Source organism: Oryzias latipes, chromosome 20 (assembly GCF_002234675.1).
Source record: "Oryzias latipes chromosome 20, ASM223467v1".
Lineage (NCBI taxonomy): Eukaryota > Metazoa > Chordata > Actinopteri > Beloniformes > Adrianichthyidae > Oryzias > Oryzias latipes.
In genome coordinates this window covers 22,975,537-23,101,945 of record NC_019878.2, presented here as the reverse complement: position 1 = coordinate 23,101,945, position 126,409 = coordinate 22,975,537, and the positions used below count along the sequence as shown (strand labels likewise).

The following is a 126,409-nucleotide window of genomic DNA, read 5'->3' as shown; positions in this document are numbered from 1 at the left end:
AGTTGAAACGGCAACAAGTAACACCCAATGTAAACCGAAGCGAAAAGGGTACAAACTGGTGCAAAGCCATAGCTTTGACCCTGCAGGTGTGTCGTGGGACAGTTGGTACCAGGTCGCAGTGAAAAACCCAATTTTTTCAGTTTTATTTTTTCATTTTGACTCTGAATTAAGTTTTATTATGGAAAACTACTGGACTCTCTCATTGACTGGACTGAGTGACTCCTCCCCCCTGGCGTTCCAAAGAGGAAGTACCTGCTGGTTCTAAGAAGCCAAAATCCCATAGACGTCTATAAACAAATAAACAGCTGTTACTCAGTCGTTCATTTATTGTTGCAACTTAAAAAGTGGATGAGGCATTTGAGTTTTTAGTGTTCACAAAGTCTAGAGTGCAATAAAGTTTAAAGCGGCTGCAGATATTTTACAGAGTATGAAGATACTAATCCTCAAAAGTTAAGGGAAACTGGATGCTAAAAAACAAAATCAGACGCCGACTGCAGCTTCATACAAGTCAGTTTGTGAGAATATAGTCTGACATTAAACGGGTCCGTGGCCTGAAAAGGTTTTAGGCACACCTAATGTAAAGAAATTTGCCCCTGTGCAAATATGGACAGGAAACTTTCTTCATCCATGTTGTATGCAGAAGCTGGTAAGTCAGAGGGGCATCCCTTCAAAGTAATAACCAAAATGAATAACCAATACCCTGCTTTTAAATAAATTACCTACCGGTACTGGAGAATTGTTCTACTCTCTAGAGGGCACTGCATTACCCAGCATGCTTCTGTGCAGCCAAACAGAGAGACAAAGTTGTTCCGGTTTTTCAATAGAAACAATGAACTACAAATACTTTTTATTTCAGACCCACAACTTTAAGATGTGACAAAAGCTAAAGTATGAGAATGCAGCTTTCTTCTGCAGAGACTGTTGGTCCTCTAAAAACAGTCAAAACATTTCCTGGGGTGTGTACATTCACTAAGCCAATCCAGATGTTGAACCATGCTGGTCGTTTTCATCTCACAGTGTGAACTCTGTCAGGTCACACAACACACACGTCCTTCTGTGAAGGATAGCTCCTCCGCTGGCCTAACACGGGCTTTTCTGACCTCAGGTTGTCCTGTGGAAACACACATGAAAGGCAGAAGCTGACGTGTGTTTGGGGGTTGATGGCTCTGCAGGTAAAAGGAGCGAGAAGGAGTAATTACTCTGTAAACAGCCTGTGCGGGCTGCAGCTGGAGATTCAGGGATCACAGGACCGCAGTGTGCTGTAAATCCAGGCTAAAATGGTTTTGAAGGAACCTTTTAAATTGAAGGCAACATTGATGGTAAAATGTGACAGAGACCCTGTCCTCTCTATCATAGAGACATTCGAAGGACGGAGATCTTTTTTCTTCAGTTATGATGTGGTCCAAGTTTTTGTTGTTCTGGTTGTTAGGTTTAAACTTGCACAAAAAATGCGTATGTTTTTAAATTAAAATAACAAAAAATGGGAATGTAAAGTAAATAGTTGGAAATTGATTTATGAAATTTGAGGAAAACGTGTTTAAAATGAAAAATTAAAAAGTAGGTCAATTGCAGCAGGTGAAAACAATGAAGCCCGCGTCAGCGCGCCTGCGCGCGCATGGTGATCTGGGTGTCGCGCAAAAGGTGAGCGTTGATCTGACACGCGCGCTGAAAGAAACAGAGGTTGGGGCCGACTGTCAGATGAAAAACAAAATCCTTCCGAGGATTCCATCTGAGAAAGTGGGGAGGCAGCCGGTAAGAGGCGGAGCTTAACGGGGGTTGATCAGCTGTTTATCAGCTGTTTTTGATATGGATCGTTTTAATGTATTTTCCATTTCTGATTTATTCATTGATGATTGATTGATCATTGCTGTTACTTGAAATTTGATCATTTGTTGTTTGAAATGAAATTACATATAGCAAGTTAATTACAAAGAGGAATATATTTTCATAAGGACTGTATCTATGCAGGTTTTTCACTTGGCTTAGTTGCTCATAGCTCATTCAACATGACCTGATGCTCATTAACTCACTGGAGACAGTCTTCTGTTCTGAAACCAAAATGCAAATTAAAGAAAGAGACACATTCGTGGAGTCCTGCTGGTGTTTCCTCCATTTGGTGCTTTCCCCTTCAAGTGACACCGGTGCACAACTGGCGTTTAGGCCACAGCAATACCATAAATCATTCCGGAAAGTTAATCAGAACTTCTGCAGCCAATCCGAATCCAGTATTCACTCAGACCATGGTAGAAGAGAAAAATGCCTAACAAGTGTCCACCCTAAAACATTCATCCGTCAACCATATAGCTGTGTCCCCATTGACCATGAAATTGTGCAAATTGGATTTGTGATACTAAAATAGATTTTGCATTTGGAAGAGGTGGTTTTTGAGGCGTATCCAAATTGACATATAAAACTGCAATGGAAACACTTTTTTTTTTTAAACTGAAAAGTCATGTGACCAACAACCAGATACCACTGGCTGCCTTGGTCACTGCTCAGCGGGCGCCACCAGAGGTCCCACAGCGTCACACTGCAGCTAATCCAAAATTGAGTGTGTCATGTGGAACTATTGGATCCACAGCTCCTATGGAAAGTCAACAACCACCATTTCCCAAAATGGCTTCATCCGTAGCCACTCCCACGCTTAAGGAGCTCGAAGAAGACGCCAACGTCTCCTTTGATAGATGATGATGAGCGCTGAATGTATCTGCTGTCAAAGTATTTTTCACATCTGTCGTCATGTTTTAAATGACTTATAACGTGAGTTAGTTTGTGTTTATTCACATAATTAGGATTTAAGCAGTGTAATTTTTCGATATTTCTAGAATTTTGAATAAAGTTTTGCACACAAGTGATGGAAACACAGCCTATTTGATGTGTAAAGTTTGTGTATTTAACATGCTTTTTTAATAGTTTTGTTCCTTATTTTATTATATGAATTGCTTTTTTTTTGTATTAGTATTTCTTTTGGTAGATTGAAGTATGTGTCATCTAACTACACCTCTGCACCAAGATGTAAATAACTGAATAATCTGGATACAACCTCAATTTAAGTACAAAGGAAGCATTAAACATAAAAACCGTTGAGAAACCAGATTAATGAAAACTCAAGTCATATTTTTCTCTGTTGTCCCATTTTGATTAGACAATTTTGTGACTTGATGCCAATTCTACACCAGGAAAACCAAATGTGTGTGGTTGCTATGACAACATCATCCGCAGTGCAGAGGATTCAATTATAATAAAGTTATTTTTGTAGGTTTTATATAATCTAAGTCATTTTAATGAGGCTTCAGGCCCTCCTTTCACGGGTTAAGGACATGATAACTTTAAATTAAAGAAAACGTTCACAGGCTAAAACTCAGAAATAATTTGTTTGTCTCCTAATATTTTCAATCCGGCTTTGCTTCCGTGATCTCTGCCAAGAGCAGAACAGGGTTAATGCAGTGCCACTCCTGTTTTCTGCACGCCTCCCCAGCCCTCTTCATTAATTAGCATTCATTTTTCTTAATAGCTTCTACACAACATCACTCTGTTACCCAGCATTCACGATCGTGTGCTGCGAGGCGCCAAACGTGCACGCCGCATGGTCCGCGCAGAGTCATTTGTATGGATGCATTCAGTGAGGTAGTTCATCTGCAAGTGGCTGGCAGAGAAAGCAATTAACCTTGCAGACCACCAGGGAGTCCATTCCAATAAAGAGCATCTCTCTGCTGCTTAAATAAACACCAGAGGGACCCCAGCACTTAAATTCAGCCAACTTATTATTCATGATTAGGGCTGTCAGCCATCTCTTCATGGAGACAGACGGCAGCACTCATCCTCACATGACTATGGTTGTGCACACACACACACACACACACACACACACACACACACACACACACACACACACACACACATCTCCATACCTTCGTTAGCGCCTCCTCTGTGTTAGAATTTGACCACGACGCAAAAACGATTAAGGTCAAGTCAACACAAAAACTAAATGTTGCAGTACGTCCTTTTGGGTAATCAATGTTCAGTTCTGGAAAGACACGGTCAATTAAATCAAGACACACAAATGAAGCTATAAAATAAACAAAAAACAACCTTTCAATGGATCTGTTTTTTTCTTCTTCAGCCAACCTTCTTCTTTCCTGAGCTGTCTGCCTCTTTTGCATCAGCGACTTTTCTAATGAGCGGTGAAACTCTGGCACAGACGGACAAAGTGACGGAGATTTTTACGGATCGTTGGCAGTGCGTTGAAGGGAGATGACGATGTTGGCGAAATGAAGTCCGTAGAAAAAAAGCAGCTGCAGGATGACAAATGGGACGAACTTTTCTTCAACCTGTATATGCAGAGACAAGAAACCATTGTTCCCACACAAATCCAGTCCACTTGTGTTTCTATGTTATCTATACATGTAATGCATAAGGTTTTCTTTTGGCTTATTTACTCGTCTATTCCGTTTACTCCTGTTGCAGCAGTTTCAATGGGAAGCTGTTTTCTTTTGGATTCTTTTAAGAACGGCCTGATTAGAACAAATAGAAGAAGTCTTTAAGAGTGCTTTGTAGACAACAACCTATTCTCTGTAAACACAACACACAAGGACTCTGGTTACACAAACAACTTAACAGATAGAGGTAGAGTTGTTCTTTTGGGACTCTCAGGTGTAATGACGAGGTCATCAATTTGCCTCTCTGGATTGAAGCACACCCTCGTGATTCACTTTGCTGTACTCGCCTTTTCTTTTTGTAATTCTGTAGATCCTGGGGTTTGCATGTCCCAAGAATCGGTGTATTTCTGAGTTGTTTTTCCTTCCATCTTAACTTTTCTCTCTGCCGAGCACCCGTGGCCTTTTTGCACATGAACACCACAACACACACGATCTGTGTTGGATTTTGCATGTTGGAGTGTGCTGCGGATTTATGCCTCTGTCTTTACTGACATGAGATGATGACATCTTTTTCATGCATGTAGTCATGAAGATCATTCAAATGATCAAAACTCATTTAAAACTTTGATAAATAAACTTGACTGAAAAGGATAATTTTAGTTAGAAAGTGAAACTAAAGTTTTTTGTTTCATTTTTTTTCGTCTTTTTGTCATGTTTTCGCAGTTAAAAACACTCCAATGATAGATGAAATAATTGAGATCAGTTTACCAACAAAATAATTTGTTCAGCATCCACGCAAAGCTTTTGTTAACCCTTGTGTTTCCTAGGCACTTTAACATTGGGAGTGGGGTCATCTAGACCCACTAGACAGTGCTCTGAACCTTTTTTCTTCAATGGTTTGTGATCTTCACTGGTGTCCATGGATTACATGAAATCTTTCCACCTTTATCCACCTTTGTCATGGTAGGGAGAACACATCAATGGTCACCTTGACCTCATAGGAGAGCACAAGGGTTAAAATCCCACTTCTGACCCTGGTGTTTAATGGAAATTTCCAATCCATCTGATACAAAGCAGGTTCTTTTCATCTAACCTGCATTTACACACCTTTTAGATATTCTATGGAACTAGAGTAGATTACAATGCCTTCAATTTTTATCAAGTCAGTAAATTAATGAAACCACCTGACATTGTTTACGTTCAGGCTAATTTTTCATTGTACTTTGTGTTTTATTACCTTTTAATTTAATTAAAAGAATGATAGAAATCTAAATTACAATTTTTCAGATAAATCTCATTGATCAAAATCAATTCAAACAGCTTGATGTAATTTTCTCTTCTTTTCTTTCTTTCTTTTAAAAGGATCCTTCAGCAGCTTTGCTTCACACCCTGTAATCAGTTTAACAGAAATCCATTCAAAGGTTTTTGGTGACACAGGAAAAACCTCTTTGGTTTTCCTGCAGACAAGAGACTCTGACTTCCAGGCTAACATCCGCTTCTGATTAAGGCAGACATGATTGTAGCTGTGTCCTTTTGGAGCCAACACCAAAGTGAACTGGATCCAGGTTTGGTCTGGAAGGGGAATCGCTCAGAACACAAATCACAGGCTGACGTGTTTATTAAACAACACTGCGCTGACATTTAGCTCCAAATGTCAATCAATGCCACTGATGCACTTCCAGAGTATTATGTTAAACAGTTTGTGAGCATGAAAAGACTTTCTATCAGCCTGCATTTGCATTGATGTTCTCAGAGTTCAGCGATTCCAGCTGTGCTTTGGATTTGCCTGTCGTTAACGGAGGAAAAGACGAATACCAACCCTCAGAGAGCAAACAAACTCCCAACAGATGTAGATGTGATGGGGAAGGGTGTCTGTGCTCCCCCTAACGTGTAAGAACTGTACTGGTAACCCCAGAAATACTGTATTTATTAAGAATTCTACAAACATGATGGGCTAAAGTTGGAAAACTTTATGTTCCAGTGAGATCTGATGTGACAAATCCTGTTGACGTATCTGAGAACCATCCACTGCCTCCATTGATCGGTTAGATTCTTTTCAGTTCTTTCTAATCTGTTTTAAATAGATTTAAAGAATTTTTTAGACATTCTTAACCCTTTAAAACTGGATATGTTGCCAGTGAAGCGACACCCCCCTGTGGAGAGACTACCTACAGCAGAGGTGGGCACTGAGGGCCGCATTCCTGCATGTTTTCCAGCATACCCTGCTCTGGCATGTTCTAATTGGCTGGACACACCTGAACCAGGTAATCAGCCATGAGTAGGGCAAGACTATCTGGAAATCATGCAGACACACCGGCCCTCGAGGCCTGGAATTGCCCACCCCTGACCTACAGACTACCTTTTTAGAACCATGGCCTCAGACTTGGTTGTGCTGACCATCCTCCTGGCCATTTCACACTTGGCTGCAAACTGCCCCAACACTAGAGGTCATGGCTCAAAGAAACCAATAGGAGAAAATCCTCTGCAAAGAGCAGAGAGGAAATCCTGTGATCCTCAAACCAGACCCCCTCTGGCCCATGGCTGCGCCTAGAAATTCTGTCCATAAAGAGCAAAGGCAGTGATAGAGGGCACCCTTGCACCGGGAACATGTCCTACTTACTGCCGGCAGTACTAACCAGCCTTCAGGACGACCTTTAGGAAGGTTCTCTGGACCCCGTAGTGACAGAGCACCCTCTACAGGACAACATGGGGGATGCGACCAACCAAATGTCTGAAGACCGTGGCTAAACTTTATACGATCCAAGCTACTGTAATTGAGGCTAGTACTGAAGCATTCAAAGGATCACAGTCAGTACCCTCTTTTAAAGTATCAGTCAGGTTGAACAGTTGTGGTTGGATGAAGATTTCGAGGTGTATTCGAGTTTTATGTAAACAAATAGATTTTGTTAAGTAGAAGAACTTACCAGGACAGAAAGCTTAAACTAATAAAAATCAAACCAAATAAAGGTTGTATTATTTAAATGAAAACATACTTTATTTTTGGCTTTATGTACTTCCTGTTTCTTTTCTCTGTCCGTCTCAGAAACTCATCAAGCTCTAAGGTTTTTTTCATCCACTTGTAGAGTCATGCTCCACTGAAACACCTGTTTCCAATTCAGACACCAGATGCAAAACCGTTTGTTTCCTGCAAGCAGCAAAGAACAGTTATCCTGGAGGTAATGGATGGAAGAATAATTTCCTTCTGCTTATGACCAATAGTTTGGAAAATCCAAACTTGGAGGATTTTTGTACAATTTTGGCACCTCTGCAGTGGAATGAATTTACTTTCAGGTATATTTATAACATTTTTATTACAAACGTATATGTTTTGCTTTAGGCAAAGGTTGTTCCATTGATGGGCAAGATAGATGTGTTTGATGTCAAATCTATATCACTGGGCTGTGTTGCATCTTGGCAAAGTTTGTTTATAACCATTTAAGAAATAGATAATCAAATCTGTTTCGTAACACCAAAAGTATGATGCAGATGTGCTGTAGATTAACTTTTAGTATCAGGGTTGCTTGTTCAGGATGTTAAGTTGAGCTCTGCCAAAAAAGCTTCATGATTGCAGTTCCTTTTTTTTCGACAAAATAAAAGCATTTTATTTGGTTTTAAGGCAAAAAATAAAGCAGCAGCACCAAAAACACTAAGAGCATTGATGTGAGGCTGAAGAATTTCAGCTGCTGCCAACTCTTTCAAACTCTTCATTATGCTTAATTGTTTAGAGGACAAAACGCACTCAGAGGCAATTAGAAAGGATTTGCAAGGCCAGCTTTTCACAAGAAAACCAAGAACAGAGTAAAATGTCGGCATTATGGATCTTTGCTTAAATTATCATACCATAGAGGCTAACGCACAACATTAATGGGTCATGAAAACTTCACATTGAGCAAGTCAAACAGGCATTTCCTAAATATAAAAAAAAAATAAGCACGAATCCACCATTTCAGCAACTTTATTAGAAGCATCCTTGTAACATTAGACAACCGGTTGCTGAATATTCTGCATTATTATTCTGATCTGTGGGAATAACTGTAAGAATAAATCCAAATTATGAGGAAAGACTCCTGGTTTTGGTCTGTTAAATGAAGCTTTCTTTTATTTTGAAGTCAAAAGCTCTTCTTCCGTTTCCTGTTATAATCTTTTCTGCCAAAATAAACTTTTTTTTTTTACTTTTGTAGCTTGGGGGATTCAACTTTATCCTCAGCATAGACACTTTCAGAAAGGAGCGCATGGATTCTAGACACGTGACAGAGCGACTTGACATGCATCAAGAATGAATTGGATGTGGTGGAGAATCCAGTTGTTTTTCAAAATAAAACTTCCTTCAGAATCAGTTAAATTAAAAAAGAAAAAACATAGGTCAAGGTTTTTTTTATTTCTTCGGGTACTGACCGTCTTATGGACCTGTGCCTACCGGTCTGCTACCACTGCTGTAAAGGCCTTTATGTTAAATTACAGTCAAGATAAGTACATCTTGTGATGAATGTATAGATTGCAACAAATGCCATCGGTCACGCATACACTGTTAAACCTTATTTTCTATTGTTTGTGGGAATCAAAATATGTAAATTTATTTATTTAGATGCAGTAATAAAATAGGATTTCTATTCAAAGTTTTTAAGGATATTTTGTAGTTTTGGCAACATGGCGTTTATAGTGTAATTACTTTTACTCATGCAGCTTACTAACCTTCATCTAAAAAAGGAAAAGTGTTTTTCTAAAATGTCCAAACTACTCCTTTTGAGTTCTAATGTCACAATAAAAAATCATTTCACATTTAATTAATGCTAAATACCTGCAAGGAATGAACAAAGGGTTTTTTTAAATAACTCATTCATATTTAAGATGGCAAAAATCCACACATTCACAGATCACTTGGTCACTACTCAACCAGCTGAAGTACCTGAAGTACAAGTAGTACTTGGAGTTCATTCCACGTACAAGGATGCAGGTCCAAACAGGAAATGTAGCACACGTTAAAAATAGAATGTGTGATCTGTGCATCAGTTTTTCATCTAATGGAACATTAAAGTTTGCATAGTAGGTTAAAATGTGCGGAACAGTTCTGTTGTGTTGGATCACAAAGCAACCCAAAGGATGGAGACGTTGGTGCCGCCTTTATGTGATATGTGGTTGACCCGTCCTCGAATGCAGTCCAGAGTAACGTAAAGAGCCGTCCCGTTCTGGACCTGAAGGGAAGCTCTGAGTCCAACACTGGCCCACTCGCTCCCTTCAGGCTTGGATCCGGAGACCTGCTGAGCCACGGGTCCCGACTGCTGCCCCCCAGTCTGATGCAACGTCAGCTTAATGATATTACACGAATGGATCAGCTTGAGGTTCAGGGCAACATTCGCTGTCCCTCTCTCCTGGAATATGAAGTTCTTCTGGCTTCCTGGCTGGCCCGTGTGGGCCAGGTGGACCTGGGGAGTGTCGGGGCTGATCTGCTGGAAGAGCAGCGGCTTATTCCTGACGGCGCCTGAAGGAAGACCGGTTCTAGACACCGTGGCTGTCAAGGCTGACGCCACCGCTGAGGGAATCCAGATGAGGCTCAGCATGCTGATGCCGGTGCTGTCTCCAAAGTAACGGATGTTGCACTGAGACGGGGAAGTGATCTCAAAGCTGAGCGTGTCTCTGCTCTCCACGCTGACGGCGCCGGACAGCGTGATGGAGGTGTCTCTGTAGTTCACGCCCGTCTTGAAAGCCCGCATCACTTCTTGGCCCGTTCCGTTCTGGGAGGTGTAGGCGATGAGCGAGAAACCCTCTCGAACGCAGGTGTGACCCATCGAGTAGAGCGCCTGCTGGAGGACAAACTTCACTACTCCGCTTTCTGTGAATCGGACGGCTCTGCCGTCATGGGTCAGGCTGATCACGTAGGGGTCAGACACAGAGGTCATGCTGAACGTCGGGCGGTAGCTGGTCTGGTAGTGCGCCAGCAGAGACATCTGAGCTGTCATGGCCACGGCGCCGGTGTCGTGAGACAACCAGAGCACACTCAAAGATGGAGCGCTGACGTCAAAGACGTGAAGGTCCTTGCTCTGATTGCAGTGTTGGCTTGGACTCTTCAGCAGCAGTGTGAGGGTCTGGTTGGGCTCCACCTCCACCCCCGTGCTGACGCTTATCCCTTGGAAGTACTTCCCATCCGGCTGTTCGATCCGAATGCCGCTGAGATCCTGACCCTCCTCTGCCTGGCTCCCATTGATCCTCATCCCTGCCTGAAGGAAGTTCCTGCAGTTGTGCTTTATTGCAAAATTGTGATCCAACCACACAAGACCGTGCTGCAGGAAGGTCACCAGCCCCGCCTCGTTGGACAGAAGATCGCTCCGCTCCTTCCCTCGTATGTTCAGCTGTAGGCCAGAGAAGATGTGGGTTCCAGATGTCCCGGCAGAAGGACCTGCCACATTCCCTGACCAGGACTGGGACAGAAGGCTCCCGGACAGATGGCCGCACACCGAATCACTGACGGCTGTGCAGGGAGCAGCGACGGGCTCTCCATCACAGTCAGAGCAGGCCTGGCACTCCTGCAGCTCCTGGTTGTAGAAGTACTCGCGACCACAGAAACCCAGCAGAGCTTCACTATCTGTAACTCCAAGACACCTGAATCCCCCTGAAGATCAAGGAACGGCACAATTCATGAGACAGGAAAAGGTGTTTGTCTGCATTTATGACACAAATGAGAAAATCCACAAACGCACCAGGAGTGTTGAGGCACTTCACGCGCTCTCCACAGATGTTTGGCAGTTCCAGGCATTCATCTCTGTCCTGCAATTAAAAAATCATTAAAACCAGGAGTGGCCCCTTAGGCACTACCTGGCCCCGCCCTTGCTGCTCCCTATCGACCCAACCTCACTGGCTGAGCGGCTGCTACATGCCCCTCATTTTACCATTCTGCCCCTACCACCCTGGTCAGAGCTGGATGTGACAAATTTATGAAGACCAAAAATAAAACTTTTTTAAAAAATGGGGGCTTTACTTGTTGGTTTTTATCTCCATAGCAATCATTTTATGTTTTGGTCTACAAACGTAACAAACAGGTCTGTGTCATATTTAGAAGAATCAGCAAAAGCATGTTGGGATTTCCATGGCAACTGAAGTTTTTTGTTAACCAGGCCCACATTTCTAATACAATTATATTGATATGTTTTGTTCAGCTTGAACAAAGGATTCATGTATTCATAGTAATCCCATAACAGGGGAACGCCATTTTTGCGAGCTCGCCGCGCTAACGCTGTTCAAAATCAACAAACTTTAAAATTAACTTCTTTTTTTTTCCCAAGTGGCTTCCGAATGATGCTCGAGGAGTTAGGAGGCAATCGATCGAAATTCCTAGAATTTTAAATTTGTAAGGAATTCTAAAGGTTATCTTTTGATATATATAGATGGAAGCCTCTTTCCAAGGTCAAAGGTCAACAAACTTGGGTAGACTTCACTTGACGATGTGTGTCTGAAAATTTCATAAAAATCAGTCAATCAAAAGGTTTTTTCCACATTGTGCAAAAATGAGAAAAACTGAAATAAATTTCACAAAAAATGGCCGCCAAGCTGTAGATCCTGTGGCCATCCCATAATAATTTTTAAACTTCATTTGGATATCCCCGACTTGTGTGTTTTGGTTTTCTTTAGTGGATTATGAAATACGTTTTTGATTGTTGGCCCCCGTCATTTTTTTTGCCGGTTTCTCCCGCTGTGATGCCATTATTTTTTAAATAATTTAAAAACTAAACCTTACGAAACTAAGAAAGAATTCCACAAATTGAATTTGGTTGATTTTTCTCTGAATGATCCAAGTTTTCCTGGAAAGTTTCTTCAAATCAGACATCAAGTCCACGACGAGCTCGTTTTAGATCTTCCCACATTAGTTTGCCACAAAAGCACACCAGGGCTGGAACGTTTCATACCTGACACAATCTGTCTGCCGTCGGAGAGCACTGGGAGATGAGGAAGAACCCCGGTGGGCACAAAGTGCACTTCTCACACTGAGGCGGGCTCCTCTGAAAGTCGCAGAACTCCTCTGATCCACACGGGCCGGCACAGCCCAGCAGAGGCTGGGGAAGGTGAGCTTCTCCAACAGCATCCATCACCTTGGAGTCCGCATCCATCTTATGGATGACGTAGGATTTGCGAAGGTGGCTGCGAGCCTGGCTCTGCAGTCCCGCCAGGTGGCTCTCGAAGTAGCTCTGCAGCTCATCCTGCAGGCCCTGGAAGGAGACCTGCTTGAAGGTGTCTGAGAGGAGGCCATACTGGGACTTGACCGCGCCCATCTGCTCGTACATGAGCCGCTGCTGGTCCAGGATCTGACGCTGCTGGGAAAGCAGCGCCTCCTGTTGGTCAGCAAGCTTCTGCTGCAGGTCACGGATGATCACCTGCTGGGCTCTCAGGGCTTCCACCAGCTTCTCCTGACCTTTGGAGAGCTGGAGGTGCAAGATGAGGGCATCCTCTGAAGGGACTTCATTCTCTCCTGTGAGGACGTACGGGTGAATTTTCCCAGTTAAACAAGACGGCCCATGAAATGTCACTGACACCACAACATGATGACAGATCCAGATGACTGATGGGGCTTCATTCACGCTTTGCAACAAGACAGAGCTGCAGACTTAGGTTTAGTCTTCAGATTTAAACCCAATTTACTGATCACACTGGAGCAAAAAAAACTTAAAGAAAAACTATAAATCTATCTGTTCTTTACAGAACCACTCCGATCAACTTTTGATCTGTTTTTTTAACTATTATAATTAAGCTATTTTTCGCCAAAATCTAATTGAAACCCAGCATCTGGTGATGTCCATGAGTTCAAGACTTCAGGCTGTCATCGCCAACAAAGGGCCTTCAACCAAATATTAGTAATGACCAGTTTGTTTCAGTTATTTCATTTGTCCAATTACTTATGAGCCCATGAAATGAAGGGATTGTGTTTAAAAAATGCTTTCGTTTTTCACATTTTTATGCAATCTTTTTGTTCAACTCATGGAATAAAATCTGAAAGTCTGCACTTCAATGGCATCTGAGTTTTTTATTTCAAATTCACTGTGGTAATGTACAGAAAATAAATTAGAAAGAATGTGTCTCTGTCCAAATATTTATGGTCCTGACTGTAGCTATATAAAAAAAGAAAGGAATGGCTGAAAAATCTAAGACTTAAAATACTGTCCAATATATAGGCAACTTCTTTTATTTCTGGGGTTTTCTAAAGTTACACCTGTTTATGCTGTAAGTAAAGACTTAAGTCTGGAATTCCTGTTAAATTACTAAACAAAAAAACCTTTAAACTCACTTTGCCTTGACCCTGAACCCTCCAAACGCCCCTGCCTTTGGTGTCACATCAAAGCAGTCTGCAGTTTACTCAGCTCGCACATTATGTACGCCAGCTCTGTGTGCGCGTGTGCGTGTGTGTAAGTGCTTAGGCCATTTGTTTCCATTTGTTGCCAAATCTGCAGTCGTTGTCTGCTTTCAGGGGCTGAAATGCTGATATACAAATATATTTTTTTTCATACTCCAAATGGCGCATAAAGTAGGACAAATGAGATGCAGACCTGGTTTTATGTCACACGTGAGCTGGACGCCCAGAGACGCTCCGCCGAGTTCCGGTGATGAATGTCCAAAGTCTGGAAAATCTGCCAGGAACTGCGCGGCTCTGTCTGACACATGGACTAGGGGGAGCTGTCCTGCTGTCCTGGGGACGCTCTCCTCCTCCGGCGCAGCAGGACATCCGTCTCCAACACAAAACCTTCCCAGCGCTTTTGCTCGTAGGCTCTGCGGCAGCCTGCACTCGATCCCTCGGCACTGGCGGGTCTCGTTAAAGGACTGTGTCGTGGCGGGGGCGCAGTCCGCGTCGCCGCACCTTCTCCGCGCGCCTCCGTCTCCGTGCCCCCCGTGAAGCGCTGGGAAACTTTCCACTTGCGTCCGCGTGGAGCTCTGGTCCGAGCGCGCCTGATCCCCCTCCGCCTGTGCGGCTTTGCCCCTGGTGGAGGGGCTGAACTGTCGCGGTGGTCTGACGGATCTGGCGCCCGGGCAGTGCGCCCCGGTGCACGGTCTGGGGTCGTAGCAGTGCGCGCCCCTGCACATCTCTGCGGCTGCAGCGCAGAAGAGCAGCAGCGCAGACGCTGCTGAAAACATCTCGCATCTATTCTGGGGTCTGCAAAAGATTAATGTCGGGAGTCCCAAATGAGGGAGTTAAATCTTCCTCTCCCCAGACAGACGTTCTCCTGTGACTCCAAACTTGGTCATCCTCCGCTCCTGGTCCGCTGAGTCTGAGACAGTCCCGGCTGTGACTATGGAGGAGTAGAGGCATCCGGAGCGGGCTGCTGGCTGCTGGCTCTCTCCATGTCTGACACACTCTGAGGGCTGCAGCTCCACTATACCACAATGTGGCATTCCTCAGACCTAATTAGCATCAGGTTTCCCCATGGCCGCAAATTAACCCTTTACCCTCCTAGCGCTCTGGAACTCAACTCAAGAAAATGCAGCTCCAAAAAGAAAAGTCTGAATAGAACATTTTCTGTTTCAGTCCAAAGTAAAAAATAAAGCTGTTAGCACCATTGTATGGTCAGACAATCACGTGACACATAAATAACATTTTTATCTTCACAATGGCGACTTTTCTGATGGTTTTATCTCCATAGGAACAATTTTAATTCTTGGTTGCCTGGAGGTGACGAACATGTTTATGTAATTTTCAGAAGAATCGGCAAAAGTACATTTTTGGATTTCCTTGGCAACAGATAATTTCTGTCAACCACACTCACATTTCTAACATGTTCATATTGTACATCATTGTTTTTCCTGTTATTCATTTTCACAATATTCCTGTAAAAAATCTGCAAACAGGGGAAAACTTCTTTTGGACGTCCCCAACTTGTGTGTTTTGGTTCAGTGTAATTATTAATTCTTTAATGAATCTCACACAAGATCCCGCTGTGATGTCATCAGTATCTTGGGGGAGGGGGGGGGGGGTCATTCAGTGTGCTCAAAAATTCGTTTTCATTGAGGACTAGGTGTGTGCACATTTTGTTGGGATATTGTGTGTGTGGTGGGGTGACATTTTCGCTCAAAGACGCAGTAAGAAAGAGAAATTGCAAAAACGATCCGATCCTTCAGTCCAGGACGGCTGCGGGACAGAATCGTCTTCTCCGGGTCATTCCAGACGATCACGGGCCGTCACTCCTGCCCCTTGTTGATTTTCCTGTGACCCCGTGACCTGCAGAAACCATGAGTTCTTATCCCATATGTTGGGACAGCTGGACGTCTGCATCGTCCTACCAGCATGTCGGCACAGACCGGCCTCTGTTTGGAGGACAAAGCCAGCAGAGGTCAAGCTTTTGCTGGGAGAGCTGCAGGAGACGTCAGGAATGTGGCACCAGACAGCCGGGTTTTGAACCCTCACTTACAGTCAAAAGCAGCATGAAGTTATTTGAGGCTCATGCCTGTTGTAGATGACTAAAGGAGGAAAAAGAACCAGAAGTCACTGCGGTGACACAACATGACACTGCTCCACATGTCATTGTATGATATTAACCCTTGTGCTGTCTTAGATGACCCCCCCCCCCCCCTTCCATTGACATGTTCTCCCTACCATGACAAAGGTGGATAAAGGTGGAAAGATTTCATGTAATCCATGGACACCAGTGAAGATCACAAATCATTGAAGAAAAAAGGTTCAAAGCACTGTCTAGTGGGTCTAGATGACCCAACTCCCAATGATAAAGTGCCTTGGATAGCACAAGGGTTGATGATAAAATGTTCGAATGCATGACTCTTTCTGGGAAATATTTTCCCACACTCTAAAGTCAAAGGTTGGAGTATTTAGGGATTGAACCAAAACGTTTTACTTTGTTTATTTGCTGACGCAGAAAACTACCTAAAAAGAAAATGAATATCTTTATACAATGTTTAAAGTCCAAAAATGTGACTTTACAGGTACAGTAAAATAATGACTTAAAGCAGATTTAAATAAATAAGACTAAAATGATTTGAATTACGGTGTTTTCCGCAGAATAAGTCACTCCGAAGTATAAAGATACGTTCACGTTGGTAGTGACATATGGGTGGCATACCTTTTAATTCACCAAAGTGCCAACCGTTTGAGTTGAAATTGATAATTCATCCATTCATTCATTCATTCATCTTCTTGACCGTTTTTCCCTTTCGGGGTCACGGGGTTGCCGGAGCCTATCCCGGCCACTTGGGCGTAGGCAAGGGATGTCCTGGACTGAAACTGATTTGAAAATGAAATTGATAATTGTCATTTCAAATCAGTTTCAATTTAGTTTTTTTTTATATAGCCCATTATTACAACATGGTTGTCTGGGTTGGCTTCACTAGTTGTACAAAACATGAAATCAGTTATAAGATACAATAGCTGATTGCTAAAATAAAATAAACAGAAGAGTTAGCTTATCTAACTCTACAACTACATGTTCAGATGGTGAAGCAGATGGACTTCATCCAGATGGAACTGGGGATCCACTGGGTAATTAAACAACATAAAGAATCATTTAGAAGGTGCATTAACAGGTGTGTTAGACGCCACCTTTCAGACTGGCAGCAAGTCGGTCCTCGCAGTCAACAAGCCAACGATTCATCATTTTAGGGGATTTATGTGTTAAAAATGTTCCAAGTTATGCTTTAATTTGTAAGGTTGTTGCTTCTTCTGAATTAATGTTCTGTTCACACAGGAAGTTGGGCTGTTGTTTTCATAAAGCTTCTGTGCCCTTTAAACCCCTGGTAGATTTCAGATTGCTGGTCATCTGTAAACAAATACACAAATAAAGCTAATTTATGTAATTACAGGCTGCACGGTGGTGTAGTGGTCAGCGCCCTCAGTTCACAATAAGCAGGCCCAGGTTTTGTGTGGAGTTTACACGTTCTCCTTCTGCATGTGTGAATTTCCTCCAGTTTACTCCCAGTCCAAAAAAAAACAAGCTTACTGTCTCTAAATTGCTCCTAGGAGTAGAAGTCAGTGTGTGTGAAGGAGATTGTGTTGCCCTGCAACAGACTGGTGACTTGCTCAGAGTTTATCGCACCTTTGCCCAAACAGCAGCTGGGATAGGCTCCAGCAACCCTGAGATTCTGAAAGGGATTCCGTGGGTTCTGAAGACGGATGGATGTAAAATTTAGTGTTTTTATGTCTAGCAAATGTTTAAATAGTACTTTAATAGATGTCTAAAAATGTCCAATGATTACAAGTAAGTGTGTGGCCATCTGGTAGACATCTACAGCAGATGGATATTAGTTTTCTGATGGACATCTTTTGTCGGATTGGTCAGGATTTTTAACATTTAAGATACTAAATCATGGATTAAGATTTTTTTAAGCATAAATGTACAATTTTTGGGGTAATATTATCCCACTGAAGATCAATCTTTAATGTTTCCCTGAAACAGCAGTGGATTTTGAGTTAAAATAATTCCATTTTTCTAAATAGTAAAGACTAATAAAACAACCTTTTTGCATATTGATCCTTTCTGATGTTTTGTTGTTCAAGTCTGGATGGATTATAGGTTTAGTCTGAATAACTGTATTTATTGATCATTTTGTGTTATTTTTGGCACCTTTAAAGGCTGAGTTCAGCACAGCAGAGAACACACAGAGGGCGCTGCAGCTCTCCCACATGCAGGACTTACCCAATCTTCACCTTGGTTTGTCACTTTCAAAAGAACTGGGCAAATGAGTGAGGTCGGGTCATGAAGGGGTTTAGCTTCAGTAGGACAATGGAGAAACAAAAAAAACAGAGAAATGTTGTTTCTGGAAAATGCTGGACAGAACTTTTTAGGCAGAATTCTGTTTGTTTTCAGGATTCAGACAGAGAAGTCTGGGGTTTTGGACTTCCTGGCTGCCTCGAGCACAGATGCAAACAAGCAGCTTTCAGTGTCAGCAGGTTCAGATAAGAGCAGGAGGTTTTTACTTAGCTCCTCTGCCCACTTTTGTTTCACCAATTCAGCCGATTTAAATCATTGTTGATCAAACACTTAATATGGATGACATCAAATCCGTCTGAAGGACCTGAATCTTCGCACAGAACCACGGCTGTCAGGAGAATCATGAACCTGCCACACTCCTCCTGCTGATTCAGACCTTCGCTTCTTTTCTTCATCCTCTGCCGGTCTCGTCTGCGGTTCTTCTCCAGCAGCCGTTTGGAGATAAGGAGCAGTGCTGAAGTTGAAGTGGGGGGGGTTGAGGGCTGTTGCCCAGGCAGGAGTGTTGTGAAAGTGTTCAGCTCTCGGCAGGAATGCAGTGACACGCCTGGACCTGAACTTCCGCATCGAGGAGGAAGACGAGGAGGCAAGACGGTCAGATGCAATGAACATCAAGACAAATCTTTGAGTCATCGAGCTTCATCGAAGAGGAAGAGCTCAGCGGGGATCTGATGTTCAGGAGGCTTTTCCTTTGACACTTAACTGCTGAGAAAAGGACTGACACTTAAAAACAAAGGTGAGTTAATCTTTACCTGGACTTAACGGTAAACACCTACAGCTGCTTCTGAACAAAGCTTTGGGTTGGTTCTGGTTGGAGCCACAACTAGGCGATCAGAAAAACACAGAAGATGCAGAAAGTTGTCAAACTTAGAGCTTTAACATCAATTTGTGACCTTATTTTTGGTGTTTTCTGGTGTTTTTCAGTAGAAAAAGAGAGAAAAGTATAAACTATTAAATATAACTATTTATTTGAAACGAACCTGTTGGCATTTGTGATAAAATATCCAATTAAAACCAGGAAGTGCTATTGGATTTTCAGAATAAATCCCCCCAAAATGGACTAGCATGAATTTAGAGTGAATTTGTGAATTTGGGCTTGCTGAGGAGTGTTTTCCGTTGAGCAATAATTAGTCATCTGACACAGGCTCCGTGACAGAGCAAGAGAGAAAACTAATCCTTAAGTGACTCAACAGCAGGACGTACGATTTCAAGTTCTGTCTAAAAATGACATTTTCCTCTGTTAGCCTTTGGGCTTTCTTTGCCCTCCGGCACCTTTTTTTTTTGCTTTGCTGTGCGACACATGTCATTCTGTAAACACCTGTGTCTGCAACTCAAAGATCTGATCCCAGCAAGACTGCAAGGTTGTTTTTTTTGCCGAAGTGTGGTTTGCATCGACACTGCTGGCGCTTGCATAACAAGAAGTAACGGAATTAGTCTGTGTAGTGGCAGCTTTTTTACCTGAAATGATGACATTTGACTCTGTAGTTAAATGTGAGGCTGCTCTTTCTTCTGGGGGGGTTTGTTCTCTTTGTGCTCACTTGTTTGCTCTAAAACTCTGCTCCACTTTTATTTACCTGCTTTTCATTTTAAGGGAGCTAATAATTATCTTTATTTGACTAAACCTATCAGCTCCTGCATTCTAAAAAACAACCGTTTCCAGGTATGAGAGAAAATAAAGCCACAAGCGGCGTTCTACGGTTTGCAGCACCACCTACCCGCCCTCGCCGGCCCCTATTAGTTCATTTATAGTTGCCACGCTGCTGCTTTGGGCCCCCACACTCCCCTTTTGCCCCTGCCCCCCTGGTCAGAGCTGCAATGCCAAATTCATAAAAAATAATAGCAACAATATAATTTTTTATGGTCGTCTAAAGGTGACGAACAGGTAATTTTTAGAAGAATGGATAAAATGAATTATTATTATATATAAATAATTATATATATATATATATATATATATATATATATATTCTTCTAAGATACCGAAGGTGATTTTTTTTTTTCTTCTTTTGAAAATTCAAGATGGTGGCCTATTTCCAAGGTTAAAGGTCAATGAATGAATATAGAAGGAAGTAAGGAAGAAGAACTGCCAAACCAGTCTGGTGCTGAAAGTCCAGGACTGCTGTGGGACAGAATGATTGAAATGTCAACTTTAGACACGTCATTTCTGATCTGTGGGACGATGCTTCACACTTTATTTTTGTGGTTCTCCTCATGAAACATGTCACACCTTCTAGTAGCGTGGTGGAAAAAGTGTTTTTTTTTCCTTTGTTCATGGTTACTGCCATCAGAAAGAGGAAGTGACTTCAACATTCGGTCAAATTTAGCCGCCATCCTCATCATCGTGAAAAAGATTGAAGAACAGCAGCTCAGAGGTTTTCGTCTTCTTCTTCGTTTCCTTGCGGCTTTTGCCTTCAGGGGTCGCCATGGCGAACCAGCTTCCTCCATCTAACCCTGTCTTCTGCATGCCGTACTCTGACTTTATCTCCAAAACCTCCAAGATGTGCGGTTCCTCTGATGTCCTCATTCCCGATCCGTCCTGGTCCCTCCTAAAGAGAACCTCAGCTTCTTCATCTCTACCACCTCCAGCTCTGCTGCCTGTGTGTTCCTCAGTGTCTCTCGGCCGAACATCATGGCTGCTTTCACCACAGTTTTCTACACCTTTCCTTGCATTTGAGCTGAGACTCTTCAACCACACATCACACCGGACACCCATTCTAAATTGATCACAAGCGCCTACATTCTGCCTCCCATCTAAGTGATTGAACATATAAAGGAAGCAGCCCCTATTTATTTGCAAGTGGTTGTTGACACCTTTTCAGAGGCAGCACACCACCAAGGGTGCCAGGAAGTCACTTTAACCACTTCCTCCAAGCTGGGTCTCCTTTACACGGCAGAGCAGGAAGGGGGCTCTTATCCTCCTACAACAAAAGGATAACACAACAACATAAACTGAATTTAATCAGGATGAGAAGATCGAGTTCGGACGTTTGGATCAATCCTTTATTAGAACAGAGTCTTGAATTGGACCAGTCACTCGTCCGCCCCTCTCTGCTGGTTTCTAAATGAGTTCCTGCAGATTCTTCACTGAAACGTTGTGAAGCAGATTCGGATCTGTGACGTGGGAAAAGTCCACGAGTTCGTTTGAAACGGAGCAGAGGAAACATGAAGCAGTGGTTATGCAACCCTCTGAAGGAAGCACTTTGCACCAGTGTGTTGAAGAGCTGGGTGGAGCCTGAGGTCTCCAAGGGCGTGCCAACAGAAGAAAACTGCTGACAGGTGTCACAACCACATTCAGAATGTTAGCCTGTCACATGACCCACACACATTTAGTTAGAAAATATATCATTTAGCAGGATTCGCTGTCCAAATTGATAATTACTAATTAACTAAACATAATTGTCTGTGTATCCTGCAGTGTTGTACTATGCCTTAGTCAAAACTGCCCTTAGGGGTGGGTACAGGACCTGTACGGGTGGTCCGAAGGAAATATCACGGTCGTAGACCGCTCACTGAACCCTTAGGGAGAAAATGTTCATGTACATTTTTTCTACGGGCAGGCTGTGGGCGACAGAACCCAAACTGCATCCACTGCTACTGAAACTGGTAATAGGCAGGAAGTGCTGCTCTTCACAGCTGAGAACACTCTTCTGATGCAAGGCAGCAATTCCAAGATGTTGCAATATTTTTTTCAAGCAGCACAGCAGAGACTCTTATGAATTTCACCTTTTTTTAACCGAATCATTGGCAACACTGACTGCCTCCTTCTCCTGCTGTTCATCCAATCACAGAGTCATCCATCGGAGGTTCTGAACGTCTGCCTGAAACACGTAAAATCTAGACAAAGTAAAATTGTAATTCAGAAACCGTATTTTAAACCCATGTAAGACATTCATCTCAAAACCCACAGCTTTTTTTTTTTTTGCAAAAACACAGCACAGAATAATGACAGGAAGCGCCAAAAAACGCAGCATCAAATGTTTGTTAGTGTTTGTGCAGAAGCTGTTTTAACTCCAAATGGCTCCAAAAGCAAAGAGTTCTCTGCTTTAATCTGAAATAAAAACAGCAAATGAAAGTTTCACATCAGCACAGCGGGGCAAGCTGTAACAGAGCGGGAATACCTGGAGGCGTGCATTCCTGCCTTCCTTCAGCCGGGGCGGGACTGTTCTGCAGGATTGTGTCACCTCAGGGAAACGTTTCTGCAGCGCAAAAAGGGGCGACGTTGCGTCTCACCACACAAAACATGCGAGTATTGTTTTATCATTCTTTTAACAGATATTTCCCGATCAATGATCAAAACTACAAGAATTTCTGCAGCAGCCACTGGAAATCATCTTCCTTCACTGCAGCGGGGTTTCCACTTAATCTTGAACCTGGCCTGTGAACCCTGTGACCCTTTGAATAGAAGTTTTCTCTTTATTTGAAGGATATTTCAGTGACCCACCCCCCCCCCCAAAAAAAAACACATTGTGATTGATCAGAAAGAAAAGGATGGAGGAAACAACAGAGATGTTTCTGCAACATTTGGAAACACACTTTTGTTCGTTCTGGTGTTTTGTTGTTGTAAATCGCTATAAAATGTCTTCAGTGGTCCTTCACGTTTTAAATTTCACAAGATCACGTTTACCTGCAGCAATTGAGGCCGACCTCTATGTGACTTTTGGGTCTATTCTGATGCTTAAATGAGCTTAAACCTCCTTCGTGCATTTCTATTGTTTTTGTGTGTTTTGAAATGAAGATTGCATGGAAGACAGTCTCAGTCTTTGTTGGTTCTTTCTCCAGATGGAGGACATTGACGCCATGTTCAGTGACCTCCTGGGAGAGATGGACCTCCTCACTCAGGTGAGTCTGCACATTATTCCAGGGGTTTCTTTAAAAAAACAAACATTTTTTACATTTTCTATCATGATTCCACCGTTTTGGAGCTGGTTTATGCTGCTTAGAAAGTTTGGTTTCTTTTGTTTTTGTGGAACTGATGAGAAAAGTTACCCCAATTATTAATTTAACTCTGAGCACATTTAGCCTTGTTCATAAAAAGTAGATGAAAAAAAAGCAAACATTGAACAAAAGCGGATGTTTGCTCTGATAAAGTTCCAAACTCTCACTTCACGTTTTGGGTTAGAGTTTCAGGCTGTCAGAGTATTTTATTGATCGCTCTCCCCTGAGGGTCGCCTGGAATCAAACCGAAACTCACACTTCTTTCTAACAAAGCCCCCTTTGCTCTGCAGAGCCTGGGTCAGGAAACGGGACCTGCGGCAGATCTCCCCAGCTCCACCAAGGAGGTCAACTTCTCCACCGACTATGCGGACTGGAATGGTGAGAGACGAGTGCTTTTGTTGAGCTTTTGCACAATCATTGGACTGTGCAATATCCTCAGTTTTGCAAGAGCAAAAAGCAGGAAACACATGTTTTCAAAAACCTTTCACGACATAGGAACAAGACAACAAACGGCTAAAAATACCTCGTGTTTACTCTGATTTGAGCAGTGTTCAGGCTCAAACAGCCTCAAATTGCTGCATGTGCACTTTATTTTTTTAACCAGGATACTTTACTTCCTGTTTATGTTGTATCTCACTAGGAAGCAAAAGTTGGAGACTAAGAATTAATTTGGAGGCGCACAAACGGTCCATTTCTGAATCAAACTTAAAAAGAACTTAATCTTATAAACAAAGTTGTTGTCCATTTAGGTCACCAGTTAGAAACCAGAGACTGTTTGTTTATTAAGTTGTTTTAAATGTTCAAAATTAAGGAAAAACAAAAGTGCGACTCAAACACTGACTTGAACAGCGTCTTGTTTATGGCCGTTTGGTTAAAACGTTTTCTTTGTGCAGAATTTACAAACTAAAAAAGTCAAATTACTTTATGATGAAAAACATGATCACACTAAAAAAAGTTTTCCCAGATTCAGTGAACGTAACTTCACTGACTATTTGTTTATGGATCCGGAAAATATGTATTGATTTTCATTGGAACAGACATAAATAATACAAAAAAAAAAAAAAAACAGATCATCAGTGCAAGAAAGCGTTAACAGGGCGACAGTGGCTCAGGTGGTTGAGCGGGTCGTCCAATGATCGAAGGGTTGGCGGTTCGATCCCCGCTCCCACCAGCCAAAATGTCGTTGTGTCCTTGGGCAAGACACTTCACCCTCCTTGCCTCCAGTGTGGCTCCACTGGTGTGTGGATGTGTATGAATGATCCCGGTGATGGTCAGAGGGGCCGTAGGCGCGAAATGGCAGCCACGCCTCTGTCAGTCTGCCCCAGGGCAGCTGTGGCTACAACCATAGCTACCATCACCAAGTATGAATGAGGAGTGAATGAATAATGGACACAATGTAAGCGCTTTGGGTGTCTTGAAAAGCGCAGATAAATCCAATCCATTATTATTATTATTATTATGTACAATAATACTGCACAAATTATTGCCCCGAATTATAAAATGAATTATTTAAATGACAAAATAGGTCACGATGATTGAATAATAATGTAAAAATATTGTTTTGAGTTACAGAAAATCCACAAACTCTAAACTGAAGGTAAAAACAGATCATTTTTCCTCATCAGCGTCCCTCAATGAGCTGGAGGACAAGGATCTGGACGACCTCATGTCTGACTTGATGGCCGACCTGAACGCCACCGAGGAGAAGCTGGCGGCGGAGATTCGGGGCCTGGAGGCGCCAACGCCGCCCCCGCCCGACCTGCCCCCTCCGCCCAATGGCCAGAGCGTTCAGGCTGCCGCCGCCTCTCCCTCGCCTGCATCGTTGGCGAGCGCCTTCCCGCCCCCCTCCTCCACCACCTCCCCCCCGCCGGCTCCCCCGTCTCATTCGGCAAAGCCGTCAAAGGTGAGTCAGTGGATGACCTTTTCACCTCCTCACGCCAGGAGTTCCAGTGAGGACTGACTGAAAGCCAGTGAGATCATCACAGGTCTGTCTGGACCGGTTCAGACAGTCATTAGGGGAGGGGGGAGCAGGACCAATAGACCTGCCAGGGGTTTGATGTGAAAGTGTTGGAGGGGGGGGGAATATTGCTTTAACAGAGTTCCTGACTTCATCCCTGTGAGGTGAGAACAGCAGCTGTGGGAAGACGTCATCGTTGGCTCCTGAGATGCCTGAAGGCAGCATTTCCACTCCCTCTGTTCAGAGGGAAATATGAGAGTTTGAAGGTTTCTGATCCACTTTCACTCCTCGTGGAGCCCAGAGCCCAGGCTTTGTCTTCCCTCCATCCAGAAAACACAGGGTGTTTTTGCTGATTGATGAATCCACAAATATATCTTCTGCAAATATATATTTAGGTTTAAACTGGTGAATAAAAAAGTCCATTTGAATTGAAAATTGGATCTCCAACCAGCCTTTAAAGAATCCTAATGTGCCACCATGTGGCAGCATACGGGTGTTTCACAGGTATAGGAACTTTATCAGCAGCAGACTTTCTCCTGTTAATTCCAAAACCCCTGAACCCATCGATTCACAGGCTGTTAATTCATGTTTCTGTTTACTGTCAAGTGAACCCTGGTGCGATTCACCGCAGTGGGAATTCAGACGGACAACAGACCATTTCACAAATATGGCAGTGCCTGTTTAATTCTGGTAGAGGTCAAAGGTGACCGCCTCATAAACATGCAGAAGTCGACGAGGGCTTGTTTTGGGGTCAGCGTTGTTTTTAAATATTACAACAGGCGAAACCTCCCGATAAACGGATGAAGAGGGATTGTAGTGTCCGTTCGGTGAACCTCTTTGCCAGCATTGGCACCAAAATGGCGATTACCAGTAAAGAACAGACTGTTCAGTGACATCATCAGCCAGCAATATTGACATTTACCGTCCGTCCGTCCAGTATTTTTACACATCAGTGGCAGTCTGGGTGAATTCTGGTAGAATTAATAATCGTGTACCACTGCGGAACAGATTGATATGTTCGTAATCATGGTGGGCCGTCTCTTAAATCTGCCGATGGGTTTTCTGTCAGTGGCTTTCTGATCTGGTAAAGAAATATTCTAGTAAATTTACGGCGTCTCAGTATAAATTCTCAGGTTGGGTCACAGACCTGTCAATGTGTTGCATCCATGCCTCCATTTCTTTTTGTCTTCTTTGGTCGGTATGAGCGGCATTTACATCACATCTATCGACAAGCTCCCTTAATCCCTTAACTGACCCACCACAGGTGGTTCTTTAACTTTGCTTTGGTTGCCAAGTTTTCCATCTAATGAGCCCTCAACCTTTGACCCCACGCATCAGTCAGTCTGTGAACTGGTTTAGTCGGAGGAGCAAAGAGAGGAAGGAAACTTCTGTTACTTTCACCTTCAAAATGTTTGTCATTTTGCTTCTATCGGGTGAAAACATTAAAATGATGCCTTTTTTGAGCGTTGGTAAGAGAGGAAATCGAAGAATGAAGTGAACCAAACTGTCTGGAAACATTGTGCATTTCCTACAACTCTTCATGTTTGGGCTGTCATGGCCTTTGGTTTAACTAAAAATTCATATAAAAACCATTAATTCACTTTGAACAACGTTCTTTTTGATCCACTGGATGGTTTATGCTCATACTGTCACTGAATCACACCAGAGTTCACTTGCAAATAAACAAAAACACTGGTTTTCAGGCCGATTAGGCAGCACTTGTTTGGTTCAGCTTTCACAAAAATGATTTATTGATAATACATTTTATCCAGATACAATTATGCGTGCAAGTAAAATGCAACAAAAATGAATATACACATTTTTTAAAAGTAAAATACAAAAAGAATAAAATGGTTCAACGAATAATAGACAGGCAGTTGTAAAATGAAGTAAAAGCTTCTCTAAGTAAAAATGTTTTTGGGTAACAAACCAAATGAGAGTGAAACGTTCTTTATACCAGCTTTAACTGAACCTGCTGGAGCAATTTTGTGTCTTTTTTCCCCGTTAATAATTTAATTAACAAATCTTTTCTTCAGTAGTTTAGAGAAAACTGTCTTCAGCAAAAAATGATTTGCTAATATAAAATGACAATCCATATTGACTCACATCAGAACCTTGTAAAGGAAATGAATTCAGGAATTTTGGCAGTGACTGAAAGCTCATTTTAACACAGAAAATCAATGTTAATGTTTCATTATTGTTGTTGTGAAACTTCAATAAAATCCTATTTTTATGTTGTCAAAAAAGTGCTGAAATAAGAAAAACGTTTATATTTGGAGTCAAATTTCAGCTAAAACTTTCTCCATCAGACATCTGCGCTCATCTCCGAGTTTAAGGCTCAAATAAAACAACATATTCATCTTAGAAACGGGCTAATCTGGTTTGAAAAAGGATGCTTTGGCTGATTTTTAGTTCATAAGAATAACCGAAAGCATCTCATGTTTTACTGTTTGTTTGTTTTTTCTGTTTAGGAGGATTTGGAGGCTCAGGTAAAGGCAGAGAAGATCAAACTTGCACTGGAAAAGCTGAAAGAAGCCAAGGTGAAAAAGGTAAAAACCAGCAAATGCCATCAGTTTTCTTTTGATCCCTTCTGGCAGCAGGAAAGAGTCTCTGTTCCACGGCCTTTATGTTGAAGCACAGTGTGGATCTGTCTTCCTCTTTTCCTCCTCTGGAGGTGATCGATCATATTAATGGCTGTTTCCATCCAGCCTGCAGGACAGCAAACTCTCCTCCGCGGGAGACATGTGGACAGTTTCTCTTCTTCAAAGTGACTCACCAAAGCCACTTGAAAGCAGCAGATTGTGGTTTTTCATCCAAAGCTGCCTGTCAGGATCTCAAATTTTGAACAAAAGAAGCTCATTTGATAAAAATGACATCCAAGTTTGGGTCTCTATAGGTCTTTGATGGGCCGTTCTTATTGATGGGGTAATAATAATCGCTTATTGTTCATGCTGGCTGGACCTATGGGGGCAAATGGAGGATGAGGGAAAACAGAGCACTTCTGAGTGACCTGGAGGCAGCCATGCTTTCTCAGAGTCTGCTTTGTGCTTCTGATGTGTCCTCAGCTTTCCTGTGTATGTTTTCAATATGTGCTGGTGCACATGGAGGCAATAAGAGAGGAGATTTCCTTCAACAGCACGTCAAAACTGCATTATTTCCCAGCAAAGGTCCTGAGGGGTCCAAATCATGCAACGATACCCTATACTTAATCTGTGTTTTTATGACAAAAACCAAGAAATGAACCATTTCTCCACATCAAAATCTGGATTTGTTTTCACGTGGGAGAGACTGCGTCTGCTTTACCCCTGAGTTTTCTGGCTGAAGAACTAAGAGTGCATAAATGTAATTTAGAGGATGTGAAAAAATGGAGACAAAAGTGCTAAAGCATCAACTTTCTTCAGCCACAACCTGGAAGAAGAAATAATTATGTTATGAGCAGAAGTTGTCATACTAGAAGACAGGCTAATAACTGTCTTTACCTAAACATTACAGTGATTTGGCAAAGAAAACAAGTTAATAACTAAGCTGGAACTGTCAATAAAGTTAGTTAGAAGCTTTTTTCATTATAACCTGAAATGCTTTTAAACATGAAAAATGACACAAAGGTTTGTTTTTCCTCCACAGTTGGTGGTAAAGGTGCTAATGAACGACGGCAGCTCCAAGACTCTGATGGTCGACGAGAGGCAAACCGTCCGGGAAGTTCTGGACAACCTGTTCGAGAAGACGCACTGCGACTGCAATGTGGACTGGAGTCTGTGTGAGACCAGCCACGAGCTGCAGCTCGGTGAGTCTCCACGCTCCCGAGGAGCGGGAAGATCGACCAGGATGAGATAGATGGAAGAAGACGATTGACTTCCATGCTACTGGTTCATGAGGAGGAAATCTGACTGGACCATTGGCTACTAAAAACTTAAAATATCTTAACATGTAGTTTATTAAGAAGGATTAAAATAGGAATATTATGATTTATAATTACCATGATGCACAAAACCACAAACAAAATCATTCCATAACATATAAATAAAAAATAGAAGTAAAGTTTAAACGCATGAGTTTATTTTGATCTAGAAGGCTGCCAGCATGAGGAAGATTCAAAACAAACCAAAAAAAAGATGCAAATGTAATAATATTTTCTTGTTCAAAGAAACTATTATTGTTTATTTTTCAAGTGTTTCAGAAAAATCTGATTTAAAAAACAAAATGTTTTCATTTGTTTGGTAGCATTGATCATTTTTGCAGAAGAGTTAAAATCCCAGCTGATTTTGTGGCTGGTCAACATTTTTACTCCAACAGAACTCATCAATGGGTTTAACCGTTTAAATTATTCAGGAAATTAAAAAAATAATCTTTTATTATCAAATTGAAACACAGAAATACAGTACGGAGACCTTGATGGGACACTAAAGAAGAAATAGTCAGTAAATGTCAGTGAGTCAAGATAAACAACCTACGATGACATTAAAACATAAAAAATTTTTTAGGTCCTTTATGGATTTCAGTAGAATAATTTGTAATTGGTCCTCCAGACCAGGGGGGGCGCTGACTGTAAAAGAGACCTGGACTGAGTGAGTGTGATGTCAGCCATAGAAAATGGTTTACCTCCAGCTCCAACCAAATGACGTCCATTCATTCGCCATTTCTTGGCGATCTGGATGCCGCCATGTTGGAGCCAGACGTCGTCAGTACGCATTGATTGGTCCAAGTGGATCTGAGTTTCTACGGCAGCCACTCTCGCTAATCAGGAGTGAGTGTTTGTCGGACGTTCACACCCCTACTTCCTGTTTGGAATACGAGGCGGGAGGGGCCACTTCGTCCAGATTGCATTTCTGGTCACGGGCTCAGATGAGGATGCTGTAGATCAGAAGGGAATGCGGGTGCAGAGCTTCTGCCGTCAACAGCTGTCAGGTCACTTCTACCTGTCCGAACTAGCGTTTACCTGTAAGCATGGCTGCTTCTTGCGTCTGCAGCGTCGTCCAGACATTTCCGGTGATTTCCCGCTGTTGAGACAGTCAAAGACAGGCTGAGGATTACGAACAAAAACAGGTTTCGGGCTCAGAAAGGATTTTTCAGACTCGCATTTGTGTTTTTAGCCTCTTCGTAAACATGGGTGGTCCACTGACCTCTGCTCTGACCACACGCACAGTTTCCCATTTGGGAGCCGACCAGTAGATCTGCGGACCTGTGCCGGGGACTTGAACCAGCAACATCCATGCTGCTGCTCTGTTTCTGCAGGTTACTGAGTAATTCAGACAGTAAAAACAAAATCAGAGTCCATCACAGCTGAGACAACTTCACCGTTGAGTTTGTTTTTAGATGAATGATCAACCAAACGCAGACGTTGTGCTGGACGGGAGACGTTTTTCTCATGGTCTAGATGGTGGCCCGTGTTTTCACTGGCAGCTCCTGCAGCGAAACTAAACGAAGCCCCGATCTTCATCTCATCCATCTCCATCTCTCTGAGCCCCGTCCTGCCTCCCCTCAGTCAAATGGAGCGGGCAGGTGGGTCTAATTTGTGGGCGGCAGACTCCGTCCGTCATGCCGTCAGATGGAAATAGAAGCCGTGTGATCTCAATCCTCCGTCTGAGCTGTTTAAGCTGCCTTTCCTTCAGCTGCAGGACCCCCATCACATCCTCTCAGCACTCCATCTGCTCTCCCACAACTTCATCATCTCTTCGCAGGAATTACTTATATTTCGCCAAAATTTAGCTGGAAAATCCATCAACCTCCTGCAGCAGTAAAATTCAAATCTGACTTTTATTTAGCTTTCTGAGCATCGGTGACATGGACCAGCTTGAATAGTTTGTGTGACCTCAGTATAAAAGAATGTCCGTTTTTGAGTAAATCCTGTCAGGTTTTAAATTTTAACTTTAGTCTTGAATTAGCTGTTTAGAAGTTTCCTACAACTTTTTTTTTTCTGTAGAAAATCATCAAACCTTTTGAACTCAAAGAGAACAAATCTTTATTTTTTTCAGCTAAATAAAGTTTCAAATTAATAGTTTGATTTATCTCCGTGGTTCTTAGGTTATCAGTCTGGACTACCAAAAAAAGTTAGGCACCAGATATTACACAGAATAAATGAAATGATTGTTTCCAACAACTACCTTAAATAAACAGATTTTCTTTCAAATTACGATAAGCTGCAATTTTAATCGCATCAGCTGGGTTTTTTTCTCCGCCTGAATGAGTAAGAACCATGATGGATGAAATGTTTGTGCACCAGATTATAAGAAGCACCATCAATTCTGGTGAACTCCAACTCTGCGTTCACACTGGGCTCAGAAACGTGCGTTTGAGCGACTGCTTCCAATGCATGTCAACGCGTGCACGTGCACATGCGCATTTTGGGCTTCCACCTTCATTTGGGCTTCCACCTTAAACTGCTATTTTAAATGTGTTCTGCAAAAGTCCCGTTTCCACCAGAAACAACTGGGAAAGTCAGAATCAGTCGTCCCCCCAACCCGTTTAATGGAACGCGTGATTCAACTAAAAACACAAAGAACGACTCATCTACAGATGAAAATCATTTCAGTTTCTTTGTTTCTCTTCTAAGAAAACATTACATGTTTGGTTATGAAAGACATGAACAAAAACTGCACAGAAACCCACAAACGTGTGTGCTTAGAATTAGATTGATGTCTCTGACGTAAACAAAGCTAGAAATGCTTAAAAAACGGAAGGCTCGAAGCTGTTTAAGGTTTAATAGAAAAGTAGTTTATCACCTAAAGAACTTCTTTGATTCATAGTCAGAATAACAGGCAAACATCTGGCTTGTTCTCATGTTTTTGTCTGTCTGATGCAAGTGTGAAAGGATGAATAAATAGAGTTTAACTCTAGTGGGTTCACACCCGGAAACCCAGATTTAAATAAGTAAAAGTAGGTCCTGTGACTCGTGGGAAAGTTGGCACGGTGTCATTTCTGACTGATCAAACATCATGAGCGCATCGCAGCCCAAAAGCTTTGGGTGGATTCCTCTTTGAATGTCTGTAAAGTCTGCATTTACATCCTCTCTGGCTGCTAACAGCTTGACCGACCTGCAGCGTTTATCCGAGGCGAGCGGCGCCCAATAAACACCCGCTGAGCTCAGCAACAGCACGTCTTCAAACGAAGCAGCCTCTCTGTGAAGCTCGCCCATGTGCTCACCATGCATTGGCCTGCAGATTGCCATGTGGTTGAGACACTTCAAAGGGATTTCAGCTCCCAGTCACGCCATGCGTTCAGTGATTACAGCGGCCTGATGGTCGTCTGGAACCCTGGCAGCAATTTGTGTAATGCTAGGTCTGCCTCCGCTGCAAACCTGCAATTGGAGACGATGACTGAGCTGCAGTCCAGTGGCCGCTGTGGACATGGAAACCGTCGTGGAGCAAGCAAGGAGGAGGCCCGCTTCTGGTTTCCATCACTGAGAGACTCTTAGAAAGTCCTTCAAGCTTGAAATTCAAGCTTTTGATGTTCTGCAAGATTTTATTTTGGCTTAAACCAGCTACTGGAATGGAAGGTAGAGAGTTGAAAAACCCTACAACCAATTGTTCATGTAGAGGGGGCGTGGCCTCCTGTGACGTCTGTCTGCTGTATTTCTGAGGGAGGAGGTTCACTGCGGCAGGGGGGGTAGAGACTTTTGGAAGAACAGGTGCTGAAGTTTTGAAACTTGAACACGTTACAATGACGACTTTCAGGAAAACGACAGAAGGCTTTTGTGATCCGAAAACCATCAGCTGCTGTAGGCATTAAGTGAGAGGAGGATAACTATAATAACATCATTAAAAGGTGAAAACGTTCATTTCTAATTGAATCATATAATCTGAATGTTGAGTAAAGTTAAAAAAAAGGAGCTGGCAAAATAATTACCCAAAGATTTGAACAGTTTGAATGACTTTCTGCCAGGAAATCAGATCGCAAAAGTTCTGATATTTTCCACAATTAAAACAGATGAAATGTTCAAAATCAAATCCCCTTTGTTTTTCCATATTTACAAGCATAAGCACTATAATAAATTGTAGATCAAATTAAATGAGACAAATCCTTTTCATAGATTTTCTGAAAAAGCAGTAAATGCGGAATAACTGAAGTTACTTGAGTAAATGTGGCTTAAACTTTGTTTTTACTGTTAATCTTTTGTTTTAGGATTATATTAATATAATATCTTGATTAAGAACTAACATTGTTTGTGTTGAATCAATAAAGAATTTGTTTTTTTTCTGTCTCCTCCATATTTTCTTTTCTGTTCCTCTTCCTGCTTCCCCTTAAATTTCAGATTTCTCTGTTGGTAGATAATGCATATACACCTTTATCATATAAAGTCTTTACATTTGGGATTGGAAAAAAAAAGGCTGCATGACCTGTATGGTCTTCACTTTCCTATTTTGCCAGAAAGGACCTTTGAAGACCACGAAAACCTGGTGGAGCCGCTCTCGGCGTGGACCAGGGACAGCGAGAACCAAGTGCTCTTTCAGGAGAGAGGAGAAAAGTACGAGGTTTTCAAAAACCCACAGGTTTGTTCTGCCACCAACACTCAGCAGCTTCAGGACGTTGACCCGCGACCTCCTCAGTGTCCCATGAAGCAGCTCTGAACTCAGATTGAGTTGGATGGCGGCGAATCCTCACATTGATGCTGCAAAGACTGTTTGGCCCGTTTGCTATCCTGGAGCCCCGAACCCCCAACAATCCCCCTTTAATAGATTCAGTCTGTTGGCAAACAGATGAGAAGCTGTGCTGCTTTTCTAACCGAGCATGTCTGGTAATCAGCGTTTTGAACCTGTGACAAAAACCTCCAAAGATAGCCGCTCGCTGAGTTTCCTGGTATGAAAGCAGAAGTTCAGACTGAAGATGGAGAATTCCTGTCACACAAATGCATGAGTGGAGAGGTTTTCATGCAAATTTCTGCCAACAAATCATGTTTTTAGTCAATGTTTTTTTAACTAATTATTAGGAAAACACAAATTATTTCAGTCTAGACTTTAATTGGTCTCAAACTGTGTTTGGCTTTTGTCTCTGCAGAACTTTTATCTCTGGAAAAAGGATAAGAAAGCTCTCAAAGAAATCAAAGACAAAGACAAGGAGATATTAATAAAGGTAAATACAAATTTCGTAACCGCGTTTCCTTTGAGAGATTTTCTCTGCGATGCTTCTGCATCTCCCCTTCATCCGTGCAGGAAAACTTTTGTGGGAGTTCCATCATCGTCCCGGATCTGGAATCCGTCCTGCACCTCAGAGAAGATGGGAAGAAGTCCTGGAAGCAGCGGCTCTTCCAGCTCCGGGCCTCCGGAATTTATTACGTCCCCAAAGGGAAAACTAAGGTCAGTCACAGGGGGGCAGGGGATCATTTAAGGCAGGTAACTACACATGCATGGACCTAGCCTGAAAGTGTCATCCAGATATGGAAGTCATGTGACCTGTTGGTGTCTTTTTATTCTTCTTCTGGGTTTTGCCTTGTGGACCAGTTATTAAAGAATGCTGACCTTTCCAAAATGGGCAACTACAATGAATAATAATAATAATAAATTTAATCTTCAGTTATAACTGATGGTCACTTTCAACATGCAGTATTGGAACACCAACAGGGAGGGGGTCACTCAGTCCAGTTCTAACTTACAGTCCATGTTCTGAACCTGGGAGAACCGACAGGGTCAAATTTGGCCACTGTTACTTTTATATTTAGTCGGTCGGTCAGCTGGCTGTCTGGTTGGTTGGCAGTTGGTTGTTTGGCTGGTTGGTTAGTTGGTTGGTTGGTTGGCAGTTGGTTGGTTGGTTGGTCAGTTGGTTGGCAGTTGGTTGGTTGGTTGGTCAGTTGGTTGGCAGTTGGTTGGTTGATTGGTTGGTTGGTTGGTTGGTTGGCAGTTGGTTGGCAGATGGTTGGTTGGTCAGTTGGTTGGCAGTTAGTTGGTCGGTTGGTTGGTTGGTCAGTTGGTTGGCAGTTGGTTGATTGGTTGGTTGGTTGGCAGTTAGTTGGTTGGTTGGTTGGTTGGTTGGCAGTTAGTTGGTTGGTTGGTTGGTTGGTTGGTTGGTTGGTTGGTTGGTTGGTCAGTTGGTTGGCAGTTGGTTGATTGGTTGGTTGGTTGGTTGGCAGTTTGTTGGTTGGTTGGTTGGTCAGTTGGTTGGTTGGTTGGCAGTTGGTCAGTTGGTTGGTTGGCCAATTTTAGTAGTTAATAGCTGCTACCCAAAATGAACAAACAGAAAAACTGTCAAATTAATTTAAAAAGCCCAGAAGAAATTATTTTTTGCTTCTCCAGGGTTAAAGTTAACCGCTTTATTGAAAGAACTACGATAATGAAAAAAATAATGAAATGCAGGTGTTTGTCACATTTTGCAGATAAAGATTTACATATCTTTACTGAATCAAATGTTAAATCAAGCAGAATCATCAGATGTTAGGAGACTCTAGAGTCAGACTGCTTTTAAAGCTCAATTTAGTGTCAACTTGGACTGTTTTGCTATGGAGGGAAGGCGGACGGACCTGCTTGTGTGGTCGATGCTCCATGAAGGACATTAATGCTCACAGGTGTGATGTTCTCTCAGCTTGTTTGTGACACGTCACTTAGGATGAACTTCTGTCTCCCAAAAACAAGAGATTTGTGATTGCTCATATATTCCAAGTGGGTGTAGTTGACACAGAAAGCGGACAAAAGAGACAAGCTAAATGGCGTGATTTAATCTAAAGCCAATCGATGTGTGTTTGCGCGCTCCTTTGTTCCCATTTTGCCTGTGAAGTCTTCATCTCTCAGATCAGAAATGTTGTTTCCTTCATCAATAAGTTCAAATAAGCTGTTTCGATTTAGCTGGAGATGACGTTTTAGCCTAAAAGATCAGTTGTTTTGCTTTTGCAGCCCCAAACGTTTGACGTTGCTTTTTGTGAGGAGGAACCAGCATTATCAAGCCCCTGCTGAACTGCATTTCCCATCTTCAAACCAGTTTCAGTTCAGTTTAAACGGAAACTCTTCATCTCTTTTCAGTCGTCCCGTGACCTCGTCTGCTTCGTCCAGTTTGACAACGTCAACGTCTACTACGGTAAAGACTTTAAGACCAAATACAAAGCGCCGACAGACTTCTGCTTCGTTCTAAAAGTAAGTGAATCTTTAAATACACGCTTCTGCTTTCCCCTGAAGAAGACACCAGCATTATAATTAAAATCGTATCTTATTGAAGACTTCAAAGCAGAACTGAGTAAAGCATAGTGGTTTCTGCTGGGCTGAACAGCTGCTTTACCAGGATTTCACAATAAAGGACTGAAAAAAAATCAATCACTTCAGCTCAAAGTGGCAACAAAATACACCAAAAAAACGTTTTGCTAATATCAGGTGTTATTTAAACTTGGTTAAACATTTTTGAGCAGGCAGTGAAGAGGGACTTCCACATCCCAGGTGAAAATATGCTGGTTGATCCATCTTGGAGTGAAGTGAAAGTCTAATTTCTGTCTTTTCTGACAGCCAGCAGATTCTGCAGCGCCTGTAGGTTAGATGTGAAAGAAACGAAAAGATCTGAGAGAAAATCCTCGGAGGCTTTTTTTTTCCCCAACAGGACATAAAACCACCTTTTGTTGTTATATTTATGTGGACGAGCTTCCAGAAACGGCAGCAACTTTTAAGCAAGATAAGTTCATCGCAGCTTTAAGCTGAACAGACAAGCTGTTTGCCACTGAAAGTGATCCAAAAATACACTTTATTTTTTCATTTATTCAATTAGTGTAAAGGTTGATAAAACTTGATTGTGAACGTGTTTAAAGTTTTAGTTAAAGTTTTTTTTTTCTTCCATAAATTGACGTTAATAATTAGGAAAATGTCACTTCAATCTCATGTGTCTCTCAGCGTTTGTGGTTCCGTCCAATGATCTCAGCCGCTGTGGTCACATGACCTCCCTCACACGTTTACCTCACGGGAATGGAACTCAAAGTTTAAGAATAGAAACACGATAAAACATCACTTTTTTGGATGCAGTTTGGATGAAATATGTAGTGATGAAGTTATGAAAGCGTTTAGTCACATGAGAGGATCAAAATAAAGAATCAAATGCGTTTTTAATTCAGAAAATTGAAGCTCATTTCAAATGTAATTTGTAAAACTGAACATCTATCTGGAAAAAGTCTGCTGTCATCATTGAGCAGATCTTCTACGAGTCAAAAAGCTTAAACTAGCCAGCAGATTTTTGCACAAAGTTGACTTGTTTGCTAACCGCAGCATCTGTCCCTGCAGCATCCTCAGATCCAGAAAGAGTCTCAGTACATCAAATACCTGTGCTGTGACGACGCCTGGACCATGAACCTTTGGGTGACCGCAATCCGGATAGCAAAGGTCATTTAAGGAAAAGCTGCTTCTGCTGAATGTGATTTATGATCCATGAATCCAGACGATTCACGCTTTGCTCTGTGTCTTCCTCCAGTACGGGTCCCTGCTGTACGAAAACTTTCAAACGGCGCAGAAGAAGGCTGTGGTGAACTCTGCATGGACCAACCGCAGCACTCCGTCCAGCTCCAATCCGTCGACGCCCTCACCGACGGTCAAAGGTCAGGAACACAGTTTTAGCTTTTCTTTGTCATTTATCGTTCACCGTCCATGCTAGCTTTACTGCGCTTTCAAGATATTTCAAAATAAAACAAGCTTTGAAGAATAGGAGTCAGAACATTATCTTGAGGCTGTGTCAAACGTACATTTTGCGCATTTTCCACATATGAAATTTCGGTATTTCGTGATCCATGCTTGATCTCCGTCATTCATACGTGTTTCTTGCGTTTGTCATTCTTCGACGTGCGCAGATGTCTGTCGAGGGTTTCGCCCGACGTTTTTGAGCTGTTCAGAATGTATATGCACAATTATTATGTACCGACCCACCGTACTACGACCGGTAGTACTGACTTTTCAAGAATGGACCACCAATGTATTACTATTAGATTTCGTAGATGGGGGCACATCACTTTTAAATTACGTAATTGATGCATAGAAGCAGCACAACAATCATGCGTGGTTTATATTCTACGTTGATTTACGTGTTCTATGTTGGGTTTATTCGTGATACATCTGGGAAAATTTCACGTAAAGACCACAACATTTCTGGCTTTCTGACCCATATTCACGTATGACCAATTTTCATCCGTGCAATATCCTCAAAATGTAGGTAGTGGCTGTGTACAGCGGACCTGCTCCGTCTACATCAGAACATCAACAGAAGACGACTGTGTTATACGGCCAGCAGGCGCTACCCCCTGTCGCCGCCCCCTTTTGACCCGCCCTCACTGGCTGAGAAGATGCTAATCACCCCTCACTCACAAACTTTTTTCAAAATGTCGGCTTTTCCGTCGGTTTGATCTCCATAGCAACCAGTTTATTCTTTGGTCGTCTGGGGGTGACAAACAGGCTATGTCCGAATTCCCACCCTAAACCATATGTGGTGCACTATATGGTGCGTTCACCATTTTCTAGTGCTGTCCAGACCTACAATTCCAAAATCCAGCGCCCTAGAAATTTCCCAGAAGTCTCTGCGAAAAACCAGTGAGCATCGATGCTCACTAGATTGGCGAATATAGACCACAATGCATTGCATCTGAACAATTTTGACCAAAAACATGTATTTAAGTGTGTATTTTTTAATAAACCATCAAAGTTTTCATCTTCAGAAGACAGTGGACTCAAATAATGGTCGCAAAACGCTCATTAATTACATTTTAACTTTGTGAAATCGATGACATCATATCCGCCGTTTAAAAAACGAAGTGAGTATGGCGTCCAAATTGCTTTTAAAATTCATATTCTCTCACAATACAGTTTTTTAGTATTAGTATCGGACATAGCCGAAGTCATTTTTAGAAAAAAGCGGCAAGAAAGTACATTTTTGAATTTGCTTTTGTTAACCACGCCCACATTTCTAATATGTTCATAAGGTATATCGTTTCGCACTAAAGGTGTTTAATGTTTTTGTTTGTTTCCGAAAAATTGAAGTGTAGTTTTGTTATCGAATGTAACTGTGTCTGTTTGTGTAAATGTTTTATCCAGTGAGTTCCACAACTCAACAACACAAACTGATTTATCCATCTGTCTCAGAGACGCATCAGGGATTCTGAAATTATATTTTCTCCTCATTATCATCGTCTTCTGAAACAAACATCAGAAGATGATGATTATGATGATTTAAAAGTGTCTGAATTTCCAATTTGGCTTTCAATATAATTGATACAAATTCTTTTAATTCAATACAGATGATGTAATTGCTGCTTATTGCTGTTCCCCTGTTTCCGTTTTCCTTCCAGCTAAAGCACAGAGCCAAGCTAACGGCCACGCTCCCAAACCGCCGCCCGGACCCGTTTCCCAGGTAAACCTCGTCGAAGAGCAGAAGGGGTCTGGAAGTTCTTTGGAATCAGAAATGTTTTAACATCTTCAAATTCACAAATATGTGCCTGAAAAGAGTGTTCGCTTTCATTTCACCTGGAATATTTTTGAATTACACTGTGTCATCAAAGAAAAGGCTCACAGACGGATCTCCTTCCCGTTTCACACTGACTTCACTGAAAAGGAAGTGATGAAAAAGAAGGAAGTAATGAAAGTGTCAGGAGAAATAGAGCATATTTAAACAGATTTTTACCTACCTTTTTGATCAAAACTCCATATTTGGTTTAATGCTATAAAACATTCAACCCATTGTTTTTCTGTTTCTCTTTCTTTTTTAATTTATTATAGTATCTTCCGCCATTTTTTGTCGCCTAACTCCTACAATTTTTCTGCTACTCTATTCAACTATTCAAATGTTCAGCTCTTTCATCTTTTTCCAGCTTTGACTTTTGGTCCTTAAAATCTTTTCAAGATATTCCAGGATTTCCAGGATTTCTGCCTCCATTGAAATAAATGGGGAATCTTTGGTGCAGAAGCTCGCTGGTTCGATACCTGGCTCTGGCATTTTTCACACACATATCTTATTTGTTATTGTGCTGTTTTCACTTTATTTATGGTCATTTTTGATTATTTTCTTTCTTTCTTTCTTTCTTTCTTTCTTTCTTTTTAATTAGAGGCTTTTAATTCACGAGTGGGGTAAAAAACTACCCTTCAGAGTCAGAATGGAATGGCAAAAAAGGGGTTAATGCACACGTTAAAATGCTCCAATTTACCAGTTTACTCCAAAAAGTGGCCTATATGTGGTTTATGCGGTTAGAGGTTTGAGCCTCACGCCGTACTACATTCCCCATAATTCCTTGCATGATCTCATTATTCAGGTGGGAAATTATACCTTTTACTAATTTTACTGTACTTTTTCAGGACTTTGGACACCTCCCTCCTCCTCCTCCTCCTCCCCCCGCCCTAAATGATCCTCTCCCACCTCCACCCCCTGACCCAGTCTTCCCTCCTCCTCCACCCCCTCTGGCTGCCAAGAGTTCCCCCAAAGCTGTGGGCAGGCAGCAACACCTGCAAGGCAACTTTCCTCCACCTCCACCTGAGATGAACAACCTCCCTCCCCCGCCGCCCCCTGAAGAATCCCCTCCAGACTTCCTCCCACCTCCTCCCCCCATGAACTTCCTGCCTCATCCGCCTCCACCGACTAGCTTTGGGGGAATGGACCAGTCGCTTCCTCCTCCACCCCCAGATCCAGAATTTTTACCTCCACCTCCACCTGCCCCGCATGTCACAGGCGGCGGAGGACCTCCTGCCCCTCCGCCGCCTCCTCCGCCTCCACCCGCGCCTGTTCCCCCCCTGCAGGCAGCATTGAGGCCCACTGGGTCTGCAAAGAAGATGCCTCCCGCTCCACCAAAGAGGACTACTCCTGTGCAAGGAGGAGGAGGAGGAGGAGGGGTAGACCTCATGTCTGAGCTGAGGAATGCCATGCAGAAAAAACGCAGCAATCAATAGGAAACTGAGGAGATCCAGCTTGAACTGTAAACAACAAATGAGGATGAAGGCAGAGGAGGTCATGATCGTCTCCAGTGATACTTCTTCTTGAATGAAAGGCAATCACCGCCTCATTCTTCAGAACAGTTTTTAAAGAAAAAGCTCAGGAATCACAGAATACAATGGAAACATCATGGTAGTGTACATATGTTAGCATGAAGTGCTGTAAATACAATAACTCAACATTTATGTCTGCAATAACGTTGTAATTTGTTGCTTTTAAAAGGCCTGTCTCCCTTCAACCCCCCGGATAAACCTGTTTTCATAAAAAATATGCCCTAAACTGTGAACTCTGCGTGGTTTTTCTGTCAGGTTCTGAGCGTAACCTGAAGTCAAATCCATTTAAAGAAGCATCATGTCCGTCTGACTACCAGAGAAAACAAAATGTTGTTTTAAATCTAACAAAAACTACAACTCCCAGAGCCCCTCCCCTTCACAATGTCTTCTGTAGGTACCAAAAGGAGAAGATGTTCGGGTTTCCACATGTGTTCTACACAGGAGGAATTTGCATGGCTGGTAGTCATCTAAAAAGCAGCATCCTGTTTGGTACATAGGCTGTAAAAAGTGCAGCATTTACAACCGAGCATGCTTCTTCTTCCTGATTTTGTTGCAACAAAGACCTTCATGTTTCATTAAAAACCTATATGACTGTCAAAGCACACAGCAATGACGTACATTTTACCGTCTTGACGTTGGTATTTCATAAACATGGTAACGTAGCTTTAATCCGTCATCTTGTCTGAGAACTCCCCGTAAAGAAGAAGGCAACATCAACAATAAATCTGCTCTATCTCCAGATCCAATCCCATCATCCACCATACCAAATAACAGGAAGAAACTCCGTTTTAAGGATGTGATAATGTTAATATTAACATATTGTGTAAACAAAGCAAAATGCAAAAGATTTGGGTAAGTAAAAACCTTTGAATAAGTCCAAACTTTTCAATATTTATTTAAAAAATGTCAAGAAGAACCTCAACTGTCAGAATATTATAACTACCACGTGAGTTTCTTTTCTTTTTCTTTTTTTTTTGCAGAGTGAACAACCCAGTGAGGAAAGAGGAAAAACCTTCTTCGGTTATTTTAGCGTGAAAGATGGTGCCCAAGCACGCAAGCAATAGAGTACACAATGAAAGCGGGAATCGTAATAAGTGTGTTCACTCAATACATTAGGGGTGATTGAAAGATTCAAAGAGAGAGTGGAGGCGCAAATGAAAGGGCTTTATGAATCAACCTCATATCATGGCATTATCCTGCCCCTTTCAGTCCCTGCAGGCGGACGCCCACCTTTTTACCCCAAACGTTCCCATTGGCTGCAGATTAAAATAAACTATGGGGAAATGTAGGGGTTTTAGATTTACCAGCTAACATCAGAAAGCTCCTGCTGTGAGACATTTTTGGGTTTTACTGTAAGTGGATCAACTTTCCACAAATGCACAAAGAAATGAGGGGGAAAAAAACAGGGCAAAAAAAAGAATCAAACTCACCTATTTATTATTTAACCTTCTTAAAAATTATTGTTTTTTTACAGGAGGACTTTGAAAAAACAAGCTAATGTTTGAAAATGGGCAGCTGTGTTTGTTTGGAATTTCATTTAATTTTTACTTTTTTCAATGACTCCCTGATTAATCGCGCTGTCCGAAATGATGATCACCTCTGGGCCAAGAACATTTTCAGGGAGCACTTTATTTGGTAGAACACAACTTTATCCTTAAAAGAGATTTTTCTTTAAAAATCACTGACATGGAGAACAGTTTGTGTTTGGAGGAATAAATGTTGGTTCTCCAAGGGGAGGGCAGAAATGGAAAACCTAAGTTATACATGTGCAGATTGTCCTTTGGATTCCCTAATACTATGACATCAGCTATGTGTTGCCTCCTTGAGCAGTTCTACACACAAAACAACTACAAGATATCAGTGAGAAGCGTCTTTTTTTTTTTTGTTATGAGACATGAATTACTTTGTTCTTACTTGGGATGGGTACCGAAGCGTAACTGCGTGCCACGTTACTCCCCGGTATCATTTAAAAGGTGCTTTGTAGCGGGCTCAGATAAGAACTTGTGAAGTGCTGCAGCTGCACAGCGGGTCATGCACGGAGCATCAGCCAAATTACTGTCTTGGAAACGTTCATACTGGACAAGCAGAGCGGGGACCCTTCTTCTTTTTCCATGGTTGATTTCACAAGTTCAATGGTCCACCGTTTTGTTTGTAGAGCACAGAAACAGTCGTAGAAAGTTGCATGGCGACGGGTTTACTCAAGAGTTTTGAACGCGTGAGCCCGAAACATGCACATACATGTGTTAACATAGGATTTTCAGTGAAAGTGGCCTCTCAAATGCGTGTTGTCGAGGGCGGGGTGCGCACAAGATGCATCCACTCATCACATCAACAGTCTTAACAGCATTCTGCTGGATTTGGGGGAGGTGGTCGATGAAAGAAAAATCCATATAATGTGCCAGCATCCCGCCTACATCCCCCATACGTAAAATGGTTTACTACGACCTGTGGCTCACAGCAGTAACAAACGTGGACGAACATTTTCACTCTACAGGCTCACTGAGCGGTCTACAACCTTGACATTTCGCGTGTGCCATTTGTGTTCTCTTCGCAGGTTTGCCCGTTTTTTGCCTGCAGACAGCCCGTATCCACTGATTTAGTGTGGCATGTCAGCTGCTCACAACAACTTTAGAGTAAATCCACAAAATGTGAATTTAAAGAACCCTGTTTTTTTCATTGACCCCTTTCTCTTTCATTTAAAAGATCACCTGCTTCCCCTTTTTTTGTGGGGTGAGTAAAGCAGAAGCATCTGTGGTCAGATTATTAGTATAAGATCTGCCAGTCCTGGACAGGAGGGAGTTGGACTAAGAGAGAAGTGAAGGGAATAATGAAAGTCAACCTTTAATCCTTTTGTCCAACCTAATATTTTTTAACAACTATAGCTGTCAATTTCATGCAACTCGTGGTTATAATAATAACTATTATTTCTTTTAATTATAAACCATTTAAAAGTTAGTCATTTCCAGTTTGTGATTTTTTTGAAAGCTGGATGGTGGAAAAGTCTTCAAGTGTGGTTGGCCGTTCAGCTGGACCAAACTTCCCAGCAGCAGCATCAACGTTTTCCCTTTCAACAGAAGATGTGGTGACAGGAGTTTCTTCTGCAGCTAAAAAACAAGCATTATTATTATACAATAATCAATGATAAAGCTAATAAAATAAGAATACTAATAATAGTTTACTGGCTCATTTAAAATCTGTCTGCAGGTTTTTCACAGGTTTTTTCACAATTTCATGATCTTTCATGATCAAAACATCCTCATTATGTAAAACCAAAACTGCAAAATACAAATAAGAAATATTGTAGCCATTTATAAATAATAAATGTGAACACTAATTTGAGTAGAAATGGAAATATACACATTTATACACTTCTTTATTGTTATTTTGTATGTTGATAATTTAAAAATTAGTACATTTATTTTGTTTGTCATTTATAAATGAGAAAATGTATTTCCTGTTTGTATTTGGCAGTTTTGATTCTCCATATTTCATGCTAATGCAAGATTTTAAGACACATTCATTGTTGTAAAAGTCAGACTACCTGACTGCGAAATCTCTTTTAATCTTGGTTAACAGAAAACAAAAATTCACAATGCTGTCCAGAGTTTCTTCTGTGTTTTTCCCCCTCGGCCAGAGCTCGCAGCAGTCTCAGTGCACATTCTCATTAGCACCTTCCCCCCACAGCATGTAGAGTAACACGAAAAGAACATGATAAAATGAGAAAACTGCACCGTACCTGGTTAACAGACAAACAAATGTAATTAAATAGAGAGCGCCATGCTTTAGTGAGACGGAGTCGGAGATTTTAATGGCGCCGTATGAAGATTATACTCCCATCAAAAAAGTAATATGGCTGCATCATCAGCAAAAGAAAGAGTTCCTGCTTGGAAAAAAAGAACAAAGTAAACACACGAGTTTCTATCACACGCTTCACCAAAGCCTCCATCCACCCGTCATCCACTTTCAGGATGTGAACCAACGCTCTTTTAAGGAAAAAAAACAAACCAAACACTTTCGGTGAAGCAGCAGCAACTGGTGGTCGTCAACTGTCAATCAAACTTCAGCTTCAAGGTTGCACTGATGGAGATGAAAGGAGACAGTAGAGCAAGAAGGTGCTGGTTCAAATCCCAGAAAGCACCAGATGGAGGAAAAATGGTGATCGACAAAGTGCTGACTGATGTACAGAATAGTGCGATGGAACTGACTTGATCTCCAAAGCAGAGAAGCGCTGGTTCAATTCCCCGTCTCAGTTTTGTTGTTGTCGGTTTTTGCCGCTCCTTGACAGTCATCAGCTCAAAGGAACAAAGCAACACAGTCCTGCTGTAGACAGATTAGCACAGTGGGAGTGTTTCTGTCCTTAAAGCGGGAGAGCGCAGGTTCAAGTCCCAGTCAGGAACATCGAGGTGTTCAGTTGCCTCGCAATTCAAGCTGCGGCTAGGAGGAGTCAGGACGTCCGGAAAGGGGGGCTTCATCTTTGCCCCCCCTCCCAGAGGAAGGAAGACCAGGAGAAGAGGATCCCAGAAGAAGATGTGCATTTAGATAGATCCATGCAGAATGCAGCTTGGATGTGTGGAGGGTCTGCATACTGTAGATGCAATACAGGTAGAGCAACACCTGGAGATGGTGGGGTTGTAGGTAAGTAAAACTTTTATTAGACTATTAATTTAATTAACAACTTACACTAGCTTTATATATTTATATTTCTACCAAGACACCAACTTTTACACCAACTTTTAGAGTTAGAAAGACAAGATTTAGTAAGTATAGTACCATAATGTAGTGTTTGTAGTGTGAGAAGGTACTATCATGATCTAGTTGTTCCTTCTAGGTATTAGAATAATAGTACACAGTCTAGTTGGTTTAGCCCTCCTGTCGGTTGCTAGTCTTTTAGGTACCTGTCTCCCTACCAGTTAGCTGTAGCTCTAATATCAACCTTCATCATCTATCTTATAGCACTGTAAGTCGTTGATCTCCTACCAGACTAAAGATTAAGCCACCCCCCCTCCCAGCATCCCTGACTCTTCCTCACCCCAAGCATGAGTTGTGATGCAACTAGCCAGGACTTGAACCTGCACACTTCTGCTTCAAGGACAGAGACACTCCCACTGTGCTAATCTGTCTACAGCAGGACTGTGTTGCTTTGTTCCTTTGAGCTGAACGCGCTCCACATGTTTCAAAAATCAACAATCAGGTTTAAAGACACAGACTATGACATCTACTTCCTAAGGACCCTTATTGTAACTGGGAATTGAACTGACACATTCTCACTGGAAGCACAGAGACACTGCCACCACACTACTCTATCTGCATCAGAACAGGGATTCTGGTCCATGGAGGATCTTCACGCAGAGTCAGCTTTTATAGCGACGGTTTGTTAACGAGTCGGGAATTGAACCAGTCACTCCCACTGCACTATTTAAAGCACCACACAGGTCCAAAAAATAAATGTTCTTTTTCAGTTTTTAAACTCATTTGGATTTATTACTACATGACAGTTGTTTAACTTACTGATACATCCTTTTATCCGTTTGTAACGTCACACTTAAACATCAAACAAAGTCATTCACCTTCGTCAGTGCAGTTGTGATTGCAGGAAAGGGGAAGAATCAGTGGAGCATATTTTGTGTCATTGGTAATTGAATGAGGAAGAAAGAGAACAGAGGGGAGGAAAATTTGAATGGTGCAATGTTTTTTTTTATGTACACTCAAAAAAATGATTCAAGCCATTCTTTCATGTAACACAATAAGATTCTGTTGATTTTATTTAAAAATATTTATTTTAAAAGAATGTATCTACATTTAATTGACCTAACACAAAATGTATTAGCAGTTTCCCCTATAACTCCAGTAATCCAGAATAATTGAGTTCAAGTAAGGGACATGCTGTTGAATGCTGTTTCTCTTTATTTATTCTTTTTGCCGTCTTGCGGCTACAATTTTTCACCTATTTTAACCATTCAACTATTAAAATGTTCAACTCCTTCGTCTAATGCCTGGTATGACTTTTGGTCCTTCAAATCCTTCGACTTTTCAAAAGTGAAAACTTTTGTTCGTTTTTTCCACGTAAAAAACTCGGCTTCTCCCAATAAGACGATACACGACGAGCCTCAACTACGTAAGTAATAAATCTATTTGATTATACCGGCGGCTTTATGATGTCACAAAAGTGTTAGCTCAGTGGATTAATTAGCGGTTTTCACACACAGAGGTTCTGAGTTTGAGGCTGGCTTCAGACTGCTGTTGCACAGTTTTTTTCCTTTGCCTTTCTTGATAAAATTGAGTTCGACTAACTCAATTATATTTCGTAACATGGTAGAATTTGCTTTGAGGTGGGGTTACTCATATTTATTGGATGGAAATCCTGCCCACAATTAAATAGAGTTGATCCAATGAGTTATTTTTTTTAATTCCGTGAGGCCAGACAAAATTTATTAACTCCCTAATACATGCACATGGACACTTGTAAAAGGCATAAGAAGACAGCAATCACTGTATGAATTCTCTAATTCAACTAAATATTTTTTTTTTATTTAGCGCAAATTCGAACTACAGACGTCTCAATGGGCTTCATACCGGTAATTGTAAGGTAAACATACAATCAAAAAGGGATCATGAATACAAAGAATGCATTAGGATAATACTTAACTTTAACAAAACAGACTAAACTAAACTGATTATCCTTCCCTTAGCCCCCGCCCCCCCCCCCCCCCCTCACAGTAAGCAAAAACTCCGTAAAAACCGGTAGGTGGCAGTATTGCACATGGAAACTTGTGAAACCAAAGAAGAAGACGGGCTCACCATGGGCGGGGTTAACATTCCACCGCATGTTCACATTCCTCAGCGTTTCAGCATTTCACTATGTTGTGCAATTCTGTAGGCTGCAGCCAGGGGTAGTTGGCAAAAACAGCCTCTGCAGTCAGTTGTGTAATAAAGGAAGTGAACAGCATATGGAGCAGCAGCTCCCCCTAGTGGCAGACAAAGACATTGCAGGATGTTGTGGTACAGCTGCTGTGAAGCATCAACGTTTTGGCTCTTTTGATGGGAATGTTACAGATGATCCCAAGAAAATAGCCAACTACTGCTCTGACTTCTACACTAAACTCTAAGAATATTGTGAAGAAACTACTAATCTCTATAATCTCTCACAGATACCAAGGTAACTGAGACTGATTTGAAGGAATTCTGTGATAGACCACTATTGAAACAAGAAGTTGTATCAGCTCCTGAACACTTCAAGGTAACTCTTGAGCTATCTTATGGGGTCCAGATGACCCCCCCCCCCCCTTACACTGACGTGTTCTCCCTACCATGACAAAGGTGGATAAAGGTGGAAAGATTTCATGTAATCCATGGACACCAGTGAAGATCACAAGTCATTGAAGAAAAAAGGTTCAGAGCACTGTCTAGTGGGTCTAGATGACCCAACTCCCAACGTTTAAGTGCCTAGGATAGCTCAAGGGTTACACACTGCGACGTCCTCTCTATCTACAATATTTCAGTGAAAGAGTCAATCACCTACCTAGGAATTACCTTCTCTAAAGATAAAAAAGCCAGATGCCAATTAAACTTTGATCCAATTATCAATAAAACACAGACAAAGCTGAACCAGTGGCTCCAGAGAGATTTATCACTGAGAGGCAGTTTTGCTAACTAAAGCTGAGGGAACTTCCTGCCTAACGTACGCAGCTTTATCCCTCAATGTTGAAAAAAAGGTTCCTGAAATCCATTGACAAAAGGCTATTTAACCTCATTTGGAGGAACAAAAACCGTTAGATTAAAAAAACAGTTGTAATGAACACTTACGATGAGGGTGCTCTTAACTTTCTAGACTTCTGTACATTAAATTATACCTTTAAAATAAATTGGCTAAGACATTTTATTAAGAATCCAACTTCAATCTGGAATTTCATACCAAATTACATTTTCTCCAAATTAGGAGAAATTTTTATATATTTTGTAACTATAATGTGCAAAATAAAGCTTTCTTGCTTCCATAAACAAATGTTACTTTCCTGGTCACTCATTTGTAAACAATTTTTCTCCACACAGATACTACACATGGAACACTACAGACATTACATATAGACATAAATCTTTATTTTATCCATCTTGTTTTACTCAAAACATCCTTTTGGTTCATCAGCTGTTTAAATCAAACGGATCTTTGATGTCACATGAAGAATTCTGCCTCAAATATTGCTTCAAAATACCTAAAACAGAGTTTAACATTGTTTTGAAAGCAATCTCAAGCTCATCATGGCAGAGTTCAACTTTATTACCAATTGATCCAACTAAAATAGAAATAGGACGTATTTGTTTTTTTTCTTCACGTAACACAAATTGCCGTATACGCTCACTTTTTCAGAAGGATGTTGTGTCCATTCCCTATGTAGGAATAATTTAGTTAACCAATTAGAATGGAAAAGATCTGGAATCTACCAGCAAAACACTTTTTAACCAATAAAGTGAAAGAAATCTCATTTAAACTAATCCATAAATTCTACCCATCCAAACTATATCTGCAAAGGTTCAAAGAAAATATTGATGTAAGCTGCTCTTTTTGTCAAGAACACCCTGAAGATGCTGTACATTTATTTTGGTCATGTCCTGTTTCCACTACTCTCTGGTCTAAAGTTGTCATTTCGTTTCCGCCCACATACACTCAGACTTCCGCCTGTACTTAGAACATGTTATGTTTGCCCTCACCCACTGGTCGTCCTATAAAAAAATAACAATTCTACATCATTAACCTTTTATTGTTTTTATGCAAATGGAACATTCATAAACCAAAGTTACAAATAACACCCCTCATTTTTCTATCTTTATCAATGAGTTCAAACAATACATGAACACAATAAGAAAGCCACTAAAACATTTGACCTGTGCATCAATTTCAATGTCTTTGTGTAAAATGTAATAATAACTCCCTGGCTTGTTCCTTCCATGTTACTGTTTTGCATTGATGTGTATTGAATTGTTACATTCAATAAAGTTTGAAAAAAAACAACTATGTTTTGGCTCATTCCTTTTCGGTAGAATCTACCATCCAGTTCCTAATCAAACACATATCGAGGATTAAGCTGTTGCCCATGCTAAGATGTAAAAATAAAATACTGAAGAAAACATCCATGAGAAATATTGTTGACTTGTCCCCCTTACTGCTGATCTTAATAATCTTCAGAGTTCAGTTTCCTTTCGCTTTTCTAAATGCAAAAAAGCTATCTTAAAAATTCTAAATACATTTTGAAAAATCCAAGCTTGAATTGTGACGACAAGGAAACGTCCATTACTCCAACAATTGTGATCAAGTTAAATAGAAGGAGTAATGGAATTTTGATTAATTAAGAATTAATTTGGAATCTGTATTAACAGCATTTAGTGTGGTGTAGTTTTGATTATCATCAGGTGAAACGCTGGAAATATTATCTTGCAACACTTTTTAAAAATAAAATACCTTTACAAAGAAATACAAAAAAAACAAAAACGAAAATGTATCAGATTTACCTAAAATCCTTTTTAGGTACATACTTCAAATAAAAGTTACAAAATAAACTGTTCATTCAAAGTTACATAATCTAATTTAACCTAATTTTCAAAATAATCGATTTAAAAAAATACTATTAATATTATTTTTGGAGGATTTTAATAAACAATCTGTTTTTTTTTTTTTGTATTGTTTCTTTTTTTCTCCCTCATTACGTCACCTTAGGTTACTTACTTCCGCTTCCGGTTCATATATATAAACTTTGTGCACCCTGCTAGATGTCGGCACAAACATGGCTGCCCCCGGGTGGAGGCACATAACCAGGTGGAGGAGAGGCTGCTGGGGCACAGCGGTGTCGGAAACGTTATGGCCCGTTACCGGCAGGTCTGCGTCCTCCTCCGCGCCCTTCCCCGGCCGGGTCGGCGGAAGCTCGGAGCCCGGGAACGAGGTAAGTTTGTGCCGGAGGGGAGTGCTGTCAAACACGGGAAGGTCATTCAAACACGCCGGGCATCTTAGCCGGTCCGCCGCCTCTTTGCCTGAACAGAAATGGGTGTTTTTGTCGACGTGACCGCAAAAACGAAAGGAAATGATGCTTTTATGCGTTCAGCCGGAAACCGCAGAAACATCTAACGCACCGGAACTCATGTTCGCGGTTCCTCTTCTCTCTGATCTTCTAGCTACTATTAGTTAGGCTGGAGTTTCCACTGATTCAATAACATTCATGTTTATTTTTCTAAGATCTGCACCTTTCATTGAGGAGAAACTTCACATATTTATAAAACGACATTTTTTTAACTCAAACCCCAAACTTTCTGACCAAAACAACAAATCTGCTAAAATGGCAAAAGTAAAAACTTTTTTCCGACTATTTACAAGGAATGACACACAAACATCTTTTTTTCTTCTTCTGATTTGACTTTATTGCTAAAATAATGACATTCCTTTAAGTCAATAACAGATAAAACACATTATTGCTTTGTTATAGATCTAAGTGCCAATAAAGTTGGATTTAAAATGCAATCTTTTAGAGTTGGAGCAAACTTTTGTAACACTTCTTGTTGTTTTTCCCAAATAATATATCTCTGTTGATCCAAAGCAAGTCCTATATTAGTGATTCTTTCTCAGCTTTTTTATATGCATGTCATTTTATTAATTTGTGTAAAGCTATAATCTGTTTTTTATACTTTACATAAATTTGACTTGAGTTTGTGTGTTTTTTTATTTATTTTTTTGCTCACTGTTTTCTTTACTCCTTTGATTTTAAATATGTTATATTATTTCTGAATCGAATTAATGTGAAAATCTACTTTTAAGCCAATAATTTGACATGTTTGAGGCTGAATATCTGCACGAGATCCTGATGATTTCCTTTTGTTTTCTGGATCAGGTGAAGCCGTCGACACAGATCCTCTCCAAATCACACTTAGGTTTTTCCCTAATCCGGTGAGCCGTCGGGTCATTTCTTCACATCTGTTATTTTTGCATGCGGGTGTTTTTATTTCTTGTTTTGCGCCGCAGACCCTGTTCCCGGCTGCCCTCCGTCGCTGCTCTTCAGCCTCTCTGTTGCAGGTCGACGCACAGCGACGCCAAACTGGAGGACCCGTTTACTTTGGCGCAGAAAGATCTGACAACATTATATGACGATATCAAGAAGGTGAGTTGATATTTAAGTGTTTTTATCAAAAAAATCTGCTGTTGACAAAGTCTTGCGCCTCCCAGGAGCTGTTCATCTCCAGGACGGAGCTGAAGTCTCTGTGCGACTACTATTTCGACGGCAGGGGAAAGGCGATCCGGCCGATCATCGTGGTCCTGATGGCTCGAGCCCTCAACATCCACAGCGACCGATCCGGGTAAACGCTCCCGACGCGGCGCTTCCGGAGCGCCAAACGCTGAATCCTAAAAGCCTGTCTGCTTGCAGAGATCTGCTCCCGGGACAAAAAGCCATCGCCATGATCACTGAGATGATCCACACCGCCAGTCTGGTGCACGACGACGTCATCGACGGATCGGACGCACGGAGAGGAAAGCGGTCCTTAAATGAAGTGTGGGGTGAGAAGAAGGTATGGCGTCCTCGGCCTCCCGACTGGAAACGTCGTTTTCCGCGTCTTCAGCGCTGCTCCTGGTTTCTCCTTCAGGCCATCCTAGCTGGAGACTTCATCCTGTCTGCGGCCTCCATGGCGTTGGCTCGCATCGGTGACATCACGGTGGTGAAGGTGCTCTCCCAGGTCATAGAGGACCTGGTGCGAGGTGCAGTACGCGGTCGGCAGCTTCATCTTTTCTGACGAAGACTCTGCTAACGGAGGTTCTCCTGCTTCCAGGCGAATTCATGCAGCTGGGCTCCAAAGAGAACGAGAACGAGAGGTTCAAGCACTACCTGGAGAAGACCTTCAAGAAGACGGCGAGTCTGATTGCAAACAGTTGTAAAGCAGTATGTACGTTCAGTCTTCACATCCACGCCACGGCTGTGGACACGAGCCTCTGTCGGGGCCTCCCTTGGTTTTTGTTGACTGCCCGTCTGCTTCTTTGAAGGTGTCTATTCTGGTGAGCTCCGATCCTGAAGTCCACGAGATCGCCTACCAGTACGGGAAAAACGTCGGCATCGCCTTTCAGGTAACGTCCGGCCGGTTGAATGACTGACTGATGGCGAAGGAGGAGGAGCAGATGTCACCGTGGTTCTGCGTGCAGCTCGTGGACGACGTTCTGGACTTCACGTCAGGAGCCCAACAGCTGGGGAAACCGTCGGCCGCCGACCTGAAACTGGGCTTGGCCACCGGGCCGGTCCTGTTCGCTTGCCAGCAGGTGAGGGGCTGGACTCTATCAATACAAACCGTAATCTAGGACAGTAGTGAATTTCTGTGGGGTCTTTCTGAAGTTTCCAGAGCTTCATGCGATGATCATGAGACGCTTCAGCTCCAAAGGAGACGTGGATCGGGCCTGGCAGTACGTCCTGAAGGTACGGGTGTGAAGGGGGGAGGTCACCTTTTCTGGGCCAGGAGGCCTGCAATAATGACAGATGGAGCAACAAAACACCTGAGGGGGGAGTTTTCCCTGAGATTCATTTAGGTTTTCACCGTCAGAATTGGAATTTTTAGACACGACTTAAGGGGGGAAAAAACCCAAATCCATCAAGACATTTAACAAAAATGATCAAATTTAGGTGTGGAGAATAAAAGGTCTGAAATTATGTTTATTTCACCACTATTCATATGGGGAATGAAACCGTTTTTAAAACTACTCTAAGCGCTCTGGAGTTCAGCTGCTTTAGGAGATTCCTGACCTTTATGATTAAAAAACAAAAAGAAGAATTGCATCAAACTCTCAATAAATCCAGCATGACCTGCATGAACCTTTTTTTTTTTAAATACATGTCCTAGGATTACATATTTTCCATAGATAAGAGCATTATAACTTTTATTTATTACATTGAATAAACCTTATTAGCTTTGAGGCCGTTTATTCAGTTCCAGTTTAAAATCTATTGTTTGCAACGATTTTTCTTTACTGCTGTTTTGGCTTCTGCTAATTTAGAATGAATGTTTTTAACCCTTGTGCTATCATGGGGTCCAGATGACCCCACCCTTCCATTGACGTGTTCTCCCTACCATGACAAAGGTGGATAAAGGTGGAAAGATTACATGTAATCCATGGACACCAGTGAGGATCACAAATCATTGAAGAAAAAAGGTTCAGTGGGTCTAGATGACCCAACTCCCCACGTTAAAGTGCCTAGGATAGCACAAGGGTTAAACGGCGTAACACTTCACTGTCGACATTCAGACGAGCAAGAAACACAGATTTTCTGCACCATCTATGCTAAATCTAGGTTCCTTTTCTGCAGCCAAATGACATAAAATCTAGTATAATCCCAGATTTTTGGTTTTGTTTTCCTCCCATCAGAATTTGTGGAAAGTTAAAAGCAAAAAAGTGAACCAGAAGTTTCACTTTCACGAATGTATTTTAATGCTGAAAGTCTAAATGTTTCTTCTTTTTCAGAGCGACGGCGTCCAGCAAACCTCCTTCTTGGCCCGCCGCTACTGTCAGGAAGCCATCAGACAGGTCAGCCTGCTCCGGCCGTCCCCGGAGAGGGACGCCCTCATCCGCCTCACCGAGCTGGTGCTCAGCAGAGACAAGTGAACCTCCACCAAAGCCTTCAAACTGGTGCAGCTACACGGAGAACGGCGCCGCCGCGGGGCTCTCTGAACTCTCAAACACTCCCTGAAGTGGAGGCGGAGCTCCTCTGTCGTGGTCGACGTCTAGATATTGTTTTTGTCAAATTGTGATTCCAGTTTCTGAACGGAAACGGGGAGAAACATGATCATATGGTAACGAAGCACTAAAACCTAGTACTGTGTCTGGCCTGTGGAGGCGGAGCTGTGGCGTTCCGAACACGGCGTGGTCATTCTTCTGTCTGGATGTGGCGGCGTCAGAGATCCGTCCAAGTGTCCTGTAACAACCGAGGCCTTCACGTCTGCTCAATAAAGCGCCTGCTTCCTTTGTACTCCACTGAGCACACGCCGTTCTCGTACATAGACTTGTTTATTACAAAAGACTGTACATGAATTTGTCAATCAACATATTATACACACGTATGACGGCCAGAGAAAGAAAGCAGTTTAGTTCTTCTACATAAGAACTTTGTGGGGAAAAAAGACATTAAATTTTAAGCATTAAAAAAACCCAAACTAAATGAGTGATTCCTGAGTCGACCGCCATCACGCGGCTGATGTCACAGCCTGCAGGGTCACGCCCTCCTTGTTGCTATGACGACACGGAGGAGGTATTACAGTAGTTTGGTCCACGTGGTTTCATGTGAGGGCGTCGGGCAGGAAGTGGTTCACATCACCAGGCTCCCAGGTGGGTTCAAAGGGCAACACCCTTTCACAATAAGAGTCCAGGTTGTGGAGGCTGTAAAGTTGCTCATTTAAAAAAGTCCAACTAATATTTAATTACATTTTACGCCTAGTTCGGTCAGGTTTATAAGAAATCAACGTTAATTGACTGCTTTAAAAACAAAAATGTATATTTAAGCTATTTGGTGATTCATCATTTACACCTGTTGCACTGATTTTTTTAACTTTAGTTTACAAAACTATAAAAAAAATTGAAAACACTTAATTACTCCAATTTGTTATATTTGTGGTAAAATTCTTGCTAAAAATGTATTGATCAACTTTTTTTTTTAGTACATTGTGAATAAATGAGTCCATCTGGTCAAATTGCTGCAAAAAACAGTTTCCACAAAGCTGGGAATGTTTTGGACCAGCAGCCCGGTTGACTAAAAAAATAGAAATTAATAAAGATGCAAAACAAAAGAAATGGCAATTTCGGAAAAAAACGTCTCCATGGGAAGATGCAGAGTTTATGAAGAGTTCAGTGATTTTGTTTTTAACAGTGTAATTAACAAAAAGACAAACTGACTGCATTTAAAATATAAATGAAACAGAAACCTCAAGTTATGATATATCTGCATGCTTTAACCTAAAGTTTTTTTTCCTGCAGCTCACATCATTTACAAACACTTGCAGAGAAGCTTTTTATCCAACTCTTTTATTTGTTCCATCAAAACTAAAGCCGTTCACCTGTCAATCAGAAAATCTTTGTTCTGCCCAGAGCTCCTCCCCCAGTCCCCGCCCAGCGTGGCCCACCACCCGTCCCCGTCACCCCAAGAGATGCTTTCGATTATTTTCACGTGGTATAAAAGCAGATGTTTCCGTCTCAGTGGGTCAGGATATGACTGAATAAATACTCCAGGACTGGCGGGCGCCGTCAGTCGGCGTAGTGCATGATGGGCTCCACGTAGTTTCCGGGAAACAGGCCGGTCACGCCGTTGCTCACGCCCTCGAACCAGCCGTCGTCGTTCTTCTTCACCACGTAGATGATGGCGCCCTCCAGGAAGGACAGCTCGTCGTTCTTGTCCTTGGCGTAGTCGTAGATGGCCACCACTGCGAACGGGAGGTTTCTGGTTGGTTTTTTCGGCGCGTGCGGCTCGCTGTGGGAGGAGTTTGAACCGACCTTTCTCGATGTAGTTCTTGGGGGCCCACTGGGGGTCTCCGTCCGCGTAGGGGTCGCTGTACTGGACCAGGGCGGCGTCCTCCTCCTCCTCGTAATCCACCGGAGGAGGCGGAGGGGGCGGGGGGCACTCGTCGAACATGGGGATGTCATCCGGAGGGGGAGGGGGGGGAGGAGTGGGAGTGTCTGCAACTTAGGGACAAGGTCAGAGGTCAGCCCAGGAGTTCATGGAGACGGAGAGGAGAGCGGCGGCGGCGTGCAGGGCGGCGTGCGCATGCATTCAACCAGTGAGCAGGCGGGTTTGTGTTCAATCAGGGAAACACAACGACAGAGTGACTACACAATAATCACCACAACTCATTAGAAATGAGAGATCTTTGACCATCAAGTTTCCTCTGGGCGATCCTGACAGAAAACAAACGTTTTTTCATTTTTTTTAAGTTACAAACGGAGCAAAGCCACAACTTCCTGTCTGAAGCCGGTTTCCAACCGTCCAGAGTCCCTCACTACTCCCTGATCCCTACAGGACTACATAGTGCAGGACTGTCCAGTTCCCTGGATCTGATCAGTCTGTCACCAGTCGTCTTTTATTGACGATTGTGGCGTCCAGTTGGAGCTTCTATGTCACGGCTCATCTGCTTCTGATTCAGTTATTATAATAAACAATTTTTAGCTTCATTTTCTTAATATTTGTCCTCCATCATCAGTAAAATGCCACAGGAGAATGTTAAAAACGCCGTTACCATCAGACTAACATGTTCTTGTTGCGTTTTTCCGAGGATTGAGGACATAAATTAAAGAAATTTAAGCTTAATTTTGCATGTCTGAGTATTTCTATATCAATATCATTATGAATCAGGAGCAGACGCAAAAAAATAACGCTTGAATAAGATCGTATTTGTAGAAAATGTGATGGGCGGGGCCACAAGCTCTGCTCCATTCTGATGCATCCACCTGCAGACCAACAGATCCATGATCGTCTTTGTTTTCCTGGTCTGAGCTGGAATCTGGATCAGAACTGGACGGATGGAAAATTCTGAATTGATCAACATTTTTGTTGCACCGCTAATGTTAGGCTGGGGCTGTAAGCTAGTGGGAGAAAGTGTAAACAAAGGGTTGATGGGACACTCAGAGGTAAATATTTAATGAACTATGCAGAAACTGTCCCAGAAAACGGCATCATCATAATTAAGAGCCTGGGAAACTCTTTGAAAATGGATCAAAAGATGATCCAAGTGGGACTTTAACGTAACTCGGACAAATGCTAAACTTTTTTTTTTTTTTTAACAGCACATATGACGTTATTCGTTACCCAAAGTAAAAACCTTACAAATATGAACATTTTAGGAAGACTGTTCATGAATCCACGGTGTTCCAACGAGGAAAACTTTAGAAAAATATATTTTCATACATCTTTTTTTTCAAATGACAAAATGTTCAAACGCAATGCATTGTGGTCTATATTTGCCAATCTAATGAGCATTTCTGATCAGACTTTAGGGGAATTTGGGGTTTGTTTGGAGTTTAGATTTGGACAAAAGAGGCTAGTGAGGGAACTTTACGGTCAGGCTGGTGTTTCCAGTCCTGGACAGACAGATGTAGAACCGGTTAATCGCTACACTTATCGAAGCAAACGAAGACGGATTTGCGATTCTGTTAACCTGCAGGTTAAGGGAGTTATAAACCCAAACCAGGCTGAATGGAGTTTCTAAATATTGTGATGTTCCAGAAGAAACTTTTTGGTCAGAATGAAAACTCAGTGACATTTATTGCCAGCAGGGGTCAGCAGAGAGCCCCATTTCTACAGGAACTCCAGGAACATGCAATGGGGAAAAAAAAAAAACCCAAAAAGGATCAACATGCGATAACACTTGCTGTGTTTCTGGAAGACTTACTGCTCTCCTGCATCCTGGCCACAAAGCCAGTCAGAGGTATCTGTGGAGTCAGCTGGGGCATGGGGGGAGGGGGAGGAGGAGGAGGAGCGACAGACACTGATGGCGGACAGCGGAGATCAGACAGGAAGGAGGAGGAGGAAAGGAGGAGTCCATCAGTCATCATCAAACAAACAGGAAAGTTCACAGAAACAGGAGCGAAGCGGCAGTAACAAAAAAACACGTCTTCTGTCTTGGATGATCAGCAGGTCAAAGGACAAAGGCAAGATTAGGTTAAAGACGCGGCTGTGGCGCCGTTTCCGTCTCCGTTTAGTCCACCTGACCTCGGCTTTGGTCTCTAACGCGAGTCTGGATACGGTGAAACAGCTGCAGAGTTACAGAGACGCAGACGGTCAGCGGCAGTGAGACGCCGCCGCTTTCGACTCCCGTTTGTTCATTTCAGCTCTGATCCCTGACAGGATCCACAGTCTGGGGGGGGGGGGATGCTGTGCATTTTAAAGACCCACTCCCAAGACAATGGGGGTTTTCTCATGCATGGATGGAAAACTAGGCTCAACATTGCATTTTTGAGGGTTTTGGTTGTTTTTGCGTCAACTCTGAGGCGAATTGCCAATAAACTCCTGCCGCTCTGCAGAAAATATGTCCTAGAAAACAACAGTGTTTTCTTTATTCTTTTCTTTGTGGCTAATCCTAATGAAAAAAAAAACGCTTTGAAAATAGATGAAAGGAGGATCGGAGTGGGACTTTATGCACGAGTCATGACGATGCATCTGCAGCTGCCTCTTCCTGCACTTTAGAGTCTGTAAATCTGATAAGATGTGGGGACGATGATGAGGTTTCTGTGGGTCGGGGGTCAGAGGGGCCTTACTTGAGTTCTGGCTGTAACCAGGCGTGCCTCCATTAATGTGAGGCTGCTGCTGCTGCTGCTGCTGCTGCAGGGAGAACTGCGAGGTGACCGACGGCGCCCGCCGGTAGGTGCCCGTGGCCGAAACCATAGAGACAGAGGAGTTGGAGGGGTTGTGCCGCGAGATCTGCCTGGAGACGGTTCCGAACTGGGACATCGGAGCGGGGCCCAGACCGGGCCCGGAAGCCACCACTGGAAACACCCAAAGAGGAGCAGCAGGAGAGAAGCAGGAGCAGGGAGGGAGGTTACAGAGAGGTCAACACGGCAGAAAAGGTACAGATCAAGAAAGCAGACAAAGTAGCAGCTGCTGCTGCTGCACACACTAATGAAACAGCTGCATGTGTTTTCCTGTTGCCGCTCTCACAGTGAATTAAACCCAATTCCACTCAGCCATTCAGAGTCAATGCCCCGTGAAGATTAAACCGGCAGCAGCCGGGCGTCTGGGACTCCGCAGATCCTCATGTTCTAGTATTTTTAATTCTAGGAAGACAAACTGTGATCCTGAATGAGCACAAATCGTCTGATCTGATGAATAAAAGTCATCATTTAAATCATTTTCCCATCAAACATCAAAGTCAAATCATAGATTTGATGCATCCACTTGGAGTTGAGTCGCCTGTAAATATAAAACTGGTAAAAAGTTCATTTTCAATAAAAAGATCATGCATAAGAAGTCTCAAAGTCACATGTGTGCACAGAATCATCATTTAAATTTTTGGGTGAACTTCTATAGATAGTTACCCATAAGTCTGCTTGTTTTTCTGCAGAAATGCTGCTGCTTGAAGGCCAAATTAAAAAAGAAAAAAACCTTTAACAAAGACTCAAAGGCAGCGGTGAGATGAGACTTCTTCAGCATCTCCAGCTGTAGATCGACGAATGAATAACTTCCACCAGCAGAGAGGATGAACGGGGCTGAAAAGCTGAAGCAAAGCGGCGGCCGGAGAACGTTCACACTGCAAGCAAGAGACCTGCAGCTCAGACCAGTTTGAAGGCTCCAGTCGAACCCGAAGTGGATCAGAAGAACCAGTTTGTTCTCTTTAAGTCGATGTTTTCTCTGATCACGTTTTGTGCGTAAACGGCGTCCTCTGAGGGACAAAAAGGGATCATCTGTGCATTTCACCCATAGATTTTCTGGTTTCAGTCGGTTCTGAGCCTTCAGTCCCTTTGGAACGTGGTCTGAGCTGGGGGGCGCGGGAGGGGGGGTCTCTTTGCTTGCAGTGTGGCATAAACCGCCCTTTTCCAGGAAAGCGCCGTGAACGAAGAGATGAGCCGCCACCACCCATCACAGGAGGAGGGAGAGGAGGAGGAGATCTCACCTATGGGTGCTAGGGGAGGTGGTGGCGGTGCAGTCAGGGGGGGCGCCATCATAGGGGGAGCAGGTGGAGGCACCAGAGGGGGAGGGGGAGGCCCGCCGGCCATGGGAGGAGGTGGTGGAGGGGGCGGGGCTCCGGGTGGAGCGGGCACGGACAGAGCTGAAAGGATCGTGGACGTTACCGGGGGGGGGGGGGGGGGGGGGGGGGGGGCAGACGTCTCCGCTGGTTGCAGAACGCCCCCACCTTTTTTCTGCATTAAGGCTAGACCAGCAGTTTGTCCCGTTTACACTCTGAGGCTGCAAAACGCAGCGAGGCTCCGTTTGCGAGCTTTGTCTGCAGACGGCGTTTTTATCCACGCCTCCTCAAACAGACTGCAGATGCAAAGGCTCAGCTGCAGCACCGGCGTGCAGTCGGTCAGCTGCAGCTGCAGTTGTAACATGCAGTCGGTCAGAAGTGACTAAACTGCAGCACAGACGTGCATTCGGGTCAGAAGTGACTGAGCTGCTGCAGTGACGTGCAGTCGATCAGCTGCAGCTGCAGCTGATCGACTGCACGTCACTGCAGCAGCTCAGTCACTGCCGATCAGCTGCTTTTGTCACAGCTGCAGCAGCTATGTACAGTCGTTCAGCCGCATCTGCAGCAGTACAAACAATCCGTTCCTGCAGAGTATTCCTGATCACGTAAATGTGCAGCTTTCTCCCCACAAACTCTTACAAGCAGTAAAGAAAACCCCCTAAACAGGCTAAAACAGTGACGTGGGAGGCAGGGGTTACGTCACAGAAAAGCTCTCATTCTCCGACAGACGCTTCCGCATCACGGCTCACCTGGTCCAGCGTTGGGGATGGAGGGCGTCGGCACGGCCACGGGGAAGCCGATGCCGCTGCCACTGTTCTCGCGGCTGCTGCTGCCCCCGCTGCTGCCACTGAGGAGCAAAGAGGAGGTTTTAATTCAGCCTGCACCTGACGGAGCAGGCGGAGGGGGCTACTACTCTCCTGCTTCTGTCCCGGTGAAAGCCAGGAGGGTAGGAATCCAAGCCTGAAAACTCAACAATGTGAAAGAACTAAAGAACATGTCTGGCTTCTTCTTGAGGTGGTTTAACGTGGGTTCTAGCAAGCTCAACATGAAACCTTCCTTTTGAAGGATGACCCCCATCACACTGACGACATCTCCTCTGTGCTTCGCACTTTGGGAGTTTATCTAAATAAACTCCACAATTTAGCTGTCCAGTCCATTTCAGTGAAAAGCAGCTGACTGGAACTAAATCCTACCATCAAGTGAAACATCAACGTGTCTTTTTGAGAAACACTTGTATGAGTGCCGGGGTGGGGTTGACTGACTGACCCCTCCCTACTGGCGTTCCTAACAGGAAGTACCCGCTGGCTCTAAGAAGCTAAAATCTCACTGGTTGTGTCCAAATTCCTTCCCTACGCACTACATGGTGCAGTATGTAGTGCGTTCGCCATTTTGTAGTGCTGTCCGAATCTACACTTCCAAAATCGAGAACCCTAAAAATTTCCCAGAAGTCTCTGCGAATATAGACCACAATGCATTGCGTCAAAACAATGTTTGCCCGAAAAATGTTTTTAAATGAATATTTTTACTTAACCATTAACATTTTTATCTTCAGAAGACAGTGGACTCATAAATAATTGTCGCAATGCGCTCATATCAAAAAGATTTTAACTTCTTGAAATCAATGACGTCATATCTGCCGTTTAAAATAAAAAAAATTCCAAATTCCTTTCAAAATAAGGGCACTACATAGTTCCACACTATATAGTTTTTAGTAGTTGGCGGTTAGGGTGGGAATTCGGACATAACCATAGACTTCTCTAGAGAAATAAAAAGCTGTCACTCATTCTGCTGTTCAGAAGACCCATTCTAAATCTGATACCTTTATTTTTAAACACGTTTTTGATCATCCTCACAGATTTCATGATTTCTTTTCTGTAGTTCAAGTTATAAACTGACCAATGAGATGCCTCAATAAAAGTAGGAGGAGCCTGTTTGACGTCCAACGTTCAAAACCTTTGACAGATTTCATGAAGCCTGCTTTCAAGTGGTAGGGGCGTGACCTTCAAAAAAGCTCACTTCTGATTGGCGAGAGTGGCTGCCATGGACCAATCACTGCTTACTTAAGTTGTGTGGCTCCAACATGGCGTGAAAAAACGGCGACTGAATTGACTTTGTTTGGTTGGAGCCGGGATTAAACCATTTCCCGTGGGTGACGTCACACTCAGTCCGTCCAGTTCTCTTGCTACAGTCACTGGTTAGAACCCGTCTGGAGGTCGGTACCTGCACTTCCTGCTTTGTTTTTTGATCTTTTGGTTCGTCTGAGCTTCTGTTTCCTCTTCCTGACTTCATAGAGACGGCGGCAGGTGTAAAGCTAACTCAGCGAGGTTACTTCTAGGAATGTTTCTTAAAGGTGTTCCACTGTCCTTCATCACGGTTAGCAGCAGAAAGGTCAGCCGCTGCTTTAGCTACGTTCCCAGGGTTTGACCTCAGGGTTCAGAGAACAATTTTAGCTTGCTAACCCCCCCCCCACAAGCTTTGTCCCCGACTCTCCTTTTTCCGCCGTTTATCCCCGCCCTTCACCCCTCCCTTTGTCCTCTAGCTGCCCCGTCGCCCCGGTCATCTTTTCCCATCAGCCCCCTGTGATCTGTGCCAGTCGAACCCCGTGGCCCCCTTAGGGTTATCCTCTGCGGGATGATGGGAGAGGTGGGTGTGAAGAGTCAGTGTGGGTGTGTGTGGGTGTGTGTGTGTGTGTCTTTGTGTGTGTGCAAAAGCCAAACTAAATCGTCCATCCCCTTTTTCGAAGAACATGGGACACCTTAGTCCCCCCCCCCCACTGGGATGTTTTGGTTCATCCAGTCTAATCTATCTTTATACGGTATACGGAGGCCCCACCCCCTCGTATAACCCCCTTAACCGCGAAAAACGGTTTTGCAAAACTTCAGATTTAAACTGTAAACCATTGTGAAAAAAAAACAGACGAAACTCCACTAAACTAAATGCAGTACGATGGTTCGAGAAGTTATTCCTAGCAGTATCACTAATATTATTTTTCTTTGGGTTGGCGTCATTCCTGCGCCATTGTAAGCAGTCGATGAGATTGGTGAGATCTGTTATCCCAACACTCCGTACAAGTGGATTCGGGCTGCTGTCGGGTGAAAAATGGGCAAAGCTGTACGCGGCATGCAGGCAGCCCGCAGGAAAGGTCAAGGTCGTCGACCTCTCTGGGTAAAGGTATTCAGTATTTCTCTGCATTTCTGCAGGCGTGCTGTGGGCGACAGGTGGTCGTGAACACGTGCAGCTTGACTTTAGAATTCAGACAATCGGAGTGTAGTTGGTGTGGACGAGTTCAGACACTACTGAGGGTTAAGAATCCCAAAACTTAATAGTCAGCAGGGACAGTGGTCATGACTGATGACTGATAGGAAAAGGTTCTGTGGGCAGAATCATTACTTTGTAGTAAAGCAGAAAACCAAGCTGATGGCTTAGATACGGGTTATTTCCTGGATGCTGCAGCAGCAGTGAGCTCTCTCTAACCCTTGTGCTATCTTGTGGGGTCCAGATGACCCCACTAGACAGTGCGCTTAACCTTTTTTCTTCAATAATTCTTGATCTTCACTGGTGTCCATGGATTACATGGAGTCCTCTCCAGCTTTGTCATGGTAGGGATAACACATCAATGTAAGGGTGGGGTCATCTGGACCCCAAAAGATAGCACAAGGGCTATAACTTCCACAAAGAAAAGAAAATCAGGAAAGGCAGAGACGGGGGCTTCCTCTGAGTCCAGAGCTCAGTTGAGGTCGACAGAGACGGATGAGCTCCAGAAGCTCAGCAGGCGTAGAGGCAGTACGATCTAACCGCGATGCCACAGCGGAGTCGGCCGACGCGGGCCGAGCCTGGACAGCATCCATTAGTCATCGTCGGCTTGACGTGGAGGTGGAGCCGCACACTTGTTTGTACTGAAACGCTGAAGCCAGAAAACCTGGAGGAAGCTGGACGGCTGGGAGGGGGTTAAAGGGAGCGCTTTGAAATATTTATGAGCGCCCGCGTCAGCATAAAATGCTTTCTAGATAATGAGTCGCCAAATGCAAGTGTCGCCCGCAAACGGCAGCCAATGTCCCGGAGGAACATGTGAGCCTTGAACGCGTCAATGTCAGAGGTTCAAAGCTCCTCAAAGTCTTCCTAGTTTGTTGTAATCACTGGCTAGAACTGATTTTTACAAAGAATCTTGTTTTTAAAAGGAAAATGAAATAAATATCACTCAGAAATGGAATTATTTGTGTAAATTGTGAATTTAAACTATCACTGATTTAGGATTGGGCACATCTAATTAGGAAACAATAATAGAAAAAAACATTTGGCAAAAGAAAACAAGGTGGAGAACATCTTTTTTTGTGGCAGTGATAGAAAGTGATAAAAAATTCATCTAATTTCCATTTTCCCAATAATCTGATGGTGTTTTATCATAAAGGTCCTGTCGGTGTGATGCTTCACATTCTGCTTCTCGTCTAAAGTTTCACAGATTGAATGGGAAAAGCAGATCAGTGTGAGTTCAGGTGCTGGAGTTGTACCTGTGAGTGCGTTGCCTCTGGCTGAGGGTCGCCGTGCGTCCGGGGCTGTTCTGGCTGCCTAGGCGGGCGGGGCTGGTCATGTAGTCGTTGGGCACCGTGGGTGGCTTGACGGGCTCCAGGGTCTTATAGGGCGTGTTCCGCCTGCGGTGCAACAACAGTTGGAGAAAATCCAAAACCACGTCGGTGACGATGAGGACGACAGAATCAGCGGATGGGACTCTCACCCCAGCGTGCCCCACCCGGACATGGGCGGGCTGGGCGGCTTCTGCGTGGGCGGGTTGGTCCTGGACAGGGTTCCCGTCCTGACGGCCTGGTTGTTTCCGTGTTGCTGAAGACAGAAGTCAAAGCGTTTATTATCCTGGGTGACGGAGGAGCTTCAGCCAAAGGCACTCATGCGTTCACAGCTACAGGCTGCCCAGATGTTCTGGTTTGAAGCCAGAATAATCCATTCAGGCTGTTTGCTGGGGATTAAAGTCCTGTTTGCACCGCAGCAATAACGCACCAGGAGCCGCGCCGCTAGTCTGGGAAGCCTATAAGATGGAACCTGATTACACAACATTTAAAGGGGATTACACAACATGGGGGGTGGTGGGGTGACGACACGTACACACCTGGTAAATAGGGGGGGGGGGGGGTTCTATAGGGCCAAAAAGAGAAGGCTCTGCTCTACAGGGACGACTACAGACTGTTAACCCACATTCATCACATGTAGGGGTTGGGATGGTAACTGGGGGTGGGGGTGGGGGGATGGGTGGGGTGGGGGCAGACTTACCTTGGCTTTCAACCACTTAGCGTGAGCAAATGAGAGGAAACAGAAAAAACAAAAGAGGCGTGTCAACATCTGCATTGATGAGTCACAATGACAGAGAAATACACGTCTGGGGGGCCGTTTTATTAAACGCTTGTTCCCTCATCATGTTTTGTTAATCCGTGCTTTTTTTTCTTGGTGGAACGCAGCCGGAAGAAGGTTAGGCTTAGGCTAACACGTGCTAACAACATTTAGCCTCATTCTCCATGGGGAAGACGTTTTGATGCGAATGAGTCTGATTGGGGCGGGGTGTTCTGAACGGCGCGTTTACACTTATTCTGATGGTACCTTTGTCCATGTAAATGCAGCTAGCGTTGCCAGATCAAGTCATGCTTTTCAAGCCCAAAAGTCTACCAGATCCCACAAAATCAGGCATCAAGTTAATCAGTCATTAATTAGCAATAATTCATCGTTTCTTGTTATTACTGTCAGTTTTGAATCCAACTTTAAAGCTTTTTTTAATGAAAATTTGCTGAAATGATATCAAATGGACTCCTATTGAACTTTATTAGCAACAACGGAAGAACAAATGTCTCACCCCCCCCCCCCCCTTTATTCCTCAAAAAAAAAACTTTAAAGCAGGAAAGAGAAAAATAACAAGTAATCAAACACTGTGTGATAACAAATGTGGAAATTGTTCTTACTTTTTTACTTTTCATTTAAGTGAGACGTATTCAAGAAGGGTTTGAGTTTTAAAAACCTGTTCTTGTATGTATAACATTTCCAAGTATTAAAAAACGATTAATAACAAATTACCCTGAGTGTTTTTCTAATTTTGTAAAAAACAGTACTTTTTTCTTTACTGAACAACAGTAAAAATCCTCCCTAAAACATACTGAATATGCATTCATAAATGATCCATTTTTAATTTATCATGGGCTGTCCGGTCAGAGCGGTTTTATGTCACAGCTGAACTCTAACACGCGAAATACGATGCTTATTAAATGGAAAGTGAGGAAATGTGATAAAAAATATCAATAATGTATAAAAAAAGTATGAAGCCGTATACAAACAATGATCAACCCAGCTTGGATGGGGTTGTGCAATCTAAAAACCACAAAAATTTATGTCCGTCCACCCGAAGTTACTTTGGTCAGAATCCGAACTTCTTTCATTCTGCACAGGAGGATGGCAGGTGCTTTTATTTTGAAAAACCTTCAGACAAGCTGTGAATAAAACATGGTTCACATGTCATTTTCTTATCAAAACTTAATGAGACTCGTTTTTAATGAACTCAGTCATGCTGGCCAAAAAGATGAATGGATCTCCTCCGCAGCCCGGCGAACGCCACGTCTCTGTGGTCCCGAAGGACCCGACTGTTCCAGAACAGATCCGTGAGAGTTCAGCCTTCATCAGCTGGGACAAACACAGTCTGCAAATGTACAAGAGTGCTTCCTGCACTTTTCTCTGCAATAAATATTTCTTTTTGTATTGGTTCTGTGGACGACAGATTTCTAGAACGGGAATTTTAAGATCAAGCATTCCTGTTTTCTGCACAAACAGAATTCATCTGGCAAAACTATCGTGTGTCTTTCCCAGGGCAAAACGAGTCCACAAAAACTACAAAGACACACAAAAACCTGAGGAGGGACCTTCAGTTCCAGAACCGAACTAAAGGCTGCACCTTTGCACGAATGACTGACAGGAAACACATGTGCAGGCAAGTCTTTTTTTTTTCTGTTTGCAGACACTTTCAGCTGCGCAGATGTGAGCGGCTGCAGCTGGAGTGTGTGCGCATCCGTGAAGGTTCTGAACCGGGCTGCGCCTCCGTGTTTACGACAGAAGGAGGGGTTTAGGAGCTCAGCGAGCGCGGATCATTTCAAAATAAAAGTTTACGTCACTCAGAGTGACAGTTGGATTAAAGAAGAGAAGATTAAAGATTCCAGTTATTGTTTATTTCTGCTGCCTCATGTCAGGAATCTGATTACAATTTGGGAATACTTTCATTCTAAAAATCCCTTTTCCGTCGTGTTTGATCCGTGGAAAGCCTCATAAATCTGCAGAATGTTTGTTTCCCGCTCTGCTTTCTAGGTTTTTTAGTAGCACTGCGTAAAACCATTTCAGCATTTAGGCCAACGCCCCCCCTCAGGCAGATGGGAGGGGGGGGTTGACAGTCAGGGCATGAAATCCCATTGCGCCGTGGATTTCCTGCAGGAGCGATGGCGCTGATGGCCGCCATCGCAGAGACGACCCGCGTTCACGTGGAGCTCGGAGGAGTTGGTCTCTAGAGCCTGAAGCGCATAAACGCAGTTTTTGTTCTCATAACGTGAAAGGAAGCTGTGGACAAAACCATCTCAATCTAGAGCTCATAAATCTGAAAGGTTAAGCTCAATTATTTCTAAGATTAAACAATAATTAATATGGGATTGTATTCCAAATTGAGTGATTTACTTTTAATTGGAATCAGCTCAAGAATTTAACAGTAAGAACCAGTTTGATGCAAAACTGAAGATCAAACACGGATAAAAAAAAGGATTAGATCATTTCAGGAATGTTTAAATAATATTAAAATATTTATTTTGTTCCAGAATTGTTTCTTTGCAGGATCGTCACCTAAATTCCCAACGGAAAACATCAGCTTCGGCTCTCCTGCCGTTGCATTAAAGCCTGAAAACTTTGGGAAGTGATGGCCGCCGCCTAATCCGATTTCTCTGACGGCTGCAGCTGATAATGGGCAGGAAAGATGGATGGGCCGGTCGGGAGACGGTGTCATTGTCAGGAGAACACGTGAACCTGAAAGCGAGCCCTGATGGAACAGAGCTTTATTACATCAAAAAGCTTTCTGCCCCACATTTCAGGACGTCTGAGTAACTCCAGAACCAGATCAGAGGAGCATTCGAAGACATCTCGTTTGTCATGTTGGACAAGAATAGAGCCGTTTTCTGAGGCTGGATGATGTAATCTTCACTTTGAGTTCACTTCCACCCCCAACCGGTTCCCGCCAACCCACACTGAAACACATTCCTTCAGGGTCACAAGAAGCTTTTCTGAAGATGAAAGACGAAACTCCAGAGACGAGAGTCTGAGCCAGAGAGAGAGAGAGAAGCTTTGGAAAGAGAAGGAGTGAAAGAAATAAAAATAAAAAAAACAGTCGGGGATCTGCTCACCTTGATGCCATGGCCCACATCGTCCAGGACCGTGTAATCGACGGGCTTCCTGATGTACCTGACCGGCCGCTCAATGTTGGCCGGAGCTACGATCTTATGGGTCCGGGTTGTGTTCTTGTTGGTGGTCAGGATCCCAATCTCCCGCCTGGCAACCTTCTCTTTATGGATGTCCACCGTCTGAAAACGCGAGGAGGAGACGTCACTGACGTGAGGCTCTTCTGACACAAACACACCATGAAAATACATCAAGTTGGGTTTGAAAATGTCATTTAGGTGACTCGACACAAAAAATGATAAAACAACTGAGAAAAAGTTGTAATTCAAGGTAAACAAATTTCATTTTCCATCAAATGATTCCATTGTGGTGAGGAAAAACATGAATCATGTTTGTGAAAAACAAGATGTTTTTCCTACTAAAGCTCCTAATTAGACACTTTTCTTATGGTGAAGCAGTTGAATTATTCAGCAAGATTAAAGTGACATGACGCCTAAAGCTCCAGATTTCCAAAGTGTTTGTTTTATTCGCAACAAAACAAAAAAAAAAAACAACACATCTTCTGCACCTAAAAATTATTTCAGAAAACTGGAGACGGGTTTCATTGGAAACTGTAGGAAAAACTTTTATCAACTATTAAAGCGGGAAAACCTGTAACTGTTTGTCAATTAAAATAAAGGTTTATTTTGTGAGATATGGAGGGACTTCCGGTTTTGGACGTGAAAGCTGCAGCCAGGTTCTCATGGGCTTTTGGGGTTGTCCGGGTGGTCTAAGGGTGTTATAAAAATGAAACGCATCATTGCGGCGCGTGTGGTAAAAGTGTATCGAGGCGTATTTGTGAGGCTAAAGAAAGTTTCACACGCTTCTGACGTACGGGTGATGGCGTCGTTCACAGTTAACACCTCACTTCCTGTTAATTAGGTCTGAAGAATCCCCCAAAGGATGCAGCTGGTCCTGCAGAAGGTTGTGATGTCCATCCGAAGGCAGAACAGGGAAAACAGTGGTAACTCCCGAGGGTGGTGGTGGCAGTGGGGGCGGAGTCAACAGAGGACTCCTGTAACCCTTGTGCTATCCTAGGCACTTTACCATTGGGAGTTGGGTCATCTAGACCCACTAGACAGTGCTCTGAACCTTTTTTCTTCAATGATTTGTGATCTTCACTGGTGTCCATGGATTACATGAAATCTTTTGTCATGGTAGGGAGAACACGCCAATGGAAGGGGGGGGGGGGGGGGGGGTCATCTAAGATAGCATAAGGGTTAATCCGGCAGAGATCCGGATCTGAGCTGCAAAGCTCTTCTTTCAAGTCGGCGTCAGAAAGCTTTGCTGATTGGTGGCGGAGTCAGACGTGACGTTTCTGCGAATTCCCGACTTCCCGTGAATCCATGACAGATGTTGGCTCTGGTACAGACGAGGAACCACAAACCAGGAGCTCCTACTCTTACATAACTGCACCCTCAGAGACAAACGCCAGACTAGTGTCTGTTAGAATTAAGACAGATGACAGCATCAGCTGCAGCCTCCATGGCCCCAGGTTGGAGTGACAGAACATTAGAAAGATACTTCATCTGCTTTTACCTGAAACGACCTGTTGTCATCATTAATGCTGCTGCTAAAGAAGAGGTAAGTGAGAGGCTGGCAATGTGTGATGTCACTTCCTTCCTTTATGTCGACAAAATAGACGGGCTTTAAAAGCACATGTGTGAGCTTGATAACAGGAAACTCGACCACAGCGATCAGGGGGACAAAATGAAGACATTTAAAAACGTAAACCGGGTCCTAACTATGGAGTCCTATACTGTTCATAATTAAATAAATAAATATTTAATTAAATAAATAAATATGACCTTATGCAAATACACAATCAACCAATAAATATCTCATGAATATATAAAAAGATCATGAAATTGTGAAAAACCTGCACACTGATTTTAAATTAGCCATTATATTATTCAATATATTTCATTTTGCTTTAAAAACCCGTTCATTATTTTAAAACAGCATTTTAAAATATTCATTTTTAATCATGTGGAATATTATTATAATTCTGTCTTTTTTCAGAAGCTTGCATTTCAAAATCAATATTTTCCAAAGTAGCTTTGTTTTTATTTCATGTTGGTGTTTTTCACAATGACTTATTTATTACATGAAGAGCTTTTTCGGGAGAATGAGTCTATCTGTCAATCAGTGAAAGTGGGCGGGATCTAAACGTTCATTGGCTCATCCATGGAAATCGACTCATATTCCTCGATACCCGCTCAGCGGTGTGCCAGTCAGAGAGATGACATGTTTCAGCGATATCCGCGCGGCTTTGCTTACATTTTAGAGATCAAATAGAGACAAACAATCTGTCTGCTGCAGAAGATGCAAACATCTACGACTCTGTTTTTGTAGTTTGAGGGTTTGTGTGGACCAAACCACAAAGGAGCTCGGGTCGTCTATAAGTCCCCCGTTGAAACATTCCTCATTCCTACGCCATTCACTCTCATAGCTCACATCGTGCCTTATGTCGGCTCGCGGGAGGCGAGCTGCGCAAAGCGGAACAAGCCTGCTCGGGCCTCCTGAACCTTATATTTTTCTATTTTCATTGAGACAATGATTATAATCAGGTCCTCTGGTTTTATTTTTCGCTCCCGGGAATATGTTGAACCTTTCCTGCGATGACGTTTCTGACCGTGGTCGGAAAACGCAGCGGAGATCCAGGATTGATTGAGCAATTCTCCAGCCAGGGCTTACTCCATAATCAGGCTTTGTACTTTGGAGGAAACATTTTTTTATTATTACTTTTCCGGGGGACAGGGCAACAGACCCTTAACTTGCGCTCACACACACACTCTCGCGCTGCCTGGGCGCTCTGATTTACACGTAATTAAGTGGTAGTTTGACTGCAGGACCTGAAGCAAAGACTCTGGGATTATCTCATGAACTCAAACATGGAAACATTGTTATCATGTGAAACTATTCAAAATAAATAAACCTGATCTTTTAACACTCCATGTGCATTGAGCATCCATGCATTGTTACTGAGATAAGCACAGCCACAGCTCCGTGTGGCTATAAAGCTAAAAACATTAGCTGGTAGCCCCTCCCATACCCGGCATGGTGCGTTCATGGAACTCCAGTTCATAGAAGTTTTGTGGAACTCCAACAGCCACCCAGCCTAACTTAGGCCACTACTAGATGTTAATGAGAAGATGAAAATTGCCGAACCGACCACAAAATCACCCGAATTATGCACACTCGCCCAAAGCCACTTTTGTCCGCAAATTTAGAACAAAAACTGCCCAATTTCTGGTAACACTGTGGATGTGTTGAGGTGCATACTCCCCCTAGTGTTGAGGGGTGTGCATTGCGCCGTCAGGTTTGGTGAAGCATCTTCGATCGATGTAGTCAGGGTGCTGCTGCTCATGTCTGAGTTAAGGAGTAGCCAATCACAAAAGTGTCTCCGCCTTGTCTAGTTTGATTGACAGACAGACCCATTCTCCTGAAAAAGCTCTCCATGAAATAAATACGCCATTGTGAAAAACAGCAACATGAAATAAAAACAAAGCTACTTTGGAAAATATTGATTTTGAAATGCGAGCTTCTGAAAAAAGGCATAGAATTATAATAATATTCCACATGATTAAAAATGAATATTTCCATTTCATTTCATGATCTTTTTATATATTTATGAAATATTTATTGGTTGAATGTGTATTTGCATAAGGTCATATTTATTTATCTAATTAAATATTTATTTATTTAATTATGAACAGTATAGGACTCCATACCTAACTGAACCGCAGCGTTCACCTTTTGCTTAGATCAGGTTTAAAACAATGTTAAAAAAGTGACTGTATACAGGTCAGTTCATCAGGCAACCACTAGAGGGCCTGTGACTCCATTCACTATGGACTTTTAAGCTAAATCAAAACCTGCTTCGTTTATTTATTTAAGGAGTTCATCAGAAATGCACCTCTGACTCGTGGGCGGCAATGTTGGCGTGGAGCAAGCATGGGGAGCAACATCAGGAGCTGTACAGCCGTACAATGTTGACCCAGATGCCAGCTGGGATGAGGAAAACAAATGCGTTCCTGGATCTATTTGTCTAACAGCTGATGCATCAGAATAGAGCGTAACAGTTAAATCAAAGTCTTTGATGACCTTCATGGTGGAATCATTGACATTGAGTTTGTGTTTGTTCTGGTTGACATTTGTGCAGAAAGTTATGGGTTCGATGCCGCCATCTTTGGGACTGAAAGGGACGACCACAGAGCTTAAGTCATGCATCACGTGTTCATTCTATGCCGTCTCAAATCTCACAGGTCCAGGTCTGGCTTCAACTTTTCTGAGACGTGTTTGAACCGCATGGCTGCTTTGTCTTTGGCGTGTGGACCATCGACTGCATCGGGGAACTGGACTGAGTGAGCGTGACGTCACCCACAGACAACCGTTTACTTCCAGCTCCAACCAAATGAAGCCAATTCAGTCGCCAATCTTTGGAGATACGGACGCCGCCATGTTGGAGCCAGATGTCATCAGTAAACAGTGATTGGTTCCGAGTTGGTGTGAGTCATCGTTTCTATGGCAACCACCGTCACCAGTCAGGAGTGAGCTTGTTGGAAGGCCACACCCCTACCAGTTGAAGCATGCTACACAAAATCTCGGGGGAGCATCTAAATGGTCAATTTCTAACTTAAACATAAAAAAAAAAATCATGAAAAAAAAGTTTAGGATTTTGAGGCAGGAATTAGGAAACAAACATGGTTTTACTCCTTGCTTGTTGTTTTTCTTTTCTTTGCTCCTGCTTTTAACCAAATTCAGCTGGAAATGCAGCATCCACGTGAAAAGTCCAGTCAGAATGACTTTGCTCTGACATATTTCAGCTTTCGGGATTCACGTGAGTCAACTGGCAGGATGTCACAACCAAAGACTGCTGTTCGGTTGTTGGCAGCAACAAGAAACCAAAATATTTGGGATTTCTTTCTTTTTTTTTCAAAGCCATACCGTTTTCCAGTTTAGTATCAGCTGCACCTCAGGTTTGCAGATTTTTCCAAATGTCCTCCAGATTAAAGTAAATTCAGGTTTCAGTCTGCCATCACAGAAGATCAGACATCACGTCTCGTCATGAAAGTCGGACGTTTTTGCCAATGTTTGACCGTCTGGAAAGCCATAGAAGATGACAGAGGGACGAGAGAAAACCGGATTTATGAGGTTTCAATCAGTTTGACACGATTTAAAGGAGTATGAGATCGGATTTACGATGGAATTTATGCATTTGGTTTGACAATAGCCACTCACTGGTTTTTAATGAGGGAAGAAAAAACATCACCGACGCACAACAGAAAGGTGTTCATATCGCATCGATTTATAACTACCGTAGTTTTATTCCTCAATCTAAAGGAACTGATGTTTGTAATGGTACTAAACAAGAAATTAAGTTTGGGTTTTAAGCCTTAATGTCTTTAAATTATTAATAACTCGAGATCTAGCATCATAACACCAACAGTACAATAACTTACAAACATGTCTTGGTAGTAAAGCTAATTTAATGCCAACCCCCCCTCTGAGTTGAACCATTTTCTCACAGTGCGTCATACTTGGAATTCCCTCATCTTCTCCTCATTTAACCTTTAAACCCAGAAACCGTCCTCTTATTCGGTTTTTGGTGCGGTGGCCGGCGGGGCGAGTCAGGGCGCGCAAACGGACGTCATTCATCAGCAGTCAGGCTTAAACCGTCACGGCCAATCGGAGTCAAACGTTTCGTCACGTCTTTGGACCAACTCAGCGAGGAGAGGCCGCTTTGAGGTGAACTTAAAACGGAGAAAACAGCTTTTTTTTCAGCTAAAAGGAGCGAAATAAAAACATGTCTCAACTGTGCCAATGCAGAGCAGAGGGCTTACTCACAGCATGGGGAAAACGAAACCACACAAACACACCCAACAAGCAGATCCATCTGTTTGCACAAATGTCTCACCAGAACAGACGGCTTGGCTGCCAGATGACTGAGATTTAACCGTTTCAGTAAACCGGCAGCAGTTTAAAACCAACAAGGGTCTCCGTGGTCGGACAGCCGGGAGCATCAGGAGATATTCGTAATGCTGCGAAACGCAACAGACCTTCTGACTGATGGAAGAAAGAGATTTCTAACAACGAGCTGCCAATTGTCACTGTGTTGTTGTGTTACATTAGTGCCGACCAAACCACAAACATGAACCAACTGTTCCGAAAGAAGCCTGAACTGGGTCAACCCTACAGACTGAGGTTTACTTTGTCCTTCTACACAATGTTCTAAAAATGGGCGAAACCAAAGAGTTTTGTTGAGTCTACACACCTGCCAATAAAAAGACAACAAAACAACCTTTATGTTGCCCTGAAGAGTTGCTCCCATGCTAGTTCTCGGGTTGAAGGGGTCTGGGAAAGGGAGCTTGGTGTTGTCATAACGGAAGAGATGTGTTAAGATATTTGGGATAATGCAAGGAAAATGTAACCGAACAGATACAGAAAGGACGTCTCTCCATTTTGCCTTCAGTGTAGGGCGGAGATCGGTGTTGTCACTCATTATTCCTGGTCTTGTGTTAAGATACAGAACAACTGGAGCGATGTCTTACTTGAAATGCGACAAATTCTGAAAGAGGTCCTAAAGTTTGACCCAGTTTCTCTGGTTCTTGGCCTTCCCAGCTGTAGGATTACCAACATATGTCAGAAACGGCTTTATAATAAGTTTACATTCTGTGCTAGAAAATATAACCTTCAGAACTGGATTTAGGACAAACCTCTTCAATTTCTGGATGGCAGAGGACGTTAATAGAATAGATTCCATCTGGACTCGTCTCTCACTCTCCAAAACCGATATTTTTGAGAAAACCTGGCGGCCGTTCCTTGACTATATTCATTAGAATTCAAGTAGAAGTGTATTTTCCTTTTTTTAATTTCTTCTATTGCTGGTATATTGTTATTCACTTTATTGCTCATTCATCTTAAGACATATCTGAACTCTACTATAGATTTACATTAGAAGTTAAATGTGAAGATTTTTGAGAACTTTTTAAGGACATTTAAAATCTAATTTAAGACCATATGTACAAAAAAAGAACCATGTTCTACACATGCCATTCCATCGCTATGATCCCCACTGTGACTAATTCAGATGTCTTTCTGTTTGTTTCATAGGGTTTTCACACAAAAAAAGGCTTAGACCACCACAAGTAATCAGTACTTTAAACCATTTTCAAGCCAAATTCAAACCATTTCTCCATGAATTTGGACTTTCCTGTTTTTCCACGGTGAGCCATTAACCGAGCCGAGGTTAAACAAGTTACCAGCAGTTCACCACATTCTGACACAGTGAATACAATAAATACATCTGGGTGACAGGAAGTCACATTGCGTTGGCGAGAAAGATTTAAGATCCAAATGACCAGTTTAAGACATTTTGAAGCTTTTTAAGGCCTTATGTCAGTTCAATTAAAACGAAGGCCTTTTAAAGTCCCACTCCAACCTCCTTTGATCTATTTTCAATTATTATTATTATTGTACAGTTTTAATCCTAAATAAAAAGGTGTCATTTTCTAGGGCATTGTTTCTGTAGAGTGGCAGAACCGGGTTAAAACACCAGCTGGTCCCTGGCAAACACCTCGGCCCGGTCTGCTGTCCAGCGGTTCTGCTGCAGAACCTCAGAGCTGTTAGTGGAGCATGGAGTGGGGAGTTCTCACGTTGAACGTCCCTCGAACCCAAGTTCCTCTGGAAAATTCAACAAACCCCATGTGAGACGTGGAGCCAGGACGACAGGTTTTTAAAATCCGTCACTGCTCGTACAGCAGGGAGGGAAATAATAGTTTAAAAGGAGTCAAGCCAAGGTCGGCAGATTCAGAAACGCCTTCTGCCCGTCTCCCTGTGGAGCCAAAGACACGATCCGACTGGAAACGAAGCGCCGCCAAGGAGCGCACACAGCCGGATCCCAACCTGGAACAGGATCAGGTTCTCCGACACTTCCTGGAGTTAAAAGGCGCGACGGAGACGGGATGGAGAATGAGGAACGGAGATAAACGAGCCGACAATTCGTCCGAGTCAGCCTCTGACCTCTACTCACGATCGACAGGTGGAACAAGCGCGAGAGGAAACACGCCACATTCCATGTCCATCAACACCGCGGGTGGAATCCAGAAACCCTTCTAGAAAAAACACTTCCAGTTTGGTCCGACAGCAAAGGAAGGTAAAGACGTCAAGTCACAGAAATCCAAAATACTGAGAGAATCTAACTGAAGCATCTTCTGCTGTTTTACGTTTTCATCTGCCACAACATTTAGAGATGTGGTATTTATATCTTTTTAAACGAAATGTTTTCTTTTTTCCATTTTATCAACAGTAAAAAAGATGCTAGTAGGTTTAAAAAAAAAAGAAAGAAAGAGGAGCAAAAAAATTAGAGAAAAAAAAAACATTCCAACAGGAATAACAGTAAAATTCGGATTCATTAAAATATTTCGTGTATTTTAATAACCAGAAGAATGCTCATTTTAATGTGAAAGCTGCTGACTTTGCTGCTCATTTGGAACTTTATTGGACTTTAAACATTTATTTAAACCATGAAAACATTCAGTTTAAGAAAAGATGAAGAAATCCACCTTGTTAATAATATTTTTAGTCTTTTTTTCATTTATTTTTTTCTAATATCTGCTGCAGTTTTTCTTTAGCAATCTTTATACATGTTATGTATGGGGTCTACAAATACCATAAAAGTCTGAATGTTTTAATTTAAACATACATTCATTTTGTTGAGCTGATAGTAAAAAGGGTTGGAGAATATTTCATGTTTATGCAGCATCATCATAATGAAGTGGAGCTCCATCAAACAGCTGCTTTAGTAAATTACAAAGGTAGAAATTCAGGCCGACTGCTGACTGCAGCTACAGATTTTATGAGCCGTTAGCTTAAGCACGTATTTATCTGAATAGGAGTTATGGTGATATGGAGTCTCGTAAAATCCTGGAGGAAAGTCCCGGCTCCCTACCTGCATTCTTTTGCACGGATTATCGTGGAAGATGTTTAAAAAAAGTGCAGAAAGTTCCTTCAAAATTCACAGCTTTTAAACCTAACAGGAAAAAAAAAGATCCAATCAGAGTGTTCTGCATCTGGAGCCGACCGTGAAGCTCAAAGCCGGAGAGGGAAACCAAGAGACGAGGCGGACAGAAGCCGTCAACGGGCGGAGGAATCGTCAGGAAACACGAGGAGCAGAGCAGCAGAAGACTTTCCATCCCGTTTGGCTGAAGTGCCAAGACAGCAGGTCAAGAGGCCAATGCTGCAGGAGAAAGCAGCCAAACAACTGGAGGCAGAACGCGGCCGGACTCTGCGACCGGACAAACGTGACGACATGCGGTGCAGCTGTCAGAACCTCAGGACCCGGAGAACAAACTGATGTTGGTCTTCAGCGTTCTTCATCATCGTGACTTCCAGTCTCAGAAGAACAAATCCCACTAAACTAACAGAGGTGCACACCTGTTAGACATCAAACATGCATCAGCTAGTGCAATACATGTATGGGAAAAGACGCAGTAAAGCGCAGATAAATACTTACAATAAACGTTTCCATGCATAGACGGAGAAAGTCCAAGAGTACAGAAACTAAACTGTTCTGTTGTCCGTGTTAGTCTTGGCCAGTACTACCAGAGAGGTGGGTCTTTGGTTTTTGGTACGTTTCCCCGACATACAAGTTCCTACCTGAACTTATAATACTATAAAGAATTCAGCCCATTGTTTTCCTGTTTCTCTTTCTTTATTCTGGTATCTTCACCATTTTTTGCCACTTAGCTCCTTCTACAATTTTTCAGCTATTCTAACTATTCAACTATTCAAATGTTCAGCTCTTTCATCTTTTTCCAGCTGTGACTTTTGGTCCTTTAAATCCAGGTTTCTTTTCCAGATATTCCAGCGTTTCTGCCACCATTGAAATAAATGGGGAATCCTTGGTGCAGAAGCTCGCTGGTTCGATACCCGGCTCTGGCATTTTTCCCAAAAAGATGTTTTTTCTTATTGTGCTGTTTTCACTTTATTTATGGTCCACTTTGATCATTTCTTTATTTTTTTTAACCAATTATTATCCTTTAAGTTTCATTTTATTCAGTCATCTAACATTCAACCCTCAGTCTCTTCTGGAAATGCAGCTCCTTCTAGTTTATGTTGATTTTTATCTACAGAAAATGTCTGCATTGGAACGATAAATCGACTTGATTTTTATTCTACAATCCAGCCAGATCCATCTGTCTGAAGCGACAAATCTAAATATAGCATTAAATAATCCTTTCAAAATAAAATGATCAATATTGCAGAACTTTGCAGCCTGCAGCTCCTTCTGCAGAAAGGTGAAACACCAGGTGAATGAATGAGAGGTTTCCCTCGTTTCCATGGCAACAGTGACCTAAATCATGACCGCCCGCCTGGCTGACGGTTTTATGAATGGAGTGATGGGGATTAGAAGAAACCCCCCCTTTTTCTCGCCGCCTCCCTTCTATATTTAGGACATGGCGGTTGTCAGTGGGGGGTCTTCTTGCGCTCTGACAAAGCGCTCCTGTTTGCAGCCTCTTAGCAGCCTCCTCACACTCTGCACAGAGTGGAAGCCGGCGTGATGATCGCTCCTCACTTCCTGCCTCGCCGCCGCCGCCGCCGCTGCAGAGAAAGCTGTGAAGAGTCAGCAGGGCGAGAGCGCTGCAGCGTGACGGTTGCATTCCCGTCAGAGGAAGACGTCTGGAGGAGCTCATGAGCCAGCTGCTTCCTGAGACTAACCAATCTGAAGATGTGCAGACGACAACATGTCTTCCAGCTTCAGCGGGAAGAGTTCAGAGTTTCAAGGTTTCTGTTGATCTCCATAAGAAAGACGAGATAAAGATCCACCGGAGAAGCAAAAGGAGCAATAAAACCCAGGAAAGCTCAGAGTCCGACCTGCGACGTGCTCAAAAACCAACTAGAAGGAGCTCCAGAGGAAAATGCAGGGTTGGATGCTGTATAGCAGAATGAAAATGAAAGAAAGAAATGATCAAAGTTGACCATAAATAAAGTCAGAACAGCACAATAACAAAAAAGATCTTTTTTGGGAAAAATGCAGAGCCGGCATTTCTCTTTCTGTAATAAAGAAAGAGAAACAGGAAAACAATGAAGGATTTAAGGCATAGCAATAAATCCCATCTGCTCCAGAAATGCAAACTAACATGAAGCTGGAGGAGAACAGCCTTATTTCTAGTTTTTGATGACTTAGTCGGTTTTTTGTTTTTTTTTTCACTTCACTGACTGGAAGTCTGAGTGCTAAAATAAATCCTAAAAGTAGGTTTTACGCAAAGAAGAAGTATAAAAGCATCGTCTTAAACTTAGCAAAGGAAGTCAAAAAACACTCCATGCAAATGAACGAAGCGAGGCCGCAGCTGACGGTCCCTTCTATGGCCGGTCCAAAGAGTTTCCTCTAAACGTCTTTTGTAGACTCTCCGACTGACGTCGTCATGGAAACCGCAGCAGGCAATGCAGTCATGGCGACCTTGCTATTAGCTGAACGCCATCTGAGGGAGAGTAAATTTGCCTTTTCGATCTCATTTCTGGTTAATTTCTCTGCCTTTCCACCTCAGAGCTTCGGTTTAAGACCTGAGCTCCACTTTTCTCCGCGGACCTCCAGTCGTCCACATTTAAAGCGTTTCAGACGCTCGGCGAGAGGAACAAACCCAGACGGGAGGCCGGAGACCGAAACAAAAGGAAGCACTCTTTCCACTCAGTTTACAGCTGCAGCAGTTATTTTTAACGTGTTTTGTGTGGACTAAGGCCGTTTCTCCGTCTGTGAGATGCGTCACGGCTGGAGGTTTGATGTGTCTGAGCTCTTAAATCCTTCATTGGATGAGCGGCCGGATTTACCTGCACATGCCGAGATCCCCGGTTTAAGTTTTAACTAAAGATCAGCAGCAGCAGCAGCAGCAGGGCTTGTGTTTCAACGGAGGCTGAGCCGAGCAGGTCAACCTCCACAAACAAACCAACCACGAGGAAGGAGCACGGAGAAGCGGGAAAAGGTGGGAACCCGCCGCCTCTCTAACCTGGGAGATGTGGTTGATGGAGGACTCCATGCGGCGCAGCTGCGAGGCCTGGATGTCCAGCAGCTGCAGGACGTTGTTGGCTAAGGCATTGATCTGGTAGGCCACGCTGGCCAGCGACTGGGTGGTGTAGGCTTTGGTCTCCTCCAGCGCTTTCCTCTTGTCCTCCGCCTGCGCCAAACAGAAGAAAAGAAAGTTAAAAATAAACGAAACTCTAAACAGCAGCTGAGCTTTTATTCAGATACCCCCCCCCCAAACTCATTCCTAAAATACCAGGATCCTTCCTGGAGGAGTTCAGCTGATGTAATGCATGAGAACAGTATCATTTTCACAAACAAACAAACAAACGTCTTTAGTGGTCAGAGAGAGCATCATTTATTCATTAAAAACAAGAATTTACTGCTAATTAATTCGCCGCTAACAAATAAAAGTATCCAGCTGTAAATTAACAATCAGCAGCTGAATAAAAAGAGCATCAGTCATTAAAAACAAGAATATGCAAATGATTTAACTGAAACTGTCAAAACAAGAATGAACTAAAAATATCTCATGACTACAGTACAGCAAGTTTTAAAAACATTTTTAGCTATATCTTTTTACAGTTGGGTAAATATTACATCCTTTTTTGCATGTTTTCCTGCTCACTTCTTAAAAATCGTTGTTGGTTAGCAGCTTTAATCGTCCATAAAATACTCAATCAACATTTAAGAGTCTGAGGTTTGGAGGGTTTTTTCAAATATCTTGACCTGCTTAGTGACCAACAAGACGACAATAGGACTTAAAACCGTCGACTGTATGAGAGACCTGGAGTGGCGGTTCAGTCCAGTTCTCTGCTACAGTGTTTAAGACATGTAGATAAAGAACTTTGTAATGATTGGAGGCTCAAATGAAGTAAAAGGGACATTTCTGTTAGTGGAATAAAACTGAAAGGGTCTAAATGTGGAGAAATTCAAGCAACGATGGAGAAGATGAAGCAAAGAATAACCAGCATCAAGATTTTCGATAAGTGTTTCCGGACCCTAGTATAACATTTTTACTCTTGCTACTTAAAGCATGTTAAAGAAAAGGCAAATGTAGAACCTTATGGGGTAAAATGACTCTGACATGTGACCTTTTTACCCATTTGATGTCATATTTGGAGCATTCTGGGAAAAAAATCACAGTTTATGATGAAATAAAGCATATATTTGTCCTCACATCTATTCCCTTTCCTTCCTCATCCTCTGAAGAAGATTCACAGAAATCGATGGATCTGATCGAGGCAAAATCATGAGACTAATAGCAACCTGCTATCAGCTCTCAGGAGACGACACACTCCCACATTTGATCTCTGTGGGCTGTACTGGTCATGGCCTGAAGGGTGGGTGGTGCCACTAAAGGATGGAGCTCTCAAGAGTAGAGGTGGACTGAAGACGACGTTCGTCCACAAACAGACGGCTTGGAACAGATCCACAAGCAATCGTAGAGACCGGCGAGCCGCAGAGCCGCTCTGCCGGAGATCCTCGGGTGGGTCAGGAGTGGGAGTCGAGTAGCAGATGTGTTGGGCCGTAACTGTTCAATAGGAGATCGTCCTCTGGAGGGCTGGGTGCAAAGCGCCATCTGTTGAGATGGCGTAACCACGGGCGCACAGGCGTACTCTGATTTGTGTGCAACAGCTGGGCCAGAAGGGACCAAACACTAAAAAGGAACAGCGTCACAAATGTGGTTCCTTTAAAGCACGCTGGCGCCGTTTCTGTTGTGTAAGAAGATTTCAAACCAATTCAGGAAGAGTTCAAGGGTGCAGAAACGCTGGCCCACATGTGAGGCTGGAAGTCCGAGCCTCTGCTCTGCAGACTCTACTTCAGCTTTAAAAATACAAGACAATTAAATCCAAATTCTGGGATTTCCCTCAGACTTATTTTTTATTAATTTACCAGACAAATGCCATTTACAAACAACTGTACCGTTGTCACAGGACTGAGTGACTCCGCCCCCTGGCGTGCTAAACAGGAAGCCAAGATTCCATAGACTTTAATAAAGAAATAAACATCTGTTACTCATTCATTCCATTGGTCAGAAGAACCATTCTTGGTCTTAAACCATTTCTACCATCTTCTTCCACATTTTTTCTGTAGTTAGAGTTAATAAAGTTATAATCACATGCCTCAATAAAAGTGGGTGGAGCCTGCTGGCTCCATGTCCAACATTCAAAACATTTGGTGGACAGATTTCAAGTGGTAGGGGTGCGGCCTTCCAAGATCACCCCTGATTGGTGGGTGGCTCCCATAGAAACCGACTCGGACCAATCACTGCTTACTGACGCCGTCTGCCTAAAACACGTGAGCGTCCTCATCGCAAAAAATGGCGACTGAATTGACCTTCTGTGGTTGGGGCCGGAAGTAAACCATTTTCTACGGATGACGTCACACTCGGTCCAGTTCTCAGATGCAGTCGATGGTTAAGGAATTCACTAAAGCCGTGTCAGAACTCAACATTGACTAGTCTACTGGCCACGCCCATATTTAAGCAGATTTAGCCATTTCAAATACAAAATCACATCACTTGACCCGTAATCTGAGGTGTTACATCCACTGACAGAATCAAGGAGACAAATATGGAGGTTCATTATTATACGGAAGTGAATGGAGGCCTCATCTTATTGTGTAACCTAGTGGTTACACAGTGAACTGCACTGGCTCCACTTACTTTAGGTGTAAAAGCAGCAGGTGATTTACGGATGGGCCGCATGCTTTTGTCCTACACATTTTTGGAAAGCCTCCTTAAATCCGTTTTCATGTGTTCATTTGTTTTATCAAACATAAATTCTGGCAGCAGCTTAGATGAAACGCACAGATGTTACGTTTGCTGCCTCGGTCAGCAGCTAGAACCTTCAACCTCGTCATCAGATATGGTCCCAAACTCCCAGCAGCCTGCGCCATCCACGGTCTTTATTGTCAGGAGACTCTGAAGTGCTGCAGAACAAAGTGGCGTTTGATCTGTGCCCACCGGCGGCGGCGGCATTCGGCAGCACGGCGGGAGACGCAGAGAGGGAGGTGAGCTCCTGGAGAGCTTTATCTCATAATGCTGAGCTGAGTAATGACCGAGCGGAGGCGACCACATCCAGACGAGATGTCAGCACCTCGGCTGAGGAGAGGAGCGAGGAATGCCACGGCTGCACCCTGAAACTGAAACAAGGCAGAGCTTCAACCGTCCAAACGCCGGCCGGGAAGTGACCGGGAAGGAAGCAAAACGAGTTCTTCTGGAGACGATGAGGGGAAAGCGGGAGAGGCTTCTCTGCAGCGCCTCCAGCAAAAACCGTCATCCATCCAGTCTGACAAGACGACGGCCACAGAAGGGCTACCATGCGTCATTAAAGCAAAGGTGTGTTACTGCATGAAGGGGGGTTACCACCACAAGGATCCGCATGGTTTTCCTGGTTTCAAGTACAACGTTCATGGAGTTAGCTTACAGAATCACAGGAAAACTGCTGTGCTTCCAGGAAATAGTCTGATCCCGGATTTGTAGGAGTGCAAACAAGAGCTTCTGCTTCTTTCCAAGATTGAAAAGGAGCTGTACAAACACACAGAAGAAGCTCAGGAATGTTAGGAATTCTGCAACGTTCAGGACATCTTGAGACACTTTCAAGTGCTGCTGAGGAGTTTTCCCAGAGTTCAGCTGTCGTCCCCGAGGCGGCGTTCTCACGAACATCTCAAAGAAACCAAAACCAAAGCAGCCATGCAGCGAAAGAGGGCAGATCCATCTGAGAGGTTTGCTCCGGTGCCATGCATCGACCGGGGAGAGAAGCAAGGCAGCAGAGACCGCTGCTCAGCGGCGTTTCATATCAATCCTGGATCCACCGAGAGGTGGGGCCGATTAATAGAAGACAGGTCCGTCGGGAATCTGACCAAGAGTTTGACATGCCCGTTTTCTGGTCGTTTAGATCCTGGCCTAACCTAACCCTAATCAGAAGATGAGGGTTTGTTACCATCAATCCAAGATGGAAGAGGCCAAGCTTATTGCGTGTAACACTTTATGTTGTAGTGGACGGATTTAACCCAAAGCTTTTTGACAGTTTGTCCAAAACAGAGGAGGAGACAACAACCAGAAGGGTTCGTCTGTACACACATGGTGAAGGCTGTGATGCTGGCAATGGTTTCAAAGTTTATGTTTCTATGGCAACACAGACACCCCAAATAGGATGCCACTTCCTGAATGAAACCATCTCTATGTGCAGAAAAACAGACAACATCAAAGTTAAATTTAAGCCCCATTAGTTGTCACCCATCCCCTGGGGGAGCGGTGGAGACACAGACACACTCAGGAAACAATAGATGGTTTGAACCCCCAAAATATAACCCCTTAAATCGTGAGTGTCAAGTCCCATTTTTAGAGTCCTTTGTGGATTTGAACCCACAACCTCCCAGTCACAGGGTGGACACTCTCCCACTAGGCCACTGAGTTGGTCATCAGTGCAAACTGTTTAAATAAAGTTCAAGCACCTTGAACCTTTTGTGAAGATCGATTTAATTGATCACCACTGCCATCGACTGAACGATTCGTTGAGTTCAGGGGACCCCAACCCTGGAACCAACGCCGCTCCGTGGGTCAATTCCAACCGAGCCGCACCAACAGAACACAGCAGAAACAGTAGTTCCTTTGAACTTCTCATCCAATCCGGACTCATGTTGTATGGGTAAACTAGCGAGCCATTTTCTATGGCTGACGTCACTCTCACTCGCTCCAGTTCTGAGATACAGTCAATGGTTTAGTCCAGGGATGTGTTACAGTTCTCCTAAGTAAAAGCAAAAACCTCCACATCCTGGCATTTAAAAGAAGAAAAGGGTCTTCTTCAACGCAAAGCTGACATCCGTCTCCTGCAGCTGTCCTCACATGGACGATAACACGTGCCGCTAACGCTGCGTTGACTCCTGGTTGCTTTCTATCAAATTGCCAGATGTGTAATAAATATAAGTAGTTTTGTGTGTCACACAAACAACAGTTTACATGCAGATCTTATTTGCCAAATCTTGAACGCTGGTCTGTGAAAATACATCAAACCACAAAAAAGACGTATGTTGTGTCCAAATTCCTTCTCTACTCACTACATAGTGCCTTCTCCGTTTTCTAGTGCTGTCCGGATCTACAATTCCAAAATCCAGAGCCCTAGAAATTACCCAGAAGTCTCTGCGAAAAACCAGGGTGCATGGAGGCTCACTAGATCGGTGATTATAGACTACAATGCATTGCGTCGGAACAATTTTTAACCAAAAAATATGTATCTAAATGTATTTTTTTAATAAACCATCAACATTTTTATCTTCAGAAGACAGTGGACTCATAAATAATCGTCGTAAAACGCTCATATTAACTAGATTTTAACTTTGTGAATTTGATGACGTCATATCCGGCGTTTAAAAAAATAAAAAGTAGTGGTGTCCAAATTGCTTTTAAAATTCAGGGCACTACATAGTTTTGTAGTAGTTAGGGGTTAGGGTGGGAATTCGAACACAGTAATGTCGTAATAACAAGATAAGAATGTCCTGCTGAGGAAAAGGTGCTTAAATATTGCAGTATTGTAAATAAACCCGCATGTGGAGGCGGATGCTTCCTAAATTCTCATGAGTTAGATCCACTTCCTGTACAGTCAGCTGTTCCAGGCACAAAGGGGTTGTTAATGCAATTAATGACTAATCTGGTTGGTAGCTTTTTATGACAGCTTCTCAAACAAGTGAAATCCTGACTGACAAATAAATCATTTATGAGCCTTTTGAGCACAGTTGTTGTCCAACGAAAGATTTAAGAGTCCCCCCCATCGTCTTTACATTATGATTGAGTCATTTTTAGCCAAAGTCACAGAAGCTGAGTCATTTTCTCAAACATACGGTAGCTTCCTGTGGGCGGGACTGTTGGGGCAGAGCAACTCCGCCCCCCTTCCCGGCGCAGGTAGCCTGCATATCCTGACGTCTTTCATTCAGAAGATCTTGGCGCTGCGTTTGATGAAGAGTTAAAGGTCAGTGGAGTCTAGTCTGCCGTTAAGTATTAACCATTTCATACTGTTGAGTTCTGACAGCCCTTTGCGGGAATTGGTTCCTCCTGGAAGAGGACAAAACACGTGTTCTAGCTGAAGACAAAGCCACGCTGAAGGTGAGACCCAGCAGAATCTCTGGTGGAACACACATGGTCCAGGTTCTCCTGAACTCCTCTTCATCCTGGACAGACGGAGGCCGTCCTGCAGGACGTCAGGTGTGGATGGTGGAAACTCTTTCACCTCCACCACATGACTTAAAGCTGCATCAGGACGCCAGCGCCTCACTGTCACGGATCAACTAAAGCTCTGCGGCCCGCTGGATGAGCGGCCAGCCTGTGAGCGTGGACCGATCTGCTGACGGGGAGGAGTGACAGGTGGCTTAGGGGATGAATGATCCAGAGGCGCGAGGCCTTTCTGTGCCGCGTGAAGACAACCAGGCCAGGGAAATGAGTCAGGCGGAACCGTCAGTAACTTTTAAAAAGATTTGAACCCACTCTGGAATGTTTTAGGACAGATCTGGACCAACTCTCCAGAGTTTCCAAGCCTTTGTCTGAAAGCGCTGGGGTGCTGGTGCTTGAGTCAGCACATCGGCATCATGCCGAGTCAGCAGCCAGAGTCACATGTGGTGCTGGACTCGGTCTGGACTCTGGTCTGGTTCAGTTTCAGTTCCTCCTCATGCGGGGGAGAAAGATGCAGACCAGTCTCCCATCCGGAGCCTCTTTGAGGACCGAAAACCGTCTGAGATGCTGCCGTTGGAGCAGAACAACGGAGAGAAACAGCTTGGGGGGATTTTCCCAATTAAGACGAAATTCTGATCATGAAGGAGAGTTTGTCTTTGAAATGAATTTAAGATCAAACAAACATTTTCAGCACACAGTAACGACAGCTTTTAAACCTTTTTTTAATCCCAATTAAAAACATTTAAAGCTCTTCCAAGCAAGAGGCCGATCTGCTTTATGCACCTGAAGCATTTAGAAGACGTTCCAGTAAATAAGCACGACCCATTCAGGTGAATGCACCTCGATTTAAAGAAGATGCCGATTGGCTGTGAAACGACCAAACCTGTTTGTCAGAACGAAAATCGTTTATTAGAAGAAAAGAAAAATCCGAGCCTCAACATTTTCATTTGGAAAAGAAAACGATTCAGTCTTTTCTTTCACTCTAAAGATAATTAAAAGATCTTTAAAAGCTGTAAAGTCACTCGAGGCAGATAAGAGGCAAACACCAGAGTGACCAAATGATACCAGACGGTTTTCTTTCACACGTGTGTTTGACCTGCAACCGTGTGGTTGCATATTTTGACTGCTGCATCTGCTCCCACATGACCAGGTGGGCTGCTTTGCATAGCGTCTCTGTGTCCTTGTCCCAGAGGTGAAGCCCGCTGGCATGAATAAAAACAAAACGCCACAGTTTCTGAGTTCAGGCTCCATTATGAGCCCATGTCCTGACTGTGGGGGTGTCTTCCATGGAGGGGACAGAAAGGAAGCCTCCGTCGTGTAAAGGAAATCACAAAACTCCCAGTCTGACCATATTTAAAAAAAAAAAAAAAAAAAAAAGCAGCTGATTTACAAACATGCACCAATTCTTAGGTAAAAGAACTCTCTTTATGAAAAGCGATGCTGCGCTCACTTCATGTCCAACATTACCAATATTTATCGTTTATGTTGAGTTTTGCAGATATTAAAGCAACATTTTAGTTTCACCAAATTCCTCCTTTTAAATGAACAAAATAATGTAGGCCTGCACAACAAATTGCAAATGTATTTATTTAATTTTAAAGACGGCAAAAGTGGGGATAAACGTGCTAAAAATATCTGAAGTATTTAACGAATCAAATCGACCAATCAGATGGAACCCTTTGATGTTAGATGGTTACCTCCGTGATGGAGGGTAAGTTCAGTTGTGTTGACTCTGTTTTTGGTAGTTCTGCTATTTGTTCGTGTATCGCAAGTTCTATCGTCATCGCAATTCTGATCACTAATATGGAGTTTTCCTCATATCAACCTAGTTTAATGTCAATTTCAATCATTAGAAAACACAAGAAATACTTAGAAATATCAGAGATTGCGATACATTACAACCCATAAGTACAGAAAATGTCATTTGAGGTGCTTGTTTGACCCACTCAGCTCTTCTGTTAAAGTCAAACAGGTTTGATCAGCGGCTTAATGTGAAATAGACGTCATCTCTGTGGAGAAGATGTCCAGATAACAAAGACGAGGGGAGAGACGATCCTTTCCCGGTCCAACAGACTATGAACTGAAAAGGCGGTTTTTCCTCGGGGGCTGAAAGCCTTGTGGGAAATCAGTGTCGTGTTCCAGCTGGCTTTCACAACAAGGAAACTCCCACGTCCCGCTTCCACACCCCGTGTCACCACTGTTGCCCAACCAGCAAGTTTTTCAGAAAGGCGGCGTCCAAAACGGGCGTCCAAACCCTGGCTGGGGACTCTAGACCCGCCGGGAGGGACTGCTGCACAAACCTCAGAGGAGCAGGAAGGAAGCTAAATTACAGGGAGTCCTTGGGGAGTGCAGCTGGAATGGACACACCCTCTGAGAGCTGATAAAGTCAGTTCCTGTTGAAGAAAAACACGCTCATGCCCCGCTTGTTGTTGTTCTCAGAGGGTGGCTCGCTATTTTTGGTGGCGGCCCTTTACCACAGATGCTGCAGACCGTAAAAATGGCAAAAATTCTAACCACAACAACAAAGCCTGCAAGGTTACAGCACATTTATGCACCAAACTGAGGCAGATTACAGCAAGCAAACTCTCTGCCCCCATGATGGAACTTGAGCTAAATCAATGCTTCCATCCATTATTAACCAACCAGCAACAAGGATGTTTTTAGCCGATTCTGAGCACATAAATCAACCTAAATGTCCTTTATTTACCACTTCTGGTGGTTTCATGGCCACTTTCTGCACTAAATGACCTCACAAATCAACCAGAGAGCTAACATGTCAGTAATATAGACATAAAACCACCACTTTGAACTGGTTTTGTGGCATTTAATGGTGAGTTCAACGACCTGTTGGAATTTAAAGCACTCTCGTGGCTAATAGTTTAGTAAAAAAAAAAAAAAAGTAGTTAAACGCGGAGCCAGTTTGTTATCGTATAAAAAATTTTAAAAAATTAACTATGTTGCTACACCCTCGACGTTTATTTAAATAAAAACGATTTCATGTAAAACAGTTCGAATAAAAATGAAACCAAATCCAAACGGAACCGATGTGATCACAGAAACGTCCAGCAGCCCTTCAAAGCCCCGTCATTTAATTCGGTATCACGGCTCGTTTCACGCCTGGAGTGTAGTTGCTAGATCCACATTTCCTGTCCCAACAGCCGCCGCTCAGCCCGGAGCTTTCCCCGACAAAAAAAAAAAAAAAAAGGCGGACCGACACAAAGATTTCGCGGCGCCCAACTCACTTACCTGGACATAATTGTTTTCACAGTAGTCCGCGACTCTGGTCAGGTTCTGGTAACTCTCCACGAGCGCTCTTTTACCGGCCGGAATCTCTTCATCTAACAACATTTGTAGCTCTGCCATCTTACATCCTCTCCGCAGAGCCTGCCTTCCCTTTCAAACAGCCACCAGCTCTGCCTGGGAAAAGAAAAAAAAGAAAAAAACTCCTTTGACTGCTATTGTAGGATTCCTGCCCACAACAAAGATCGTCTATTAAAACGTAGAGAGTCACTACAGCGTGATGCTTCAAACTTGTCACCACTTTTACAAACATGTTATAATTTTTATACAATGATCGAGTAAATTTAAATAAATATTATGTATTAATACTTGAAATCAGCAAAGACGTTCCCTGAAAATTTGTTAGTTTCACTTTCACACGTGTTTAATAGTCATCAATAGTGTAAGAACAATACTGTTGAGACAAGTTCTGGACGGAAAAGCTAACAAGGCGAAAGAAAAAAATATTATTTTCAAACTTACGTGTATAACTATGTAAGCACTAAAATAAATAGATTTAGTAAAACTGTTAAGTCTTGTACAGTGGAATATCACACAAAAAATTAGAGTGATAGCTCCTGAATTTTCTAACGATCGTTCCTTCGACTGGAAACACAAAAGCTGGGATATGTAGTTTTGTAGCGAAATTGTGAATCGTTGTTTATGTTTTGTATACATATTTAAATCACAGCCTTTTTGGCTTTTTAAACTATGTTAATGTTTATACTTTTTATTCTCTTTTTTAATCTCAATTCTAACTTTATTAGAAAATAAAATTGTTACCGCAAAGGATTTTGGGACATGTAGGAGAAACGACAACCGCCGACAACACGGCAGTGGGAAAGTTTGGCTTTAACAGTGACCTACATTACCCATGGTGCACCTCTGCTTAGCTTAATAGTTGTTCATGGCGTCTGTTCGAGGCTTACGGACAAGTCGCCTTCTGACTTAGAGATAAGCGGCTGGGTTTGACGGTAAGTCGGACATTTTTAAAGCTTCTGTTGCGACAGTTTTTGGGTTTATGCTGCATATGGGCGGAGGGGGAGGAGTTGTTGAAGCGGTGTCACGCGGATATGTTGGTGTCCTAAATACACAACAACAGTCTGGCTAACTAAAGGGGACAGACGGCGAGTAGTCTTCGGTGACTCTGCGCGGCGGCTGTCAAACAGGATCGCTTGTACCATGGAGGTGGAGGCGATCGGCGTGGAGGGGGAGGAGGAGGAGCGGCGCCTGGTTCGGCGGAGGTTCGAGGCTGCCGTGAAGGTGATCAAGAGCCTGCCTCCGGATGGTGAGCGCGCGCGCGCCGTTCCGTGCCTGTCACTCACTCGGGCAGTTGAACCAGTTCGCAGCTGGTCAGCGTCCCGAGCTTGGAGCTCGTGCGATTTTAGTAATCCACTTTACTTGCAGCCGGCTGAGCGGCAGAACCCCAACAAACTCACCACCAGGCCTGTCTCCTTTAGGTCCATTCCAGCCATCCAACGACATGATGCTGAAATTCTACAGTTATTACAAACAAGCCACTCTGGGACCCTGCAATATTCCCCGGCCTGGTTTCTGGGACGCAGTTGGCAAAGCTAAATGGTCAGTGACACCCCCCCCCCACAAACATGATAAGTCTAGGTGCACACTGCAACCTTTGACCCACAGTCCACGCAGACTCCAGCTGCCTTGTTTACAAAGTTGGAGCTGGTGCAGAAAGGACACACATGGCCCAGTTTGGGATGTATTTGACGTTTTTTTACTTTGCAGGGACGCTTGGAATTCTCTGGGAGACATGGCGAAAGAAGAGGCCATGCAGGCTTACGTAGATGAAATGAAGCTGGTGGGTTTTCTGCGGGTTTTTATAATCATCATCATGCCATTTTTAGGCAAAATTGGAAAACCCAGCGTAGTTTCTTAGGACGTAGTTTCTGCAGAATTTTGCCTCCGAGCTCGGCCCGAGCTGTCCCGCTAGCTTACACACCCCCAACCTTACATCACCGCTACAACAAAAATGGAGAGCTGTATTGTAGCCATCCAGCGGTACAGTTTGGATCCAGATTCCAGCTCGGATGAGGAAAACAAAGACGTTCGTGGATCAGAATCATGTTCTGATCCGCATGGCCCAGGAAGCGTGTTTTCTGTCACAAATTATTTTCTTATGCGGTATTTCTTCGTCTGTTCCTGATTCACAACTATTTAAATACAGAAATTCTCAGACACTTAATATAAAGGCTTAATTTTCTTTGTAGTTGTTCTCCATCATCAGAATTTTTTTGTGCTTGAGTCGATGGTTGCAAACTCTTTGCTCCCAGATCCTGGAGGGCATGCCCATGACCGACGAGGTGGAGGAGCTCTTGAAGGTCCTGGGACCGTTCTACGAGCTGGTGGATGAGAGGAAGAAGATCACACAGATATCGGACCTGAGCACCGGTAGGTTTCTGTCCACACTGCAGAAGCCGCTGGGGTATCTGAAGAAGCGCACGTTTGGCTCAACCTTTTTCCTGTTTGTTTTTGGTTTACGCTCAGCCCGCTTGACTCGGTTTGCCAGGCAACTCGAGGGCAAGTACCCGACCGTAACCATGCGGCGTGGTGGTTAGAACCTGTCTGGTGTTAGAGTTGGTTCTGCTTCATTAGATGTAGCTCCTGCCGGATCCTCTGGAGGACGGAGGCTTCTTTGAGCTTTCAGCCTTTTCGTTTTGCGTCTGCTTCCTTGGTTCAGGGTTGGGGACCATGTTGAATTCTGCTCCGTCGGCTAGTGTCACGAAGAGCATCATAAGGAACATGGAAATGAACGGAACCCTGGAAACTCGGCCCACAAAGCTCCGGCCAAACCAAGAGCTGCTCAGCGAGGAGGAAGATGATGATGATGATGAGGAGGAAGATGAGGAAGGTAACAGAATCCACCTTCTCTTTATATATATTTCCTTTTGTTTCTTAATATTTTGTTGAACCACTCTTCTGTTTCTTAGACGGGGAGTCTGCAGCGTCACAACCAAAGAAGAAGAGTTCAACCCGGCGACACAAACTCCCCGCCCCGGACGGTAAGCTGGCCAACGGGGGCTCACATCTGACCAACGGGAATCATTCCGAAGCCGCCCCGAACGCCGAAGACTCGGCGGAGACCCCAGCCAGTCAGCGTCCGCTCAACGGACTCCATGCTGGTAGGAAAACCCCGCCTCCGCTCTCTAGCCTTCCCCGCCTGACCTCGTGTCGGTCCGTGCACCATGTGACCTCATAAGCCGCTAAGCTTCAAGCACTTCATGTCTGCTCTCAGGACAGTTTACGCTGAGCTCTTTCCACCGTGTCACAGATCCTAGAACCAACAACCTGACCAGTGACTCTGACAGCGAAGTCTACTGCGACTCTGTGGATCAGTTCGGTCAAGACGAGGCAAGCAGAGGCCCCCAAAGAAAGGAACAGATCTAGATTCTAATCTGTTTAATAACCTTTACGGTGCACCTTCTGCAGAGCCCAGAGCATCACCACTCTGTGGATGAGCTGGACGAGGAGGAGCTGCAGGACGCTCCGCCACAGCCTGTCAGGTGTGGCGGGGAGGAGGGGCAGGGAGGCGGAAACGCGTCGCAGACGCCCAGGCTTCACGCCGACCGGGCAGGCGGCTCCGGCAGAAGACGACCGGGTAAAGCTGCTCTGACACTGAGCTTCCATCAGGTGAGAGAAAGGTTCGTGTTCTGATGAGTTGATCCGATCCCGCTTTTTAGGGTCCAGGTCTCCGGGACACAGCGCCGGACCTCCGATGCCCACGCACAGTGGTCGGGATGGGGCCGGGGGCCGCAGAGGAGGGGCGGGGACGCCCAGCGAGAGCCTGAACGAGCAGATTGTGGCGGCGCTGGCCAGACTGCAGGAGGACATGCAGAATGTTCTGGAGCGGCTGCACACCCTGGAGGCTCTGACCGCCAGCCAGGTCAGACACGCCGCACAAAAAACCAACTCTGGAGGCCGAAAAACTGCTGTCATCACCTTAAAGTCTCAGAAACACAGCAAGAAAATCCAGCAATTAACCTCAGATTTGGTCATGTGGAAAATAAGTACACCCCCGGTGGCAATCAGTGGTAATGCACCCAGAGGGCGTGTCTCTGCAAAAGAACTCCACATTTATTAAAACAGTTTTTTCCCATTTCTACTACTGTAAAATGGAAATGCATTACTATTCCCAAAAGGCAGCTGACAAATCCGAATAAACTTCATACACCACAAAAAGAAGTATCCTAAAAATAGGAAAAGAACGTAAATCAGTAGAAAGTAGTAAAATGATCTGTTCTTCCAAAAACTTAATCAACAAGAGATCTTAGAAGAAGATATGAAAATCTAAAAGGTTTGAAATGTTTGCAGAGCAGAATACAAGCTTTTGGATCCGTGCATGAGGCCCACAGAGGGCAGATAAGAGGCTTTGGACTTTGACCTCTGAGGCCGTGGCAGAAACGTTCTTTTGTGTTCATATTTTCCCCCTCTAACGGAGCGTTTCCTCTCCGTCTCTGCAGGCCAGATCAGCTGCGCTGTCGCCCACATTTCTGTCTCCTCAGGGGAAAAAGAGGAGTCCGGTAAACATTCTTCCTAAAGGACCCACTCCTGTGAAAACTGAGTTTTAACATGTTCTTGTGGCGATGATGCAGAACATTTATAAGGAAAACTAAGCGCAGATTTGCATTTCTGAGTATTTATTCATTGAAATCGTTGTGAATCAGGAGCAGATGAAAAAATGCTGTTGGTAAAAGGTCGTATTTGTGCTGCAATCAGCTGGCCATAAGCTTCCTGCTCCGCTCCATCCTGATACATCGACCTGCAGACAAACAGATCCACGAACGTCTTTGTTTTCCTGGTCTGAACTGGACTCTGGATCAGAACTCTTCGGCTGGATGGCTCTGATATCGGTCCCCATTTTTGCTGCACTTGTAATGTTTGGTTGGGGCTGTAAGTTAGTGGGAGAAAGTGTAAACAAACGGTTGATGGGAAGTTGGAGGTAAATTTCTGCTGACCCAGATTCTTGCTATAAGCAGCATCATTATAATTAAAAGAGCAGTGGGAACTCTTTGAAAACGGATGAAAAGATGATGGGAGTGGGTCTTTGACATCATTCACTTTCTGTATTTCCCTTTGTTTTTTTCATATTCGATAGATTTGGCTTCTTTTCTCGCTAGAAACCCTCCTGGTGGCCTTTTGACATTTCCCCGGCGGGCGTGGCCTTCGCCCTCCTTTGGCCGTTCGTGGTGCAGTGGCTCATCCGTCTGTACCTGCAGAGGAAGAGAAGGTACAGTCCAGTACAGTCAGGTACCTGACTTCACTTCATTCACGTCGTCCTTTTCCTCCCAGACGTATCAACTGATGCCGGCACGCACAGACCACGACGAGTCTCCGGACGGGCCGCCGCCCTCATCCTTGCTTCGACTAACAGTCCAGTAATTTGCTTTTGCACTCAGAGGAAAGTCTGCGCAGCGGCGAGAAGTGAGAGGAGCGCTCAGGAGCTGCGCTGCAGGCGGGGAACGTGAATGCGACGTTTGCCAGCTCCTAGAACCGAAGCGGTTTGAGAGGAGAAGCTCCTCAGATAAACTCTTCCACCCAGAAGATGCTGCTATAATCAACACCGTAGGATAATTGTAATGTAACGTTCAGCGTAAACGTCTTTCTAGCTTATAATTTAATATTTATTGCTTTTAGGGAGGGGATCAATGAAATGGCCAATTGTTTTCCTTCTGGTTTCTCATCCATCCTGCTTCCTAATTCATTCATCTGTGCTCTTTACGTCCAACTTTTCAAGTCCTTTGTAGAAAAAATAAAAAGTGCCTCAAAATCAAAAGGTACATTTCTATTTTTAGGAGGAAGGATCATTTCTCCTGTCATAAACTGTAGCAAAGCCGGTTCCGGTTCGGACCAAGTAGATCTTCCGCTCAGACATTATTTGTTTTTTTTGTGCGACTGGATGATGCTAATCCTCCATTAGTGCAGAGCAGCAACACCTGCACAACGTGATTCCCTAAAGCCCTTAGGGTGCAGATTAAAATGCAATCTTTTAGTTGCACTTGTGTGCAATCATGTAGATTGTTAACAGATACTGTATTTGTACGGATCTTTGCAGAGCCATTATGTTTAATAAAGCTACAGTCTATCTTTGTAAGGAAACCCTCTCTGCACAGGCAGAGCTGTTTGCATGTGAGAATCCATACGTTCAATAAAGTTTTAATGAAGCATCTTTAGTTTTTTCTTTTCAACTTTATATTTCATGTGGGCTGGTAAATAGGAATGAAGTGTATTTTGTTCAGGAAATTCTTTACAGTTTAAACATTAAGAGTTAATTTTTTTGCTGTCCTGATATCCATGTTTTCTATCCAAATGGAGGCCCAAACCATGATACTGCCACTAAAGAGAAAAAAACAAACGATTATTTCTTTTTTTGAGCCTCTTGTAGTCCCGTTCTGCACTGAGAAAGTGAAGAATTCTGTCTTACTGGATGACATCACAGCAGAAGAAACCATACCAAACACGAACGGCTCCAAAATCCACCAACCTAACCAAAACACACATCAGGAATATCCAAAGGAAGTTTTCAAATTATGGGATGGCCGCAGGGCCTCAAAGGCCAATGTTGTGCCAAAGTGTCAAATCTGACCAATTTCACGTCGTAGCACAGTAAAACGTCACTCACACGCCGCCATGCCACAACCGCCACCAAGGCTTTGATGACCTTTGACCTCAGGAAAAGGTGACCATCTTAAAAAAACATTTAAAGAAGAAAAAAAATCACCAGCGTCTAATGTCAGTGTGGTCAACAAAAAACCTCTGTTGCCATGGAAACCCAAAACTACTTTAGCAGATTCTTCCAAAAAAGTGAAAGACCTGTTGGTCACCGCGGGAAACCCAAACGTTGGATGGTTGCTATGGAGATAAAACCAACAGTAAAGCCCCCAAGCCAAATGGTTTTTCAGGAATGAGTCACGTGCGGCTCTGACCAGCGTGGCGCCCCCTAAAGGCCACAGCTGAAAGACACAAAAGCAAATCTTTTGGCAATAGGAGCAAATTTTATTCACAATTTCCTTCCTTTAGAACTGTTTACGGAGCAAGGTTGAAATAATGGTGTGAAATAAAAAATAAAAAAGACAAAAATCCAAATGCAGAACATAAAAACATCTGTTAGGACATCAAGTTTGAAAGCCTCAAAGCAGAAAGACAGAATGTTATGAACATCATTAACACATAAAAATCAGGAATATATTAGGTTTAATTAAATAGTAGTGGAGCACACATTTAGCAGGCCCGCCCACCCAGCACAGCAACATCTGAACCGAAAGTTTGATCACAGAAAACCAAAACCAGCAGCCAAAAGAGTTAGCTTGTAGTTTACAGGAAACTAGATTTCCTTTTAATCGAATCATAAACGTCAGACACTCGTGATCCACGATTGCACATGAATAAAATGTCCTTTAAAACAACACATTAACATTTTTTCTGCTCGTCTGAGCAGAGCTGCTCTACAGGCTGAACCCAGACACGGCGATGTGCTGAGCGCTGTTCCTCGCCTCGAAGTACGACGTGTCGGTTTCGTCCTCCGGCTGAGGGATGAACGGCATCTCCTGGTTCTGCAGATTGACCCAGTCCAGTCCGGCGAACAGAGGGTGGCTCTCCAGATCTGGTGGAGGCGCAGAGAAAACTCAGCATGAGGAGGACTCTGACCAACAGCTCCTAAAGTCCACCCGAAGGCCTCCTCCATGTCTAAATACAGACATCTCTGCATATATTTGGCCACAAAAACACAAGCATGAATGAAGGTAGCTCTATATTTATCATCATTGAACGTAAGTGATGGGGCCACCATGACATTCATTCACCAAACCCATCAATGCAGATGTTTATGGTGCCACAACACAGTTCCTACAAGTTTGTTCACGTTAAATCTACGACTTTTTATTGCCATGCAAAGAAAACATTAAGACTAATATAACTAAAAAATTCTATATAAATAGATTAGAATGGGAAAAAAATAAAAAAATGAATAAAATTTAAATCCTCTCCGTCAAGAATCTCCTTCTAAAGAGGTCTATTTTCTTTTTAATGTCATTTTACTTATAATAAAACAATGTTGACTCACATAAAGACGTGCCATTTCCTTTTTGGTGAAACCAAAGCTGAAGAAACCGTGATGTGGTCTTCGTCTCTCAAACTCAAACATTCGTTTTTGTCGCCGTTTATATTTTTCATATTAAACAACCTTTTGCCTAAAACATTTATTAATTTAATGTTGTTGATTTAATGTTGTTGATAATCTATAACTTATGAAATTATACCTTCATTAGTGTAAAATATTGACTCCTTTGCTCATAATTCTACAAGTTTATTCTGGTAAAATGTTGACTTTTCTTTTTTTTCACAGGTCTAATTATGTGAAATGACGAGTTTTCATAGTTTTATAGCTATATGACTATTCTCATTTGTTAATTTATTTTTTCTTTAATGGTGGCTCTAACACTCCATCCTATTACCACGTTTTTTATCTATTATGTATTAAGATCTTAATTTCTTTTAAAGTCACATTCTGAGTAGGGCTGCACGAGATGAGGAAAACTTGCGATATGCGATATAAGTGATCAATATGGCGATAACGATATAATTTGCGGTATGTAAACAAATAGAAAAATAACCAAAAACATAATTCCCATTTCATTGCAACAGTTTGAAAATTATACTCCAAATGACCCTCATCGACATAGGTGACAATCGTCTAACATAATAGGCCTTCATCTGATTGGTAAACAATGGGTAGGCAACCATCTGATTGGTCAAAGCATAAAGGGATTTATTTGATGCGTTAAATGCTTCAAGCTGCCATAAGATTGTTTTAACACATTTTGGGTTTACGATTTATTGCGATATTCACCGTCTTTCGCGATATGCATATTGCAGAGCTGGGTACTGCGATAACGATAAATTTGCGGTATATTGTGCAGGCCTAATTCTGAGACTAAATAGGAACCGACTCCAAACGTCACTTTTTGATCCGGTCATGCAGTGATCCACCACTAGAGGTCAGTGCTGTGTCGCTTACAGGTCAATTGATTGATTTATTTGAACATTTATGCTCTTAAGCAGCAAATAAATCGCCTTGATAAAACTGGAATAGAGCAGCACCTTTGAGTCAGAATCTATTGAGACAAACTGGGACTGAAAACGAGGTTCTGACCCTTCAGACTGGCTCGCCTCGTCATGTCCATGGTCAGGAGGATCTCGATGGCATTCCTGGAGTTCGCCGACAGCTCCTCATCCCCTTCAGGCCAGGGGATGTCTGGAAAAACAGACGCTGAAAGGCTGAGTTTGACCGTTTCGTGTGCATGAAAACGGGGTGAAAGGTCAACGCACCTCTGTTCAGAATATTCTGGAACACCAGCTGAGGCGTTTCGTCGTTAAAAGGCGGCACGCCGGTGAGGAACTCGAACAGACACACCCCCAGCGCCCACCAGTCCACCATGCAGTCTGTTTGGGAGGGAACGGCAAAGTCCCGTTACGCACGAACGCGTCGGCAGACTGAAGCGTGACTTTGCAGCGGCGTTGGGCCGAGCATCATGAAGGGACTCCGACTCAAACACACACACACACTTTTTATTGTTTGAGGTGAAAACTCACAAAATTATTGTGTTAAGAGAAGTGATTTTGTTTAGTGACCGTTAGAAAAACTTAAATGTTGGATTATAATCCCCATTAAGTTTTTTTTGCATATTAAATATAAAAAAAAAAAAGAAATTAAACAGCTAAAGTGAAACAAACAAAAACTTTGTACAGATAAACAGATAAAATCCATTTATCTGGTTAAAAGCAGCTCCACGGTCCCCCTTAAGTGTTAAGACGCCGATCAGACTCATTTTTCCGTCCCTCTAATCAGACCCACATTTGCCTCAGAGATCTACAGATCAGAGGAATGGGAATACGTTTCCTCCAGCATGTCAGCAGCCCGAGGAAACATGCGAGCTCGCGTACAAAAACAACAAGAAAACTTACCGGACGGACCTTTTCCTGAAACTAAAACAACAACGCCCGTCATGACTGCTTCCACTTTTCGTGGCTGCATTTGTAAACGGAAAATAGTTTTTGTGCGCATCGTTTACCGTGAGGTTTTCCCAAAAGCAGCTCTGGAGCCAAATAATCTGGGGTTCCGAGAATGGGCGCGCCTTCAGCCGGCGCCACGCCTCGCCGGACGCTCTTGGGAGTCCTGAAGGGGGTGTGGGATGTGGACGTGGGGCGAGGAGTCTGCAGGAGGAAGATGAAAGGAGGTTTGAGTTTCCGTCAAAAATAACTCAAACGCTCCTTAGATTTAAGCCAGAGTGAGAAATGCTGTTCAAGTGAAGCGTTTAGAAAGGAAAAGGCACCAAAACATCAGAAATGGAAGCCATCTTCAGACACAGATGTCATGTACCAATCAGAGGCTTGTTCAGGCGATCACTTTCACCTGCAGCAGGTATAGTTTTTCAAAACAGATCTTTGAGATCCAGCAACATCTGCATTTCCCTGAGGAAGTCTCTCCAAGTCTGCATTATAATGTGGCGTTACCTGATGGGCGGGGCTGCTGGAGTACGGCCTTCTCTGCACCGGTGTCGCAGCACCGGAGTGATATGATGCTGAGGCGGAGACGTCCATGCTTTCCACGGATCCCACGCTGAGCCTGGAGACCCCGGACACGCTGGAGCGGTTGATGGAGCTGCAGTAGCTGCGGAAGGCCACCACGTTCTGCGGCTTCAGGAAGGAGGGGGACTGCAAAACGCTGCAGGCGAGGTCCAGGCTGCGGACGGAACACCGAGAGTCCGTCGTCTGTTCGAGCACGACGGCAGGGGTCTGCGGAGGCGAGGCTTTGCTCTCCTCCAGCTCCTCGGATGAAGACGATCTCCGGTTTGGCGCCGCTTGGCTCTCCATGATGAGCGAAGATTCGTGCATGGAGCCGTCAGAGTCCAGGCTCAAGTTCCTGCAGACGCCGCCGGTGCTCTCGAGCTGCGGCGATGCGAAGCTCGAATGAGTCAAGCCCTTTGTTCCGTTTTCAAACGGGTCCTCGCCGTGCTCCTCCAGCTCGCTGAGCAGACTTTTGGTCACATGGGCGGAACTGGAGTGCTTCGGAAGCAGACGCTCTGCTGAAACGAGGCCGTCTGAAGCTCCAATCCAGATGGTGGAAAAGGTTCCGGTCAGGCCGCTGTGGTTCCCGCCGGGCTGCTCCTCCAGAGCCTTACAGGTTGTTTGGTAATCTGAGGTTCTCTTTTTGGCTCTACTCTCTTTAGGCTCTGGACTGGTTTCCACCTCGGAGAATCTCCTCTTGACAGATGAGGGAACTGCAGGCAGACAGTCGCCGCTCATCCACGAGCAAACGTCCTCCTGAGCTGCAGGGACTCGCAGCATTTCAGGAAAAGGATCCTGATTGGACGCTTTCATCAAGTTACGAGAGGCTTTCCCAGAGACGCCCAGCCCACCCGGGGCTGTGGGTGCAAAACCCCGTTTGTGCCTTTTAGGCTTAGGCTGCTTCCTGCGCCTCTGGCTGCTAAAGCACTGGTTCTCCTTCTGGAAAAAAAAAAAGGGGCAAAGGTCAACAAAACTATGATTTAAAATCTGTATTTAAAAGAAGTCAAACAAAAGACAAATAGAAAGATACATTTTGTCATGGTAGTTTAAAATTAAAGAATTTTAAGCCAAAGCTTAAGTACCCCTTAAGCAGTAAATAGTGGGACAAAAAAAGTATTCAGTCAGCCACCCATTGAGCAAGTTCTCCCACTTAAAAAGATGAGAGGCCTGCATTTTTCATCACAAGTGTACCTAAGAGACAAAATGAGAAGAAAAAAAAATCACATTGTCTGACTTTTAAAGAGTTTATTTGTAAATTATGGAGGAAAATAAGTATTTGGTCAATAACTAAAGTTCCACTCAATTCTTTGTTTTACGCCCTTTGTTGGCAATGACAGCAATCAATGGTTTTCCGTAAGTCTTCACAAACTGTTGCCAGTATTGTGGTCCATTCCTCCATGCAGATCTCCTCTACAGCAGTGATGTTTTGGTCCATTCCTCCATGCAGATCTCCTCTACAGCAGTGATGTTTTGGTCCATTCCTCCATGCAGATCTCCTCTACAGCAGTGATGTTTTGGTCCATTCCTCCATGCAGATCTCCTCTACAGCAGTGATGTTTTGGTCCATTCCTCCATGCAGATCTCCTCTACAGCAGTGATGTTTTGGTCCATTCCTCCATGCAGATCTCCTCTAGAGCAGTGATGTTTTGGGGCTGTTGCTGGGCAACAGACTTTCAACTCCCTCCAAAGATTTTCTATGAGGTTGTGATCTGGAGACTTGCTAGGCCACTCCAGGACCTTTAAATGCTTCTTATGAAGCCACTCCTTTGTTATCCGGGCAACAGGCGTGTTTGGGATCGTTGCAATGCTTAAAGACCCGGCCACATTTCACCTTCAATGCTGATGGAAAGAGGTTTTCACTCCAAATCTGACCATACATGACCTACATACATGGTTTCATCTGACTATAGGACATTCTCCCAATCCTCTTCCGGATCATCCAAATGCTCTCTAGTAGACTGTAGACGGGCCTGCACATGTACTGGCTTTACCAGGGGGGACACGTCTGGCCCTGCAGGGTTTGAGTCCCTGGTGGTGTAGTGTGTTACTGATGGGGTAGCCTTTGTTACTTTGGTCTTAGCCATAGTGAGGTTTGGAGTGTGTCTGAGGTTGTGGACATGTGCCTTTATATAGATAACCAGCTCAAACAGGTGTCATTAATACAGGTAACCAGTGGAGGACAGACGATCCCCTCAAGAAGAGGTAAGTGACCAAATACTTATTTTCCACCATAATTTACAAATAAATTCTTTAAAAATCAGACAATGTGATTCCCCGCATTTTGTCTCTTATAGTTGAGGTTTACCTATGATAGAAATTACAGGCCTTTCTCTTATCTTTTTAAGTGGGAGAACGTTTCAAGAACAACAATAAAGCAGTGTTGTACGGTCCACAGGTGCTGTAAAACTCCTGTTCCAGTGGAGTTTGACACGACCCACCTCCTCATGCTCCCATAATGGACTGACGGCGGCGTCGGTGTCGGTGGAGCTGCCCCCACTCATCGTTTCAAACCTCTTCCTGGTCTTCAGCAACGTGGGGGTCAGATTTTTAGCCAGATTATGAGGACTGAACACGCTGCTCTTAGGTCCTAGATTGATTAAAAACAACATTTTAAAACTCAGAATTGTGGAGAAAAAAAACAACTTTACTTAAGAAAAAGAAAACACTACTTAGTTTGCAAACATGCTCCGCTGGAGAGTCCATATGATCAGCTTCCATCACCAACGGAGAATCCAGAGAAACTTTCTTCTGCTTGGTTTTGCCATAGGAGGCGGGGCTGCTCACAGCTGACGTGCTGCAGCGGCGCCGGCCTCCTCCTAACGGCGTGCTCTGTTTAAAACAATAAACAAATACAGAGGCAGGCAGTTAGAAACGCAAACTCCTAAATGAAGCATTTTTGTTAAACATAAATTTGACACAAATGTTCTTACAAATCCAAGGGAGCTGATCAGAGAGAGGACTTGACCCGGAGTGCGGAAATAATCCTTTTTGGGTTTGGCCAAAGACGGAGTGGTGAGGATGTCCATCAGGCTCAGCTCTGACGGACAGAGGACAAGGATATGAGGAACGCCACCAAATGCCAGTTTGCACCACCTGTCGGGGCTTCATACCTCTGTCCAGCTTGACTTTGGAGAGGCCAAAGTCTGTCAGCTTGATGTGACCTACGTTGGATATAAGCATGTTGTCTGGCTTCAGGTCTCTGACAAATCAGAGTCGTGAAAAATAAAATGATTATGTCGTAAAACAGGCATTTGATGGAACGGCGATGCAGAGCAGACAGATACCTGTGGATTATCCCATGACGATGCAGGTAATCTAAAGCCAGAGCTACCTCGGAGATGTATTTCACCGCCATGTCTTGGTCAAAGTACCCATAAATATGAAGGAGAGATTTGACGTCCCCTCCGATGAGGTACTCCATCACCTTCAAGCAGCAAGAGACTTCAGATTAGCAGGAGATGAAGGAAAACAAGCAGGAACTGCTATAAAACTACTGTTTTGGTAGTGGATTATGCTACCCTAAAGATAATTAAAGATATATGCGTAGATAATAACAAGATTGTGGTGTGAGCTGTGTGGGATTTTTGATCACCGCTGTGATGAGCCAGCAGGGGGCGCTGTGTCGCGCTTCATAGCTGCTATAATGCAAGGATTTTGCAGGAAAGAATTTGTTACCAGGTAAATCTTGGTGGCTGTTTGTAGAGAGTAAAACAGGTGAACGACGAAGGGACTTTTACTCAGAGCCAGAGCGTCTCTCTCTGCCTTCATTTGGTTCGTCATGTTTTTGTCAACCATGTCTGCCTTCTTCATCACCTAAGAGGAAACACGTACATTTACGCAGATCATGTCACGATATTTTGAGGAAAAGGGTGAAAATAATCACACCTTGATGGCATACAGGCGCGCATTGCTCTTCTTGCGAGCAAGGTAGACCTTCCCAAAAGCCCCGCGGCTAATGGGCTTCAAAACAACAAAATCGTCGATCGAAGGCGGTTTGGGATTTTCCACCGATTTGACGTCTGACTTCCAGTTAGGCTTTGGCTCGGGTTCCATTATACAAAAGCTACAAATATATATAAAAAAACAAACTCCTAGCTTGATGTGTACTCCATCAAAGTTAGACAACAGACCCAGGTTTGTTTGGAAAATTTGAAATGCGCCACCGGATGTGGGACCTTACGCAGATTTTAGGTATCTTTGATAGTGCCTGGTTAAAAAAAAAAGCACGAATATACAGAAAAATCACGGTACAAAAAATGCATAAAGTTCAAATTAACCTCAATCATTGCCGTTTTGAAATAAAGAATATAGATGAAATTGATATACATTTTAAGTAAGACAAAGCAAAAATAAAAAGAACCATTTGGTCTTATTGAATATCTCTTTTTGTTCATTACTAGACTTTAAAAAATATATTTCTTGTTTTAATTTCCTTTAATTTTATTGGCTCTATAATGGAAACGGTATAATTTGATCAATTTTATTACGGCGAGAACGATGATGCAAGATGTTCCTTTGTCCTCATCCAATGGCTGCTCCCTCTGACGACGTTACGTCATTTTGTAGTCAGTTTGACCTCGGACGCCGGTGGAGGACCCGTTTGCCGTTGTTAGCTAAAAAAGTTGTGTAACTACGAAAAGTTGTGTAATAAGAGAAAACAAAAGGACGCCGCTCGAGACGGGTCTGTTTCGTTTACGTGTTAAAGAAGGTTTCTACGGTTGGGCCCATCCTCTAGCTGTTCTTTAGGGGGGATAATTTGTCCGACAAATCATGTTTTCCCTATCCACTTCGTTTCAGCCACAGCAGGTAAGGAGACTAAAACTGTCCGTTGGACGAATAATATTTTTAAGTCCACATTATAATACTATTTATCGAGCTTGTTTGATGATGCAGCGCCGAAGACCTTATTTAATTATTGTTTATGGATAAAGGCGACAATTGTAGTCAAAGGAAATGTATTTTTGCTAATGCTAATCATGTCAGCACCGACTGACGTAGCTCACCCCAGTGCTTATAATGTGTTACATCAGTGTTACATCTGTAGCATAATGCGCTTTTGCTCGCTCCCAATCATATATGCATCCCAGCGGGTATTTTTAGCCTTATATCCAGGTTATATAACCTCCCTGAACTAGACAGGAGATAAAGAGCAGCTGGAGCAAACTAGCTCAGTCAGTCCAGTTAGGGAATCCAATTTTTGTAAACACAGATTAGTGCGTTTCAGTCTGTGATGTTACTACACATTTACATCATACACGTGACTTGTCTGCTTTCAGATGGTAGTGCCTTTAAGTCAGCTCATCAGCGCCTTCCACTCCCTGAAGAACTCGGCCACAGCTTCTGTCAAAACCCTCCACACGGACTTCTCTCCAGAGCTTTCTTCTCACCTGAAAGAGGTCAGCCGCAATAAACTGCTAACTGCTTTATTATAGTTGCTTTTTTTTTTAAATGCAGCTCAAACATTATTATGTTTTTTTAGAGTGACCTTGAGGACCAATGAAAAGTGCTTTGAATTATATAATGTTTATGAAGCAATGCAAATAAAAGATTCACTCCAAAGTTTGAGACATTTCTCTGATGGAGGACAAAATGAAGCTAAGAACTGAATTTCTGAGTATTTCTTTATTCAAATTGTTGTGATCAGGAGCAGACGATAAAATGCAGTTGGAAAAAGCTTATAAGTGCAACACACAGGTATTTCGATATAGAACATACACTGGGCGGGGCCTCAAGCTTCCTCTCTGCTCCATTCTGATCATCCACCTGCAGACAAACAGACCCATAAACGACTTTGTTTTCCTTGTCTGAGCTGGAATCTGGATCCAAACTGTACGGCTGGATAAATACGATATTTGTGTTTCACCGCTAATGTTAGGCTGGGGCTGTAAGCTAGTGGAAGAGTGTGTGAACAGAGGCTTACTCTGTCGCGCCCACAAATCAGAGGTGAATTTCTAAAAAAAAAAGAAGCCCTGCTGCTCTGCAGAAACTATGTCCTAGAAAACGACACTTAATTTTTTTGATTTTGGCTAAAAACGGCATCATTGTAATGAAAAATACCACTTTGAAAATAGATCAAAAGATGATTGGAGTGGGACTTTAAGTCATCGTTATCGCAACCAGAGCATTTTAGAACTTTTATTCCTTTGAAAATAAATGTTTATTAGAATTTTCACTTTTTAAAATTGTTACCAACTTATACATTTAAGGAAACAAACTCTCCTCCAAGAGGTTTAAACATGTAAACCGGTGAACATTTCCTTTTTGATGGTCGTGACTTGCTTGTGTTGATGTGCATCCATGTCACTAAGTAGCTCTTAGAAATATTGAAGAGCTGCAAGTTAATTCATAAAATCATAAGCTTCATTATATTTATAGGGGATGCTGGGAAGTCTTGTCTGTCCTGAATGAACTGAAATCCAAAATGGTTGCATCTGCAGTGGAGTTTGTGTTGCTCTTCAGAGTGAACCATTTGAGGCGCTACTGGATTTAACTTTATAAAATGTGCTTCAATCCGTAAAGTGCAGCTTTAAATATGCAAACAAGTCTTCTGTCAGAATCTACTGAAGCTTCATGTCACATGACTTGTTGCTGTTCTCCGTAGCCGAATGTGAGTCTGAGGGATCTGGGCCTGTCTGAGATCAGGACCAGTCATCTGGATGAGCTGCTCAGAAGGTTACTACCTCCACCGGGACCAGAGACGCCTCCTGCAGCCAAGTCCACATGGACGACCAGTCACATTTCAACAACCAGCTTCTTCCACAACAAGCACGGTGAGCAGGAAAACATTTGACAGTTTTTTACCCATACTAAATAAAAACTAAGCCCACAACGGTCAATGAAGTAACTCGAAACTGACAAAGTAAAAACAAGAAAAACTGTAAGACATCTCCAAGCAGCTGGATGCTCCTGTGACTCCAGCTGCTCATGTTATTCTGAGGTTTAAGGTCCACAGGACAACTTTCCTGGATGTTACTGCAGGAGCAAGAGACGATAGGCTACACATGGAAACCAAAGACATTAAACCTTTAACAGCTGAGACAGTTGGAGGCGTTTGTGCCTGACATGTGGACCGAAGCTTCCACTGACAGGAGCAGAATTACTTTAGAAGCTGTGGACAAATATTGGGGTTTGAAGAACTTGAATTTCTGTCCAACATTCAACTTTTGTATTTTATTTTTACTCTGCATTTTGTAAATCTTCAGTGACTTTTGTTGGTTTTCTTTCATCAGAGGGACTTTTCCCTCATCAGACGGCTCTTGTAATTGTCTTTTCCGTCGGTTCCTCCTGAAGGTTTTTCTCAGAGGGGCTCGGTGCGTCTTGGCTCTCCGGTTTTCCACAGCAGACAGCATTGCGGCCCCCTGCAGGAGCTCTGCCAGCAGCTGCACCTCCTTCCCGGTGAGAATCACCTTTTGTTGACCGCGTTTGCCTGAAATGCCGCAGAAATGTCTCATCCTTCACCCGTGTTTGCAGTGGCGGTCCAAAGGCGGGGTTTCAAGACTTTTAGACTTGCAAAGGGCAGGCGGGGGGAGTCAGGTTACGACGGCCCTGCTGAGTCGGATGCGTACACGCCAGCTTTCATGAAGGTGACCTTCCTGATCTGTAGTAGTTGTGTTGCACGTGGCTCCATGCATTTGAAGTTTTGAAGCTCTGGATGAATCGGCTTCATGTCCTCCACAGGGGCTCCTGAAAGACAAAGGAGCCGAAGCCCACTCGCTTGATCAAGTGGTCAAACAAAGAAACCTCCCAGAAAACCAACAGGAGGCCTTTAAGACCGGCTTCTCCGAGGGATTCATGAGGTCCCAGGCCATAACCCAAAGAGCACAAGGCATGCGCTCCACCACTCTGAGACAGACGCTGCTTTGCTTTGTTTCTGTTTTTGTTCTGAACTGACAGCTTTTCGTATTTACAGACACACTGAGGAGAACCAGGCTGATCCTGCTGGTCCTCCTGCTTATCGGCATTTATGGCCTGTCCAGAACCCCCTTTTTCTCTGGTAAAGGCTCCTTTTCTGATGCTGGTTTGTTTCAGATTTTATTCTCTCCTTTGCCTGAAAAATGAAAGCACGACTCTGCGAGCACGCTCCGCTGAGCCAAAACTCTGTCCCGTCTGCAAGGAACCAACAGAAAACGCAACAAGCGGCAAAAGTTTAGTCCGACACGAGGATCCTCTCCATGCTGGAGTGTGCACGTGGATTTGTGTGCATTGTATTAATAAATGCACGTCTTTGAAGCTAGATGTGGATTCTCGTCACAGCTGTTCTTTCATACATGGTCGTGACGTAGAGACGTTTCATGTAGAAGATCCCCTTTTTTCTTTGACAGTGAGGTTTCGGACCACGTCGGGTCTGGACTCGGCGGTGGACCCCATCCAGATGAAGAACGTGACCTTTGAGCACGTTAAAGGCGTGGAGGAGGCCAAGAACGAGCTGCAGGATGTGGTGGAGTTCCTCATGAATCCTCAGAAGTTCACCGTTCTGGGTGGAAAGCTGCCAAAGGGTAAAATCACAGCTTTGATTTCACCATTTTTTGAGTATTTTTGTTTTTAACATAACAGCATTTGTGAATCTTTCCAGGGATCCTCCTGGTTGGGCCTCCTGGAACCGGAAAAACTCTTTTGGCGCGCGCTGTGGCCGGGGAGGCCGACGTGCCTTTCTACTACGCCTCCGGGTCGGAGTTTGACGAGATGTTCGTGGGCGTCGGTGCGAGCCGCATCAGAAATCTTTTCAGTGAGTTTGCAGAAAGCCGTATTATAAACGTCTGTTATCAAACCAAACTGCAAGCGGTTTGATTTGTGGTTTGCAGAGGAAGCAAAAGCCAACGCTCCCTGCGTCATCTTCATCGACGAGCTGGACAGCGTCGGCGGGAAAAGGATCGAGTCTCCCATGCACCCGTACTCCAGACAAACCATCAACCAGCTGCTGGCAGAGATGGACGGGTCGGTGGCATTTCCATCACGGAGTCACTGATGTGGAACGGTTTCCCATTAACGGTTTTTCACGGTTTACAGATTCAAACCTAACGAAGGAGTCATCGTCATCGGCGCTACAAACTTTGCTGAGGCTCTGGACAGGTATGTTGGCATTTTAAATTAATTTAAATGATTATTATTAACGCTTATTATGACCCAAATTATTACAGAAAAATTTTTAAATAAAAAAAAATAAAAAGCTAATCAGCATCAGGATCTTATCGACTTTACAAATACAATCTTTTTCAAACGGTGTTTTTTTCGTCTGCTCCTGAGTGACAAGGATTTGAATAAAGAAATACTCAGAAATGCCTGAAGAACACAATAAAAAAACACAAAACCCCACAGTTGTCATCGCAGTGGGTCTTCCAAAGGATCCTCTGTGACTGATTTGTCCTTCAGGACTGCGTTTGTCTCGCCTTCGTCCTGAAGGAACTGGGAGGAGCCTCAGGAACCTTCATGACCCTGAACAGGACCAGACGATTGATATGTCTGTCTTTTTTCCTCTTTATTTAAACGTGTAGTTCAGACTTTAACAAGTCAAAGGTTGGTTTGACTCGTTCTCTTATCTCGTTAAAGTTTGCTGACATTTGGTTGTTTACTTTGCTGCTTTAAATTAGAGCAGGCCAGGATGTTAACTTGTTTCCTAAACATTGTTTTATTTCTTCTTTCTAAATTTTAGACTTTGGTCACTCATATACCGTAATTGCTCAAACATAGAAAGTTTCAAATCCAGTGTTTCGTGGGGCTATGCCCTAAAAATAACCTGCCAAGTAGGATTATAGATGTTTTAAGGCTGTAAAAGTCCTCACTGAACACATTTTCACACTTTTCTCTTTATTGCTGATAGTTTTTGTGAATTTAAAAGTACGCTTCCTGATTTTTTTTTTGGTGAACTTTGCTGTTCTTTTGTGTCAAATATTTAGTAGCCGGAACATTTTCTTCTTAAAGACAAACATTTTCGGATGTTGCAGCGCCTAGATGGGCTGATGTTTCCCGTGCACAGCAGTAAAACCTAAACCGAGCCTTCATTTTAGCAGCCAAGTCATTCATCCTTTCTTTGCTGGTTCCCGTCAGTGCGCTGGTGCGGCCCGGGAGGTTCGACATGCAGGTGACCGTCCCCCGTCCCGATGTGAAAGGACGCACAGAGATTCTTAAATGGTACCTCTGCAAGATCAAAGTGGACCCAGGTTTGTTTGATCTCATCAGAACCTGCTTTTCTCCTCTAAGGGCTCGATTGTTTTCTAAAAGAACGCAGTGCTTGTGTTGCCACAGACATCGACCCGGAGATTATTGCCCGGGGCACCGTGGGCTTCACGGGGGCGGAGCTAGAGAACCTGGTCAACCAAGGAGCCCTGAAGGCGGCCGTGGACGGGAAGGAGATGGTCACCATGAAGGATCTGGAGTTTGCTAAAGACAAGATCCTGATGGGTGAGCGCACACGCCGCTCTGCTGACCTCTGACCTGGTGAGTCAGCGGCATGCAGGACTTCATGCGTGGCTTTCCCTCCAGGTCCCGAGAGGAAAAGTGTGCAAATCGACAAGAAGAACAAGACCATCACAGCGTACCACGAGTCCGGCCATGCCATCGTTGCTTATTACACCAAAGAGGCAATGCCCATCAATAAGGCCACCATCATGCCCAGAGGACCGACTCTCGGCCACGTGAGCATCACGCGGTCTCATAGCACGACGTAACTCTGGTTTTTGTTTCCAGCTTTGATGTTTCCTTTGATGTTTGGGGTGAAGGTGTCCATGCTCCCGGAGAACGACCGCTGGAGCGAGACCCGAGGGCAGCTGCTGGCCCAGATGGACGTCAGCATGGGCGGCCGCGTAGCAGAGGAGCTCATCTTTGGAAACGAGAACATCACCACAGGTAAAACCTCCTGGCGAGCCCTGAGCAGCGTGGGATGTCAGAGCTGCACAGGTGGACTCTGCTTGGCTCCTTCATCGATGTTTCAGCCTCCTCTTCCTCTCCTGTTTAGGAGCCTCCAGCGACTTTGATGGCGCAACCAAAATAGCAAAGATGATGGTCACCAGGTTCGGCATGAGCGACAAGGTAAACGTTTGATTTTAAGGTGGAGATAAAGTTATGATGCCCTGAAAATGTCTGATCTCAACCAGTTTTCTCCTAAAGAGACTCGTCCCGTTTCTCTAACGCTGCCTGGGAACAAAAACTGTGAAGACTGCTTTTAACCTAAAATCTAGTTTTTTGACAAAACCACAAACCATAAACATGTTCAAGTTATTTTTTCGTGTATTTGTCGTCTGTATTTAACATTTTAAACAGAAACAAAGGAAAAAATCTTCAAGTTTAGGTTTGACCAAAAGAAAAAGAATTGATTGAGTTCATATGGGGTCAAATTAGGATCAGCTTACAGTGAATGAATTTGAAAAAAAAAACAACCATTTTGTTGATAATGTAACAGCTTTAACCCACAAAGAAGCATCAGTGTGACAGAAAAACAGCAGAAATCGTTTAAAACCCTTTTTTTCTGAATAAATCACGTTTGAAAGAGTTTGTTTGTTGAGTTAAATCTCCCGGTGTGTGCAGCTGGGAGTCATGACGTACGGAGACGTCACCAAGCAAAGCCCCGAGACTCAAGCCGCCATCGAGCAGGAAGTCCGAGCTTTACTGAAGGTGAGACTCCACCCCCTCAGACGTTGACTCCGCCCCCACATGTTGGTCTGATAACCGCTGATAATCGTCTCTGCAGGACTCGTACGAACGCGCCAAGAACATCCTGAAGACCTACAGCAAGGAGCACAAGAAACTGGCAGACGCTCTGCTACGATACGAAACTCTGGACGCCAAAGAGATCCAAATGGTTCTGGAGGGAAAGCCTCTGGACCACTGATACCACGGCAGACATGTTGGACTGTAAATATTCCTAAAACTGTGCCGTCTGGAGGCCTTCTGTTTGCTTTTTATTTCTCTCCTCAATGTGAAGCAGAATGAAACGGTTGCTCCGCCTCCTCACATGAGCTCTGTTTTTCAGTTTTTGGGGCACTTTGCAGTCCAATCCTTTGGATTAAGTTCTTCATGATCATCGGTTACAGATTTATTGGTGACATTTTAATCGTCAGCAGCACGTCTCCTGACCTGCAGCTCAGTACAAACCGCCGTCTCCCTTCTCTCCATGTATCATGTCTTTGCAATCAGTTATTGTGTTCTTATTTATTAAAGTGCCCAAAGGTGTGTCGTCTCTTTTCCCGATGCATCCCCGTGGCAGAACAGCTGTGACTCGTGAATGAGAAGCGTGTAAATATGAAAAAACAATCTCATGGAATCGGCTCAGGGCTTCAAGGCCTCTCAGGCTCAAATAAAGAAAACCTGTCTAAAGGTCAACTGTGTTTGTCATCAATGGTTGCAGCAAGAATGACCAAAAAGTACTACACTTTAGTTTATTTTATGAAGTATACTTGAGTAAAAGTGTGGTAAGTTTACAACAGACCATGTATGTACTGCAGGAAGTATAACTGAGCAATATAGCCCAATATTACAGCAATAGTCGTCTCACAGGGCTTCAAACCGAAAAAAACTTAAATCATAAAGATCAAAGTCATAGAATTCAATAGGTAATGGCTAAACAGACTTTCAAATTGGATCATTTTAGGCCTACAAGAAAAAGATGTAAGGAAGGAAACTTCAAGTACCTCCTTACCTTTAGTATAGATTAAATATACTTGAAGTACACTGAAAAAGACTACTCTTTATTATGGGAAGCCTAAAGAATTTCTTTAATTCTTATCTATGTATTTATTTTTGGTAACATCTGACTTCAAAGTTTAAATAAATGTTTGTTTTTGATTTTGCATCCGTAGAAACCGGTGATTAACCAGAATCGCCATGAATTTTATTACCAAAAGCAAGCGTTCAAAGTAAGATTTTTAGTTCACAGGTACAATTCCAAAATTCTTTAGAAGAGCAATCTTAAAGTCCTTCTCCCATCATCTTTTGATCTAATTTTTGTATCCTTCCAGTAGATTTTAATGATCATTATGCCATTTTAGCCAAAATCTAAAAATCTGTGTTGTTTACGCAGATCAGCAGGATTCATTAGAAATTCCAGCTGAGACAAGGAAAACAAAGAAGTTCATGGATCTATTCGTCTGCAGCTGGATGCATGAGAATGGAGCGGAGCGGGGAGATCGAGGCCCCCAACGAGAGTCTACGACCTTTTACAGACAACATTTTCCCATCTGCTCCTGATTCACAACGATTTGAATAAAAAACTCAGATGTAGTTTAATCACAAATTTCTTTACGCATTTCCTCCATTATCAGAAACGAGCCTCATGAACGTGTTAAAAATACCAAAATCACCATTTTCATCAAAGCGAATCTTCAAGATTATTTAAATTAGCTGGATTTCACGGTAAAGTGCAGCTTCTTGTTAGTAAAGATTTTGATTTGTGGGAAAGCAGTTCAGGATTGTTGAGTCTCAGTCTGAAATAAGTTGCTGCCATGAATTCTGAAAACAAAAATTCAGGTTTTGGAACAATTTTATTTCCTATTCTGAATTTTAAAGCCCACTTTTAAACTGACAAACCAGTCAAGCGCAAAACTGAGGTTTCATCATTTAATTTGAGCTTTTTTTATGCTGTGAAGAAAACGCCAGAGAACGGGAAGAAAAAGTGAAGAATCAAAGCAAAAGTTCTTACAGATATCTGGAACCTTCTCCAAATGAATCTGAAAGAATTTAAAGATAAAAGCATTTCACAAATAGAAAAGGTGGTGAAACTGTTTGAGTTCTTATTTCTTCTCTTGTAACAAGAAAAAGCCCAAACAAAGACCCCCTTCAGCCGTCACCAAATGCTTTGTCCTGTAATCAGTGGATCAGGTTCTGCCTGAAGATGAACCGGAACAATGTCTGTTTGTCTTTTCCATGTGACTTGATGTTTAAATGAGGCTGTGCGGCTGCAGGAGCTGCAGTTCTACCTGAAGACACCTGAACATCAGACGGACTTCATGATCGCCTCTTAAAGCCACCATGGAGGACGGAATAGCCGTGGTTGGGATGGGATGCAATTTCCCAGGAGGTGCGACATCATTTTGATAGTAAGCTTGTGATTGTTTTTTCCTTCTTTTATCTGCAGTAACGGTTCCATGTTGCAGGTGAGGGGCTGGAGAATTTCTGGAAGGTTCTGTTGGAGGGACAGAACTGTGTGGTGGACATCCCCTCTGAGAGGTTTGACACCAGCTTTTGGAGCGATGCTGATGCCACCAAACCTGGAAAAACCCCGACGACCAGAGCCGCTCTGATAGACGGGTGAGCTTTTCCTCCACTCCCACCGGTTGCTCGTCTTTTTCCGCAGGAATTGTGATGGGTTTGCTCCGTTTTTGTCTTCCAGGTTCAATGAGTTCGACCACATGTTTTTTGGCATCTCTGAGGCGGAGGCAGACGTCATGGACCCCCAGCAGAAGCTCCTCCTGCAGTGCTCGTACAGGGCCCTGGAGGATGCGGGGACTTCCATTGAAAGCATCAGTGGGAGTAGAACGGGAGTTTACGTGGGTACGGCATGTTCATCCCATTAAGAAGAAATCCGACAGTTTTCTTTTATAACCCATGGATCTGCTGCTGCAGGTCTCATGAACAGAGACTACGAGATGCTCAGGAACAACAATCCAAACACAATCAGCCACTACAACGCCACAGGAACAGCCACAAGTGTTGCAGCCAATAGGATTTCCTTCACCTTCAATCTCACCGGGCCTTCATTCGCCATCGACAGCGCCTGCTCTTCATCTTTGGTGGCTCTGCATGTAGCCTGTCAGGCCATACGCCTAGGTAACCGCTTTCATGACTGCATCATTTGGTCGCCACGGTTCCATAATGATCCTTCCCCTCTAGGAGACTGTGAGATGGCGCTCTGTGGTGGAGTTAACTGCATAATAGAGCCACGAGTGTTTGTGGCTCTCAGCAAAGCAAAGATGACCTCTCCTGAAGGAACCAGCAAGCCTTTCTCCATCAGAGCGGATGGTTACGGCCGAGGGGAGGGCTGCGGGGTGCTGCTTCTGAAGCCTCTCGGAAGTGTGAGTCTTTATTTAAAGTCCTGCACACATTTGAGTTAAAAAGTAGGCCCAAAAACGCAGAAAATCCACTTTATGATGTTAAAAACATTGATTTGTGGTTTAAATGCCAGCATTTTTGCACATTAAACCAATGAACATGCAGAAATGTTACTGGTACTATATATTATTTAGAATAAATAATCCAATAAAGTCTTCATGGTTGCACTTATTTGCTTTTTAACTCTGTGAAGCCCACTACATGAGCAGTAAAGCTCTCTACGTCCCCCTAGTGGAATGAGGATGAACTACAAAGTGAAACACTGGTTTTTAAGATCATGGATCATGCTAATGGGCCAGTTGTTCAAAGGTAAGCTGATCGGATTTTGGTGATCGGATTGGATCAAATCTTGAAAATGGGTTGTTCAAAAGGGAAAGAAGGAATCTGAAATCAGATTAGATCACATGTCCAATTCTAGTTTTAATCTGGATCAAACCTTCAGTTTGTGTTGTTCAAAACTTGTCAGTAGGATTTGGATAACTTTGATCCAAAAAAACTGGATTATCCTGATCCCAACAGGGGGTAGGATTTAAAGGTGGATTCCAGGAGGGAAATGTAGAAAAACTTTAAAATTGGTCAAATAATACGTTTGTTTCATTTATACTTTTATTCATATTTTGCACTTGACTTGTGTAACCATTGTAACAGTGATAAAGTAGATATAGTAGACATAGGCTACCAATTAAGCTATTCAATAAAGTAAAAACAATGAAATACGAAATAATCCCCGAAACAGATTTCAATAACAAACAAAAATCATATATTCAATTCATCACGGTATATTAATTTCAAAGAAACAATCATCAAAGATGAGCCTTTCAAAAATAATGTTGGAAATGCTGGTCTCTCCTCCTCAGATAAAAAAAACTCCCTGAACATTGTTTATTTTGTTAACTATTGGACATTTAGCCATTTTATTTAAGACGTTTTCAAAATATCCACAATGTATTTGTTAATGTATATTTGTTTTTTTATTTTTTGTGACTCAGATGAGGGGTCATAAAAGAAATTATGAATGGAAGTGGATTATTTTTGTGTTTTGTCTCAGAATAACAAACTCTTACAGTGACCCCATGTTGGCTCTTTTACCTGTTCCTTACATAGCTGGTATCCCGTGTTGTGATATGTTGTCCCATTTAGAGCACAGGTAATATGGATTTGGTAATCTTGAAAACTGTGTATCTGGTTCAGGATGATCCAGTCCAATGTTGCTTTGAAAAACCGGCATAAAAGTAAGACGGATAACCTGATCCTGCATAGGATAAAATGTGATTTCCAAATCCGGATCATTTTGATACAGATTAAACGTTTTGAACAACTGGCCCAATGAGATAAGGGGACTCAGAAATGCATGGATCAAATACGATACTAATGGTTGCACAAGCCGACATGGGTTTTTCTCCTATAATCGATATGATAAATGATCTTGCAGGCGGTAATAAACGTTTAATAATAAGACCCCCACCAATCATTGGTCTATTTCCAAAGTGTTCTCAGTGTCTTCTAATTATGACTATGCAGTTTTTTGACAAAAATTTAAAGAAAAGCCTGTCGTTTTCTAGGACATAGTTTCTGCAGGGTGGCATTTGTTCATGAAGCTAAATTCACCACCAGCCTTGGCAATGAAAAGTCTATGTAATTGTGATTGTTCAAAACTCTGGGATTCACTTCTAGCTATGCAAGTTTTTATGACTGTTTTCAGGGTCATGGAACGGCCGTTGTCAGTTAAATCTGGTCAAATATTGACCAATCAGGGACTCATGGATTTAGTTTATCTGGCAAACCCAGACACCACAAACATCCCAACCACATCTGCATTTGTTTTTCAAATAAGGATAAACCAAGGCCTTTCACCTGACATGATGCTAATCCACATCCGCCTTTCTTATGTGCCCAATTCGTAAGATTTGCACCACTTTGACATTTCACACCAAGCCCCTTTTAACTGTAGGTGGTGGTGATGAGCTAGTAAACAGCAGGGGGGGACAACAATAATAAGAAGAAGCCCCTCCCTGCTTGTCCAGTGTGAACACCACAGGCTAAACACGCGTTCTTGAAAACATGTTAAATATCCGGTGTGTACATTGCTTTAGAAATTTACATCTAAGTTGTGGGCGGGACCACTGGTGCCTAGCAACCCTGCCCCCCTTCCCCTTCCTGTTGCCGAGACCTTGGTGCAGGGAGCTTGAAGTTTGCCCTGCATATTTTCCACTTCAAAAATATAATCTTTTTCATACAGCTTTTCTTTCCCGTCTGCTCCTGATCCACAATGATTGGAATTACGAAATATTCAGAAAAGCAATTTTGAGCTTAATTTTCTTCATAGATGTCCTCCATCATGAGAAAACTGTCACAAGAACACCAAAAACACCATTTCCATCAGTTCGTCTTTTAATTTGAACTGCTAAGCATCTTTACAGGGATGGTAAGAGAAGTAAATCTTTATCCAAGAATCACACATTTTCTATTTTTTTTAAATATGTTTTTATACACCAAAAACGATTGACCTTAACTGACCCTACTCTTTCTTTACAAAGGCTAAAAGAGACCATAACAAAATATGGGGGATCATCAGCAAAACCGCCATCAACCAGGATGGACGCTCCGTCACTCCAATCACCAAACCCTCCAAGGTTCAACAGGAGGAGCTTCTGCGAGGAATTTACTCGGACATCGCCGACGTCCAGTACATAGAAGCTCACGGCACTGGAACCCCAGCTGGCGACACAACAGAGGCAGGAAGCATCTCCGACGCCATCGCTGAGGCCAGAGCCCCAGGTTCAAAGACACTGATGGTTGGATCTGTGAAGGGCAACATCGGACACACCGAATCTGCAGCTGGAGTGGCCGGAGTCATCAAGGTTCTTCTGATGATGAAGCACGAAACCATCGTTCCCTCTGTTTTGTACTCTGATGACAGCGCAGGTGTAGACATGAAAGCTCTGAAATTACGTGTTCCAATCAAAGCTGAAAAGTGGGAGACAGCAGGGCCTCAGGGGAGGGTGGCAGGAGTAAATAGTTTTGGGTTTGGAGGCACAAATGCCCACGTGGTTTTAAGAGAGTACACAAATGAAGGTGCATCTGCAGCAACCTGGTTGAAAGTATGCGTACTATCAGCAGCCTCTGAGAAGTCTCTGATTCTGACCATCAATGACACTCACAGAAGACTCAGTCAATCGGTTGACCTGCATGGGCTGTCCTACACATCTGCATGTGGGCGGAGCCACTTTAGACACAAATATAGGAAAGCCTTTGCAGCATCTTCTCTGCCAGATTTACAAAACCAGCTCAAATCTGCAATGAACACCAAGTTGGAGCCCGTCCGGTCCAGCGCCAGGGTGGTCTTTGTGTTCTGTGGAAACGGGGTGTCCTACAGGGGGATGTGCAGCCAGCTCATGAAGGATGTTCCTGCTTTCAGAGAGAAAGTCAAAGAGGTTGAGAGAACCTTTAACCGACATGAAACCATCTGCATCAGTAAATGGCTCTGTGGTGAGGACTGTGATTTCAGCCAGCCAGGCGTTGTCCAACCTCTTCTTTTTGCAGTTCAGGTTGGGCTTGCTTCTCTACTGAAGAGTTGGGGAATCAAACCAGACACGGTGCTTGGCCACTCCATCGGGGAGGTTGCGGCTGCTCACTGCTCAGGTCTTTTATCTCTTGAAGATGCTGTAAAGGTGGTGTATCACCGTAGCTCTCTCCAGAGCAAAGTTACGGGAGGGAAAATGCTTGTCGTTGGTAATGTGGAGGTGGAACAGGTTTTGGAAGTTCTTGCCGTCTTCTCTGGCAAAGTTTGTGTGGCTGCCTTCAACAGCCCTCGGTCATGCACCCTGTCAGGAGAGGCAGATGCTGTAGATGGCCTCCACGAGAGGCTGAGGCTCACATTTACAGATGAAAATCTGTTTCTTTGTGTTCTAGATGTTCCAGCTGCTTACCACAGTCATATGATGGAGCCGGTTCTTGATGACATTGAGAGGCGCATTGGCCCGTTGCATGCCAACAAAATGGAATGCAAACTGTTTTCAACAACGACGGGACAGATGTGCTCAGATGGAGACTTTGTTTCCGGAACATACTGGAAAAAAAACATCAGAGGGCCCGTTTGTTTTGAAAAAGCTCTTCGCACTGCAGTCAGAGATGCTCAGTCTGGAGGAAATCTGGTTTTCGTGGAGCTTGGACCACGAAGGAGTCTTCAGCGATACATCTGCGACACTCTTGGAAGCAACACCAAAGTTCTCTCTGTTGTCCAGCCAGGTAAAGATTTGAAAACCATCTCCGATGCTGTTGCCAGGCTGTTTGAACTTGGAGTGAACGTGGATTGGCACCAGCTATACAGGGGTTGTGAGATGTTGCCTACAAATTTCCCTGTGTATCAGTTTGATAACACAAAGAACAATGTGAATTTTGAAGCTTTGAGGAATGATAACGGATTGGCTGCCATTTCTCATCACCCATTTGCATCCCAAATAAACCAGAACAACAAAGAATTGATCTTCAACCTGTCACTGGACATCACGCCATATCTTTGGGAGCACAAGAACAATGGCGTTCCCATCGTACCCGGTTCTTTTTATGTCGAGTTGGCTTTAGCTTCAGTGATGAAGTCAAAGAGTCCAGTATCTCTGTTTCGTCTCAGTCTCACATTTCAGAGTGTCCTCACTCTCACCTCCAAATTCCAGCAGTTGAAAGTGACACTACAACAGTCAGGGACTGAAACTTTATTTAAAATTCAATCTTCTGCTGGAACACACGCATCTGGCACATGCAGCTACGCAGAAGACCAGCCGCTGTTGGAGGAACCAACTATTTGTCCAGACGTGATCTATCAAAGATGCAAACTGGTTATGACGAGACGGGAGGTGTACTCAGTTCTGTCTGAAGCAGGGTTTGAGTACGGCCCTCCTTTTCAGCACCTCAGTGATGTGCGATATGGGAATGAGCTCAAAGAAGCTGTGACAACCTTGCTGGTTCCTGGTGAAGTCCTGAGACATCTCCACGAGTGTTTCCTTCACCCGGTGGTTTTGGATTACTTTATGCAAATGACTGCTGTTGTAGCACTGGAACAGCTTACAGCGAAGCAGGGATTCCCTTCAGGGATTGCAAGCATAGTGATATCAAGACCTCTGCAAGAGAAGATGGTCATCTACTGTCGAGTAACTCATGCGGCCCCAGAATTCCTGGACGTTTGTGGCTGCTTTTCTACCACAGACGGAAATGTTCTGGTTGAACTAAAAGGAGTTAGAATTTCATTTTTGGATTCAAGTGTTTCACAATCGTTGCTTTTCCACAATGAATCAGTTCCAGTTGGACTCCAAACAGACTTGGAAAACTGTAAGATTAAAGCCATTGTGTTTGAGGACAAGCTCTCCATTGCCAAAGGGCTAAAACCTTACCTGAGTCCAGAATCGGTCCTCGTGGAAGGCAAAGGAAAACTAACCGCAGATAAAGTTCGAGACATGGTGCTTGACTCTCTTCACTCCAACGAAGCTCTGACGGATGTCCTCTTTCTGTGGGGTGTAGAGGACCTCACACACCTATCAGCAGAGATGATGCTGAACTCCCTGGTGACTTGCTGTGAGTTTTTCCGGCAGATTGTTCTAGCCGTGAAGGAGAGCAAGCGCAGCTGCACTTTGCGGGTCATTACTCACAGATCAACAGAAATGACAGTGGATCACGTGAGCCCAGGATTTGTGCTGTCTGGTTTGACACGGGCCTGTGCAGCAGAAGTGGTTGATCTCTCCCTTCAACTCATTGACCTTGCTTTTGTCACCAGTGAGGACATTCAGGTGTTGGCTCGTGTCATAAGAACCTGCAAACACCAGGAAGTCAGGATCAGTAATGGGCAGATCTGGGGAACCAGTATAACACAGACTCAAGTGAAAATTGAAGACTTAGGCCAAAGTGATTCTCCCTTTGAACATCATATGGACTTTGTGCTCCAAACTAACGATCCATACAGAGTGGCAAACTTGTCTGCTGTTCCTGAAAACAAACAGGCACATCCTGTTCCGGAAACGTCAGTAGAAGTTCAGCTAACGCGTGTGTGCGTGCATTCATTTGATTATTTCCCTGTCACCACCTCCCACTTAGACTTTGGCGAAACAGTTTACTGGAGCAAGCATGGCTCACAGAGGCACAAACTGCTAGCTTTAGATTTTAGTGGCATTGTCACAGCAGTTGGGAAGGATGTGCACAGATTTAGAGTTGGTGACCACGTTGCTTCATGCTATGCGGTTGAAGCCACCACAGCCGTTGTGATTCCTGAAGTGGCGTGCTACAGCACAAAGACTCTTCCCTTTCTCAGGGAGACTCCATGTGTGTCCTACTTCATCCTAGCATGGGAGATCCTGCAGAACCGACTCTCTGAGGTGAAGAACCATCCCAGACAGTTGGCAGTTGTCTCCTCAAACTCTGCCTCTGCTCTGGTGAAGGTCTTGGCGTTAACAGCGAGCAGGTCAGGCTGGAACGTCTCTTCTTGGTCTCATGTCGGTCAGAAACTCCAACGCTGTGGCGCCGTGGTTTTTTTGCCTCCGTTCGATCCCTCCTGGCGGGAGGCGTGTGATGACCACGTCAGGCATGTTGTTTTTGTGTGCAGCAGTCACATGTCACCCAAAATGTCTGCAAGAATGTTTGCCCTGAAGAAGGAGGATATTCTGGTGCACAAACTCGATGTGGCCAACGTTCTCCAGAGATCTAATCTACGAGAACAAAACGGAAAAATCTCCAACTGGTTGTCGTCTTTGGGGTTTGATGAGGCCTCTTTGCCTCTGAGAGGGGAGCTGCATGGGGTGGAAAAGTCTGAGTCTTACTTTATCACAACTAAAGTGCAGCAGGTTGTTTTGAACTACGAAGGCACCACCTGTTCGCTCTCTGACATTCCTATTTTTAAGAGGCCAGAAAAACTCTTCAAAAAAAAAGGCGTCTACATCGTAACTGGAGGGATCTCTGGTTTGGGGCTCGAGACTGTTAAGTTTATCGCCTGCAACGGAGGCGGTTGCATTGCAACTCTGTCAAGACGCATTCTCTCGGAGGAAATGCAGTTTGAGATGAATCTCCTGCAGAAGAGATTCGGAGTTTCCATCATACATATCCAGTGTGACGTGTCCTCATTGGTGCAGGTGGTGAATGCGATCTCAGAGATAATCCAAAGATTCCCGTCTTGTCCAATCACAGGAGTCTTTCACAGTGCCGCCGTGTTGCACGACGCGCTGATTCCATCCCTTAATGAGGATCTCTTCAGAAAGGTGCTGCAGCCTAAAGTTTGCGGCGTCCTCAACCTCCACCACGCAACGCTTCACAACAAACTGGACTTCTTTGTGTGCTATTCATCCATCTCTTCCTTCATAGGCAACGCCTCGCAGTGCAACTACGCTGCAGCAAACTCCTTTCTTGATGCTTTCTGTCATTACCGGAGAAACTGTGGCCTCGCAGGCCAGTCCATCAACTGGGGTCCTTTGAATGTCGGTCTGCTGCTGAACAAAGAGCATTTCCAGAGGTTCTTAGAGGCCAAAGGGATGAGGATAATGAGTCTGCACGAAATTCACGAGACACTTCGAATGAGTCTCGTTATGAACAGACCGCAGCAAGTTATATGCAAATTCAACTACAGGAATCTTCACCATCACGTTCTTTCCCAAAACGCGTCTCTGAGGGAACGGCTGTCAGTGTTGGTGGCAGCAAGGCTCAAAGATGGAAGTGAACCCAAAGTTCAGCCTCTGTCCTCCACACGCCAACGCCTGAGGACCGTCATCAGCGAGATGCTGAACACGAGAGAAGAGGAACTGGAGGATGATGCTTCCCTGTGTGCGCTTGGGGTTGACTCCATGTTAGCCATGACTCTGCAGAACAAGATTTTTCAGGAGACGGGGGTAAACGTGCCTTTGGTGCTCATCCTGGATCCCAGCAACACACTCACATCTTTGGAGGAGTTTGTCCACAGCAGCAGCTAAATTCACGCCACGCCTGCGTAGCTTTTAAAAACTAAATATTGCTGTGAAGCCTCAGACACAGACATGGTTTCATTTTGAGAAGCAACCTGACAACGTAGAACATCTGGAACTTAAAAACTAGAATGTCAGCATTGTTTTTCTTCTAAAACCTTCAGTTTGAAGGCTTCTCCTATTTTATGCTCAAATCTCTAGTTTTGAACTATGTTAGAGAGGAAAATGATTGTAAAACAAAATCCTTGATTCATTTTTTTTATTTAAATCCTCATAGTTATCGAGGACAGTTGACATAAAAATAAAAGCCATGCATTTCATATTTTTGTCAAATTTTGTCAACAAATGATCTTTAGGGAGGAATATAAAAATGTAAACCACAAAGTTAAACACTTTGTAAATATTTATTCTTTTTATTTGTATTTTCCAAGAAGGTATCTAGAAAAGGCTTCTTCCTTTGAATGAGTTATTTTCATAATGATTCATTTCTATCATATTGCATAAAAAATAAAGTAGTGATTCCAAGTAGAAATGATATGAAAAGTAGGATGTTGTCTAAAATGATTAATGTTTGTAAATTTGAAAGTAGTAGATTAACAAGAAAAAGTCTTTAATTCTGAAGGTATTTCTATACATTTCTATTTATTTGGTCTTTGCAGGAATAAATCTGTTTTGAAATCATTCTTTTGTCTATGTTTGTAGCTGCTGTTCCTCTCAATAAAATACACTTTTTCAAAAAACAAAAACACATTAATGCATCTTTTCTTCCTTGATTCATTGATTTCTGGTGTACAATTCATACTTTCAAAGTTCAACACCTGAGACTCTGGAGAAGTAAAATGCTGGGAAATGACAACATAAAGGACATTAATTATTGATATTGTCAAAAGATCTGGGGCCTGTTGCACAAAAGTAGGATAAGGGATTAAGCCAGGATATCTTGGTGATCCTGGCTCAATTGATCCCCAATCCGGTTGCACTAAAGTTGGATAGGGGGCAGGAGGATATGTTATGGTATGAATTACCATGGAGATTTATTCTGTGGAGCTAGCCTGCTCCAGACCAGGCTAAATTTATCGATCTATTTAATCTCATCCCTAATGTCAGTCAGCAGTCGCCACAAATGGAAACCAGTAGTTATTTCACTGCTCACTATACATTGTTATCACATATAACTAGACCCACTGTCATTATTTAAACGTTAGTGATCATTAATTTCAATCATTTTGGATAAATAATGAGTTTTAGATGATGTTGCTATCATTAGATAATTTACAGTTTCCCATAGACTATAAGGCTATATATAAAATGATAGAATATTAGGGCCACAGAGGGGAAAAAAAGACACGTCAGAATATTGTGACCAGTTGTTTTAAAGGAGGACAGTTGTTAAAATGACAGATGTGGGGAATTTCGTGAAATTGTACTTCAGTATGGTTTCATAAACGAAGACATGCTGATGTGCCAGAATATGAAGTATCACATTGTCATAACTATCAAAACTGTAAAAAGAATATGTTGCTTTTCTGCAGAAAGAACCAGCCTCATAAATTTATGACTTTATCCTTTTTCCTCAGTGGGGCCCTAGTACTCTGTCATATAAACAAATACACATTCAATATGAATATAAAAACACAATGTGTAACATTATGTTCCTCAATTGAATAAGGACAAAACAAAGCAGGTAAACTACACTCAAAAACGTTCACTTTGAATGAAAATAAAAAAATTATGGAAATAATTTCCATATGATTAGATAGCGTTACTTGAACAAAAATGAATCATATTGGTCCTACTTAATGTACTTAAGTTCAAACTAATAAATTTAAGTTGATTCAATCTAAATACTGCAGTTGGACCCAACTTTAAATTAATATTGTTGCTCACTCTCAAAAGATAAAAGTTGATCCAACTTAATTGAATCACTTAACACAATTTATGTTGATACAACTTAAGTTTTTGCTTTAATTTTATTTATACATCTGACATTGATAATGTTTTCCATAGTAACAACCAATGGGTCTTTTAATTTTCACATCAAAGACATGAATTATGCAGCAAAGTCCCAGTTCACAAAACAGGAGCTCAAACAACGCGAATTCTACCTTACATTTTGTAACATTAACATTTTTCCGCACAAGGGGGTTGGTCATTGTTGCATCTTGATCCAAAAAAGAAGGTCCAAACATAGAAGTGGATGCAACAGTTTTAATTTGCATAACAGAACCTCTCTGTACAGCCTGACCTCATGTCTGTTCTGACTTCTTCTCGTTCAACACACAATGCCACAACTTAGCTAAACTCGCAGGTCTGCCCTCTGCTGGCCACTCAATTACAATACAATATTGAAACACAATCTTCTCATATTCAAGATA

At 43.3% G+C, this 126,409-nt stretch overlaps 8 protein-coding genes and 1 long non-coding RNA gene across 24 annotated transcripts; 5 read left to right on the top strand and 4 right to left on the bottom strand.

The window, feature by feature from the left end:
- Positions 1-7,954: 7,954 nt before the first annotated feature.
- Positions 7,955-14,825, bottom strand: LOC105356706. Its single transcript, XM_011489088.3, has 4 exons — positions 13,910-14,825; positions 12,278-12,837; positions 11,075-11,141; positions 7,955-10,986 (listed from the first exon to the last, which is right to left on the bottom strand). Exons 1-4 carry the CDS (start codon positions 14,490-14,492, stop codon positions 9,461-9,463), a joined length of 2,736 nt encoding a protein of 911 aa, XP_011487390.1. The 5' UTR covers positions 14,493-14,825; the 3' UTR covers positions 7,955-9,460.
- Positions 14,826-14,974: 149 nt separating this feature from the next.
- On the bottom strand, positions 14,975-18,096 carry LOC110017251. The gene is made up of 3 exons (XR_002292587.2): positions 17,999-18,096; positions 15,764-15,812; positions 14,975-15,659 (listed from the first exon to the last, which is right to left on the bottom strand). It is a non-coding gene; the product is annotated as an uncharacterized LOC110017251 (long non-coding RNA).
- Positions 18,097-18,624: 528 nt separating this feature from the next.
- apbb1ip (amyloid beta precursor protein binding family B member 1 interacting protein) lies at positions 18,625-41,106 on the top strand. The gene is made up of 14 exons (XM_023950275.1): positions 18,625-18,806; positions 22,850-22,909; positions 23,296-23,383; positions 24,631-24,908; positions 27,434-27,511; positions 28,587-28,746; positions 33,327-33,448; positions 33,954-34,028; positions 34,109-34,252; positions 35,906-36,016; positions 37,142-37,240; positions 37,329-37,452; positions 39,190-39,251; positions 40,190-41,106. Exons 2-14 carry the CDS (start codon positions 22,850-22,852, stop codon positions 40,775-40,777), a joined length of 1,989 nt encoding a protein of 662 aa, XP_023806043.1. The 5' UTR covers positions 18,625-18,806; the 3' UTR covers positions 40,778-41,106.
- Positions 41,107-50,607: 9,501 nt separating this feature from the next.
- Positions 50,608-55,586, top strand: pdss1 (decaprenyl diphosphate synthase subunit 1). Its single transcript, XM_004081174.3, has 11 exons — positions 50,608-50,805; positions 51,745-51,800; positions 51,876-52,011; positions 52,077-52,207; positions 52,276-52,417; positions 52,493-52,604; positions 52,676-52,785; positions 52,887-52,967; positions 53,043-53,156; positions 53,230-53,310; positions 54,351-55,586. Exons 1-11 carry the CDS (start codon positions 50,650-50,652, stop codon positions 54,489-54,491), a joined length of 1,260 nt encoding a protein of 419 aa, XP_004081222.1. The 5' UTR covers positions 50,608-50,649; the 3' UTR covers positions 54,492-55,586.
- abi1 (abl interactor 1) lies at positions 54,880-92,030 on the bottom strand. Of its 7 annotated transcripts, XM_023950266.1 has the most exons (13): positions 91,917-92,030; positions 90,445-90,615; positions 81,016-81,183; positions 68,974-69,150; positions 65,831-65,845; positions 65,283-65,386; positions 65,059-65,199; positions 61,300-61,397; positions 60,479-60,634; positions 59,127-59,354; positions 58,262-58,357; positions 56,370-56,558; positions 54,880-56,299 (listed from the first exon to the last, which is right to left on the bottom strand). In XM_023950266.1, exons 2-13 carry the CDS (start codon positions 90,559-90,561, stop codon positions 56,124-56,126), a joined length of 1,665 nt encoding a protein of 554 aa, XP_023806034.1. In that variant the 5' UTR covers positions 90,562-90,615; positions 91,917-92,030; the 3' UTR covers positions 54,880-56,123. The 7 variants fall into 7 exon arrangements, with proteins under 7 accessions (XP_023806034.1, XP_023806036.1, XP_023806035.1 ...); XM_023950268.1 differs by lacking the exon at positions 60,479-60,634; XM_023950267.1 differs by lacking the exon at positions 65,831-65,845.
- acbd5 (acyl-CoA binding domain containing 5) lies at positions 91,319-96,664 on the top strand. Of its 8 annotated transcripts, none has more exons than XM_020712399.2 (14): positions 91,319-91,451; positions 91,647-91,765; positions 91,938-92,058; positions 92,227-92,299; positions 92,772-92,889; positions 92,986-93,018; positions 93,179-93,349; positions 93,429-93,620; positions 93,770-93,849; positions 93,928-94,096; positions 94,179-94,381; positions 94,959-95,018; positions 95,616-95,725; positions 95,788-96,664. In XM_020712399.2, the coding sequence occupies exons 2-14, from the start codon at positions 91,660-91,662 to the stop codon at positions 95,798-95,800; spliced, it is 1,449 nt and encodes a 482-aa protein (XP_020568058.1). In that variant the 5' UTR covers positions 91,319-91,451; positions 91,647-91,659; the 3' UTR covers positions 95,801-96,664. The 8 variants fall into 8 exon arrangements, with proteins under 8 accessions (XP_020568058.1, XP_020568061.1, XP_020568057.1 ...); XM_020712398.2 differs by having other exon boundaries at positions 91,327-91,451; positions 91,580-91,765; XM_020712400.2 differs by having other exon boundaries at positions 91,332-91,451; positions 91,595-91,765.
- An 806-nt stretch (positions 96,665-97,470) lies between these two features.
- Positions 97,471-105,239, bottom strand: mastl (microtubule associated serine/threonine kinase like). The gene is made up of 12 exons (XM_011489074.3): positions 104,947-105,239; positions 104,737-104,874; positions 104,346-104,485; positions 104,172-104,260; positions 103,992-104,098; positions 103,731-103,890; positions 103,500-103,648; positions 101,008-102,000; positions 100,566-100,707; positions 99,823-99,936; positions 99,647-99,748; positions 97,471-98,098 (listed from the first exon to the last, which is right to left on the bottom strand). Exons 1-12 carry the CDS (start codon positions 105,112-105,114, stop codon positions 97,941-97,943), a joined length of 2,460 nt encoding a protein of 819 aa, XP_011487376.1. The 5' UTR covers positions 105,115-105,239; the 3' UTR covers positions 97,471-97,940.
- A 382-nt stretch (positions 105,240-105,621) lies between these two features.
- On the top strand, positions 105,622-113,376 carry yme1l1 (YME1 like 1 ATPase). 2 transcript variants are annotated; one of them, XM_020712473.2, is made up of 18 exons: positions 105,622-105,867; positions 106,338-106,457; positions 107,663-107,831; positions 108,352-108,456; positions 108,532-108,644; positions 108,739-108,886; positions 108,971-109,078; positions 109,383-109,556; positions 109,634-109,786; positions 109,863-109,995; positions 110,068-110,130; positions 111,106-111,218; positions 111,304-111,459; positions 111,541-111,692; positions 111,777-111,903; positions 112,013-112,086; positions 112,582-112,668; positions 112,745-113,376. In XM_020712473.2, exons 1-18 carry the CDS (start codon positions 105,832-105,834, stop codon positions 112,883-112,885), a joined length of 2,172 nt encoding a protein of 723 aa, XP_020568132.1. In that variant the 5' UTR covers positions 105,622-105,831; the 3' UTR covers positions 112,886-113,376. The 2 variants fall into 2 exon arrangements, with proteins under 2 accessions (XP_020568132.1, XP_004081220.1); XM_004081172.4 differs by having other exon boundaries at positions 105,623-105,867; positions 108,971-109,054.
- Positions 113,377-115,020: 1,644 nt separating this feature from the next.
- Positions 115,021-124,507, top strand: olpks (probable polyketide synthase 16). Of its 2 annotated transcripts, NM_001309031.1 has the most exon segments (6): positions 115,021-115,069; positions 115,146-115,299; positions 115,382-115,542; positions 115,615-115,818; positions 115,882-116,063; positions 118,638-124,043. In NM_001309031.1, coding segments are annotated over 6 exon segments (6,156 nt in total).
- Positions 124,508-126,409: the final 1,902 nt, after the last annotated feature.

Bases quoted from the DNA above. Each gene is read 5' to 3' on its own strand.
- pdss1 (XM_004081174.3), top strand. From the start codon at position 50,650: ATGGCTGCCCCCGGGTGGAGGCACATAACCAGGTGGAGGAGAGGCTGC. The intron at 52,208-52,275 runs GTAAACGCTCCC...GTCTGCTTGCAG, and splicing joins ATCCACAGCGACCGATCCGG to AGATCTGCTCCCGGGACAAA. The intron at 53,311-54,350 runs GTACGGGTGTGA...CTTCTTTTTCAG, and splicing joins CCTGGCAGTACGTCCTGAAG to AGCGACGGCGTCCAGCAAAC.
- apbb1ip (XM_023950275.1), top strand. From the start codon at position 22,850: ATGGAGGACATTGACGCCATGTTCAGTGACCTCCTGGGAGAGATGGAC. The intron at 22,910-23,295 runs GTGAGTCTGCAC...TTTGCTCTGCAG, and splicing joins AGATGGACCTCCTCACTCAG to AGCCTGGGTCAGGAAACGGG. The intron at 23,384-24,630 runs GTGAGAGACGAG...TTTCCTCATCAG, and splicing joins CGACTATGCGGACTGGAATG to CGTCCCTCAATGAGCTGGAG.
- acbd5 (XM_020712399.2), top strand. From the start codon at position 91,660: ATGGAGGTGGAGGCGATCGGCGTGGAGGGGGAGGAGGAGGAGCGGCGC. The intron at 92,300-92,771 runs GTGGGTTTTCTG...CTTTGCTCCCAG, and splicing joins ACGTAGATGAAATGAAGCTG to ATCCTGGAGGGCATGCCCAT. The intron at 92,890-92,985 runs GTAGGTTTCTGT...GTTTACGCTCAG, and splicing joins GATATCGGACCTGAGCACCG to CCCGCTTGACTCGGTTTGCC.
- mastl (XM_011489074.3), bottom strand. From the start codon at position 105,114: ATGGAACCCGAGCCAAAGCCTAACTGGAAGTCAGACGTCAAATCGGTG. The intron at 104,875-104,946 runs GTGTGATTATTT...GTTTCCTCTTAG, and splicing joins CGCGCCTGTATGCCATCAAG to GTGATGAAGAAGGCAGACAT. The intron at 104,261-104,345 runs GTATCTGTCTGC...CTGATTTGTCAG, and splicing joins CGTCATGGGATAATCCACAG to AGACCTGAAGCCAGACAACA.
- yme1l1 (XM_020712473.2), top strand. From the start codon at position 105,832: ATGTTTTCCCTATCCACTTCGTTTCAGCCACAGCAG. The intron at 106,458-107,662 runs GTCAGCCGCAAT...TGTTCTCCGTAG, and splicing joins TTTCTTCTCACCTGAAAGAG to CCGAATGTGAGTCTGAGGGA. The intron at 108,457-108,531 runs GTGAGAATCACC...CCGTGTTTGCAG, and splicing joins GCAGCTGCACCTCCTTCCCG to TGGCGGTCCAAAGGCGGGGT.
- LOC105356706 (XM_011489088.3), bottom strand. From the start codon at position 14,492: ATGTTTTCAGCAGCGTCTGCGCTGCTGCTCTTCTGCGCTGCAGCCGCA. The intron at 12,838-13,909 runs GTCTGCATCTCA...ACGTCCTCACAG, and splicing joins CACGTGTGACATAAAACCAG to GAGAGAATGAAGTCCCTTCA. The intron at 10,987-11,074 runs GTGCGTTTGTGG...CTTGATCTTCAG, and splicing joins GAAGTGCCTCAACACTCCTG to GGGGATTCAGGTGTCTTGGA.
- abi1 (XM_023950266.1), bottom strand. From the start codon at position 90,561: ATGGCAGAGCTACAAATGTTGTTAGATGAAGAGATTCCGGCCGGTAAA. The intron at 65,200-65,282 runs GTGAGAGTCCCA...GTTGCACCGCAG, and splicing joins TCCGGGTGGGGCACGCTGGG to GCGGAACACGCCCTATAAGA. The intron at 60,635-61,299 runs GTGAGCCGTGAT...CGATCCTTTCAG, and splicing joins CATCCCCAACGCTGGACCAG to CTCTGTCCGTGCCCGCTCCA.
- olpks (XM_020712381.1), top strand. From the start codon at position 115,021: ATGGAGGACGGAATAGCCGTGGTTGGGATGGGATGCAATTTCCCAGGA. The intron at 115,070-115,145 runs GTGCGACATCAT...TCCATGTTGCAG, and splicing joins GGGATGCAATTTCCCAGGAG to GTGAGGGGCTGGAGAATTTC. The intron at 115,300-115,381 runs GTGAGCTTTTCC...TTTGTCTTCCAG, and splicing joins AGAGCCGCTCTGATAGACGG to GTTCAATGAGTTCGACCACA.